Raw genomic sequence first — 105,176 nt, forward strand, 5'->3', positions numbered from 1 at the left:
ACAGCATTTCGTGCAGCAAATGCAGTCTGAGTTTGAGATGAGTCTTGTAGGTGAACTAACCTACTTTCTTGGGCTCCAAGTAAAGCAGATGGAAGACACTATTTTTATCTCCCAAAGCAAGTATGCAAGAAATATAGTGAAGAAGTTTGGTATGGAAAGTGCTGCTCATAAAAGAACACCTGCAGAAACCCATTTAAAGCTTACCAAAGATGAAAAGGGAGTTGATGTAGATCAAAGTCTTTATAGAAGCATGATAGGAAGCTTATTGTATCTCACAGCCAGCAGGCCTGATATTATTTTTGCTGTAGGAGTGTGTGCTAGGTACCAAGCTGAGCCAAAGATGAGTCATCTTGCTCAAGTGAAAAGAATTTTGAAGTATGTGAATGGTACATGTGACTATGGGATCATGTATACTCATGGTGAGAATTCTATGCTAGTAGGGTATTGTGATGCTGATTGGGCAGGTTGTGCAGATGATAGAAAAAGCACCTCAAGAGCTTGTTTTTTTTTGGGCAACAATCTTATATCTTGGTTCAGCAAGAAACAGAATTGTGTATCTTTATCTACAGCTGAAGCAGAGTACATAGCTGCTGGTAGTAGCTGCTCCCAGCTATTATGGATGAAACAAATGTTGTTGGAGTACAATGTGGTACAAGATGCTATGGCATTGTACTGTGACAATCTTAGTGCCATCAATATTTCAAAGAATCATATCCAACATAGCAGGACGAAGCATATTGATATTAGGCACCATTTTATTAGAGATCTAGTTGAAGAACGTATTGTGACTCTTGAGCATATTGCCACTGAAGAACAACTGGCTGATATTTTTACTAAGGCTCTAGATGCGGTCCAATTTGAAAAATTGCGAGGCAAACTTGGGATTTGCCTATCTGAAGAGTTATAGCAATTATTGCAAGTGTGGCGTGCAGTTTTCTCTTCAACTTATTTAGTAATGCACGCTGTTATGAGTAATGTTGAAACATCTGAAGATTTGGTAAGAATTGTGTGTTTGTTGATGATAAGGATGTTTCTTGTGGTGAGAAAGTATCTGTCAGAGGAAGTTATGTGGTGTTCTCCCCTACCGTGTTTCACAAATTCTAAGGAAGGTGATGATATTGACTCTGTGTTGGAACATGTCAAGAAGAGTGTTCCTGAGAAGGATGCTGCACATGATGCTACAACATCTGCAGCACAGGAAAATTTGGAGAACATAATTGTACCTCAATCTCCAGATAATGTTATTATTCCTGATAAAGAGAAGGGTTCTGCTAGTAACACTGTTGTGATCTCTCAGTCTGATGAGAGTTTGAATACCTTGTTTGTGCATAATGAATCTGTTGAGAAAGATAATATTGCACATTCCAATGTATTTGATGTGGACAATCTCAACGCTAGGGATAGTCCTAAAAAGACACCTGCTCCAATTGCTAAAAGATTAAGGAGAAATGTAGGAAATTTGTTGAAAGTATGGCCTAAACAAAACAACATTTTTGCTGTCAAGGTCTGCAAAGAATGCTCTCTTGAACAAAATTGTAGCAGCCAACTGGGCTCCAACTACACATTCCAATAATGTGGCTACAGGTTTGGCTAGGTTTATATATATTGTAGGGACCAGATCACCTTTTGAGTTTGGTTCTTATATTCTTGATGAAACTTTTTTGGATATTAAGTCATGTGCTATGAAGATGCCTATAGCCTTCCCTACACTGTTGTGTGATATTGTTCTAGCTCAACATCATGACATCTGTACTAAGGCTGATGTGGCTAGCAAGAGAGGTTGTGATTTGTCTTTTGATTTTAGACTGTTTGAGGGTACACATGCTGCAGACTGTGCTGCATCATCTGTCAACCAGTCAAACTGATGTTTTGCCTAGGAAGCAAATGACTGTTGACCTCAAGGTGTTTTTTTTTAATGTCAATCCTGGTGTTCTTAATGATATTGCAGGTGGTGATACTGAGGTAGAGGAGGAGGACTCTGACGCAAGTCCTTCTATGTGACCTGCTTATGCTTTATTTGCATGTCCTTTTGGATTTTAATTTGTTGGGCTACGCCCTGATGCTCTCTAGATTGTAACATGCATAATCCATGTCTTTGGGTCCGATACTCCAGGTTTTCTATGCCCTGATGGTTTGTATATGCACTTTATGAGTTCCTATGCTCTGACTCTCTCTGCACTCTATGTTCTCTATGACCTGATAACTCGGTGGAAATATGTATTTTGCTCCTACTATGTGATACTGACTTTATTTGTCAGAATTTATGGCTAAAAAGGGGGAGTAATATGTTGTGCTTGATGTGATGCATAATGCTATATCATCTAGTATAGCATGTCAGTTCTATGTGATATGCAAGTTTTGAGGGGGAGTGAAGTTTATGCATATATTGAGGGGGAGTAGGTAGAATTTACTTTTCTACTACTTATGATATGCATGTTTACATAGGAATTTATTTTTCCTATTCTCTGTGGCGTTGTTTAATTATTAAGGAGTTTATTTCTCCGATCTTGAATCCACTATGTGAGAGTTTATTTCTCTCTATCTGTACTTTGAGGCTAAGATGTGTTATATTCCGCTGTTGCATGCCTCTGATGCTTACGTGCTAGCTATCTATTCATCTGATGAATTTCTTTACTCTCTTTCCTAGTTGTGTGCGTATGTTGACTCGAAGGAAAGTTTAAATAGCTTAGCATCGTTCTACTTTCTTTCCTAGTTGTGTGCTTATGTTGACTCGAAGGAAAGTTTAGACTGTATCTCTCTATGCACTGGTCTAAGGTTGTTTTAGCCAAAATTTGCCAAAGGGGGAGATTGTTGGTGTTTTGATTGGCTACATTTTGCAAAAGCCAACCAGCCAGATGCTGGACTGAGATGCTGCAGCATTATAGTACAGCATACTGATACTCTGTTTTCGTGCAGAATTTTTATTTCAAATCTGAGTCAAGATTTGCTCCAATTATATATTCAAGCACGTGCGCCTGGGCAAAACGAGCCTTGCTCAGCAAGTTTTATTGAAGTCGGCTGAAGGAATGTTATTTAAAACAAAAATATAATTATATTATATTTTTGGCGTTTTTTTTTTGTTTGGTACAACATGAAACAAACAAATTATATTTTTGAAATTAATTTAGGGTTGGGCCGCAATTCCTACAGCTGTACATGTCTGAAGACCTAACTTGGACATCAAGACAATTGAAGACTATAAATATGTGAAGCCTCAAGCCTTTACAACTCATGTATTCTAAACCTTGTATTACAAAAGTGTGCGTTTTTAAGGTTTAGTGTGTGTGTCTTTTGTCAGTCTTTCTTGTGTCAATTTGATGCAAGTTTAGGACTGTGTTTTGGTTGTTAATTGTAAGCTACTCCTAAGCTTTGAAGCACGGAGTTAGTGTGTGTGATTCACTCATAAGCTTTTAAGCAAGAGTGTGGTCTAGTTTCTAGGAGAGTGTCTCCATCTTGATTATTATTATTGACAGCAACATGGTACGTGTTGTTAGAGGGAATTTGGGACGGGGTCTCATTATCTAAGAGGTTCTTAGGTAGGATTGCACGGGTAGTGTCTAGGTGATAAGTCAAGTACCGGGTGTTGGTCGAGGGCTTTGAACTAGAGCTATTATAGTGGATTCATTCCTGGATTGGTATCCCCCAGAGTAGGTGACGTTGCACTGAACTGGGTTAACAACTACTTGTCTTATTTATCATTCTGCAATTTATTTATTTATTTACTGTGTTCTGCGACTGTCTTGCTGCAACGTGTGCTATAGCATCTTGTGCAGCATTGTGTTCACTGTGTGCCAGATTTCAGTGACCACATTTCATTTAGGCTTGTGGCATTTTCTACTTCTTTTCGTAGAGGTGACCACCTTTCATTTAGCCTGGTGGCGTTTTCTACCCTTTTCATTTCGTAGCGTTGACCACCTTTCATTTAGGCTGGTGGCGTTTTCTACTTCTTTTCGTAGAGGTGACCGCCTTTCATTTAGTCTAGTGGCTTTTTCTACCCTTTTTCTTTTTTCGATGACCACAAGCGACTTAGCGTTGTTTGGGCGGCGTCTCTTTTAGCACTTGGTGCTTTTTGGACAGAGCTCATAACTTAATTGAGTTTCCTTTAAAAGTAAGTATTGATCATGATCATAATATGCGTTAACTTTTATATGAATTAAAGCATACACTTTCAATCACCACCATAATATGCAGTTAATTTTTATATGAATTAAAGCTGACATATTCGATCATAACCATAATATGCAGTTAATCTTTATATCAATTAACACTAACATATTGAAAATAATGGACCTCAATAAAAACTCATGCCCTTGCAGGAGAAAAGAGCGTCCCACTATCCTTTATTATTTGATGTTGAGATTCAGTACATAGGATGATTTTTTCCATTTTGACAACCACGAGCGTCTTGGCGCTGTTTTTGTGGCAACACCCTAGTACTTAGTGCTTTCAATACATGGCCTTAGACCTTAGGTCGCCATTTAACTATGTGGCCTTAACTTGGTTGTATATTTGATCACTCTGATTTATCATATCCACTTCTAGTCCCGCATTATGATCAACATCAATGAATCAAAATAGAAACGATAGATGAACAAACTAAATTTCCTAATCAAGATTTTAAAAGAATAAATTTCAAAGGTGACATTATAACAGGTACTTCGAGTATCTGCACTAAAAACAGGTCGGCCCATAATAAGTCTCATATTCATATACTCATTAGTTATCGAAACGTGGCATGTATGACTCTAATTTTAATTAAGGACGAGTGAAACAAATAAAAATGTGATATACAGCGAAGCATATTCGTGTTAATTATAACTAAAACATGATTCATGAACTATAAATTAATCAATCATGTTAAAACCGATAACATATATAAGCACAAATAACATATTATCAAAATAGAAAGAGTGAGAACTATATGATTAAATGGTAAGTTGCAGGAAAAGAACGTTAACACCTGGATCGGGAGTCTCCTAGCAACAAAAATGATTCTACGGCGAGATGGCGATGTTGGACGGTAAGTCAATGGTGACAGTTTGGCGAGATAACAAATTTTTGTGGTTTCCCATTACCATCAGCATGATGTTTTACCTTGTAAACCCAGCGACATCCAATTGGTTTAACATGAGGAGGTAATTCAACAAGTATCCAAGTGTCAGTCTTCTCAAGAGCTAACAACTCAGCTTGCATTGCATAGCTTGTCTCCAGCATTCAAATTTATTTACCTTATAAAGGGACACATCAGGAATGGAATTATAAAGGAGTTGTTGATAAGGGGACTTATGGTTGAGAAGGACACTACCTACATTAAGTATGTGTTGGTGTTTGTGTCCAACCCGGCCATTTTGCTGAGGGTTTTCAACACATGATCTATGATGAAAGCAAAAATTCAGGTCCATTATCTGAACGAATAATCTTGGGAGTGATGTTAAATTGAGTTTCAATCATCATGGTAATAAAGTTCTGAACATGAATGGAAACAACAGACTTAGTTTTAAGTAGAATAATCCACACAAGACACAACATTATGAATAGTAGGAAAAATAGAATTCAAAAGTTGAGAACCTGATTCAAAAGTTGTGCTTTAATGTATCATTTGTTTTGGAAAAGTTCAACTTAAATATTCAACTGTGATTTCTTTGATTAGATACCGGTAAGATGATCAACATACACCTCCTCCAATTTTATTATATTTTATTTTGAATTTTTTGATTTCATTTTGTTGAGTTAATATTAATTTTTTTTTTTAATGTTTTGAATTTGATGAGTTAATTCAATCTAATTTTTTGTTTGAATTAATTGGTTTTATGGTGTACTAAGTGGTTAAAAATATAACAAAATTATAATGCGGTTTGGAAAAACCAATATAAACATTCAATAATTTTTTTTAAAAAAAAAACATGAACAAAGAGACTTAAATAAAAAACAATAACCCTCTAAATGTTTCAACTTTTTTTTTACAATGCAAAATTTTCTGACAAATATGTACCTTTTTCGGGATCGGTTGTTGAATTTTTGGATTACCTTTGTATTTTGTTTTGAATTCTCGTACAATTTTCTGTGTCATGTAATAAGAACATAGATTTATAGAATTATGCTAATTCTATAAATCTAAGTTCTTATTACAAGACACAGAAAATTGTACGAGAATTCAAAGAAAAATACAAAACTAATCCAAAAATTCAACAAGCGATCTCGAAAGAGGTACATATTTGTAAGAAAATTTTGCATTGTAAAAAAAAATTGAAGCATAAAGATGAATTTAGAGGGTTGTTGTTCTTTATTTAAGTTATTTGTTTATGTTTTTTTTTTTTATAAAATGTTTATTATTGTTTTTCCAAACCAAGCATTATAATTTTGTTATATTTTTAACCACTTAGTACACCATAAAATTGAGGGAATGAGAGTGGAGGAAAAATCCTTGAGAGACTGCTTTAGAAATGAGTCAATTCTTACCTGATCAACACTATGGTTTGAATATGTATCGGTACACTGCTGATGTGTACAATTTTAATAGGTTCACAAATAGTATTTAATATAGAAAAATTAATAAACACGGTTTGTAAACTTATCACAATTATCAATATCAGTAAGTGTACCGGTACACATTAAATTAGATGTGTACCGAAGAATTCACATTCTTAAGTTGGTGTTTTATTACATTTCAAAGAAGTAATACCATTGTTATTACTACATTTCAAAGAAGTAAAAGTAATGGTTGAAGAGTTGGTGTGAGTGGCAATGGAAGGATCATGATGAGATTGAGGTATATATCAGAGATTCAGAGGTAAAGTAGTTGATTTCTAAGTTGTAGAGGCCATCCACATGATCACCCAAACCAATCGTCTTCTTGAACTTCATGTCCTGAATAACAAAACATAAAAATGCACAATGCAATATAATGATTGACACAATTTAGCAACAGATATCAAATTGAGTTTAAAGTCAGAAGAATACAAAACATTTGATAGATGCAAATGTGGTGAAAATGAAACAGTGCCTGCATATGTGACAATAACAGTGTGGCCATTGGGTAGATTAACATGCACAGGCTTAATAGAGTGAAATGAAGTGAACCAGTGAATGGATGAACATATATATATGGTCACTAGCACCAGAGTCTAATAACCAATGTGTAGAATTAGAATTAATAGAACAAGACACAACATTATGAATAGTAGGAAAAATAGAATTCAAAAGTTGAGAACCTGATTCAAGTGAGGATGTGGTATGGACATGGTTAGCACTAGGTCCTGTTGAAGCCACATCAGTTACACCATTGGAATTACTTCCATCACCAACTGCAGCATTGATGGAATTAGCATCAGAATTGTGCCTAACATTAGGGTGTCCATGCTTCTTATAGCTTGACACCTTTGCACCAGTAGCAAGAACTACGACGATTAGAGTAAATGCTAGTGTTTTTGAATTTTGAATTTGAAAGTTGCAACACTTCATGAATTGTTGCATAATGAAAACATGCAACTGTTGGATATGTTGCTGTTGGCCAAACATTATAACTTATGGTAAAAGGAATTGTTTCACCAAGGGTCGCTACCTTGTGAAACAACACCGATGTAGCCTATAAATAATTCACTTTGAATTCAGAAATTCATCAACAAAATCACAAATCCTCTAGAACACAATTCCAACACTCTTCGCTATATTCGAGTTTTCATCCGTCTTGTGCAAACTCGAGAAGGCTGAATTATCCTGGGTATTCCTGCATCAAAACTCTAAGACAAATCGAGAGTTCTTGAAATACTATAAGGAAAGTGTTCCGTACACAATTCCAGCCTGGATCCATTCAACTTTGAAGATTTACTTAACAGTCTTCTTGATCATTTTTTTTAACACATGTTTCGCATTTTTCGAATATGCATCAAATTCTCTAGAAAAGTACTCACCGCCTCTATCACTTCTAAGTACTTTCATTCTTTCGGCCAAGCCATTTCATATTTTCTTTCAACACTTTTGAAAGGTTTCTTGATCATTTTTGCAATTTCCTTCAACAAGATAAAAGGAAATAAGTTGAGAATCGATTTCATTTGGTCCCAAATCCTTAGCTTTTCGGGCCCTTTTGCTTATCCTAGGCTCGGGTTGTGTTTCAACAATCCGCGTAGAATCTTTCTCACGAGATTCTTCGTTCGTGGGATTTTCGGGTTCCTTATCCTTCGTGATAAGATTTTCGAAGAATTCCACATCTCGGGATTCAACAATTACATTAGACTCCAAATTTATAAATGTTGGAGATTTTCCAAAATATATTTGAAAGGTTGCAATAGTTAATTTGAAATTCAAATTTCCAATTTTGAAAACCTTTCAAGGGTTGTGTCCCTTAATCATTTGACATAAGTTTCTCTATAAATAGAGACATTTAGGAGGCATAAAATATATCAGAAAATCATGTTTCCATGAGTAAGAAATTATGTCTATAATATCTAAATCATTTCTTCATTTCTCTAGTCCACGAGAGTATTTGAAGAAACTTTATTCTGTAAAATATCATTGATCGATATGCTTGATGTGTATGTGCAATGCATGTCAAGGTTTCCAAAGTATCCTAAAGGGGATTCGCCGGTTAACCCTTTTGCATCCAGTTTATGGTGGGGGCGAATCGAACCTAAAGTTTAGTGTGATACACACGCTTTGGAATTTGTGCAATATGTTCATCATGTCGTTCATCATCTTCTTCTAGTTCGAGTATTTGCAGCAGTCCCCCAACAAATGTTCTAACAATAAGTCTATATGCTTTACTGTTGGGTGCATATCCTATGAAAGCATATCTATCCCTCGAAAACCTAGGTGTCAAAAAAATCTATTTATCCATTATCGATCCATTTAATTTTGTTAATGGATGGATTGGATTTTATCTCTAATGGATGGATTGAATTGGATTTTTTTTAATGAGTTTTAAGATGTTTTCCTCGAGGACCTGGGTGTCAAAAAAAAAAAGAATAGTGTATACAAAAACTGAAACAAACTTAGTATAAAAAAACTGAAAAAAATTCTAAAAAAGAAAAAGGAATTTTTTTTATTTAAAAAAGTCAAGTATTTAAATTAATATAAATATTTAAAATATAGTATAATGTAATAATTTAATAAAAATATATATATTAAAATAAAATGGTGGTGGTCAACATTTGAACAACCGGTCAACACCGGAGAGCCACCATCAACCGCCGCACTGGTCGCCAGACCGCCGCCGGCAACCACTGCGAGTCGCCGGAAAATCTGGGTTCGGACGACTTGGGCTGCCGGCCGCCGGAGGTCCAGTCTCTGACCCGGCAGTTGACCGGTCACCCACCACCACCTATTTTATTCATTATTAAATTATTTATTAAAAATCTTATTATTTAAATTCTGTTTGGGGAAAGTAGAAAAAAAAATCTCTTTTGGCTCACTATGTTTGGGCTTAGGTAAGAAATGAATTTGGGTTCATTACAGATCAATCCATAAATAAAAGAAAAATTATGTTTTTAAAATTTAGTTTTTAAAAATTACATTTTCTCTATCAAAGAATAAAAATTACTTTTTCCAATCATTTTTAAAAATATTTCAATTTTCTGTCAAAAAATATATATTTCAATTAAAAATTACAAATTTTTTTTTGGGTATAATCAATCATTAGTTTTTTATGAAATTAAAAAATAATATTTTGTTTTTATGAAATTATATAATAATACTTAAATTAATTTTGTTAATGGATGGATTGGATTGGATTGGATTTTTTTAATAAGTTTTAGAAATTTTTTTTTCTACCCCAACAATTATCCCCCTACCCCTACAATCTATAAAAAATACCAATTTTAACCTTCTCTAAAATTAAACCCATCTACCACATGTTTCCGGTAAGCTACAAGTTTTCCGGAACAGGAAAATAAAACCCATCTACCCCTTCATCGTCCTGTCTCCGTCGCTGGCAACAACAACAACAATTGTTCAAGTCAAAATTGAATCTCTTCCTATTCCAATTTTGCATTCCTCAATTCCTCAACAAATCCCTTTTTCCTGATTGTTGAAGAGATACGATCCCTTTTCCTCAACAAAATTAAATCTCTTCCTGTTTGTTGCAGAGATACGATCTCGATTAATCCCTTTTCTTTCACCGCTTTCACATAACTTTTTCCAAAAAACGTTGAACGCCTGAAGACACTACGGCGGAATGGTTCGAGGATTTACTCACGACGAAGGAAATCGAAACGTTGCAAAAGTTTATAAATGTAACACTTTGATGACAACTCCAATTTTTAATTTTGGTTTCCTTTTGAGTTTGATTGTTATTGATTCTCTTGCAAAATTTATTCAATTTTGAGTTTGAGTGAACACCTTAAACTTAAACACTATACAAGTGAATGCTGGTGTGAAAAATTAGTGTGAGAATTGAGTATTTCGGTAACATTCAAATAGATTATTGTCAAGAGTTTAGTTCCTATTGATTTGTTGTGCAGAAGAAATTTTAACTATGAATGAATGTTATATCTGAATATAGAAAGACTTTCTTCAATTTTTCTGGTTTAATTTACTATTCGGAACACTTATGATGTTACCGGAAAAGTTGTAAAGAGGGTGGATTAGTTTTATTATTATTTTTTGTTTTGACAAGAATGAGTTTTATTCTAGAAAGGATTAAAATTGGTATTTTAAGTAGTTTGTAGGGGTAGGGGATAATTGTTGGGGTAGAAAAAAAAAATTCCTGAGTTTTAATGGAATGTTAATGGATTAATGGATCACTTTGATCCATCTATTAGCAATCCAATCCATCCATTTTGACACCCCTATATAGCACCAATCCACAGTGTGACCATCCTCATCACAGAAAGTACAGTGCCTATGATCAATTTTTCCCTTGAAATTTCCTTGTATCAGCAGCATTTAGAATTCAAAGAATTATTACTTTCTTCTTGAATAACCAAAGAATACACTTTGTTAATACTTGGAAGAGGATCCATAAGCAAGATTTGAGTCTTAACTACAGAGAATTGATCATTCAAACCAGTTAGAAATTGAATTATTTGATCCACTAAGCGATAGTTCCTTGCAGCACGCATAGCATCACATCGACATTGATGCACAAGTACAATTAGGCATAGGGCAATGGGAATTCAATTCATCCCATAGCATGCGCATTTCAGTGAAGTAATCAAGAACAGATTTGGTACCTTGTTTGGGATTGTTGATTGAAGCTCGAAGATATGAAATACGAATGCGATCAACCTTGGCAAAACGTTCATGAAGATCCTCCCATGCATTAATGGCAGTTTCATGAAAAACAAGTGTCTGAGCGATGGAATCATTAACAGAATTGATGATCCAAGAGGGGATCAAGTGATTACAGTGTTCCCAAGCATGACGGTTAAGATCTTGAAGATCTGGAACTGGTAAAGATCCATCAATGAAAGGGAGCTTGTTCTTGGCGCCAAGAGCTCTGCGCATAAAACGATTCCAAGCGAGGTAGTTAGATCCATTGAGTTGAGGAGTAACAGTGAGAGAATTTGGACCTTCACTAGGATGAACATAAAAGATTGAATCAGCATTGTTGAGTTGCGGTGGAGCAACTATCGGAGCTTGACGCGGAGGCATAGTTGTGAAGAAGGATTGCAACGAAGTTGCAGAGAATCAATGGTGAAAGTTGCAGAAAACGCAATGAAGAAGATGAAGGATAAGAGAGGTAGCAACGGAAACGGTTAGGAATTTGTTAGGATCGTAACAAACTTTCCCTCCTTGGAGAGAAAGGCTCAAGATACCATATTATGAACTAACAAAGGAATGAAAAGCTCATTATTTCATTAGGATAAAATGAGTGTTACAACTGCTATTTATAGAGAAAATAGCTAATGTCTAGTTATTACAAAGTAATCAAATTGTGACTTGTAAAATGAATTAACTACTCTAATTCTTCACTAGTTAAGATCAACTTCTGATATTCTCCACATAAAAGATTAAGTGTTTCAAACCAGATGCAGATCAACAAACTAGCCGCTAGAGTTCCGAGTCAGCGGTGAGCCAGAAATGCAGATGTTCCCCCGACATAGCGGGCATACCCTGTGTATAATTGAAGAGGTTAGATACATACAAAGGCTCTCAAGAGCAAGTGGAGCTACATTAATGTAAATTGTAAGTAACAAACTTATTACACGTTAAGAGATTAAAAAAAGTTAAATGCTACATTCTTTTTAAGGTGTTGAATCCCAAAACATCATTAGAGGAGGCCTACAATGTGCACTCCGTGCAACGGTCGACGATGCATCGTCTAATTATATATATTCATAATTGTTGTGCGCATATCTTGAATTTAAATAGTCTAACGTCAAATTTGATATTATAAGTATTCAGCAACATTGAATTTAAGGGTTTGTCTGCCAGATATTGAAACAAGATGAAACTCAACATACTTAATCTTATATGTTATGTTGATATGTCAGAAAACATTTGAAGAGCTTCACATGATTGAAAAGGGGGAAGGTGTTGCATGATTGAAAATATGTATGCTAAATTCTTTGCTTTTGAAGTGGTTTTATGCAGATGCACATGCATCTCTAGTTCCTCTTATGTGCCGGTAATATAAATATGTTTGAGGTGCTTTGTATTTTGGAGGAGAAATGGTGCAAATGTGTAACTCTAGTGATAGTTGAAATCTTTAGTTTTTTCCACAATAGTGAAAAACAATGGCATTTGATAGTTAAGGTGCATGACCATAGGATGGTACAACATTAAACATTTTTTGCAATGAAATGGTATTTTACTAGCACTGCATTCAATTATTATAATGTTTTTAGTAGAAATAATGCAGAACTTGCTAATTTATGCAATAAACTTTTTCTGTTAAACTAATTAAATACTTATTTCTGCCAAACCAATTAAATACTGCTAAACTAATTAACAATATTGTTAACAAGGAAATCTGGATATCTATTTTCTCATACCTGTGAATCTCCTTCAACCACTTGTCTATACATGTTCTATGAAATTCATGATGACAAGGCAGAACTCGCACGCTGTCTCCATCCTCATACTCCACAAGGCATATATAGCATCTGAGAAATTACGTAGTTAGCGATGCTAACATTAAAATCTGCTATTATAATCAAATATTAGCGAAATACCTACACTAGGCATGTTAAAGAGTAGAAAAACAAAAGGTCCAAAAACATACATGTACACTATGCACTATGCACATGCAGACTATGCAAGTGATAACATGAAACACCAATTACATACGAAAATGGTACACAATACTTATATTTCCACTATAAAACTTTTCAACTTATAAAAAGGAATAGTGTGATCAAAGCTAGTGGCCTCCTATGACATGACTTTGCATCTTTTTTTCTTTCCAAAACTTCTATTAAAGTGTTAGAATAGTAACATTTATATTAGAATTTTAATATTTGAGTAAATAGTCCAATCCTACTGTATTTGTGCTAATCAGATTAGAATTATTAGTTAATTATCAGTTTAAATGCAGTTTTAGTTCTTCTATTGTGAACAATTTGCACTTTTTGTCACCTAACCTTTATGTGCAATAATGAAATCCTCCAATTTTTCAAATCCGCCAAACGGCGGTAAACTCAAATACTTACTGTGTAGTATCTTCTTTATGCAACTTCTCATATAACTTGACAGGCAATGATTCCACAACATTGATAGGTGCGGGAACGGATCCAATAGAAGATACAGATGGATGGGAAGATAAAACCACAGATTGCTGGTGAATTTCATCCAGAACCTAATTAAAATATGTACAAAAGATTCAATTTGTAAAAATAATATTTTTAATGTTCATCAAAATTATTAAGCATTATTAAAGTTACCTCAAATAAGGCTTCCGCAAGTACAACAATTCTTGATATGCTAGCTCTAGCACCGGTATCATCATTTGAACTAGTGTCACGATTTCTTAATCGGCACATACAACGAGCACTTCTATGTTGACCAGACAAGATACATGATCTCTCATGTGCCGATTGATTTTCATAGCGGCTACCCAACCGCCGAAGAGAACGGACCTGTGACCGTATTTGTCTTCTCCGTTCAAGGAAATTGGACCTATGCTCTAGTAGATCCTGATACCTACCTTCTCGCAATCGCGAGGTCTCAACGTCATTGTTTTGATTGCTAAACATGGAGTTAGACATACTAGATGGAGGATATCTAGATGTAGAAGAACTAACATCGCTATGATCCAATGGTGACACTCTTGAATCTGCCTCCACTGCTTGCCTTTGAGTATTCTGACTATCATCTCTCAGTTCTCTCTCTTGTTGTAAAGGGAATAAGGTAAGGTCAGATAATGTTGATCGACGAAGAACTCTGTCACGAAGCCTCCCAACACTTAAAGTTCGACTAAATCGAACATTTTGCTCAACTGGTTCCCGAGCACCGTTTCGTCGATCTACATGTCTAGTCTCAATTTGTTCTGTCTCCGCTCGAATTCTCGAAGAAAATAAGTTTACATCCAACTCATCTCTTGCACCAATGCTACCACTGAGATTGCTCTGAATGTTGCAAGGCAAACCCGATCCTGACACATTTGACCTTAAATTATTAGGAATATCTTCATTACACCGAGGTGTTTCATTTCTGTTAAACAAACTGCTACAAGGTCCTGGACGTAGATTATGCTCAGCACCATTGTCAAATTCTGAGAGACTTGTAGAAGAAACAGGACAAGGCCTTGATGACCTCGAACCAACAAATCTGCTAAGTCTGAAGGTTTTATTACCGGGACTGATGCCAAACCGAGAAAGGAATCGACTAGTAGAATTCAACGAATGAGTTGAAGAAGCATGAACAGAACTGGTACGACTTCTGGACAAAGTGTTGTCGGGGATTCTTGTTTCACTACACTCATCAAGGTTGATGTTAGGCATACAAGTAGTGTCACTATCACCAGCTTTAACCTTTCCAAAAGACTCAGATAGATTGTCATCAGCATATGTAACATCACTGCCATTTACTTTATTCTGATCACAAACCTACAGAATGAGTTACAATTAGGACCACATAACAATGTCCTAATCAATCAAAATTGTCATTAATACAAGATAGTTAGTTACATTGAAGTGACACTAATGGTTATTTTACAACTATCTGTAAATGGATTTGAACCTCGTCTCTTGAGATTACAAGGTCAAACTTTTACTACTGAGCTGACACTTCATGGACCAATATTTGAAAAGAAATTAAGAAAATATGAAGCATGATTATCCAAGCATATAATTAAGTATTATTGTAGAGAAACACAAAGCAACATTATTTACACTAAAAACATATTCTTCAAAATATAATTAATCAAACAGTGAACAGAACCAGAAAGTAACATCTAAATCCTTAGCAGCATAAAAATCTAATCACATTAAATGCTAAATGGAGAAAGAACAATATAAGAAACAACTAGAAAAATAAGCACAAGTGAAAAAATTACATAACATTATGAAAATTAAGAAACAACTTAAACCTTGTCTTCATTATCACTATCTTGAGATCCAGAACAAGTTCCAAGACAATATGATTGAAACCCTCTAAATCCCTTAGAACAACTCTTCTTGAAATTCCTTGAAGAAGAAGAAGAAGTAGTAGTAGTAGAAGTGGCTTTGCTAGTATTGGATCCCATGACCCACAAGAAGGAAAATTATTGAAACACTCTAAAAAACAAAACACAGAAATCAAAATGGTTTCTTTTTTAGATTATCTTAGATGGGTCAGATCTATAATGAAGCAAAACTAAGGTACCCCTGCAATGGTAAGTAGCAATGTGGTGCATTGTTTTGAGAATTGAGATGAAATGAAGTGTTATGGTTGAAATGGGTCAAAGAAAATGAGAAGATGAAACAAAAAGGTTGCATTTTTAGTTGGTGATGATTGAAGTAGATGAGTGAATGAAGAAGACAAAGCAAGTTCAGTAGGTGCAGGGAAGAGAGAGAAGGTTTGGTCTTTTTTTTCTGTCAGAAGAAAATGTGTGAAGGTATAGAACAGTGGTGGCATCTTTCTTTCTCTGCCATTGACTCTGAGATTCACATTGGTTTTGGCATTTTTCTTCTTCTTTTTTACTTTACTTACTTGATTACTTTTGGCTTTTCATTTTTTTACCTTCCACTGTACTATTTCTGGTACATAACCTCCCACTGTCATTTCACAATAACAAATACTGATAGAGCATTTTTGAATGCAGTGAAAAATACAGTATCAAATTTATAGTGATATGATAGGAGAAAATAGATAAACAACATACTACCACTCTTTGAATATAAGCCAAAAAAAAAAGCAATTTTTTAAGAGTAAATTGTCAAATATTCTCCTAAAATTTTAAAATTCGTTAAATACTCCCATGAAATTTGGAAATAGATAAATATCCCCTGAAATTTTAAAAAGTCAATCAAATTGCCCCCTAGAGTGAACTCTGACTGGTAGTGCCGATTATTCAATTAACCTAAAAATTATTCAATTAATTTTAAAAAGTTAATCTATTATAAATTAGATAAACCGATTATTCAATTAACCTAAAAAATAAATTGTATTTTACGCAAAAAAATTCTTTATACGCAAAAATTAAGAATTAATTTTTTTTTCTTCATACGTAAAAATTAAGAATTGAACTTCCGGTCACCGATTAAGGGCTCAAATCTCTTAGGAGAATCGTCTATTATTGATAATTTTTGGTTTTTATTTTTATTTTTTTGTGTATGGTTGTTTGTGCAATTTACATTAAATCTAAATTAAATTTTGATGAGTCAGCTGGCCCAATCATGAGATGATTTGAATATCCAGCCAGTTTTGGTCTCAAGACTAGGTCCATTTTGGGGCAAGTATTGGAGGATGAGTTTGAAACTTTTAATGGTGTCATTATGGAGAGAGCTTTTTTTTAGCAAATGGTCATTTTAGTTTTTCAAATGGTAAGAGTAGGTATATCTAGTGGGAACTTGTAAATTAACATAAAAATATATTTCTTTGAATAAGTTGTTTTGCATAAGTTCAAAAATAAGTAATTTTAAATGGGCCCTTAGTCTCTTTTTTGCAAACTTTTTACCATAATTTTTGTCTTAATACTCATGTTCCTAAGACAAGTTGACTCTAATAATCCAGAGTTAAGTTAAGATGAAAGTAAATTCTAAATCAATAATTGATTCTGTCATAATTTGAATTCGAACTCTCTCAAACAATTTGACTTCAACAGAAAAACACTTTTTTCTTATAATCAAAAACTAACACATTTGTCTACCAAAAAAAAGAAGAAATTAACACATTAGAAGAGTATGACACATCAATTAGTCATAGCATAATAACATAACATAGTAATTACAATTTCATAAAGAGAGTACATATATAGAAGTTAATTAATTGTTACATTATTAAACAATGATTGAGTGCACCTAGCACACAACCTCAATGCAATGGCACATTCTCTCTTATTTTGCTTGCATTATTATTTTTACATTCAATACCATAGGAATGATAAATATATTTCATTAGATGAAGATTCTAGTGTATTCCTGGATAAGCTGCAACATCCAAAACACGGTTCTGACAAGTAGGGTTACAAGGGTAAGTACAATCTATCTCACGGGAAGGACTTCTTTCATAAAACCAGTCTCCTACTGCCTTTGCAACTGTCTGCAAATTATTATTCACCAAACAAATTATTAGCTTTTCAATTTTATATAATAGGCTAAGACAATAAAAATAAAATGCCGCGTTGAAATGGTCGTAAAGGGATGTTGATTCCTTGTGAAGTTGTGATTAGGGAAACTTGTAGTCGCAAAGTCATGTGATCTCAAGTGTTAGATGAAGATTAGACGACTTGTAATACAAGTCGTTTGATCTTTACTTAATGGTTGAGAACCACGCTTGCAATCAGGGAAAACATGTTGTCACGAATCAAGCAAATTCAACCGTTGATGAAGATAACACAACTTGTATTCTGACTTCACTAAATTGGCTTACTACAACTCAAAATACAAGTCGCCCGATCTTCATCTAATGGTTGAAATCCGTGAACACATGTTGTCACAAAGTCAAGCGATCTCGACTGTTAGACGAAGACTAGACAACTAGTATTCCAACTTCACCAAATCGGCTTCATAATACAACTTGAAATACAAGTCGTCTGATCTTCTAACGGTCGAGATCCACGGCCGCGTGACTGTATAGAATCTAAATCCTTTAGAAGGAAATGAAAGAAAAAAGTCTCATACTTTATTGTCAACCATTGGAGAATCCCTTGTAAACCATGTATCCTGTGGTTCTGTTTGGCAGTGAACATAGCAAGAGTCTATGAACATTCCATTAGATTTAGAGTTGCTTACAGGACCTAATGCCTTCAAGAATTGTGACCTATAGTCTGAAAATAAATTAATGCATGAAACAAAAGTTAGAAAAACTAATAAAAATCTTCCAATAATAAATTACAAACATTGGTATATATTAGATAAGAAAATGTTAACCTTGCATTATATTTAGTTGTTCAGGTGAGCAGTTGTTTAGATTAGTCTTACAGCTACTCCATTGGCCATTCGGATCAGCGTCACCAGGTGCCAAAATATTCTTAATCTGAATATTAAGAAATATCACAGTGCCGTATTAATGACACAGACTCGACACAATACTAATACTGACACAAACATCAGACACAATACTGACACTGACATTAGTGGTGCCTCAAATGATCATTATTTTACCATCCGATAAATCTAATTGAATGTTACTACATCTTTCAAATTAACACACAGATTGACCAAGAATATAAGCATGGTTTAAGAATTTTCTGTGTGACAGATATTCAGAAGTAAGTAACAACAATTTGAAAAGTAAGGTACAATTTTACCTGCCATGAGTCATATGCTGCATTTACAATGAAGAGTGGTGTTCTGATACTTGATGCCATATATTGAGGAAAAAAGCACTACATGTTAATTCTTAAGTATTAGAAATTCGCCGTAGAAGTTGCAAAGCTACATGATAAAATTACTAGTCAAACTTACGAGTCCTGGACTGAGTTTTGAAGTGCAGGATTGAGGCAAATTCTTCTCTGAGCCCTAAAATAATATAGAAAAACAAATGAGTCTCTTTGCATGTTTGGTATGACACCGATTTTGATGAAATCGCGGTAACCCTGTGTTTTTGTTGAAGTTCTAAGGTACGGTAGCAGACCATGATTCTACCTAACTCATTGTCAATCCAAACATGCACTCAGAAAGGGTCATTGAAATGAAAATTCGGAAAAACTTTAGCGGCAATCTTATTGTGTAAAATTAAAACATAGCATATGCAAGTGATTTTCAAAAGGTAAAAATAATCAGAGAAAGAATTAGTACATGTATTTCAACAACTTGACTGTAATAATCTTCAATATAATAATCTCCTGAGATATCCTTTCTGTTATACAACAAAAACATATTAAATCATTAAATGTTCTGTAAAATTTTAAATAAGTAAAAAGGGTATCTAGATGTGAATCACGAACAGACACGGACATCAAACATGACATGGACACCGGACACAACATGGACACTGATAATAATTTGAAAAAAAATGACATAATTCAATGTCAGTGTCGTGTCGGTGTTGAACATTGACGCGTGTCTAACACCGGGACACGCCTAACATGAGGAGTGTCCGTGATTCATAGGTATCTAGAGAGAAAATTAAAGGATCATACACATTAACAAAATAACCAGCATCTGAGACACATTTCACTTTAGTTCCATTAGGTAATAGTTCTCTAAATCCATCACAGTGTAATATAGCAGTTAATCCTCCAGCAGAACATCCAGAAAGAATAGCCTATAGTTCAAATTTCAGAAATTGAATTAAAAACAAAAACTATTAACATATTAAGCAATAAAAAATGAGGTAAATTAAACATCAATATATATTGTACATTTTCAGCATGATCCATTCCTTTTGCTAGTAACTCTTCCATTACAGCATTAAAAATTCTTTGTCCTCTGTAGTGCAAATTTGTCTCCTGATTTATATAACATATTATAAGAATCTCGTCACAACGAAAACTCGAGAAAAAAAAATTAATAATTATTTTTTTGGATTTTTTAAAACTTACTGGATCAACTTCTTCAACATCACCAGTAAATGATGATCCATCACAGTACCTAACCTTTACTCTATTCCAATTGTAGAAATCTGAAATTTAATCAAGATATGTTGAAAATCACACAAAAAAAAATTACCAAACAAGGAAAAAACAATAAATATTGACTAGTAGTCCCTTTGGGGACATTTGATAAAATTGGAACGATACAGAAGATTAGGATGGGCCTTGTGCAAGGATAACATGCACAAATAGAGAAATTGTTCTAAAATAAATATTGATTAGTAGTAGTATAGTAGAGATTAAACAATACCTGGATTATATTGTTGGTTATCACTTAAATATCCAGAAAAGTAAGTTTGCTGTTCCATTTGGTTCGACGAACCTAATCGACTGTCCTTACGATATAGGCAGTATGTGACATTGTGACACCATCCACCTCCCTAAATTAAATTCCACCAGATCATCAGGTCGGTTATATGGATCAAACGACGCCATAAAAATAGAACTCATACAAGAAATTACTACAAGAAACATAAGAAAAAAAGTAACCAAAAAGAAAATTATGTCATAAGTGATTAAAAAATTATGATTAATGATAGTTTTTTGAAATGAACCTCAATGTGAACAATCCAGTTGTTAACTCCTTCTTCATGTCCTTTATCAAAATGATAAGCTGGAGGGCTTCCATCCAAACACACTGCATAAGATGTTAAACACTTCAACAATTTCTCTACTATTATGTTAATAAACATATTACAAAATTAAATCCTTACCAGCTCCTTTTGATACCGCGCTTTCGAGCAGAGTTATTGGAACAAACTGTCCTTGTGTCTTAAGTAACAGGAGTGTACATAGTAGAAGAGTGTTTAACCATTGAATGATAATTGAACTCTCCATTTAATCAAAACAAAATGGAACCTATGCATAAAAAGAAAGGAAAATAAGTTGACTTAGGTAAATATTATTATCAATATGGCATATAATGATATAATTAAATCACATAAAATTGTATTTTTAACTAATATGGAAAAGAAGAACAATTAGAAATCTTGTATTGACAGATAAACTTAGAAAAATTTAAAAAAAAAAGACAAAATGAAGAAATAAAAGAAAAAGACAAAAAGTGTGAAAATCCAATCAACATGTTATTTAGAAGAGCTTTCTTTTTTGGTTGATAAATGAAGAAGAAATGCTTCCAATATAGAATATAATCTTATATAGTTCTAAATTGTGTTTGCAACTACAATTGTGGCTGCAATATAAAGGTTTTAGAAATCTTTGCAACGACATGAAATCATATATAATTACAGTCGCATTTGTCTGCACTTCGTCACAATCTTAAAAGTTAGTAATATAATTGCAACTGCAATTTAAAACTATGATCTTAAACTCACAAATGAAACCTCCAATTTTAATTCCAAAACTAGCATGCATGTATTTCCATAGGAATGAATATCAAAAAACCAAACATATATCAACCAATAACTTAGCCTAAGAAAAAAATAACATAAACAAGTTATGAGAAAAAAAAATAACCAAAAAGTAAATTGCATTGTAAAGTACAAAGTAGAAGAGAATGAAGATTATTAACAAGCTAGACCTCAAATGGAAGATGGGTTGGAGTAATTAGAATGAAAGTTTGTTCAAGGTGGTGTGTCTTATATAATAGTGAAAAGTAATAATTAATGTGACATATTGATATTATTTATTTAGTTTTGCTAAATTGCACTTTTAACCTGCTAATTTTTACAAACTTGCAATTTTGACCCCCCAACTTTTATAATAGCACTTTTGGCTCACTTAACTTTAGCCTCTTTTGCAAAAGGTTGCACGCCACTGATTTTGACCAAGTTAACGCGCGCACATGTGGACAGTGACTCACATGTCGCATATAATGTAGTCAATGTCCACGTATGTGTTGACTTAGTCAAAATCAGTAGGGGACAAAAATGCTATTATAAAAATTTATAGGCCAAAATTATAAGTTTGTGAAAGTTAAAGGGACAAAAATACAATTTAATCTATTTTTTTCGTACAATGTGACTGTGACTTATTGATATAAGCAATGGTTGAGAAGAAAATACAAAACAAAACAATTTGAGTAATTTGAGAATAAAATTGGATAGGACCGTATGAATGGAAAATTTGCCGTTTGAGTTAGTTTATTTGGAATTATATGCCATTTTTTATTCTATTAAGAAAGTGACACAAAAACGGTATTTTTCTGTTTTTCCACTTATTTTATAAGCTAAGACAAGAGCATTTCCAACAGTGTAGTAATTTTCAAGCTTTTATTATGACATTTGTGTTTTGTTTAACCATCGTTGCTCTTTCAATTATATTTAATCATTTGGTTAAAGAGAGGATTATCATGTCTACGACGGTTGATTCTGATTTGTCACGAATTAAGCACGGATTATTTTGGATTAAATTGTGAACTTAGTTATTTTTTTAGTGGAGAGAACTTAGTTCCTAAAATAGTCTATGTCGATTAAACTAGTTTTTGAATATAGTAAATGGACAAATATAGTAAATGGACAAATATCTGAATTTAATAATTATAACATGGTAGACTCTAGACCAGTGATGGAACAATTATCTGAACTTGAACGAATTCTTAACAACTTTAAGCAACATAAAATGCATATGGATGAAACAATCATTGTTTCTTCCATAATAGATAAACTTCCTCCATCATGGAAAGATTTTAAAAAGTCCCTGAAACATAAGAAAGAAAAAATAGGGTATTGGAAGAAATGGTAAATGCCATGTTATCCTATTCTGGTTTATCTAAAGGATATTGGGGGGAAGCCATGCTAACTGCATGTTATATATTAAACCGAGTTCCTAATAAAAGGAATAAGATGACCCCATATGAACTTTGGAAGAAAAGAAAACCCAATCTTAACTATTTAAGAGTTTGGGGCTGTAGAGCAATTATAAAGGTTCCTGAACCAAAAAGAAAGAAATTGGGAGAAAGAGGAATTGAATGTGTATTTCTTGGCTATGCTGAAAATAGCAAAGCATATAGATTCATGGTTATTGAATCAAATGACTCATATCCTATTAATATGGTGATTGAGTCAAGAGATGCAATTTTTCAAGAAAATAGATTTACCTCAATTCAAAATTCCAAAGACATTGTTCATTCTAATGTACAAAGTCTAGAAAACAATGTATCTAATGAAGATACCTTGACATGTTCAGAACCTAGAAGAAGTAAAAGGATTCGTAAAGTGAAAAATTACGGATCAGACTTCTTTATGTTCCTTGTTGAAGGAACTAATGATTCCATAAATAGTTATGGACCAATTTGCTATAATTTAGAAAGTGATCCAGAAACATTTGAAGAGGCTATAAAGTCTCAAGATTCTGCTTTTTGGAAAGAAGCTATCCAAGAGGAAATGGACTCAATTATGGGTAATAAAACTTGGAAACTAGTTGATCTCCCACCAGGGTCCAAACCAATAGGTTGTAAATGGATCTTTAAAAGAAAAATGAAAGTTGATGGTACCATTGATAAATTCAAGGCTAGACTTGTTGCTAAAGGATTTACACAAAAGGAAGGTATTGATTATTTTGATACCTATGCACCTGTTGCAAGAATTGCATCAATTAGAGTGTTGTTGGCACTAGCATCCATCTATAAGTTTATAATCCATCAAATGGATGTTAAAACTGCTTTCCTAAATGGTGAGTTGGATGAAGAGGTGTATATGAAACAACCTGAAGGGTTTGTTATCAAAGGACAAGAACATAAAGTGTGTAAATTGACTAAGTCGTTATATGGGTTAAAACAAGCACCCAAACAATGGCACCAAAAGTTTGATCAAGTTGTGCTTGCCAATGGATATAAAATTAATGAATCTGACAAATGCATTTATAGTAAATTTCACAATGGACAAGGTGTCATGACTTGCTTATATGTGGATGATATGTTAATCTTTGGTACTGATTTAAATGAGGTAGAAAAAACTAAATCTTTCTTATCCAAAAGTTTTGATATGAAAGATTTAGGTGAGGCTGATGTGATTTTAGGAATTAAAATCATAAGAGATGGTGAGAATGTTGGTTTATCCCAATCTCATTATATCGAAAAAGTGCTTAAGAAATTTGATCATTTTGATTGCAAATCAGTTTCTACACCATTTGATCAAAATACAAATTTACAACCACATAAAGGATGTCCTGTAGCACAACTTGAATATTCAAAAGTAATTGGATGCTTAATGTATGCCATGACCTGTACTAGACCTGATATAGCATATGCTGTTGGTAGGTTAAGTCGGTATACATGTAATCCAAGTAAAGACCATTGGCATGCTGTTAATAGAGTATTGAAATACTTGAAAGGGACAATTAATTATAGTTTGACCTATAATAATTATCCTTCAGTTTTGGAAGGATATACAGATGCCAGTTGGGTAACTTACGTAGAAGATCATGCTTCCACTAGTGGATGGATCTTCAATCTAGGTGGAGGTGCAGTGTCTTGGGGTTCAAAGAAACAAACTTGCATTGCTGACTCCACCATAGCTGCAGAATTTATTGCTCTGGCAGCAGGTAGTAAAGAGGCTGAGTGGCTAAGAAATTTATTGTATGAGATACCAATTTGGCCAAAGCCAATGGCGCCAGTATCCATACATTGTGATAGTCAGTCCACACTATCTAAAGCATATAGCCAAGTATATAATGGAAAATCCAGACATATTGGTTTAAGACATAGCTATGTGAAGGATTTAATTTCAAATGGAGTAATTTCCATAGTGTTCGTAAGAACTGAAAAGAATCTTGCAGATCCTTTGACGAAAGGTCTGACAAAGGACATGGTTTTGAAAACATCATTGGGGATGGGTCTCAAGCCCATATCTAATTGATCACCAATAGTGGAAACTCAACTCACACTTGAGTAAAATCAAGTCTTGAGTTCAATGAAGAAAGTACACTATAAGAGTGATTGTAAGTACTTAAACATTAATACATCCCAAAGAGTATAAGTACTTGGACCATAAGAATAAAGTGGTAGGATGAGATTTTCCTCTTAATAGACATATAGCATATATTTGCTTGAATGCATAATTATGGGTGCATTTATGATATAGTCTACCTATATGAGAATGAAGTGAGGCCGCTTCATAGAGTTAAAGGGCTTGACTCTTAAATTCTCATGAAAAGGATATGTGACACAAGGCCTTATTGAATGTGTCAAAGTTATTAATTCTTTTGATAATACCGAGATTTCATGTGTAAGTTATGCACACTTGTTCTAATGAATAGTTGGTTCAAAGCTTGTCTACCAATGTCTATTCGGAATAAGTGGAACACATTATCTTACTAAGTAATGGTTCAAATCGTGAGATACCATTATCTGAAACCATGATATTTCCAGAAATATGGATTTAGTCATATTTTGTAAATGGTGGGGGATTGTAAGAGTTATTTCCAAAATATATAAACTTGTTGTAATACTGTTTATAACTATTAATAATCAAAATTATATCAGTGTTATTGAATGTGTTCTAGTGGTTGAGCAATGAATGGGGCGACCTGCATGTGCATGGTTTGATTCCCACATATTGCTGTTTTTGCTTTTTATTTGTTGAATTGATTTGAATTATTAAAATTCGAATTTTTAGCAAAACTGTAACTGCAGCAAGAGATATACATGCCAACACACTAGGAGAGCAGTTATGGATTTATTTCAAACTGAATACATCAATAACTGTTATGAAGGGAAGTTTGTTTTCCTCAAGTAATAGTCATTTTCTCTATAAATAGAGAAACATGGATACGTAAAACATATAACTTGTCAATTCCTCTCCCATTTACAATACTCTAAATCATCTTTCTTTTCATTAATGCATGAATGGATTGAAGGAATAATATTTCTGTAAACTATTATCAGAGATATGCTTGTTGTGTTAGTGCAAATCACTACAAGGTGATCAAAGTATCCTGCAGGGTATTCGCCGTACATCCCAATTGCATCCAATACACATTATTGGTGGGGGCGAATAGAACCTAAAGGTTAGTGTGAAAACACGCTTTGAATCTTTACGTGCATCCATCGGCGACATCTTCTTTGTTCAAGTGTTGCAGCATCTTCCCTAACAAAATGTTGGAGATTTTTGTTGGGGAAGATGCTGCAACACTTGAACAAAGAAGATGTCGCCGATGGATGCACGTAAAGATTCAAAGCGTGTTTTCACACTAACCTTTAGGTTCTATTCGCCCCCACCAATAATGTGTATTGGATGCAATTGGGATGTACGGCGAATACCCTGCAGGATACTTTGATCACCTTGTAGTGGTTTGCACTAACACAACAAGCATATCTTTGATAACATTTTACAAAAATATGATTCCAACAATTCACTCATGCATTAATGAAGTGAAGGATGATTTAGAAGAAAATGTAAGTGGGAGAGAATTTGGTTTGATTATGTCAGCTTTCTTATGTTTACTGTTTCCAACTTTCTCTATTTATAGAGAGATAACCATGATTTGATCAAGAGAATAACTTCTCCCAAATAACCGTTATTAGCGGTTACAATTCAAAATATATCAGTAACTGTTGGTCTAGTCTATTGGCATGTGTGTGTAACCTTTAACAAACTGATCCTTGTTCAATTCCTGCCTCAACCGTTTTTGCTAAAAATTTGAATCATGATAATTCAAATTAATTAACAATAAAAACGCAAAACAGCAAGACCCAGGAACCGAACCTTGTACCTACAGGTCATTGGATTACACACGCAACCACTAAGTCATATTTAATAGTTCTGATATATTTCTCAACCTTAATCATTATATCCAGTAATACAATGTTTTATTTCCAAGTTTATATATTTTGGAAATATCTCTAACAATCCCCCACCATTTACAAAATATAACTAAATCCATATTTCTGGAAATATCATGGTTTCAGATAATGGTATCTCACGATTTGAACCATTACTTAGTAAGATAATGTGTTCCACTTATCCCGAATAGACATTGGTAGACAAGCTTTGAACCAACTATTCATTTGAACAAGTGTGCATAACTTACACATGACATCTCGGTGTTATCAAAAGAATTATTAAATTTGACACATTTAATAGGGCCTTGTGTCACGTATCCTTTTCATGAGAATTTAAGAGTCAAACCCTTGAACTCTATGAAGCGGCCTCACTTCATTCTCATATAGGTAGACTATATCATAAATGCACCCATAATTATGCATTCAAGCAAATATATGCTATATGTCTATTAAGAGGAAAACCTCATCCTACCACTTTCAATCTTATGGTCCAAGTACTTTTACCCCTTGGGATGTAGTATCTATTATCAAGTACTTCAATCACTCTAATAGTGTACTTTCACCATTGAACTCAAGACTTGATATTATTCAAGTGTGAGTTGAGTTTCCACCATTGGTGATCAATTAGATCCGGGTTTGTATCACATCCCTTATGATGTTTTCAATGATTTTAACATCATATCCGAAGACACCATATCCTTGTCAATCATTTCGTCAAATAATTGCAAGTCTTTCCACTTAAATACTTTTGAATATTCAATCACTTTCATAGCTATGCTTTTTATATATTCTTGATAGTTTAACCAACTATCACAAATTCATGACTTTGAGTCATTCAATTACTTTGTATTTTATACAAACTCATTTTAAATCATTTCACCTTTGTTATTAAACTAAACCATTTAATAACAAGCATTACGATTTAAAGTTTTCACTTTCGTTTCAACATTCACCGAATATCATTTATTCAAAATATAAAACATGTATAATAATGATCATCAAATTTCCAATGATCAACAATAACCATAATCTTAAAATAACAAATTATGAGTCACATACATGTTTAATCATACACACTTAAGAATTAAATTTCAATTCTATAAAATAATGCATGTCTTGCTTATCATACACACACATAAAATTTATTATGACATTAGCAATTGCAATAACTTAATTTTTATAGTCTCAGCACACGAAACATGTCTGTTATCATGAAAAGGCATTGTATTAAACAACCTGGTGGTTTTGGATATCATGCTATATATCACTTTTTCAAAATTATCAAACTATGGACATTGCAATTAATAGACACATATCAATATACTACTATAATGACATTTTAAACCAAGTAATTAGTTAAAAATCATGTACTGCAATTGAAAAAGAAATTTGGAAAACGGTGATTCAAGTTACTTTAAAAACTTTTTACAGATTAATCAAACAGTCTTATTAGAAGCAAAACAACAATTTATGCTTATAAGAATTCATGAAAATTAGATATCAATCTCTATAATAATCATACAAGAACAATAATATAAATCACAATCTCATATTATAAAACATCACACATTATAAGTTATACAAACCAAACTACAAACCAAATTACAAATTCATAACCAGTTATAAGCAAACATACTTAAATTACAGCATTCCCATCATCGGGTACATAACATATATTCTTAAGGGTGAGAAATTTCTAGAAGTAACTTCTATGCAACAAGATGATCCTCTTGTGCACTAGAGTTCTTCTCTTTGTTCAACTTTTTCAAGAACTTATATTCACTCTTGAAATGTCCCGGCTTACCACAATGGAAGCAACTTCCTCTCTTTCTTTTCTTTTGTCCATGTCCATTGTTGTTGTCATGAACATTTTCTCCATCTATATCCATATTATCCTTGGATTTACTAGACTTTCCATCCACCAAAACATATACCTTCTCATGAGCATTTTGATTCTTAGTATCATCCTGTTTACGATACTCTTCTTCAAGACGAAGGTGATTTCCTATAACTGCTCAAGAGAAATATCTTCTTTCTTATGTTTCAGGGACTTTTTAAAATCTTTCCATGATGGAGGAAGTTTATCTATTATGGAAGAAACAATGATTGTTTCATCCATATGCATTTTATGTTGCTTAAAGTTGTTAAGAATTCGTTCAAGTTCAGATAATTGTTCCATCACTGGTCTAGAGTCTACCATGTTATAATTATTAAATTGAGAGACAAGAAACTTCTTACTGGTAGCGTCTTCCAACATATATCTTGTTTCCAGTTTCTCCCATAGTTCCTTTGCAGAACTGCTACTTTGGTAGATGTCAAAAAGTGAGTCTGACAGTCCATTGAGAATGTGGCCCATGCAGATGTAGTCATCGTTTTCCCACTTCTGTCTGTCTCTGGTTTCAGCAATTCTTTCATTTTCCCTCTCTATTGGTTTTGTGGTATTCAAAACATACACTACTTTCAAAGTTGTGAGAAGGAATTTCATCTTTTTCTGCCATCGGTTAAAATGGCCTCCATCAAACCTCTCCAATTTCACAAAATCAGAAGTCATTTCTTTGAGTGATGCAGCCATTGATTAAGAAATAGAAATAGAACCTAAAGATTGTTGGAGATTTTTGTTGGGGAAGATGCTGCAACACTTGAACAAAGAAGATGTCGCCGATGGATGCACGTAAAGATTCAAAGCGTGTTTTCACACTAACCTTTAGGTTCTATTCGCCCTCACCAATAATGTGTATTGGATGCAATTGGGATGTACGGCGAATACCCTGCAGGATACTTTGATCACCTTGTAGTGGTTTGCACTAACACAACAAGCATATCTTTGATAACATTTTACAAAAATATGATTCCAACAATTCACTCATGCATTAATGAAGTGAAGGATGATTTAGAAGAAAATGTAAGTGGGAGAGAATTTGGTTTGATTATGTCAGTTTTCTTATGTTTACTGTTTCCAACTTTCTCTATTTATAGAGAGATAACCATGATTTGATCAAGAGAATAACTTCTCCCAAATAACCGTTATTAGCGGTTACAATTCAAAATATATTAGTAACTGTTGGTCTAGTCTATTGGCATGTGTGTGTAACCTTTAACAAACTGATCCTTGTTCAACTCCTGCCTCAACCGTTTTTGCTAAAAATTTGAATCATGATAATTCAAATTAATTAACAATAAAAACGCAAAACAGCAAGACCCAAGAACCGAACCCTGTACCTACAGGTCATTGGATTACACACGCAACCACTAAGTCATATTTAATAGTTCTGATATATTTCTCAACCTTAATCATTATATCCAGTAATACAATGTTTTATTTCCAAGTTTATATATTTTGGAAATATCTCTAACAAATATGGTGGTCGGCCGTTATAATGCGTCGAACATTGAGACTGTTTACTAGTAGGCATTTTTATGGGTTGTTCCTCAATTGGTCCTCTGCTCGATGGTCCAAGAAATCTTCCTTGATATTGGGCTCTAAGCCCAGTCCAGAACAATAAGGAAATTGAGCCTCTTAAGCAAGAGGATAGAGTTCAATATCCGACTCTTGTAAATGGAGAAATTTTGTTGGAAGAGGAGGATCAACATTGTGTGTCCACAAATTTTTCAAGATTAGTCATCGTTAAATAGCGGTGAAAATTTCATATATGTGCAAGTCAAAATGATATCTATCCCTTAATTTCTGGCGTTTGAGCTATGACATAACGGATTTGAATCCTCTATTATTCTCTCTCTTGTTCTTTCTGCTGTCCATTTACTATAAACCTAGTATCTTGAAAGTTTGAGTTAAGATGTAGCGTTAAACTCGCTTAGATATATTTGTTGAGGAAATACATTTGTTTGGTGTGTAAAATGATGAAGGGTTGTATGACATGAGTGTGCTGAAAATATGTCTTGGAATTTCATCATATATATGTTTAGAATTTAGATATGAACCATGGTGATTTATGTAATGATGTAGTTGAATGTGATATGAGATGGGTGCATTTGGGATTCCACTTTCTTGCAATTTGTGTGAAGCTTGCAGAGCAGTGACTATAATGGCCACTATCTATAGCTTATGATATGATGTTGGACGCATATAGATTTGTTTTGACAGGGTATTCAGAGCATATGAATGATCATGGAGTGCAGTATATTGGTATGCTCACTATTCATAGTGATAATTTTCAAAACCACTAAGTGGATAAGGATAACTTTGAAAACTACCAAGTGAATAAATAATATGAATGCACACATTTTTTAAATAAATAAATAAATGGTGCAGGAGTCCGGGTTCGAACCCGGGACAACTCCACTTATTCACCTTTAAGGTGGATTTTCTAACCACTAAACTACTTGTCCAAAAAATAAATAAATAAGCTTATATAGGTCAAAATCATATAGTTATGGAGATTAAAATCATATAAACCATTTTAAGTTTCATTTGATATATACATTTGGGGTTAGCAACATGAAGCAAATTTTTTCTTAATCACACAATTGGTACTTCTTTTTCTTTACCAACCTAAGGCAAACATTAAAATGGCACTTTAGATGACCTTTTAGCTTTTTAATAGTTCTTACTACATCGTCCCTAGCTAACTTAACATAAAAAGAAAGATTATTTCTTTTCTTTAGTTTTTACCACCTGTATATGCTTCACTGAACCGTCTAATCTGATTCGGGGGTCGGTTCTGACATCAAATGGTTTCAGCCTCCTCCTAATCGCAGTTACGGGGATCGAACTGTGATCCTCCCTATAAAGTTCAATGTCAATCACCACTGGATCAACTAACGATCAGCAAAGAAGGAGGAAGATTATAAGGAAGTTAAACCCTAGGACGTTGCCTTCTTGCATACTTCATTAATTTTTTTAAGGATACTTAAATTATTAGAAATACTTGATATTGATAAATATGAATTCACCACACGGTTATGAAAAAGATGGGATTTTTTTTAGTTTCTATATGTAAATTTTAGTTGAGAAGTAGTGTTATATTTGGTTACCATGTCATTTGTTTGTAGTGGTCCTTTGTGAAAAAATGTAACTTGCCAAATAACTCATCTTTTAGTTATTTAGGGAGGAACTAATGTCGGTATGGCAAACCGAATTGAAAACGAGTGATAACATTCTGGAGTAACCATCATAATATTTTTAAATTTTTTTGGAGAAGAGAACAAAATTTAATCAAAATGATATTTTTTACAAGAAAATCAAAATAATAGTAATGATTATTTTGCGACCGTTTTTGAGAGAATTTAAACTTATCACACAAAACTCGGGCACAGAATAAGATATATGATCTAATAAGAAATTGGATAAAAGACATGATAAGATAATCGTGATTGGCTCTTTCGTTGATTGTAGGTATCACAACATGACACTGATCAGTAAAAAAATTAGGGATATAAGCGTAGATCAGGGATTAGGGAAAAATCGAGGCATGCATGTCACATGTTGCTATTCAGCTAAAAATAACGATTAAAATAACAAAGAGTCGATAGGATAGAATTAATGATAGGTTAAGTTTATCCTTTCTTATTGGTAAAACAAATTATTTGAACATGGTAGGTTAATTTTATATTATTTTTCCCTATCCTGCGTACCAAACAGACCCTTAATATATTAAAACTAAATTAATAAATTAATAGATATTTTCAAGATGTCATTTTTCTTTAATATATCTTACAAATAATGCATGTCCCATCTTAAATATTTGTTATATTTCTGTTCCAAAGTGATCCTCATGCAAACGTCAAAAAAAATGATCCTCGTGCATATTTAGCGTTTTTTGTTTGATGTTACTATTAATTCCAAATTTCTTAGATGAGTGAGATATTAAAAAACAAAAAACACTCTCACCTGCTTAAACAATCTTCCATTTCCCAACTATCTATTGTTTTTCTTCATGAAAAAAAAAAAAAAAAAAAAAACTCAAATACGGAGTAAGAAATTACTTTTTTGTTAAGTCAGATTATATTCCACACACACAACTACAAAGACTAATACCTTGAGTTACTATCGGGCACAATGACGACCTTTTCCAACAGAACTATTACAATAATTTAAATTGAAGGTCAATAATTTATTAGCTTTTCAGTAAAGTACACAGTATACACATCAAGTTGTAACAGTATAGAATACAATATTTTTAATATAGTAGTTGGAAACATCCTTTATTTTGAGAACTTACAATGTATAAATCATATTCTCATGATTTCATAACTAGTTATATAACCAATAAATTTGGTTTAGTAGAAATTGTATGTGTAGTTGAATGACCTTATATTTCAGGTAGGTTGTAGATTTTACTCAAAAATACGGTTATGACAAGTAGGGTTGCAAGGGTAAGGACAATCTATCTCATGAAAAGTCCTTCTCTCATAATACCAATCTCCTACTGCCTTTGCTATTGTCTGCACATTGTTAACAACATAAGTTATCATTTCAATTGGATATTAAGGGAAACAAGATATTAGACAAAAATAAACCTAATGCAACACAAAATATTGCTATAAGAAACTTGAATTAGCGACGAAAAATTAGACAAAAAAAAATGAAATTTGTATTAAAATTTGTCACTAAGTGTCAAAATTGAAGATCAATGACGGTCTGTATTGATTTATTTGAACTTATTTATTGAATTAACACTCGTGAGATTGTTTAGAAGAGCTTATAGACACAACTTATGGTCTCTGTGAGCTTAGCTGAGTTGGTGAAATATCACATTTTATATGCAGGAGTCGGAGTTCGAACTCCAAACACTTCAATTATTCACCTTAAGAGTGGAATTCTAGCAACCAGGCTACTTGACCAAAAAAGAAACAACTTATGACATGCTTTTAAGCTGTTTTTAGCTTATTTTCATAAGCTCTCTAGTATAGCTTTAGAAAACATATAACTTATACAAAAACAATTTGATTTGATTTTGTTCTGTTTTATTATAGAATTATAGAAAGTGTGTACACAAGCATTTATAAGATAAACACTTAATTAAGTTGTTTATCTAGATAGGATTTTGAATTTTATTTTTTCCGTCTCTAATTTTCATCGGCAATTGAACTTTTTCTAGCAGTGAAAATGTACAGGTTCTCGATAAAGGAGGAAAAGAAATGCAGTGACTTACTGTCTTGGCCAGCACTGGAGAGTCATTTCTCATCCATGTTTCCTGTATTCCAGTTTGGCAGTGGGCATAGCAACCATCTATAAACGCTCCTTTAGATGGAGAGTTACTAATCCCACTAATTGCCTTTAAGAAATCTGTCCTAAAACCTGAAAAACAATTCATGCATGCATTAAGGTCAAGTCACATTTTGTAGCACTGATAGGTCAGATCAAAAGTGTCCAAGTAGGCGACAACTGTACGACACTGGCACTTATGGTTACATTCATATAGCATGATATGCATTAGGTAGTGACAGAAGCGGAACAAATTTTATAAACTTTTCTAAGGTTATAAAGAAGCTTGGAAAAAAAATTGAGTTTAGGTATCATCAAATTTAAGTGTGTGAGAAGTCATGATAAAAAAAAATTCACCTTGCATTGTATTTAATTGAGTAGATGAACATTTGGTTATATCAAGTTTGCAGTTCCTCCAAGTGCCATGGGGATCGGCAACACCGGGTGCCAAAATGTTCTTAATCTGAAATAAGTTGAGGATCAGTGAAAAGATTACAAAGATATCAGCACTTGTTAAGATCAATAAGTAGTGAAAACATCAAATGTCAATTGCATGTGGGAGATCAATAATCTTACAATAACAGAAATTTACTTTGCATCTCGTCTTTTTTAACAAAAACTCTCGCATTTAACTTCTCCGTGAATATCTATAAGCTTATAGGAACTTTTTTTCATAACTGAAGAACCATAAACTTAATAAGAAAAGCTCTCATAAACTAAAAGCTAGTCTAAAATAGGGCTTAGCCACAAACCATTTACAGTGTTTTTGTGTGCTGAATTTGGAAAATAAAACTTCCCTAGCGAAGCAGCAAATACATATAAATACTTTGTAGAATAAGTTTGGTGAATTCTAGTTTAGGCTGCGTTTGAATTGGCTTATGAACAACTTACCTGAGCTTATCTATTGACAGAAGTACTTGACAGGATGTTTGGCAGAGCTTATGGAAACAACTTATAACATGTCCATAAGTTGTTTTCAGCTAATTTTGATAAGCTCTCAAGGATAACTTATGAAACATGTTATATATAACTTATATGAAACCAGTTTGACCATGTTTTATCTTTATCTATAGAAATTAACAACTTATACATAGAGCATAAGATTTATCCTATAAGCTCTTGATTATGCATTTTATCCAAACAGGACCTAATATCTTAGGTCTATTTCTTCAAGTTCTGTATAAATCCTCATGTAGAACATAGAGTGACAGAATCAACACTAGTACTAATACATACCAAAAGAACACCATTCCAAAAATAAATTGATGTTTCTTGAGAAAGAAAATTCTAACCTGCCATGAATCATAGGCTGCATTTACAAAGAAGATTGGAGTCCTGATTTGTGCGGCCACGTTTTCCGGGAAAAAACACTACAAAATTATGTTAAAAGTATTAGCAACACCAAAAAAGTTAGAAAGTAGAAGATTTACAGTTCACAAACTTACCAGCCCTGCTGGGAGTCTTGAAGTGCAAGATGAAGGCAAATTCTTTGCTGAGCCCTAAATTAACAAGAAAATACAAAGTCAGTCTCTAACAGAAACTTTTTGAACAACTTGAGTTGCGATAAAATACAAATTCTTCAATGTGAGCCCTAAATTAATGAGAGATAGAAGAATGAGTACATGAGTTTGAACAACTTGACTGTAGAATTGTTCAATGTGTTGTGATCCAGAGACGGACTTTCTGTTAAAAAACAATAAGGCATTGAATCATTAAATTACTTTAGAGAAGAGATCGAAAAGAAATAATGAAAACTGCTTCCCACTTATAGACACATTTTCAATACACCCCCGCACGCAAGAACTAAACATCTAGAGTATGACCTGAGTGGTTTGATAGCGAATGGCACAACAGATCTTAAATAGGTTCTGATATCAACTTGGATTGAGGCTAACTCAACCTTACAAAACATTTTCAGGTCATATTTCATCCAACATAGTACTCTTAATACTAACTAGAAAGCAAAGTAAAACAACTTACACATTGATAAAATAACCAGCATCTGAGACACATTTAACTTTAGCTGCTGCAGGTAGTAAAGTTTTAAAGCGATCGCATTGTAAAATAGAAGTCAATCCTCCAGCTGAACATCCAGAGAGAATTGCCTGTAGTTACATTTTCAGCAGGCGAATTAGAAACCAAAAACTCATTCATGAAGAATAAGAAAAAAGTGTCGAATCACGTCAATCTATCGTACGTTTTTAGCATTTTTCATTCCTTTTGCAAGTAAATCCTCAATGACAGCAACAAAAATCCTTCCTCCTCTGTAGTGCAAATTGGTTTTCTGATTCATAATTCATATTATAAAATATCAGCAGAAAGAACATTATTTAATATACTTCAAATTTTCAAATTCTTTTGAATTTTTAAACTTACTGGATCGACAGCTTCAACATCACCGGTAAATGATGAACCGTCACAATACCTAACCTTGATTCTGTTCCAATTGTAGAAATCTGGAATTTTCAAATTACAACTATTGTTAAAGATTGAGTTCATTAGCACAAACAGTATCTAACTTATACTAGAAGATAAATTAAATTGTTAATTCAAACAGCATCTGTATAGTACACTGACAAGTACAAAAAATACCTGGATTAAACTTTTTGCCGCTGCTAAAAAATCCCGAAAAGGAAAGTGTCGTGTCCATTTTCTTCGATGATCCTAAACGAGTGTTAACTCGGTCAAGGCAAGTAGTGGCATTGTTGCACCATCCTCCTCCCTAAAAAACATCGTACTCATGATCAATACAAGACCAAAATTCCATAATTTGTACAAATAAAAAAATAAGCTACATACCTACATGACCAAAGTTATTATATCATAAATATTTACTCAATATGATCTTAATAGTAGATTCCATGTTTCACTGATTTTATGCCTTGTAGCAGTAAAAAAGTATTGCTCTGTCTATTGAAACACATCATTAATTTTGTAAGCTTTAGCTAGAGGACGAGTGTTTGCATATCTCTTAGAAGAGATTTCAATATTGCATTTTAATTCGACATGTCACATAATATAATCAATTTTTTCATTAATAATTATAGGATAATTACACATGAATGAAAGGCCAACAGGCAACAAGCTGCGCCGCTAACCTTTTTTGAATGGCAAAACCAATTCTCTTAAAAACAATATTCATGGACCTAGGACTAGGAGACACAACATTGCTATGCATGACGTTTTGAACTATTTGCGGACTCACGGCCTATGTCACATTGCACGTTTATTTCACATCAATGACAACTCATTAGAGACTAATTTGTCTATGAAATTAAGGTCATCTGAGATACAAATTTGACAGTAATTGCAATTGTGCATAGACTAATCATTGACAAATTAATCCCTGAGAAGCCTAAATTTCATTTCAAAGGCAAATTACTCCACTGTGGTACCAACTTTGATTTTTGAGTACCAACTTACCAATTCAGTAACAATAAATTGAATAAAATAGACATGTACTAGTACTCATTAATGATGGTAGTTTGCATAAATTGACATACCTCAAAATGAACAATCCAGTTGTCAATACCACCTTCAAATCCCTTATCAAAGTGGTAAGCTGGTGGACTCCCATCCAAACAAACTGCACAAAATGTCTAACATCAATTTCACAATTATTATAAAGTATAAACAAGACTATAAGAAATTGGGCTTAATAAGCTCCTCCTAGCACGGATCGTTCGGAAGAACCCGAGTTTAATTTCTAGTGGGAAAACAATTATTGACCAGACTTTTTTAACCTCGTGGCCGAACTCTGGATTACCAGGACCCCCTTCCTCAGAAACCAGAGGGTTAATACCAAAAAATAGTAAGCAAAATAAAGTTATATTTTCCATTATCAAGCACAGAAGTACTTCCTTACCAGCTCCTTTTGCAACTGCACTTTGAACATAAGTGATTGGCACAGCAACACCTTCAGCTGATTTTAGTAATAGCAGTGTACATATCACAAGACTTAACAATTGGTCCATTTTTGTATACTTAATTCTGCAAGAAATATCAAACACAAAAATGTTAATTCAGCCCTTTTGGGACCACAAAAAAAAAAACATCATCATTACAAACAGAAGATCATTTTATTTTATTTTTTGCTGTTTCAAAAATCAATAAATCAACAAGTTCAATTTTATTTATGCATAAAAAATTTCTAAAATTAATAAATAAAAAAGAGTAGATCCTTGTATTATGTATGAACTAGCAAAATAGCATCTATAATAGAGAGGAAGAAAAATTCTTGATAGATATGCATATTAAAAACAACAAAAATAAGCCTAATAATATTGGTCACATTTTAACACTTCATAGATCAACAAAAAAGTTGAGTACAGAGCACAAAGTATTTAATAAAAACTGCATTTTAGAACCTCAAAAATCAGAAACATCAAACTTCATGAAAAGTTGCAAAAACAAAGATATATATAATGTAGAAAAGGATATGAACATGAAGCTCACTAGTTGAACCACCTTGAAATTGAATGGAAGAAGAAGAAGAAGAGAATGAGTGAGTGAAAGTGAGGTATGGCTTATATAAAAACATTCAACTGCCGACACTAGCTACTGCTGGCTGAGCAAAACCGAGTGAAGTACTTCCAACTTAAGAAAACACAATGTTCTATTATTAATAATAAAAAAAGGGTCTTGTTAAAAAGTTGTGTATTCAACAACAACTTAAAAATTTAAATTTTGGTTTTTTAAAACAATTTTTTAAATTTAACAAGTGTCGTCTTAGTGAGACTTTACTAAAAAAAAAAAATTTAATATGATAAACTTTAGGTGGTATGGAAGGAAAAAATATTTGTTGCGAGAGGTTAACAAATTTCAGTTGCACTTAAAATAAATTCTCAATCAAGTTTAATTTATTCGTATTATTATTTTTATAAGAAAAAAATTATGATTGAATAAAAATCAATTAAATCATTATTCATAACTTATTTTAATAGAATTAAAAATATATTATATTACCCAAAATCAAATAAAAACTAATAAACTTTTTTATGAAAAATATAAATAATTACTTATTAATTACTGTTTTTATATTTATATTATTAAAAGTCATGGAGAATCAGAAAAATGATGCTGCTGAGGATGTTGGTTTGATGGAAGGGGTTCAAATACAACTGGCACGCATATGACGGTGACTATTTAAATGTTCCCAAAACCAAATGACTCCGTTTCTAGCCAAATGTCTAGCCAAAACCCGGTTATCTCACTCTTTCATTTTAGTCAAAGCCTCTAATACATATTTTGTGAGTATTTAATTGTGTGTATTAATAAAAGGTTTAATTAGTAAAATAGTCCCTTAAAGATATTTTTGATTTCAGATTGATCACTTAAAAAAAAAAAGTCTGAATAAGTCCATTAAAGAAAAAAATGTTCAAATAGGTCCCTTAAAGACATCTTTGTTAAATAGTTTGTCCCTAAAAAAGGTCCGAATAGGACCAAACTGATTAACGGATATGTCTTTAAGGGACCTATTCGGACCTTTTTTACTTTAAGAACCTATTCAGACATTTTTTTTCTTTAAGAGACCAATGTGAAACGAAAAATATCTTTAAGGGACCATTTTACTAATTAAACCTTAATAAAATAAAAATGAGGATATAGTTTCTTCTTTTTCCCATGCATGTGCCTATGTGGGGTTGTCCTTGTCTTGACGCGCTTTGAGAATTAGCCACTTTCGGGCAAAGGAACAACTAGAACCGAGTAGACATTCATGACTTATAAGTTGTAACCAATTCTTAAATGAAATTGAAAAGGAGACAGAGGAATCGGTGAATGTGTGTGCATGCATGTGTGTAAGGTTTGGTCAATATTCAATTTGGATGGACGACAATATATTACTCCCTCCAGTCCTTTTTATAAGAAACACTTCGAAAAAATTACACATACCAAGGAAACACATTTAACATAGTTATTTTCATTTAATACTCTTATAAATTTAAATTTATTCCATGTATACCCTTATTTAATTACTTTTTATTCAACTAACTTACTTATTTTTATATTCTCACTCATAATAAATAAGGGCATAAGTGAAATTGAATATTTAAACCATTTGAAAATTGGTCAAAGTTTCTTATAAAAAGGACTAAATTTTTTTCCCAAAGTGTTCCTTATAAAAAGGACCGGAGGGAGTACTATTGAATACTCTCTCACCGTCAGATTCAATATATTAGCTGCTCTTTCTTATACTACTAGTATCATCAAATCAAAGAGCTCGATTCAAAACGGGTGGTGAATAACTTCCTCTCTAATAAGAAAGGTTTGATATAGTTTAATTAGTGATAATTGACTTGTTGAGTTAATCTTGATGAGTTTCAATGATATATCAAATGATGTTCAATTTTTTGAAAAATTTATATGAATGATCTATATGTTATAAAGTTTCAATTCAACGATGAATTTTATAAAATTTATTTTCGTTATCGGGATATTAATTGACAAGTGGTGTACAGTGCACCACTTGTCTCACTCTTTCATGTTAGAAGTGGCCTATTTAACATAGTAGTTGGAACATCCTTTATTTTGAAAGCTTACAAAGTATGAATCACAATCTCATGATTTCATAACTAGTTAACCAATAAGTGTAATTTTATATAAATTATTATATGTGTATTTGAATGACTTTATATTTCATTTCAGGTAGGTTGTTGATTTTAATCAAAAAACAGGGTTATGAGTTATGACAAGTAGGGTTGCAAGGGTAAGGACAGTCTATCTGATGAAAAGTCCTTCTCTCAAAATACCAATCTCCTACTGCCTTTCCTATTGTCTGCAAAGGGAAACAATACAATAATAATAATAATAATAATAATAATAATAATAATAATAATAATAATAATAATAATAATAATAATAATAATAATAATAATAATAATAATAACAATAATAAATAAACCTAATGCAACACAAAACACTGTTTTATAAAAAGTTGAATTAGAGACGAAAAATTAGTCAAAGGAACATGAAACTGGTCTTAAATTTTGTTGCTAATTAAGTGTCAAAATTGAATATCAATAATTTTTTTGCATTGATTTATTTTGATACCAAATCTTATTCATTCATTTTGAGTTAATTCAATGGTTAACATTTTTTATTTTTTTGGTAGAATTCAATGGTTAACATTTATTCACTTACAAAACTCAAGTGGTCTCATTCTTTAACTTCCGCAAGTGATTTTGTTTGTTTCGTATCCTTTCTTACCATATATTAATTAGGGGCAATTTTTTAAAAAATTTATACAAGGCTTATATTAATACAAGAGCTTTTTTTTTTTTGTAATTTATGTGGGTTTTTATATGGATCCTACTTTTATATATATATATTAGGTAGTCAAAATTTAGACTGAACCAGTCAATCTAACCAATTGAACGAGGTATATGTGCGACCCAAATTGGGTTCAAAAATGGTATACCGCAGAATTTGAAAATCAAACTGGAAAAAAATCGGTGGTTCAGTTTACGTCCCTTAAATTTATATTTTTCCTTTTTTTTTGTTTTGTCTTAATAAAATTTTAGCTAATAAAAAATTATTTCAAAATAAAGAATAATAATAATATATAAATAACACATTATTTATTAAATTTGTAAAAAATAATTCGACGGATTTCTGGCACGGGTGTCGATATATACTAGTATTTTGAATTGTGAATAAAACAAGTAACAAATTAACACAATAATCATCACATTTTTATTACTTAAAATACCAATCATTGAACTAATAATTCAAATATTCATCAATATTTGCCAAATATAGTATAAAAAATAAAATATCCAAATCAATTGAATTATTGAATATCAAGTCACTAGGTTTGGTCTAGTGGTGAAAGGTTTGGGTAGTACTCTATAGGTAGGGTTGGGAATAGACCAGGCCAGGCATTGACAGGCCTGAGTCTGGCCTACAATTTTTCTTCAGGCCTAAGCATGGCCTACGGCCTATCAAATGCAATTTTTTGGCCTGGCCTGAGCCTTTTTAAAGCCTGGCCTTGTAGCCTGTTTAAAAGTCTGTGTTACATAAATGTCTCTATATAGTTTTTTTTTTTTTTTTGAATCACTCTATATAGTTTTTTTAAATAGGTTAAACAGGCCTTAAAGCCTATTTCACATTTAAATTTTTATAATTTCTACAACATTAAGAAAAAGCTAATAAAATGATTAACACAAGAATTAAAAGCTAATAAAAATAACAAATACGATTACGACAAAGTTAAGTATCCCATAATAAAATTATTATATAAATAATAATATTACATAAATAATAATTATTAAATATAAACAGACCGGCCTATCAGGCTTTGTAGGCTTTTTTAAAAGTCTGATCCTGACCTATTTATGTAAATAGGCTTTTTTCAAAGCCTGAACCTAGCATTTTTAATAAACAGGCCGGGCCTGTGGCCGCCTGGCCTATTCTCAACCCTATCTATAGGTCTTGGGTTCGATCCCTTAAAAAAATGAATTATTGAATATCAACCCTCCAAAAATAACATCAAGCTATAGATTTGCATCTACTGGACAACAAGTCTTAATTGAACAAATTAGGAACATGATTAGGCCACTGAATCTGCTCCATGCTATTACTTTGTGTTGGCAAGAAGTTCAATTTTGATTCAGCATCAACTGTGGACAAGACATTGAAATTTGATTCAACTTCAAATTGTTGATTTTGGAGCTTATGACAAGCAATTTGAGTTTGGATTTTGGCCAGTTCAGCTTCTGTATCATGGATTTGTTGATACAATTTTGAGACAATCCCAACACATCCATAAACTGGATCTTGAATCCTACTTTGTGCTTCTAAATACAAAGTATTTACAGCTTGTTCTCGTAAATATTCAGGTAATTGCTGCAACATAAAATTCCACAATGAGATAGATAATATTAAAACATGCACATTTTTATATAAATAAATTATAATAACATATAACAAATAATAATAATAATGTATATATATTCAAGATTACACATAAATAAAAATAAACGGACAATAAACTACATCGTTTCAAATATAATTCAACCTTAGTTCATAAAAAACAAACATAATTTTTTTTCGAACATATTAGAATTGACATCAGACACCGTATTCCAAGAACATTCAATATAATTTTCAATTTTACATTAATTCGTTCTCTTTTCTCGGAATCTAAACTCATTTGAAAGTGAATATATTTATACGGTATCGAAATTTTGTGTCCACTTGACATGCTAAAAAAATGTTCATTAGAAAAAATCTTATTTTTTACATCTTTGATATTATTTCCATGCTATAATTATATTATATAGTAATATAAATACTAGATACTAAATAGTAATATATCATCGAAAGTACCTGAAGCATTTTTCCAACATTGCTACCACCATAGATTTTGTGAACATAAGCAAATCTTTGAGGATCATTGGGAGGGAAATAAGGAGAGAATATGCAATCTGAAGGACACCTTCTTCTTTGACTCTTGCAAGCTGCACACCTACCATAAATCATGATTTCCGAATCCTTTGTATAAAGGGAAAAAAAATCCAAATACAAAATCTCACACTAAAGAAATATTTTATTTTCTAAATGTATAGAAGAAGAAAATCTTGCACAAAATTTTATGAGTTATTTGCTAAGGGATTGTAGTATATTTGTATTGTAGATACTAAGTTTATTTAGGAAATGTTTTAATCGTTTGTCTAAAAAAAGGAAATGTTTTAACGGCTATTTCCAATTCCAATGTCTAAGAAGGAAAATTTTGTGTATTAATAGTGTGAAATTCAAATTCCAATGTCTAAGAAGGAAAATTTTGTGTATTAAGAGTGTGAAATTCATAAAGGGAGTTGATCAAGGCATCATGAATTTGGTATTAGAATAGAAATTAGAAATAGATAGGCAAGTACATAAATACATGTGTAGTCCACACACACGTTACAATTATAAGAAATGCCAATTTTTTTTTAAGCCACTCGGTTTGGTCTAGTGATGAGGGAGTTGAGTAGTATGCATGAGGTCTTAAGTTCGATCCTCATTGCCTACATTGTAAATACCAATTTTAAATAAAATAAAGAATTTAATTCAAATCCTAGTAAAAAAATAAATAAATTTAATTCAAACTAGTAGAACACCCGTGCGTTCACACGGGAGTCGCGGCGTTGCCTCTCCTCACTTGCTAACATGAAATAGTAATTTATTGGGAAGTAGATTAAAAGATAAAAAAAATAGAAAGGATATAATATTTGGTAGAAAAATTAAAAAAAAGAACAATGGTAAAACCATCACCAAAAAACATTAGGTCGACATATTAATATATGAATATAAATATAGATAATGTAGAATTTATGAAAAAATAGGCTACCTGATTAATATATTAGTAAAAACATAGGTCTTGTAAAAATCACCAAAAAATTTAGGTCCATGTATTAAATACATGAGTATTATATATTCCCGTAAAAATTATTAAAAAATAGGCAATCTTATTAATATGTTAGTGAAAATATAGGTCTCACAACAACCATCAAAATAATTAGGTCACCGTATTAAATATGAGTATAAGTTCCGTAGTAAAAAAAATGATTTTCATATTAATATATGAGTATAAATATAAGTCCCGCATATGTTATAAAAGAACATGCAAACTTATTAATATGAGTAAAATAGATAGGCCCCGCAGAAATCGCACAAAAAATTATATCATTGTATTAATATGAGTATAAATATATGTCATGTAGAAATTATGAAAGAATGGACAACTTTATTAATATATTAATAAAAAATATAATTCTCGTAAAAATTAACAAAATAATTAGGTCTATACCCAAACATTTATTAACATAATGTATATTTAATTACTTTATATATTATATCTATTTATAGTTACACTAAGTGTATAAATTTTATTTATATATGATGTTTCACAATAAGGTCTTCATTTTTTATTTATTTATTATTTATTTATGATTAAACGTTAATTATTTTTTTACAACTAATTTTATTAAAAATAACAATATGTTGATATTTTTAATGTTGATGGGTCCCCGTAGAAACTACGACGATCCGCGAGAATGATAATGGAGAAAGAATACTCTCTGATATAAGGAATGGAGACAGAAATGGAGATCATTTTAGATAGTGAAAAAGAGAATTTCAAAATAATCACAGCTCAATCTCCGCCCTGTTTGCATCACTACATTTTAGTGTGAATTGTGTCATTTTAAGTGTGCATGAGAATAGATGATGATGCAGAAAATGTTGCACATATGTTGTAGCATTCCGATGTAAAAATACAGAATGTACTGATTTCCTGTCTTGAAGCTGCAACAATACACTGCTGGAAGAAAGAAACCATTTTCTTGTATGAGTTATTGGTTGTTTCTTTCTCCTTATTTTTATACTTATTTTTATAATTTAGTCTTAAGAATAATGCTAGCAACACACTCTTTAACAAACACACTCCAACACACTCTCTTTTATTGGTTGAAATTCACATGGGTCCCATAAAAAAATGTGGACCCATATAACTTTTATGGGACCCATATAAATTTTAATCAATAGAAGAGAGTGTGTTAGAGTGTGTTTATTAAAGAGTGTGTTGCTGGCACTCCTCCTTAAGAATAATGCTAGCAACACACTCTTTAACAATAGAAGAGAGTGTGTTAGAGTGTGTTTATTAAAGAGTGTGTTGCTAGCACTCCTCTTAGTCTTAATTGTGGGAGAAAATGGTGTTTCCCCCACTACGAGTTCAAGATAGATTCCAATTGTCTTTTCCTCCATTTCAAGTTATAAAACTTGAAATAAGCAAAACACCCCGCAAGTTCTAGAACTCGAGTAAGGGATTTTTGGGTTTTCAATGTGTGTGTGTGTGGGGGGGGTGGGGGGGGAGGAATGGATTTGAATGGTGTTTTCTTCCCTTCAAGTTCTAAAACTCAAAATAAATAAAACTTTCCTTGAATTCTAAAACAGAAAGGAGGTATTTTTAAGTTTTCAGGAGTGTGCGAGAGGCGCAAGAGGCTTAGGAGAAAGAAATTCTCAAAGGTAATAAGACAAGGAGCAAAGACTAGTAGAACCTGGCCTAGTTGAGTACGCTTTGCCCATAAAGAGTCAAGTGGGCACATGCCTCCTGCTGTTTTTCAAACTATGGTGAACAATGAAAGTGGCCAAGGAAAGCACGGCTATAGTATCGTTCATTTTCAAATATGCAGAACCAAAGAAATACTAGCAAGGGCAAATTGCCTACCACGATAGGCCGGTTCGCTTGAAGATAATCTTTTCTATGATCAGACTCGATCATATCCTGCATGAGCAGGCTCCGTAATATTCAGTAAAATAAGTAATGTGATATAATCCAGATTATGTCGTATGTATAAAGGATTGAGTGTTTTAAAAAGCTACAGAGGATGTGAGTGCTATTTTATGCGACTAAAGAATATGTGCATTTATATGCAAACTTTAAAATAGTAAAGAAATTATAAAAGGCTCCTGGTAGTATTAGAAATGTGTCTGATCCAAATAAGTACCAGAGTACAAATTAAAATCTCCGTTCTTCATTGGTAATGACCCAGAAGAAAGAAGCAGATAAATTTATCTATATAACTTCTTTAAAACCCAGTCGTATCGGAATAAGGAAAGACACTATACTTCAAGGGATTCACATCTACAATCAAGATGTAGGTTTGGTTTCCCTTTCATCTTTCCACTAGTTCTTTCTGTCTTTTTTTTTATATAAATAAAAATAAATTCCTCCAATGGCTTTCAAAAAGGTGCAGCCGGGAGAACGACGATAGGAAACCAAAGGTCATTGGCCAGCATGTAAATTAAATTTATAAATTTTGTATCTTACAACTATATATATCCAGAGCTTATGCGGAGAACCAATTCCAAATTGCAACAGCTAATCCCCAAAAATCAAATTCTCCTTAAATGCAGGGCTTCCTGAAAGTCTACCAAGTTCACTTACTACCAGCACGTACCTGACAAAATTAATATTACATTATAATAATTGCAATGCATCAAAACGGCATAAAATAGCACAAAAAACCCAATGAAGAAAAATAAAATGTACACGTTCAAGTCAGAAGGTGTCCATTTACCTTGTATATACTTTGAATAGTCTTTGAATTATTGCTGTTGCTTTTTTCTACATCAAGTTCCCCTCTTGCCTGAAGTGCCATACAATCCTTTCGTGGAGACTGGAGACATATTCCTGTTTGTTGAACTCGTTATATTCTTTATGTAACTTTGGTGGTTTGTTAGGAACGGAGGTTGGGAAAAACAACTAAGCTATTAAAATTACGGTTACAAAATGCTAGTAATGAACAAGAGCACATTTACCATTATACATATTCAACTTTTTACTTCTGCTTTAAGCTAAAATATCATATCTGAAAAGTAGTTTTCTTCAATGCTTGGATATGATCTAATAAATGATGTTTACTATAGAACTAGATATAGAAAACCGTGTTTTGCACAGGAAAATGAAGAACATTCAAACAAATGACCATTTGGGGGGCAAAAAACAACAATGCCATTTGAGCGGCGAAACTATATCCGAAAGACTTAATAGTTATGTGTGGTAAATGGTAATGTTTTCGAGAAATTTAGAGTATGTTTGGTTAAGCTTCTAAAAGAAGTGATTTTAAAATTGTGTACAAAAGTTATTTATTTCTTAGAGATTTTACGTAAAGAATACCAGTCAGTCTCTTCAAATCATAATGCTATGCTATCTCCAGTATCCAAGAGATCTGCAGTCCAAGCAATGCCCTTAGTTATGCTATCTCCAATATCCAAGACATCTTCCGTCCAAGCAATACCCAGAGACCATATGACAAAGGTTCCTGAAAGTCAAAGCAAAATATAATAAATATATTCACTCACACAACAAAAAACACCGAAGTACATAACTCACAGATTGGATATGTGTGTGTGTGTGTGTGGAAAATAATCTAAATATGAGCCCTCGCCACAACAAATGGAAAAGAAGATGGACAAGATATCCATTTGATACTTGACAATATATATGACTCTTATTATAAATATGCCTGCAAGTGTAGGTTGGGATGGCTTGAGTTGATCACCAAATAAGCAACATCAATAAATCAATAATTCATAAAAACAAGTAATCAAGTCCAACAAATTTGATAGAGCATACACATCTAGCGCATTTCTAATTTCTGGAATTTTAGCTCCACAGTTAGAAAAGGGCCATAAAAACACATGGTCAACCAGCAACTAAATCAATACCTTGACAACATTGCACCCATTGGATTTCATCCCCATTATTAAACCTTGTTGGATCCATTTCTTCTATAATGAGATTCAGGAATTTCTTCCGGATTATATTTTAAAATTTTAAATCAAGTTCAAATTGGGTTCTGATTTTTAAATCAGGTTTTTAAATTGGGTGTGCTGAAGATTAGTACATAGTTGTGTTGTTTAATCCCCTTCCATAATGTTAGAATTCAATTTGTTGTTCACTGCAACTTTCTATTGTAAAATAGATGAAAAAGGGGACAATTTTTTTTGTCTTGGAACATGAATCCGATGGTAATTGTTTTCCAGGTTTGTTGTTGAATCTTTGAAGTTGAAGAGAAAGAGACGGTGGAAGTAGGTTGAAGCTCAAAAGTAGATGAAAAGTTAAAATCTTAAAAAAAAAATAGTTGCTTTCAATGTGCAACAGGTAACCAGTAAAGGATTTAAAAAAACCAAATAAGGTGGCTGATTAGTATTGGAGTGTGTTGAAAGAGTGTGTTAGAGGGTGTGACCCTAACATTACTCTAGTATAAAACTAAATGAAGAGGAGTTTTAATTGACTTTGTTCTTTTCTTTTCAAAAATTGAAGAGGAGTTTGACGTAACAGATGGAGCAGCTGCCGTGCGAATCAGCCGCTTGCAGATACATGGTAAAGCTACCTAAAATAAATTTCCAATGGTTCCAACCCTTCCCTGAGACCCTGCTATGGTGAGTGATCTAATGGCACTAGGTTGATCTTTTATATTTCTCATAGTAAAAGAAATCTAAGAATCTTATTAAAGAGAGGACAAAGCACAGCTATACAAGGATGAGATCAAGAATGTTGTAAGGCTGCCCAACCATTGACAAAAAACCAGAGAGACCATTACAACAATCTAACCTATCCTACAAGAAATTGATGGGGACAGACGCACACTTAGAATGTGTGAACCCCCTTTACATCCAATCAAGACAATTTGTCCCAAAGTAGAAAATATTCACTGCACACGAAAATCCAAAAAAAAAAAAAAAATCCTAATTAGACAACTTACTGTGCAAGATCTGTTGTCCAATTGTTTCTGAATTAGAACTACATACACACAAGGAGAAAGAACAGTGTAAAAGAAAAAGAAAAAAAAAAAAACACAGCAGACAACAGGAGTTCAAAATCCAAATTGTTCTATCAGAACTGGCAGCGAACTAAAGCATAATCATGTAAAGTAATCGGAATAATACTGGTAGAAAAATAATCAAATGCATGAATAATTGGCACAAAAACAGAATTAATTGTTTTAATTATTTAGCATCAGTAGCATGAATAACATAGAGCGCCTAAAGAGACATTTATAACCCTAGGACGGTTGAGAGTCAAGACAAACCTAGCTAAACAGATTTCCTAAAACCAACTATTTTAAAATATTATATAATATATAATCCCCATATTACCGGGGGAGAAACATTTTACCCCTAAATAAAGTTATTAGTCTATTCGTTCTCCGTTGCTTATAAACACCAAATGACATATCTAAGTATGGCACAAATGCATAAAACGACCATCATCCCATAATACCATTATCAACTGTTTTTCAAAATCCAAATCAAAACTAAAAAAATATAATATAGTAATAATAACAAATGCAATGTAACAAAAAAATTCCTAAACAGTTTGATTTTGAAAAACTAACCTCTAAAATCCAAGGCCCATTGTTGAACTAGGAAGCCAAGTCAAGAGTATGTTGCTTTAGCTGTTGCCAGTAACCACATGGAACCTTCATCTTTCAAATAATGAGCTTGAAATCAAGCTTAACAATGGCAGTCTCAACGACGAGAGTTCAGTTATTGATTAAGTATCAAGTGTTTTGAGTAGTGTGCTCATTAATCTTGATTACTAATTGCTGCATCTGTGTGTGGATGCAACTTCTCAACCAATGTGGCATATGTTATTTCTTCTATGGGTACTCCTGTATTAGGCACCTGATTGCATTGAAGAGTTTCATCGAGCTCCTTTTCCATGCAATATCCTTTTTGCAATACATTGTAAGTAACAGTATCCGGTGATATTCCATTTGATATCATTTCATTTAAAAGCTTAGTCGCTTCTTTCGTATTTCCCAATTTACAATAACCATCAATCATAATAGTGTATGTAATTTTATTAGGCTGTATACATTTTGATGTCATTTCCTGTAAGATACTATAAACTTCATCCATCTGACCTAATTTACAGTAACCACCAATTAGAGCAGTGTAACAAAACACATTTGGCATCAATCCTTCATTTCTCATTTCTTCAAAAATTTCCTTCGCCTCCTCAATACGGCCAATACGGCACATTCCATGTATTATAGAAGAATATGTGGGAATCGTAGGAAGAATGTCCCTACTTTTCATAGCATCACGGAGTTTGAAGGCTTCCATAAAATTCCCAGCTTTACTATGGGCTGCAATAAGTATGTTATAAACAACAGAACTAAGTTCTACTTCCTTATGAACTAAATTGTTGAACAAGCTCACAGCATTATCAATCCTATCAGCCTTACAATATCCTTCCAACATTAATGCATATGTATAGATATTTGGAACCACGCCACGTTCTAAGGCTTCATGCAAAACCTTATCAACATCATCTAGTTTACCCTTATCAGCTAACCCTTTCATTAGGAAATTGTAGGTATAAGTATCAGGTTTGAATCCTTGCTTCACCATCTCTTCCTTAAGCTTGAAAGCTTCCTCGATTTTACCTGATTTACAACAGCCAAAAATTAGTGTGTTGTATGAAATCCCATCGAGTATCAAACCTCTCTCCACCATTTGTTTGCCTACCGCAAAGACCTCTTCCATGTTCCCCCTTTCACAAAGTCCATCGAGAAGCCCATTCGATGTCGCAGTATTCGCTGGAAGCCCTTTATCTGCTAGTCTAAACCAAAGCTGAATCGCCTCTGAGTGTTTTCCACATTTACAAAGTCCACAGACCAACAAAGTTAGCAAGCTATCATTAACCCTAATGTTCCTCAATAACAACTCCTTGACAATTTCCAAGGCCGAATCAAACCTGGAACTATTGCATAACAAGTTAATCACATAAGAACAAGCATCCTCGTTAACGGACAAACCGTTCGATAACAAGTACTCTAACACTTGCTCAGCTTGCTCCATTTGATTGCTCCTACAAAAACCCTGTAAAAGAGTATTAAAAGTAACAGCATTAGGTTTCAATCCCTTCAACTTCAGGTCATCCCTAATCCTCAATGCATCATTCATATTCCCTTTCCTGCAATATCCATCAATAAGTGCATTAAAAACAAACTCATTAGGGGAAAACCCCTTGCTATACATTTCAACCAAAACCGAATTCACCTCATCAAATTTCCCAGCCTTCATCAAACCATTAACAAGAATACCGTAAGTAACTAAACTAGGGTTAACTTTGTTCTCAACCATCTTATCTTTAAACCTAAAAGCTTCTTCTAACCTTCCACACTTACATAACCCATCAATCAAGTTATTGTAAGTAACCACATTAGGCAAAACACCTTGCTCCTCCATTTTGAAAAACAAACCAACCGCATCATCAACCTTTCCACCCTTACTAAACGCGTTAATCGCAGTTGCATACGTGTAAACATCAAGAGAAATACCACCACGACAAACGGCGTCAAAAACTCTATAACTCTTGTGAAGTTCATTGGATTTCACCAAAGAACTCATCAAAAAATTACATGTTTTAAGCGACGGAAAAACACCATTACTAGTAAACAATGTGAAAATATCAAAAGCCCAATGAAAACCTAAATGCTGAAACTGTGAACACAAAATATAAAGCAACAAATCCAATTCACCGTAACTTTGATCCGTTAACCGATTCAGTTCAAGAAACGACGAAGCAATCTCACTAAGCCTACCGTCAATGTTTTTCAACGGCGTCAAAACATTGCCGTTGATTAAACGTTTCAACATAAACCTAGCACGCGGCAAATGATTCGAAGCAAGAAGCAAACGAATCAAAAGACAGTTAGAACGAACGGTGAAACGAAACTTGTATTGAGTTGAAGCAAAACGGAAGAAATCGAGCGTCGTTTTGAGGTTAACGGTGGAATGATGAATGAAGAATAAGCGTTCGAATTCGTGAGATGTTAAATGAGGTAAAATCGTTTTGCATTTGGAAGAATCTAGAACTTTGTGAGAAAGGATAGAAGGTAGAGAAGTTAGTTGCGGTTTGTTTGAATCTGGCAGTGGCGGCGGCGGTGGCGGTGGCGGTGGAGAGTGGCGGGGTTGGTAACGGGGGATAGTGGAAGTTATCCAGGTTAAAGGACGTGTGAAGATTAAGGGAGGTTTTGTGGTTATGTGTTTTGCGAAATCCATTGCGAAGTGCATTGCATTGATTTTTGTGATGAAGTGAAAACGGTTATTTGTTGTTGTTTGGGTTTAGTGTTGAAGAAGCCATTGATTTGCGGTTATTTGTTGTTGTTTGGATTTATTGTTGAAGAAACCATTGATTCGGTAGGTGTGAGAAAGAGAGAGTGTGTGAGGATGTGAACTTGCCACGGTTGCTGCGGTGCCGTGAAAAACTGGAAAGGACACAGGCGACACCGTAGAGGTGAGGGTGGGGTAATATTGAATTGTGGGCTGGATTTGAATTCGATCCATCCACTCACAATATTGGGATTATTTGGGCCGGGCTTCACTTGTTTTTGCTAATACCATATGAAAATATAAATTGTTTTTCGTGCCACCCATATTTTCTCGTGTGATATGCAGATTTATCAAAATACTCTGCTCGTTTTTTTAGAATGAACCAAATTTGGAATTTATAGGTGCGTTTGATTCACTAAAAAGTAAGGGACTGGACAGGACCACTTCAATTGTACTGTATTTGATACCAAAAATGTTCATGGGACAGGACAAACTAGAGGTCAAGGGACTGGACAAAAACCTAAATTTTTGTCCCCCATTGAATCACGAGATAAATTTTTGTCATCTGCACAAGTTGTATAAATTACCAAAATAACATTTTGTCTACCAAACATCGTACAAAGACAAAATTTATTCAACACGCATTTTAGTTTGTCGGATATGGTGTTAATTTAATTAGCAATTCAATTGGTTTTTATTGGTTAGTATATTAGTTTTCTGATTTAGTTTTATGGACCAATGTTATAGACCACAAGAGAGAGACGACACACCTCCATCCAAAATTTTAAAGTATTAGGTGTATAGGTCACATTTCTCTTATATATTCAACATTTTATTTGTTCATAACTGATATGAGTGTGTGACTTTCTCACTTACAATTGAAAATCTAACAAATCACAAATTGAAAATCTAACAAATCACAAACCCAATAGTCTACTGCACTACTAGTGCTTATTTTAGGATTAGTTGGACAATCCCCAATGAAAAATTCTCTTTAGATCCCTTACTATGGGGCCTGTTTGTTTCAGCTTTAAAAAAAATGAATTTTTTCTTTGTATTTTTGAAAATTGATTTTCAAAATATTACAATTTTTTATATTCGTTTTTTCTAAATTGAAACATTAATTTTGACATCATATAACATAAACACGCATTATTAAAGATCAAAACATAGTCAAAATCACAATTTTTTCAAAAAATTGTATTTCAAAAATGATTTTTATGAAAATATATTTGAAATAGCTTCAAAATTAAATGATTTTTCGAAAATTTGATATCAAAAAAAGTTTCAATAAAATGATCAAATACCTAAAATCACATTTTAAGAATAACTCTTCAAACCAAATTTTCATTTGAAGTTTTTATAAAAAGTTTATTTGTAAATTTTTTTTACACAAAATTATGTAACACTACAAAAATCTATTTTAAAAAAATTTATAACAAATAGGCTCATGCTCTAACCCGTCAACATACTTTAAAAATTTGAGAGGCAAGGGTCTAAAGAGAACTTTTCGTCCCAATAAAAGATCTTGTTCAATAAGAATATGTACCTATTGGGTGGCCCATTGGGGAGAAATAAAATACTAGCACTTATGATGTGCTTTACTAAGCCTACTCGCTTCACAAGTCTCACATTTTTTAGGGCTCGTTTCCTAGCTTTTTTTAGAACTTATCTAAACAGCTTATGCAATATAAATTAGCTTTTATGTTATTTTATAAGTTCACACTAGTGAAAATTGTAATTTTATAAGCTATTTTATCATAAACTACCTTAACAAACTTATAATAATATATAAAAATTGCATAAGCTGTTTCCATAAGCTCTATAAAAGTTGGGTCAAACGAACCCTTAATATTATAAAATTGAAATATAATGATATAAAAAAATAATTTTTTGAAGGAATGATATAAATTTATTGATAAGTGGTATAAAATTATTGGTAAATCTTATTTAGTAATTTTTTGTTTTGAAGTGCTAGATTGAAGTGATTAGATACCTATAAGATCCACTTAAACATGGTTCAATACACTTAAACACTCTTTTAGAATTGAGTATTGGGTCTAACTCATTTTATAAAACCGGCTTGTAAAGCGATGATTGCCTCTAGTTTATAAACACTTAGTCAGGTAATCTCTCAACCGATGTGGGACTTCTTAACACACACCCTCGCGTGCCAGCACTATTGGACTTGGTGCGCGGATATAAATGGTGGGCGGCCCGATAGCGGAAACCTGATAACGGGTGGACCAACAGATCGTGGAGAGGCTCTGATATCATCTTAGAATTGAGTATTGGGTCTAACTCATCCTTACAAAACCGGCTTGTAATGTGAGGATTGCCTCTAGTTTATAAACACTTAGTCAGGTCATCTCTCAACCGATGTGGGACTTCTGAACACACTCAAAATTAAATTCTTTCATTGTGTTGTGTATGCTCTTATTTCGGATTTCCTATGCCATTGTTTGAAATGAATGGTTGATGGGAAAGGATCCTCTCCCATTAATTTTCTCTCCCATGAAATCCTAACTATTCAATTTTTTTTTTCTACAAGTTGGTCAACAATAAAAAACAATTGAAGGACATAAATTAACATCGGAGAAAATCGAATGAGAATCTCACCGGAGACAACCTCTTATTGATGGTTGATTCTTGGGTTTGTACAAATAGATTAATTAGTTTATACGTATGGACAAATATATTTACTTTTCATTAAGTAAACTAATATGATAGTTTAAAGTTGGATTACATTATTATTTTGGACAAATTCTCATTAACATGCCTACAACTACAAACAACATATGAAATTGCTATATACATAACCCAACCGCAGGAAACTTCACATGTACGAATGTGCGCACTGGTGTTATTGTTAATCATAAGAATATCCTATTAAAAAATCACTGAAAATTGCAATTTCATGCTGTTTTTGCCGTTTTATCCCCTATTTTTTTATTTTCAGGTTAATGAACATGTCTAATATGTTGCATAGTGTGCAGTATTCAGCATTTCAGCTCAATGATTTGATTTGTGTGGAGTATCTGAAATAACATATTTGTCTTTTTGTTTTTTTATTCTCAGTTAAGCACATGGTTTGGTTTGTCATTTGTTTTTGTGCTAGCTAGCTAACTAGCTAAGATGAAATTTGATGTCTTAATCCAAAATAAATCTCTAAATATGGCACTGGTATTTGACAGTGAGTAAACCACTAAATGTAAACAATTAGCAATGAGATGTTTATTGGTCTGTAAACCACCAGACTTTTTTTTTAAGGGAAATAGAAAGAAAATAAACAATAAAATTATTTATTAAATAAACTCTCACTATACATCAGCCGGTAGGAGAAAACTCATCTCTACTGGCGGATTGGTTAAGGGGAATAAACCTAAATTTTATTTATATCAGTTTCTTTTAAGTCTTTTTACGGAATAAATTAATAGTAAATGATTAAATAATGTGACCAAATTAACATGAAATTGTTAACATATAAAGATTTATTAATTTATCAATCGTTGGTTGGTCCAGTGATAATTAGTGCTGATTGGGAGGGGGTTGAAACTACTTGATGTCAGAACTGATCTCCGAACCAGATTACACTATTCGGTGGGCTGAATACTGGTGGTGAAAAAAAACGTATTAATCTATTACTAATATATTAAAATCGATTACCACCAAAGTTCCTAATTAATCCTTATTACTTTTAACACGTTGCAAGTTTTAAATCCTTCATTGTAATTTTGCTAAAAAAGTATTTAAAAAAATATAGAAAGATGATATATATACTTAAAAATATGAACAAAACAGAACAATATATACATAAAAATATGGAAAAAAAACAATAAAAAATATAGAAAGTTAATTAAAAAAAATTATAGAAAAAATATAGAAAAAAGAAACCGCATAAAAATAAAAATATAAAAAAAAAAATACAACACTCTATAAAAAAGCATAAACAATATTTTTCATAAAAAAAAAATTATAAACAATTTTTTTTTTATAAACGAATTAGGAAACTTCATCAAGCTATTGTTTGGCTGGCTGTACCCACAATCTTTATCGATCCGCCACACTACCATAACATAAGACAAGAAGCATAAGTTAGTCAAAAAAAAAAAAGACAAGAAGCATAACCAACATGCCTAAACTCTTACTTTAACATGCTTAAACTCTTACTTAACATAATTAACATGTAATATTTTAAGATAACTATTTGATTTCGAATCAACTAATAATTAATACATGGTGTTGTACCCAGAATCCCAGATCGCCAGATTACTCAACCAGGTGGCATGTAATTAGTTTTTAACTTAATCACTCTCTCAAGGGCTTTAGATCAACTCAAATCAAGATGTTATATTATTGGATTTAGATCATCTTCAATTTTTTCTTACGTTGGTTATATTGTATTTCAGTCATTTATTTACTTTTTTTTCTCTCTTTTTAAGTATTTTTCTTATTCTTTAAAAAGAAAAATTGTCAGGTGGCCTAGTGGCTATAAATTACATCCTTAAAGTGGATAAGTGGAATAATCAAGATTCGAACCTCAACCCCGCTACATATATAATGCAACGTATCTGTCAATTAAGCTAAAATTTTGTTCTTTAAGATTTTCCAACCATTAGATTAAAAAAATGAAAGATAATATGAGAAAAAAAATTAGAAAATATTCAAATCCGTTATCACTCGTTGTTTCTAGTTAGCTAGGCTTAATCTAACAATGTTAGATTTCAAATTTTTTTCTTTCACAATAAGTCATTTATCTTATAATTTTTCATTAAATAACATGTTCTTTATTATTATTTTTTGTCAAGTGGATGGAGGAGAGGTGGGAGAATATTTTTAATTATATATGTATTTTGTTCAATTTTTAGGAAGGGAGAAAAGAGGATATGAGGGGAGCAATATCCCTCCTAAATCCATCTTTTGCTTTCCCCTAAATTGACAGGTTTGGAGGGGAGGGAAACTCTTTTAATATTTATTACGTTCACCAAATTATTCTCGGTATAATTTTATTATGTAATTTCTTTTTGTTTTCTTTTACTCTTGCTCCTACGTAATTTATTACATTCTAAAGAGGCGTTTTTTCAAATTATATTTTATTTTATATTTTTGGAAATAAAATGATAGAAAATGCATTATTGTATTTGTCACAAATTTATTAAATTTTATTCCCTAATATAAATTATAAAATATTTTTGGAAAAAGAAAAATATTCCCAAACAAAAGTGGGAAAAAATTATTCTCAAATATGCGAATAAATTCATGTATAATTATCAACTAACCTCCCTATTATAAAGGTTTTCATGTGTTCCGGACTAGCCAAAGTCACATGAGATCTTAAATCCATGCATTAACTCCTCAACATTTCACTGAGGGGTGTTATCTTCAATAGATCCTCATTAGTAGCGTATAAACCACCCCTCTGCAGGTCCAACATATCCCTACAATACATCAACAATAGCTGATAAATGATCCATTTGCAAGATATTTGTGACTCATTCCACTCACATTAATTGAGGACGCAAAAGACTATATGCACGTCATTTTCTTATATATGCACATGCATATTATCCATCAAGGTACACACTTTCTACCCAATTTTACACTATATCACCTGGAGCAAGTACCGATTTGAGCATTTGAGTACTAGCATCTTTGCCAGTACATTTCCCCTGCTCACCTGCAGTTATCACTACGGCATCAGAGCTCCAAATCCACCAAGGAAACATTCCTTTATGCACGTTCACGTTCAGAGCACCGATAATATTTAAATGTTAACCAAACATATTTTTTTTATAAAATACCTACAAAAAAATTTCATCTTGTATGCTCGAAAAAAATATTCCTAAAAGTAAATGTAATAAACTTGAAATAAACACAAGTCGTACCAATGGATTTTTTTCCTTGTAGTTCATGTGTTAAATTATTATTATTATTATTATTATTATTATTTTGTTTTATATTCTCGTCATTTTTCTTGCCTACTTTTTTTCAATTTTAATTTTAGTTACAAAAAGTTCATGCCCCTCTTTGTCTTTAAAAATAGGATGCCCTAACCGACCAAACAACGGCTATTTCATATTTATTGTCCATTGTATTCTTTTGTTTTTTTTATAAATATTGTCCATTGTATTCTATTATCATTTATTGTTTATTGTCCACGCCCCACTTTTATATGAAGTAATTTTTTTAAGGCTTAAATGCAGTTTTACCCTCCCGTTTTGAAAAATGCGGAATTTTACCCCCCTTATTTTAAAATGCGGAATTTTACCCTCTATTTTATAATTTGTTGGATTTTGCCCCCCACCAAAATTCTGCACAAAATTTACTTTTGAGCCTCAAGTTCAAAGCTTCGCACAGAACTCAATTTGGATCAATAATTCACCAAACAGGTACCGAAACGACCAAAATCGAGTTAGTTTTCCACATAATCAAATTCTACTAAATTTGGAGTTACAGAGAGAGATTAATTACCGTTTTAGTGAAGGTATGTTCAAATTAATTATCATATGAAACTACTACTGGTATTTTCATCATGCCTCTCACCATGTAGCTCATTTTTTAATACTATTTACATGTATGTAAAGCTAACGAAATTACCCTTGTTGGCATTTCAATTTCGTCGAATTTGGAGTTACGATGCGTTCGATAGACGATGTTGAATTTGAAGGTCACAAGTATATTTATGCAGAATTAGTAATTGAACAGACTTTCACTAAAACGGTAATTAATCTCTCTATATAACTCCAAATTTAGTGGGGTTTGATTCTGTAGAAAGCTAACTCGATTACGGTCGTTTAGGTATCAGTTTTGTGAATTATTGATCCAAATTGAGTTCTGTGCGAAGCTTTGAACTTGAGGCTCAGAAGCAGATTTTGTGCAAAATTTTGGTGGGGGGCAAAATCCAACAAATTATAAAATAGAGGGGGTAAAATTCCGTATTTTAAAATAGGGGGTAAAATTCGGCATTTTTCAAAACAGGGGGTAAAACTGCATTTGAGCCTTTTTTTAAAGATTTTGCTAACGAGTGATTTTGATCCATTCTTTCAATATTTCATTTAAAAAAATAATTTATTCAAAAAGTGAAACACTTCAATTTTTAATGTATTAACTTTAAATATTTTTATAAAAATTTCACAAAAACTTACTATTAAAATGTTTAAAGAGTACTTTAATAACGATAGTTAACATTTTGCTTTTTTTTGAAAATGTTCAAAGGCTTAAGACAACGGTCTTGATGATTGTATTTTTTAGACCGAATTATAACAAAGTCTAATCATTTAACTTTAAATTGAATTCAAAAGTGACCCATCATGAATTATCTATTAAGATGATTCATATTAGCTGATGTTTTCTTTTTGGCAACCTAGATGAATCATTATTAAATACTTTTTTGACCGACTGATTGTAATTTGTACTAGTATACATTAGCATTTGCCTAATAAAATTTATTCCGTCCGTCCATTTTATAAGATCTTATTTGGCTAAATGCACTGTTCATTTATCATACTTTGACAATATTTTCATAATAATATATAGATGTAATTAGCATATAAGATATTGTTTGATTGGTTTTGATGAGTATTGATGACAGCCAATTATATGATGTTTTTAGCAGTAGATTAGAGTAATTTTTATAGTAAATAAAGACCAAAAGCAAGGAAATATCAGCAAAAGTGAAGGCACAAGGACCAGAAGGAAGAAAAATGGAAAAAGCAGCAAAAAAAGACAAAAATGGAATAAAGAAGCGCATCATCGTACCCACGATGAATTTGGGCATGGCGCGATGAGAAGAATGATAAAATTGAAGAAAATCTGCTGAAAATATTTATCATCGTGGCATGATGGCTTGTCATCGTGGCACGATGATGACTTGAAAAATAAGCAGAAAATTCCGAGTAAATCTTCCATCGTACCACGATAAGATCCATCGTGGCCACGATGAGGCAAAATTACACGTCATCGTGGCCACGATGGGTGCGCAAAAAAAGCTCAAACTCAGCTGTAAAACTATAAATAGAGTCTTTCTTCTTCACAATTATTCATTCCAAAATATCTCACAATATTCAGAGCATTGAATATTCACAAGAGAGTTAGGAGAACTCTAAGGAGGAGGCAAGGAGGCCAAGGAACTCCAAGGCCAATAAGGTTTTTTTCTTTCTGTCTTTGTAATTTATTTTTCCTAGGTTAGGTGGAGTCGAGAAACTCCTCTACGAATGCTTGGTTGTAATATTTATAATATTTATGAATTTTAGTTATTTCTATTCAAACTCTTTTGTTGTCTGATTTTAGTTATTTTAATATTGATCACATTAGAATAAAATCTAAGGATCTAGTGGATAACGCATAGGAAACGAAGCTAGTAATCCCGACCAAAGGATGACATATTAAGGCCTATAGGAGACCATTGAATTCAGTATCTGCCGTCTTAGTATAGGATTGGAAAGAACGTTAATTTCTACCTTGTAGAGTATGCCTGTAGGTAGGTGACTAGTTTAGGCACACGTGACAGCTTATAATTTAGGGTCCCCAGGGCGATGAGACCAAAGTTTAAACGAGAAAGTGGAGTTCTGGATCAGAGTGTCTAAATAAAGTAAGGGTAACCTTTAACTAGGCTCTGTAAAAGTTTGTAATAGAAATAGGAACAAATATTGCTTAAAACCTATTTTCAAGAGTCTAAATCCTTAAAGAGGGAAATAATTAAGCCACCAAGCAGGAGTAAGGGATGAATTCGACCACACTTAACCACCCCGTGTGGTCACACACACAACATCTACTTTTCCGCAATTTACTTTTCTGTCATTTACTTTCCGCATTTACTAAAGTACCCACAAAGATACCTTCTTAAATACACAAAACGAAGGCAACTATCATATTCCTAAGCGAAACTAGTAACCTTGACACAATACCTGTGGAGAACGATAACTTATCACTTTATTACTTGGTAACGATTCTGTGCACTTGCAGAGCCGACCGTCAAGTATTTTCAAAACATCAAGTTTTTATAATTTTTACTAACAAACAATTAAAGATATTAGTGAACAAAATTGTGTATTGGCATGTGTGCAGTGGTCAACTTGGTCTTATATTTTGGGACAGAGGGAGTAAAAAATTTAACTTTTTAGATTCATTAAATAACTAATATATATAATCTGTATTATATATAAATCAAAAACATCAATTATTTAATTATCCGTTCCTTTTTATTTGTCGTTTAAAAAATTGTTTCAAATTACTTGTCGTTTTGATAATTTAAAGTTATATTTTGCCTATTATACCCTCATGTAAATTCCAAATATTTAGGAGTAGTTGTTGAAACCATAAAAGATTTAATATATATATTTGAAAAACTAAAGTTTTTTTAATTTGTTTTTGGTACATAACATATTAATTTGTTTTTGGTACATAATATATTAAATTTATTGGGAAGAGAAAGTGTGTGCCAAAAAAAAAATTGAATAAAAATAAGTGTATAATAGGAAGATAAGGTGCAAATATACAGTTTCTTAATTTTTTTCTAAAAGGACAAATAAAAAGGAACGGATGAAGTAATTTAAAAAGTAAGTTTTTTCTTGTAAAAATATTAGAGGGATTACTAAAAAAAATACAATTTCTATCTTCATACTAATATATATATATATATATATATATATATATATATATATATATATATATATGGGGTTTTCTAACTTAGACCCTAGTTAGGTCTAAGTTAGCAAAGTGCACCTTTTGAGTTGGACAAAAATACCCATTTTTTTTTTTTGAAACAATAGAGCAACTGGGGCATGTATGTAATTTGCATCATAAAAATACCCTTTTTTTTTTTTTTTGAAACAATAGAACAACTATTACATTTTTTAAATTTCTTCCAAATTTCGACCTCATTTTACGTGCGAATCGAACGCCGATTTCAAAAACTAATACCGGAAACCTTTGTAAAATTGAAAAACGATCAAAATCCATATAAGGAACGTCGAGTTTCGTTGAGTATTGAGGGAGATCGAACCGGGTCAAAAACCGGGTCGCACGACCCGTTTCTGCATAAAACGGGTGGGAGGGACGATGAACAGTGCGCGTCGCCCACGTCCACTCTCACCGGCGGCGCGTGGGGGCGCGTGCAGCCTCAGGGAGGCTCTATTTTTTTTTTTATTTTTTCATAATAAAATAGTAGATAATATTCTGGAAATTTTGGTATATTGTATGAAATTTTTGGAGACCTGAAACTATTTTTAGTTAATTAAATGAGTAAAAAGGTAATTAAAAATATTATAATTCCATAAAAAATTTCCAAAATTTTATGTAAAGTACTATGAATTATTTAGAACCCTCTTGTGTACCTCACTCTCCCTAGTTCAAGTCATGAAATTATTTTCACAAATTCCGCTGATTATTTAAAACCATTTAACAAATAATAATAATAATTTCATAGATTTGTACTCTGAAACCAATTGTTTTTTTATTTGTTTCTAATAAAATATTAGATAATATTCTGGAACTTTTGGTATATTTTATGAAATTTTTTGAGACCTGAAACTATTTTTCGTTAATTAAATGAGATAAAACGGTAATTAAAAACTATTGTTTGCTTCTGAAACCATTTAGCTGGAAGAATGGTTTCAGAGAGTTATACTGTGAAACCATTCTAGCAGTAAAATGGTTTCAGAAGCAAACAATTAAAAATCAACTCCCCTGAAACCATTCTATCAGTGAAATGGTTTCAAAGTACAACGCTCTGAAACCATTGTACCAGCTAAATGGTTTCAGAATGGTTTCAGAAGCAAACAATTAAGAAATTACTCACTGAAACCATTCTACCAGTAAAATGGTTTCAGAGAGTTATACTGTGAAACCATTCTACCAGCTAAATGGTTTCACAGTATTATATAAAGATAATTAAAGGTAGTGAAAAATTGAGTTTTTTTTTTGTGTCCAAATCAAACGAACCAAGTATCTATTTGTAGACAAAAAAAAATTATGAATTTTGGTATAAAAATAAAAAAATAAAAAATTAATTTACAACGAAATAATTGAGTTTAAAGTATTAAATGAAAAAAAAAACACGCCAACCACCCAGCAGTTGACACGTGTCCTGCTTTTTTAAAATGAAATTTTCTCTCTCCAGGCGCAGATCTAGTGTGGTGCACGCGCTGGCTTATCATGGAGATGGATGATCTGGACTGTCTGATTGATCCGACAGCCATGATGAGATCATCTCTTGGCCGTCTGATGGAAATCAACGGTCTGTAACGGTGGTCCTGCAGTAGGCGCGCGACACTGGATCATCGCCAATATGTTTTTTTTTTTTTTTTTTAAAAAAAGAAAGGGTATTTTTGTCCAACTCAAAAGGTGCACCTTGCTAATTTAGACCCAACTGGGTCTAAATTAGCAGCCCCCTATATATATATATATATATATATATATATATATATATATATATATATATATATATATATATAGGGGGCTGCTAATTTAGACCCAGTTGGGTCTAAATTAGCAAGGTGCACCTTTTGAGTTGGACAAAAATACCCTTTCTTTTTTTAAAAAAAAAAAAAAAAAACATATTGGCGATGATCCAGTGTCGCGCGCCTACTGCAGGACCACCGTTACAGACCGCTGATTTCCATCAGACGGCCAAAAGATGATCTCATCATGGCTGTCGGATCAATCAGACAGTCCAGATCATCCATCTCCATGATAAGCCAGCGCGTGCACCACACTAGATCTGATCCTGGAGAGAGAAAATTTCATTTTAAAAAAGCAGGACACGTGTCAACTGCTGGGTGGTTGGCGTGTTTTTTTTTTCATTTAATACTTTAAACTCAATTATTTCGTTGTAAATTAATTTTTTATTTTTTTATTTTTATACCAAAATTCATAATTTTTTTTTGTCTACAAATAGATACTTGGTTCGTTTGATTTGGACACAAAAAAAAAACTCAATTTTTCACTACCTTTAATTATCTTTATATAATACTGTGAAACCATTTAGCTGGTAGAATGGTTTCACAGTATAACTCTCTGAAACCATTTTACTGGTAGAATGGTTTCAGTGAGTAATTTCTTAATTGTTTGCTTCTGAAACCATTTTGAAACCATTTAGCTGGTACAATGGTTTCAGAGCGTTGTACTTTGAAACCATTTCACTGATATAATGGTTTCAGGGGAGTTGATTTTTAATTGTTTGCTTCTGAAACCATTTTACTGCTAGAATGGTTTCACAGTATAACTCTCTGAAACCATTCTTCCAGCTAAATGGTTTCAGAAGCAAACAATAGTTTTTAATTACCGTTTTATCTCATTTAATTAACGAAAAATAGTTTCAGGTCTCAAAAAATTTCATAAAATATACCAAAAGTTCCAGAATATTATCTAATATTTTATTAGAAACAAATAAAAAAACAATTGGTTTCAGAGTACAAATCTATGAAATTATTATTATTATTTGTTAAATGGTTTTAAATAATCAGCGGAATTTGTGAAAATAATTTCATGACTTGAACTAGGGAGAGTGAGGTATACAAGAGGGTTCTAAATAATTCATAGTACTTTACATAAAATTTTGGAAATTTTTTATGGAATTATAATATTTTTAATTACCTTTTTACTCATTTAATTAACTAAAAATAGTTTCGGGTCTCCAAAAATTTCATACAATATACCAAAATTTCCAGAATGTTATCTACTATTTTATTATGAAAAAATAAAAAAAAAATAGAGCCTCCCTGAGGCCGCACGCGCCCCCACGCGCCGCCGGTGAGAGTGGGCGTGGGCGACGCGCACTGTTCATCGTCCCTCCCACCCGTTTTATGCAGAAACGGGTCGTGCGACCCGGTATTTTGACCCGGTTCGATCTCCCTCAATACTCAACGAAACTCGACGTTCCTTATATGGATTTTGATCGTTTTTCAATTTTACAAAGGTTTCCGGTATTAGTTTTTGAAATCGGCGTTCGATTCGCACGTAAAATGAGGTCGAAATTTGGAAGAAATTTAAAAAATGTTATGGTTGTTGTTGTTGCATGGGAGGCGCGAGAAGTCATGGGGGCGCGCGTTCTGATGATGCAAATTACATATATGCCCCAGTTGCTCTATTGTTTCAAAAAAAAAAAAATGGGTATTTTTGTCCAACTCAAAAGGTGTACCTTGCTAACTTAGACCTAACTAGGGTCTAAGTTAGAAAACCCCTATATATATATATATATATATATAAGTGGTCCATGGTAGACCAATCATTAATAATGTTATAACGAATATGAATTTTATAAAATCCATCGTTGGATTGAAAATTTATATCATATAGATCATCCAATTTTTTTTTAGAAAAACAAAAAATCATTTGAAATGTTATAGATATCCATTAAGATTAACGGTTTATGAGTTTTTCTTAAATACTGTTAATATTGATAGATCTCAATAACATATCAAATGATTTCTAATTTTGCTAAAAAAATTTATAGATGATCTATACAATATAAATTTCAATTCAATGGTAAATTTTGTAAAATTCATATTCATTATAAGTATTGATCACTTGTCCATGATGAACTACTTATGAATGTGGTCACTGTAGCATAGCATCAGTCGGGCTTGGGTTCTCTCCCGTGAGGATTTAACCGTTACATAACTAATTTCACAAAAAATAATTGATGGTCCAGATTTAACTGAACACGCATTTCATGGGAGAGAATCTGCTCCCGCATCAGCCTAATATAGGTGAGGGTTGTCTCCAGTGAACTTTTCACTGGATCTCCTCAAGTGTGATCAATCCACCTTTAATTCTATTTTTTAATAATTAAAATTGTAATTGGTGAAAAAAAGAAAGGGTTGAGATTTCACTAGAAAAAAGTCATGGGAGAGAATTCATTCCCGCCTAATATAGTATCATTGATGGCAAGTTCTAACATGCACAAGTGCACCATATGGTGCACGGTGCACAAGTTAGCGATTTCATTATAACGAATACGAATTTTACAAAATTCACCGCTAGATTAAATGTTTATGTCATATATATCATCCATAAAAAAATTAAAAATCATTTGATATGTTATTGAGACTCATAAAGATTAACGGTATTTAATAAAAATTTATAAACCGTTAATTTTGACCGTTTCAATAACTATGAAAATTTATAAAGATTAATGATTTTCAATTTTTCCAAAAAAAAATATGAATGATCTATATGATATAAACTTTCAATCTAACGACAAATTTTATAAAATTCATATTTATTATAATAAAATTACTAACTTGTACACACCGTGCACCATATGATGCACTCGTGCATATTAACCAAAGCCATCATTGATAATCTTATTCTTATGCCATGATGACGTGACAGTTCTACCCACCACCACCAAACATCATTGTCCTAATTCTCTTTCTTAAAAATGTATTTATTCAAAAATGAGCATATAGTAAAAAATAAAAATAACACAGTAGTATAAATGCTCCATCTAAGTCCATTCAACAATTCAACAACAAAAAAATATTACTCAATCTCACGCTCACATTTTAAATTCATGTATTTGATATACAATGTAGATCAAATTTACGATTCTATTAAATGTACATTTTAAACTCAGGTATGATGTATCTGATATAGAAAATAGATTTTTTGTTGTAATTGCGTCACAACAACCGTCAAATTAAAATTACTGGCCATGATTATTTCACTGCATATGTAATATAAATCGTCTTATATAAAATCAATGATTCAGATCAAATACAACGTGAAACTGCGTGCTTTTTTTACATCAATAAATCCAAATCCATCTGATATATATAGTTCTAATATAGATAAATAAGTGATTCAATGAATTTAAAAAATCACAGGAAATGTTTGTCAAAAAAGAAATCATAGGAAATTTTTAATTATATTTATTATTTATTTATTTATTTATAAAGACAAAATCTAAAACGACGCCACGATGCTTCCGGTGATTGTAGTTTAGTCTCTGAGAGGGAAGATGACACAGCCATGACGGTAATACGCAATTCATTTCATGGAAAAACCGAAACGACACAAATGCATCACACTTCGTCATTTTTCTCACAGAATAAAAATAAATCAAAATTGTATTTATTCACAACAAAAAAAAAAAAAATTATAAATACATAACACAAACTCTTCAAAATGAGGCCACGCAACAACAACAACAACAATAACAGATTCGTTTTCAATTTCAACAACAACCAATATTCAAGCCCCACCGAATCACGTCGACGAAGAATCGCGTTTCCGAAGCGATTATTACTCGATTTAATGGCGGGACAATCAAGGAAATGGATGATCCTTGTTGTTACGATATGGATTCAAGCATTTACAGGAACGAATTTTGATTTCTCACAATATTCATCTTCGTTGAAATCTGCGCTTGAGATTTCGCAGGTTCAGCTTAATTACTTAGCTACTGCGAATGATATGGGAAAGGTTTTTGGTTGGTCTTCTGGTTTAGCTCTTATGCATCTTCCTGTTTCGGTTGTTATGTTTATTGCTGCTTTTATGGGGTTTCTTGGTTATGGTCTTCAATGGCTTCTTATCAATCATTTCATCTCTTTGCCTTATTTTCTGGTAATTTCATTTCACTCTATCTTCTTTTTTTTTTTTTTTTCTTTCTTCATATTCGGCTCATTAAATCGTCTAATATGGTTCGGAGGAGTTAGTTATGGCTTCATGTTCTCCCGATCGCAATTGCGGGATCAAACTTTTCTTTCTTCTTTTTCTACTTTGGTTATTTTTTATTTTTTTTAATTATGAAAATTAGACTTAGCTTAATTAATTATTTAATTCTTTTTATCATAAGTATGCATTATTAACGACTAATTATTGAATCATTACGAGTCATCTTACCAAAAAAAAGAATCATTACTAGTCATTACTCATTACACGCAGTTTGCGATTATGTGATTTTGACGGTTACGTGAGGTGTGAAAAACGCGCAACTTCAAATGTGTTTTATTTTGGATATGTGGGTCTTTTTTTTTATAGAAGTTGGAATGTGTCTCTATCAAAAGATTTTGGGAGCTTTTTTCTGAAAACATAGTTAAGTGCTTATAGGATACGCATCTTTGTTGCTGTAAGAAAAAAAAATACTCCTACGCATAAGCTATTTTTATGAGTTTAATGCATGTAAATTAGTTTTACATTTACACGATTGCAAAAAAAAAAAAAAAAGTATTTCTCCATGTGACACAATTAGAGTGAGGTGTAGTGATCTTATAAAACATAAAAAGTGGGGTTGTAGTGAGGTAATTTGGTGGAATATTTTTTTGTGGGATGACCGAGGTTGATCCCCGACCCCCTGCATATATAATGTAATTTCCCTGCCAACTGAGTTAAGCTAATAGAACTGAAATATACCATTTTTATTATAATGTAAAATTATTGTTATGCGTATTATATTTTCTCTTTTTTTTTTTTTTATATTTGAATTTAATAAATAACTGTTCTTTTTTATTTTGAATTAAATATCATACATACATATATTACCACAAAATAATTAAGACGTTGTTTTATATTGTTTTAAGAAAATTTGGTTTTTTAGCGGGGGGAGGGGGACAGAGTTGAATTTAGCAAAACGGGTCAGATTCTTACAACATGACTCATCAAGTTGGACTGTGGTCTTAGTGTTAGAGACTCTTCTAACTTTGATGAGCCATGTTTTAAGAATGTAACCTATTTTGTTAAACTCAACTTTGCCCTCGGGTATGAGAGCGCCTCAAATACCTTCAACAAAATTTGATATAATATTTGAAACTGTTGTTTTCAGGTTTACCTGTGTTTGGATTGTTGTCTGTTGATAGTATTTTATAGAGTAAGGAAAGTTGTGGTTGTATTTTTCTCTCGTACTAACTTTTTGTCACTTGTGTTTGCGGTCTGGTATTTAAGTTTAAGGTGGTTTTCACAAATTCATTGTATATTCTTGTGGTCCCTGAAGCACACCGAAGCATTTCTTTCTTTTGAAGCAGCCATGTTTTGACAAATAAATTATATTTTACACACATAACTTATTACTATTATTATTACAATAGCATCAGCACTCAACTTTTTATCAACCTGCACCAGAAAAAACCTTAATTGATAATTGGTTGTTCTTGGATCTATCTTCCTTAATCATTAGTGGTAAATTAAATATATGGTATTTTTTGAAATTATTTATGGAATGATGAATACCTGTCTTCAAAGTTTATTTTTTATTGATTGTAGAAAGCAATATTGAAAATAAAATATGTAGAAAGCAATATTGAAAATAAAATACTGATCAGCCAACTGCAAACCCATTAGGAAAAGAAGATCTTGTCTCTTCTAAGTTTCATTGCAGACCTGTAATAGCAATCAATAATTGCATGAGATGCCATGTTTTACATCAATCATAAGAATTTCAGTTGGTTTTTCCTTAAAAATAAGATTGTTATTATTTGTCTCCTTTAAGCTGGAAGTTTCAACAAATCATATGTTTGGCTTCGCATTCAAATCATGTCACATTCAATTTCTTGCATTCCAATGCGCTTTTGTCACAGTTAGTGAAACTACAGTTTGGCGCTTTTGAATTGCCGCATGGCGTCACCACAATTTCACAATCTTGCCACCAAACATACACATAATGATAGTTACCTAATTTAGTCTTTCCCTACAAACTATGAATAACTGGACATGCTATGTTCTAGATTTGAGACGCTTTGTTGATTTCCCAGTAAAGAAATGTTGTATATATTCATATTTAATAAAAGTTCTTTACCTGAGAGGAATACATTAAAACAAATGAGATTCAGTGATTTTGTTATTATATCTGGTAAGAGGTAACTGAACCAATACTGGTTAACTCTTACACATTCATGAATTGTAATATGCTGATAATTATCAAACCAAGACTGACTTACTATGAATTCTTATCGGCAGGTGTTTCTTCTGTGTCTTTTAAGTGGCTGTAGCATCTGCTGGTTCAACACAGTATGTTTTGTGCTCTGCATTAGGAATTTTCCGATTAACCGAACACTTGCATTATCACTTACTGTGAGTTTCAATGGTGTTAGTGCAGCCCTTTACACCCTTGCTGCCAATTCAATAGACCCTTCGTCTGATTCACTGTATCTTCTTTTGAATGCTCTTGTTCCCCTTCTTGTTTGCATTGCAGCAGTTATTCCGATTCTTCGCCAACCGCCTTTAGATCCTCTCCCTCCTGATGCAGTTAACCGGGACTCATTAATATTTCTAATCTTGAACTTCTTAGCCATTTTCACCGGCCTTTATCTACTCTTGTTTGGCGCATCTGCTTCTTCTGTGGCTTCCTCTCGGCTCCACTTTGGCGCAACCGTTCTTCTCCTCACCCTCCCGTTGTTTATTCCTGGCATTATATATGCTCGCTCGTGGGCTCAGCGTACCATCCATTCCAGCTTTCGGATAGAAGGATCCAGCTTCATTCTTGTTCATGATGATGATCTTGAGCTGCATAAAGAACTACTTAGCCATCACAGTAGTCTTGTTGGTAATGGAGATGACAACGGAGATGCTTACAACCTGCAAAGTGACAATGGATCCATGTTTTCAAGTCGAAAGGAAAGCGATAATGATGTGTGTTGTGAAAGGATGATTGGCCATGATCAGTTGACAATGCTAGGAGAAGAGCACTCAGTTGCAGTGATTGTCCGAAGATCAGATTTTTGGCTATACTACATTACATACTTCTGTGGAGGTACAATTGGTCTTGTCTATAGCAATAATCTGGGACAAATTGCTCAATCTTTAGGCCTGAGTTCAAGTACGTCTACCCTTGTTACTCTATATGCATCCTTTTCGTTTTTCGGCCGCTTGCTTTCAGCTGTACCAGACTATATTCGTAGGTGTGCATTCTCATCATTCTATAGTAAATTGGGTTTAATTTTGATACACTGCCAGTATAAAAAGTTTATACTGTGAAAATAAAAAAAAAACCAATCATATGCATGATTTTGGAAGTACTATTTATTATTTAAGTCGAACGTTTTTAATGACCTAACTATTAGTATTGCAATTGATTGATAGTGTAGTGTATATGAATTAAATCCTAATACATTATATAGAATAAACTAGTTTCTTTCCGCCTTTATCTTGAATTAGAAGTGAATATTAAATAAAGTTGTAGCATTTATGATGAAACTATCTTTGGCATTGCAGTAAGTTCTACTTTGCAAGAACTGGTTGGATCTCCGTCGCACTTATACCAACACCAATTGCGTTTTTCTTGCTCGCGTCATCAGGCACTTCTCTGGCTCTGTATACAGGCACCGCACTAATAGGGTTGAGTTCTGGATTCATATTTGCAGCCGCCGTTTCAGTTACATCTGAACTGTTTGGACCCAACAGTGTAGGTGTCAATCACAACATTCTCATAACAAATATCCCAATTGGTTCGCTTCTCTATGGTTTTCTTGCCGCACTAGTTTATGATGCCAATGCACAGTCAACACCGGGAAACTTTACAACGTCTGACTCGGTAGTTTGCATGGGAAGGCAATGCTACTTCTGGACATTTGTCTGGTGGGGATGCATATCTGTCCTGGGACTAGGTTCTAGTGTGCTGTTATTCCTAAGAACCAAACATGCATATGAACATTTTGAGAAACACCGTATTACGACGCAAGTTATCGTGTCTTAACTTTTGTTGTTAATGAGACGTGATGATCATAGCGTAGCTGAATTTGTTTCGATTTTAGCATAAGCTCTGCTTGTACAGGCGTGGAGAAACGGAGCAAAAAGCTAGAGTGATATTTGAGGAACATATGTACCATAGTGTTTTTTGAACAAATATGTACCATAGTGTTATATCATAGAAGAGAGTTAGATATTCAGAAGTGACAAGGATAAGAATTTTGATACATCGAGGAAATGAAAAATGAAAATAAAGAAAAGTGGTTTGAGACATTGAGGAAATATGCAGCAATAAACCAGAAATGACACGTGATCCTTCCGGAAGTTCTGCAGCCATGATTTGGTTCCAATTAAGCAAATTGCTTCTGTGCTTTGAACAGAGTTTTATGCTTTGGCCTTGTTTGAGGCAACCTGGATCCAAAGATGCTGCTATCTTATGATTTTGTGTAGTCAAACATGAAATTGTAAAGATCTCCAAAGAATATGGGGCTCAAGTGCCCAATTTTTCCTTATATTTTCTTTTTCTTGGTTTCTTCATTGTAAAAGAAAAATCAAACATCAATGGCTCAATTCTGTAATTTAGGAGAATCCCCCCTACCTCCTACAAATGGTGAAAATGCAATATACAAGCTTCATTTGATTCTATGACTTTGAAAGATGCCTTTATTGACCATGTCCATATTTATAAGCTCCTTTAGCACTTTGCACATATATGAAGAAAAATTAGTAATATAACTAATGTGCATATTTTGTGCATGACTATTATTAAATTGTCATTTGTGTATAGATTCATCTAGTATTTGATTATTCATTGTCCTGAGATTAAGTACCGGTATTAATTAGGAACATATAAAATAAAATAGATATATCTAGTAATTTTCAAATGGAGATATAATTAGGAATTGAGGTATTATTCATCAATTGCCAAGGTTGGTGCATGTATAGATTCACAATAGGATCCTTAGCAGAGATGCACCAGTAAAATTTCCCTCTGACTTCATCATCTTTATTATGTATTAAAAAAAATGAAAGAAAGAAATAAAAGTGTTTCTAGCCTAAACCTCAAGGGTAGATACAAAATGTAGGATCTTTTATACATAGAAATAACCTCTCATATGCTAATGCCATCTTTTTTGCTGTAAACATTGATGCAGCATATTCCCTACAAGCCTTTCCTCTCTTTGCTAGCCTCATTGGTCCTTCCTTCACTACTGCTTCAAGTGCCTCAAGCAAAGACTCCACATTAGGAGAGAACATGAAACCATACTCATCATCAACCAAAAGAGTACCTTTAATGCTTGGAAACCTTGATGCTAAAAGAGGCTTCCCACTCATCATAGCCTCCATCAGAGTAAGATCAAGCCCTTGTGGCCTAAGTGTTGGATTGACAAAAATGTCAATAGCATTATAAAATGCTCTCAACATGGTAGGACTCATTGACCCTAAAACAAGAACCTGGTTTCCTAAATCTTTGTACCTGTTCCCCCATGGTCCAGAACCAGCAATAATCAAATACACATTAGGATGTTTTGTTATTAGCCTAGAGCATGCTTCATAAAGCAAAGGATGACCTTTGTCTTTAACTAATCTCCCAGCTACACCAAGTACTAAACTTGCATTCCTTGGAATCCCAATTTGTGTTCTAAATTCCCTTCCTAATTCAACATCTTCACCAAACTCATCCTCATCAACCCCATTAACAATCACATGAACTCTTCTTGTAGGAATTTGGTAGAAATCCCTTAACATTTCGCCACAACTATCACTAATAGCAACATGATGAGCATAACTTTGAAAGAATCTTATCTCATTAAGAACCTTAGGAACAATACCCTGTAAACTATTATTGAAAAGAGGTGAAATAGGTTCATCAGATCTTCTAGCTAAATCCTGAAAAATACTTGATTGCAAGCTCTCAAGTGCTATTCCATGCCAAGACACTGCAAGATTTGGAAGATTCCTAGCTACATAATGAGGAAGTGCAACACTTTCTGAATGAATAACATCAAAAGGTTCAATCTTGTTCTCTTCCTGAAATTGTTCCAATGCTTTATTATATCTCCACTTTCCAAATTCACCTTCATGAAAATGAATAAAAGGGTTACCTTTAATTGAAGTTTTTTCATCTTGGGGTGATGTAAAAATATGAACTTTATGTCCTCTTTGAGCTAAAGCAGTATGAAGGGTATAAGCATGGCGTTCCATGCCACCTGGGGTTGTACCAATAGGCCATTTTCTTGTGAAAACAGCAATTTTTAGAGGTAAAAGTGGTTTTTTGTGTGGAAAAAATGAAAGCTTGTTCCATGAAAATTCAGCTAAAGTAAGATCACCAGACCAAGTTTTTGATTGGTGGGAGGCAAAGGTGGTGCAAATAGAAGTTGTGGTAGGGGTGTGAAGAAGGAAAAAAGCTGGTATGGTAAAGAGTACAATGAACAAAAGGGTTGTGAAGAAATAGAAATTTGATGGGGAAATGGGTTTCTTGGTTTTATTGTTGTTTAAGGCCATTTCCTCTGAGAATTCTGAAGATGTGTGCATATAGTTATTTCTGTTTTATTTTATTTTTTTGTGTGTGATTTGATTGATTTCTGTGTTGAAATTGAAGTTGAATAATGTTAAGGAGAAATGTGGAAGATTATGTGAAGTATTGGGGAGGTAGGCATGGAAACACTGAAGAAAAGAAAGTGCGTTTGGGTTGGAATCTTATCAAAGTGCGTTTCCCACGCCTATTTCTAAGGTAAAAGTGGACTTTATGCTTCTTACTTGAATAATGAGTTGAGATTATTTAAACTTCTTTAGGTGTCTCCCTATGCCTGCACTGCATATATACAGTAGACTTGTAATTAGAAAAAAAAAATTTAAATCCTGAATTCCTGGTTAAGTTTTCTTCAGCTTTTGTTAGAAAAAAGAAAAAAAGAACAAACTTGACTATTACAACATCTTGTACTTTTTGAAAGTCCAGTCCTTATTATTAAAAAAAAAAAAAAACTTTCTAAATTTATTGAATATGATTTGTGCATCAACTTGCAGATCTGGAAGCATGGATATTCAGGTCACAATTTTATCATATTATTTATAGTAGGTAATTGGCCATTGTATGCTATTAAATTACATGTTGTGAACCCTGGACACTCCACTTATCCATCTTTAAAGGTGGAATTTCAAGCCACTAGGCTACCTGACCAAAAAAAAAAAAAAAATTACATGTTGTGCGTTTGTTCGCAGATTCATCATTTTATGTTTTTAGCGATGTTGAATATGTAATTGTATTTTATGTATGAATGAATATCGTTTTGTTTTTGTAAAAAAAAAAAAGGACTGGAGGGAGTTGTTCTTAAATTAAATTTGTTAAGTTTGTCTTTAACATCTTCTATCAATATATAAACAATAGAACCAAAAATAATTGACAAAATATTAGATTATTATTAATAAAAACATAAGTGGTTATTGTTTCCGTAAACATAATTAAGTTGGTAGGAACATTGTTATATATAGAAATTCGGGTTTACATTTTATTTATGTAACTTAAAGGTAGAATTAGCCACTAATTGATAAAAAAAAAAAAAACTCGTGATTATATAGGAAAATAGTGACAATTGAGGTGTGAAATGGATTTGTATTTCATCCCCGTCTTCAAACACATTTATGATTTATGAGCAATATAGAACTTTAATACAACCTCATTCAATAGACACTTTAACGTCTAGTGTGAATCTTGAGTCTAATTCTCATGATAAATAAATTTATATCTTATTTCAAAAGTCAACTCAAAGAAAGAGAGTGTTGAAACAAATTTATGATCGAACGGTTCGAAAATCTTAGTAACTTGAGACTCCAATACAACTTATGTACAAAATTACATATATTCTTTCACGGGAACATAAACCCGGGACCTTAGACTCTTTTATTCCTTTTACCCTAAACTCAAATCGTCAAGCTACTCAACCTATTAAAGCTACTATATTTTCAGAATTCATTCTTTGAAATGAGTTTGATTTTAATGCAATGAAAATTAATTATTAAAAGAATTTGACATACAAAATGCAACATTTTGTTTTTCACAAATTAACTACCCCTGTCCGAGCGGGTTTTATTTACCATTGACATTCGTTTTAATTGTTTGTTTTGGACTTGATGCAAGCGCAACTTGTTTTTGAGTCAAGAAATTGTGCTTGTTCCAATTATTCATTGACCCTGCTCAATTCGCATATTATAAATGAATCTGATCAACTAATTATGCGTGTATTATATCGTATATTGGCCCAAAAAAGCACGTCTACACTATTTATTTATTTATTTAAAAGAAATGTGCATATAGCCTAACAAAACTTTTATCTTGCATATACACACAATCTAGTGCCGGCTGAACATATTTTTAGACTTAAAAATGAACTTGGAAATGAGATTTTTTTTTTTTTTTTTAAAACTTGGTATCCGGCCTTAGGACCGACTAATCCAAGGGGACCAATCCCACCGCCCACTTGCGGGGGCCCATTTAAAGCCAGAGTTTTTTTTTTACTTTGTATGGACTTAGCCCACCGAAATTGGCACAAGTGGGAATCGAACCTGAGACCTTGAGAGAAGCATACTCCAAGGGCCCAAGCCAACACCACTCGACCAACCCCAAGTGGGTTAAATGACATCTTTTTTTAATCACAAAAGTAGAAGTTTTATTTTAAGAAGAGATCAACCATATTCTTAAGGCTTAAATGCAGTTTTGGCCCCTCAAGTTTCACAATTGCTTGATTTTGGCCCCCCACATTTCAATTGCTTGATTTTAACCCTCTAAGTTTCACAATTGCTTGATTTTAGCCCTCCAAGTTTCAATTGCTCGATTTTGGCCCCCCAAGTTTACCCCCTTTTGCATTTGCTAGTCCCCTGTTGACTTTTTTGACTATAAATTGCTATTGTGACATTTTAAAAAAATTAAAAATATGTTTTAATTAAAAAATAATAATATTTGCTTTTATAAAAATGTATTAAAAATTGTTTTTTTAATAAAAAGTTTAATAATAATTTTTTATTTAAAAAAAAGTTTACAAAGTTTTTAAAAAATAATTCATAAAATGTTTTTTTTACTTTTTTATATAACAAAATTATTTTACAAACTACATATAATAAAAAAAATATTTTATAATTTAGTTTTTAAAAAACAATTCGTAATTTATTTATTTATTTTTAAATACTTATTTAATTTTAAAATGCCACATAATCAATTTTTAATTAAAATATTCAACGGGGGCTAGCAAATGCAAAATGGGGTAAACTTGGGGGGCCAAAATCGAGCAATTGAAACTTAGAGGGCTAAAATCAAGCAATTGTGAAACTTAGGGGGTTAAAATCAAGCAATTAAAATGTGGGGGACCAAAATCAAGCAATTGTGAAACTTGGGGGGCCAAAACTGCATTTAAGCCTATTCTTAAAAGAAAAAATGCACATGTTGCGTTAGGTCAATGAATAATACAAAAGTTTAGTCCTAGTTGTTCAGACTCCATCAAAAAAGAGTTTTATTTTTGAATAAGAGGATAACTTATCTCTAAAGATCATTTTTCTTTCTTTTATGTTTGTTTGGACTTGCATTAATGTGCACGCATGATTTGATAGCTTTAAAATCTGGTCACCCAAGAGCACTTAGATGATGGTCTCTTCTATCTTAAACAAGGTCATGGGTTCGATCCCTGACTTAGGCATGCAACAGTGTTAAAAATTTTAGGGAGTTTGTCACCTATTTGAGTCCCACAAGATTCGAGGGATTAATCTCTGCAGTTGCGCGCAGATGATATCCGGTTTTTTTTTTTAAAAAAAAAAAAAACTGGTCTATTTTCCACCTTTTCGTTCACTTGGAATGTATATTGAAGTTAACCAAACCATGTGACGCAACGTTTACTTAATAATAACTGCCAATGCAGGTGAAAATTTGTCACACTTTCAACCTTGAGCTTTGCATAATACAACTTTGAGTAAACAATCTACTGCCTAATGAAATATCTCACTTGATTTATGAATCACGTGGAAAGGCTTCAAAATAAAGAACAATCCCTCAGCTTAACATATAGAAGGCTCACTTTGATCACATTCACATTCTATTCATGCTATCCTCAAGAACGATTGTAAAATATTATTAGTGTTGTTTAGATTATTACGTTTTTATATCGAGAATAATTCATTCTTACGAAATTGACTTTTAAAGTCAGAAGTATCTCTTGTCAAATCTTATTTTTAACCTATATAAGACTTGAGTTTTTTCAACACACCCCCTCCACCCTCGATCACGTCCAATACTATTGAACTTATTGTGGGTGCCCAATCGATAACTCTAATAACATATTAAAATTTTATATTAAAATTAATTCATCCTTATAATTGGCTTATAAAATGATCAAGGGTCATAAATTAAAACACTTAATGTTATTAGCTCGATATAAGTTGGTTGTCTTTATCAAAACAGGTCGACTAGTTACAAATTTACGGTATATTGTTTGTACGCTAGAATCACCACTATAATTTTTATAAGTTATACTAACGTGACTTTTACAAAATTACAGCGAATCATCGTGATTCTATGTGATATAAAACTTAATTCAAATGCAGCTCATTTGATTTGTTTCAATCTTATTGTTACACTCCAAGTATCATATCTCAATTTGAGTGCGGTAAAAATTAACTCCCTTTGTGTTGAACAATTGAAGCTAAAAGATTCAGAAATATTATCATTGAATCAGATTCGCTTCTCATGAAACTTCTCATTTTCACCCTTTGGCACCGCTTATCCAACAAATTCGTCATCTCTACAAGGGGGATTGGATTTTTTTTTTACAGCATACTCTTAGAGAGGGAAGATTGGAACCTCCCGCAATGATACATTAAAGATTTAGAATAGTTGTCCTCCTCAACTCAATCTCAGGCTTGATATTGTGGGTGTTGTGCTTCTCAAAGAACTTTGTTTTTTTTTTTTGTTTTTTTTTTTATTTTCCATCGTTGAAGTGAGAATAGTGAAAAGTAGCGAGTGGTTCTGTTTTGTTGTGTTCTCCGATAATGGCTCTGTTGCTGCAAACACATTACACACTCTCTATACCTTCACCACGTTACTCTTATCTCTTCTCAATTCCAAACCCTAACTCTAACCCATCTCTTCTAATCCTCGCCAAACATCCCAAATCCCAATTGCATTTCTTCAACCACCGGAGTCTAACACACCGTTCGCCGCCGTCATCAGTCTCCGCCTCCCGCCGAGAACCTTCTCAAACGACGCCGCTCAAGTTGCCCAATGCTCTCGTCAGTGTCGCCGTCTCTGCCGCGCTGTTTCTCTGCTGTGGCATTCGCGCTTGTTCGGCTTCTTTGCCTCCTTTAACCACCGTGGTTCAGCAGGAACAACAAACTATTCAAGGTTTCTAACACTTTTTTATTGGATAATTCATTCGGTTGTCTCTAATAATTATCTCTTAATTAGGAATTTGCTGAAGAAATGAAAATTGAGCTAAAGAAGATGTACAAGTTTTAGGTGTTATTTTGTTCTTTTTTACATAAATTATTTCCTTTACTATTATATTTTTTCACATTTTTTAATTATGTTCTTTATATTTTGCTTAGGATTAAAGGATGTCAATGTGCGAGCATAACTCAGTTGGTAGGGAGATCGCCATATGTCGGACACATGCAAGTGTCCGACCTATGTGATTACATTTAATCACTTGCGTGTTGTATATTATTATCAGTGTCGTGTCTAGTGTTCATGTATGTGTCAATTCTTAATATATTGAATTTCGTGTTAATTCGTATTGGTTTTGCCTATAATATTACAAATTTATTTATCTGGTAATGAAAGTCGAATTGGATTTGCTTCTGTCTGAAAATGGTGCGGACGCAGTAATCACCAGTTTGTGATTTGAGGTTTTATTTTCATTTATGTTTGCAGATGATAATGATGCAAGGAAACTTGATGACAATGAAAATATAGATAAGGAATTAGAAGCATCTTTTAATGCTTGGAAGTCTAAAACATATGCATTGACAGTACCTTTGAAAGTTGTTGCTTTGCGTGGCTCTATTCCTCCTTCATGGATCAAGGTCTGTGACACACATTCATTAACTTGTTTTATGTGGTCAATTAACTTTTTCTATTAGTGATTCCAATTTGTGCTGTCTCTGAAATTCTAGTTATTGCCTGCTGTTATAACCTCTCTTCAGTCATCAATTAACAGTTTATTTCCTGATAGTGTACTAGTTCATATCGGAAGTTTCTCTGATTTGCCTTGTCCTTTAAAGCAATTTATAGTTGATAGATTTTTGGTATTTTATTCTATAGTTTTTCATGTGGTTTTTTGTTCAATTTTAGGACTTCATAAATTCTCAAGGGAAAAGAATGAAGTTTGAAGTGAAGTATCATGAAAGTCTTGAGAGTATCTTCTCTGATCTATCCATTCCCTTTACCAAAGAAAACCATGGCCCAACGTCTACTTTGGCAGCTGATATTGTTGGCATTGGTGATTCTTGGCTCAAATTTGCCATTCAAAAAGCGATAATTGAACCAATACAGGATGTAGAAGATAAGGAATGGTTTAAAAGTTTAGCTGAGAAATGGAAGGTAACATTATAGTTTTATTTTGTACTTCTCCTTATAAATTGTGTCTCAGGATTGGTTTTATTCTTCTTTTATAATGAAGTCATTTAGTTTCTACACTTTGTTCAGCTCGATTTTGATGCATCTTCTTTCATGAGTATGCGTGTATGATTATTTTCAATGAAAACAAATTGGAGCAATCAAAGATATCATAGCTGTTTGTGTGCACTTGGTAAAGTTATAGTTTTACAGAAGCATAGTTTTACTGAATTAACATGTTAGCAAAATTAAATGGAATTTATTGCTGAAGATATGATAACATAACATCACAGTGAGAAACTTGTATTAAAAAAAAAAAAAAACAATGAGAACTGGTATATATATCTAATTGGTTCATGTTGGCTGTTGCACATGCTCAAGATTAATTATAGCATATTCAATGGTTACTTCCTTTGGAAATTTCTGTTGTTGATAGCATAATATTACATTGCCTGACAAAGTTCCAGGTATATTTACGCAGGAACTCTGAGGGAGAAATGGACCCCGAAGGTGATATATGGGCTGCCCCATATCGATGGGGCTGCATGGTAATAGCATACAAGACAAATAATTTTCAAAAACATAAGTTGGCTCCAATAGAGGTCTGGTGTTTTCTAATGAACCCTGTAATTCTCTGGTAAAGCATTTGTTAGACTAGATTATTTAACCTGGAATGGAATTACAGGACTGGGCAGATCTGTGGCGGCCTGATCTTGCAGGGAGGATTTCCATGGTGAATTCTCCTAGAGATGTTGTTGGTGCAGTCTTAAAATATATGGGGGCTTCCTATAATGCAAATGACATCAATTTGGAAGTAAATGGTGGGAGAGATGCTGTTAAGCATAATTTAGCATTGCTTGCAAAACAGGTACTGTTACAGGATTTAGTTGATTTTGATTGGAATGAAGGAGCAAAGGCATACAAATTTAGTTGACAGAAAAGAGTATTTTCCATTCGTTTTTTTTTTTTTTTTTTTTTTTTTCAAATTATAAATATAAGTTGTTATACATTTTATGTATTGGTAGGTTCGACTCTTTGATAGTGAAAACTATCTAAAGGCTTTTGGAGTTGGAGATGTGTGGGTAGCTGTTGGATGGAGTAGCGATATTATTCCTGTTGCTAAACGCATGTCTAATGTTGCAGTTATTGTTCCAAAGTCCGGAGCAAGTTTATGGGCAGATCTTTGGGTATGTCTAATGTTGCAGTTGTTGTCATCTTTTGTTTAATGGTTTTGAGGGATTATGCCTGGAATGCTTTAATATAAAGTCCCCTCATAACAACAGGAAAGTGTTAATAAACTATTCAGATGAATTTCAGATATACCTATTTATTGATAACAGTCCTCAATTTATCTCGTTTTAGACACTAGACATTAACAAATTTTTCACATTTTTTTCGTTATTGTTTGGGTTTTCCCTAGGGAATTCCTGCTGCATCTAGGATTCAAACGAGTAAGCTTGGTGGACGCGTTAGGGGACCATCCCCATTAATCCATCAGTGGATAGAGTTCTGTCTGCAATCTGCAAGAGCACTTCCGTTTAAGCAGGAGGTGATCCCAGGTGCCTCTCCCCCTCTTCTTCAAGGTCATTCCACCAATGTGCCCTCTGAGTTGACCAAGGGTAAGCCAAGGCTAGACACCAATCTCATTGACGGAGCACCACCACCTGGAATTTTAGAAAGGTGCGAGTTTCTAGAGCCATTATCTAATTCAGCAGTGTCAGATTACCACTGGTTGCTTGCCTCAATCCAGGAACCTAGCAATGGATTGATACACAAAATTCGTCAGTATATCTCGTCTTTGGTTACTGGTGGGTTTAATTCAAAGCTGACTTGAATACAATGTTATTGGGCTGTGGAGTGCATACCAAGGATCTGGGATTCTATGGTTTGAGTGACAAGAAACTTCTAAGGTTGACTGATGTTGTTTTAATGTTTGTGATTGATTTTCAAGATTATCGGGTTGTGAAAGACAAGAATAAGTCAACAATGCTGGAGCTATACGAGTTAACTACTGGTTCTTACCTCCATATGTTTGAGAGAAACTCCAAAGTTTTCTGCAAAATTCAACCGAAAATGTGATTTATGTATTAGTAGGTCAAGCAATCTGTTTATTATATATTCATGTCTCCATGAGGGGATTTATTGTTTGTACAAATCAACATGAAGCAAATATTAGACAAGTTCTTAAAGCTGAGTAAAGGGAGTGATTCTAAATCATCATGGCTTTTTTTTATACCATCTTTGATCTTGCCATTCTCATTCACTGCCTCGGGGAGTTGTTTTCCATGCTCGGGGTCCTTTCGGATCCTCAAAGTCCCTGCAGGAATTCCACCAGTATAAAAAATAATAAAATTTCTATTATTTTTAATCAAATAAGATTAAAAAATATCACAATTTAACTATAAAACACAAATGAAATATTAAGATGTTATTGTGAGTCTATCAACAATAAATATCGTATATAAAAAAATTACGTAGATATTATGTGAAAAAAAAAGGGTTATGTATTATGTGATAAAAAACTAAGCATTTGGATGAGATAAAAAAAAAAAATCTCTTTCAATTTAATTAGAGGTCTTGAGTTCGAATCCAATACACCAGTGTTAAACAGTTGTATGAATAACTAAGTATATGTTTTTCGATCTCAAATATAAGAGAAAATTGAGTCAACAAAAATTTATATATTTAGTGCAAAATTTGTATACCAAATACACAACTTTTTAATAAATAGCCTCATGACTACTGCAATACTAATATCTATAATCTAGCTTTCACCGTCACAGTATAAGTATGAACAGAATAATTGATATCAACGATAAATGTTGCAAACCATTCCTTGGCCAGCTGTGTCCTCTTCATGTTTTTGTCCTCTCCGTATAAAACCATTGCAACATTTCTCTCTCACACTAAGTTATGGCTGAGATTGACAATGGTGATAATCAACCTTTGTTCAGTAGCAAATTTGGTGTGATACTAATTGCCATGGGTTCAGCTAGTTTTGTGGTAACAATGTATCATCTCATAGTCATTTGCTGCCAAAACTCAGCCGAACAAGCGCGGCAAAACGAGCAACCGGCAACACAAACACCGAGCGTCGAAGAGGGTTGTCTGTCGCATCAAATTCCATCTCACAAGTATGAGAAGAAGAAAAAGAATGATGAAAATGATGAAGATGATTGTGTGACTTGTGCTGTGTGCTTGGGAGATTTTGAGGAGGGTGAGGAGTTAAGAACTATGCCTTCTTGCATGCATTTTTTCCATGTACCATGCATAGATATGTGGCTCATTTCACATTTTAATTGTCCTGTTTGTCGCGCTGATGCCACGCCCTCCCCGGTGGTGCCTCACAGTTTACCGGAGGTTGCATCCAACGAGATGAATGTTGATCAAGGCATTAATATGGTGCAAATAGTTGTCGTCCAAAATGAGTTGCAAAGTGGGTTACCAATAGTCCCATCCTAAAATGTAAACTGTAGTACATAATCAATTATTTTTTATATTAATTTTTCAATTTTTCGGTCATGAAATAAGTAAAATTTGACTAATGATTATTTTAATCAGAAGAAGATTAATATAAAGCATGTTCTTTGCAATAATACTCATTACAGTTGTGAGCTTTGATCATATATTTTTAAGAAAATTAAGAATTGTGTATAGAATTGGATCTAGCAAACAAAGTTTCTAACTAATTGCAACTGTAGTCACAGTGTCACACATATTTAATATCTAGCAACTTCCTAAAATATAATTGCTTTTCATAAGAGTTGACATGTGAATTCAACTGTAATATTAAATCTTACATGAAATTTCTGTGATTGATATTAAATTTCGATTTTTTTTTTCTCTTTATATACATCCCTGACACAACCTGTAGCTTCTATTAGAGTACATATATTCTCACCATAGGAAGAGTTTCACCATTAATTTGTTACTCTTATCCCCGCAACTCAATGGTTAAGATATAGAGAAACAAATTCTTTTAACCAAAGTCATAAAATTCTTATTAAAACCTTTGATATAACTAGATTACTGATGGGCAGTGGAGTCTCTACCTCTACCAATAGCATATCTTTCATTAAAAAGACCTTGATTAAGAGCCATGCTATTTATTAGGATGGTTAGATACAAGAAATACAAGAATTATATTTGAGGGGTAAAAAAATTAAAGCACGTGATAGTGAGATGTTGGAGATAACTTCAATGGTGAAGATTTGTTCTTGCATTTCGTCGTTAAATAAGGATTCATAAAAAGAAGCATTTGTTTAAGAAAATTGCTAAAAAAGTGCTCCGACTCTTGAGACACGGTTTCAAAATTCAAATACAATAAAATTATTTTAAAATTTGTTTCCTTAAGTAGTGCACAGGGGCAATGTACCGTCATCATAACCTACTTTCGCAAATTAAACAAGCTAAAATGTGGAGGAAGTAACTTCTCTACACTACCTAGCATACTACGGTCCAGCACAGGGGATGAATGTAACTCAGGAAACCTAGACTATCCGTCCTCGGGAATTCATCCCCTGTGCTGGACCGTAGTGTGCTAGGTAGTGGAGAAAAGTTACATTCATCCCCTGTTTCCTCAAATCAAGGACCAGTTACATTCATTCACTTTTTAAAAAACTCAGAAAAATTCTAAAACCTAGACTGATACATCACCAACTAGATATATCCATATCCACAGTAGTAACACACACTAATTAATTAACATGACCCTTTGTTTAGTAAGTTACGGGATATAACCCCCCAACACTAACGGTGTTTACTTAGTTACCACAACATCACAAAAAAATATCAAAGAACACGATGTGCATCTGATTTCTCAAATCAAAAGGGTCTATTTTTTTTTTTCTTTCAAAATGAGTTTAATTTCCCCTCGTGTAATTGGGAATTTGGGATTTGAAGTTTTATTTTTAAGTAAATGTAAACACATTAAGAAATCAGACACAAGATTATGTAAAATGAGAAATCAATACCAGCACGAATGCGATATAGCTAATAAGAAGAGCAAGTTGAATATGTGAAAAGCATGGCAATATGACATCAGAAATAATCCCAAAACTGCAACACACAATGTGCTAATTCAACCAATAGATTACTTCACCCAATAATGCTCAAGAGGGTGGTGTTACTAAACATGCTCTATATAAATCTACGGGTAAAGAATCCCAAACAAAAATGTTTTGTAACACCAAATTTTTGGGTTACAAACAAACTTCTTGAGGTCACTATTTTTTGTCTTCCTTTTCTGCTTCAGCAGCTCTCTTTAGTCGGGCACCAAAATGGCGTTGATTAGTGCGTTCAAGACGAAGCTTATAATATGCTTTGAATGCCTTCATTTCATCAGTAATCTTAACAAGTTCGACAGATGGCTGTTCCCTCACAATGGGCAAGAATGGACCCTGAACTTGTGTGGCATTTGCGCGTTCCTCGGGACTAGAATCACCAGCCTGCAAAAAGAAATTGGTATGAACAAATCTTCATTTCATAGATTAAGGACACAATGAAACACAAAAACTGCTCAGTCATCACATTAATAACCGAAAATTTCAGCATTACCTTGACCTTACGGTCCCGCCTTGGGAACACAACTAATTTGGCCTTATATGTTTTCAACCTCTGCACATTAGCTTGCAGACTTTCCAAAGAACGGTTTTTGCGGCGATGATCAACAGCAATGCCAATAGTTGGAGCAAGCTTTTTTGGAATATTAGCAGCCTTGTATAAACAAGAAAAGAAGAAATATTGTAAGGAACAGAAAGGTAAATGAGTATTTTGTTTTAAATGATTTTCTTCTGAAATCACCGGTTAAAATCTATACGAAACTGACACTTAAGATTGAAAGTGTGATTAGTGTTCGATATGTGTTGGTGTCAAACACCGACATGACATTGATACATGCACTTAGTTACATTCAATAACTTATATTTTCTTAAATTATTACTATGTCTACATGCCAATGTCGTGTCTGGTGTGTGTCGGTGCTACATAAGCTAAAATATTGTTTTTGGGCCTTCTACATCAATTGCATATACTTAGATGAAGGTAGATGTAAGCAACATAATTTTCCAAGAAATCTAAATATGTTATGCAAAATATATTATCATTAATGTATAAACTGGTGGGGTGATAAATTTATCAATGATAAAAAGAAAAATGTTATCTCTCAAATATTAAGGTCTATCAAGCCAAATAGCCAATCAATACTTGATAAAATCAATTACCAACCCACCAATCACCATAACATAAGTGATAAGTCATCAACTCTCGTCTAAGATGTTTCTGGGAAATGGGGTCAAGATAGTCATTTTACCTTCAACTCTTCGAGAGAAAACCCTTTCCCAGCTCTGAGTTTCATGTTGTATTTCACTGTCTGACCATGAACAACAGGTCTAAGAGGTCCAGCAGTAGGCTTAGGGAAAATCTTAACGGCCTTCTTCTGGCGAGCTGAACAATGCATCATCCACATGGCAACAAAAAATTCATGCAACAATCAACATTAACCTCTAATAACAAGTATTCACCCAAACTAATCAACTAAGCTCTGTTTGGATAAAAAAATTAATCAAGCACTTATAAGTGCTTATGTATAACTATAAGCTACTGTTATAACATGATAAAATGAAATTGTTCTCATACATGTCATCCCAAAAAGTTTTACAAGTACTTATGACAGTATATAAGTTAAAATAATAGGTAAAAATTACCTAACCGTCTTCTTGTCTTGCGAGCAGGCTGATTGAACCACGTCTTGACATAGTTTTGCCAATCCTTCCTAAAGTGCGCATTAGGGATCACATTATTATGCTTAACCATGGCTTACCTATAAACAACAATAATAACATAACAATGAAAAAAAAAATTAAAAATGAATCAGCAGCATATAAAGCTTATACCAACAAGAGAAATTAATCACAAACATCAAACACTATACTATATCAATCTAGATTGTTCAGTCCACATTTCATATTCTATGACACAAAAATGGATTCATTAGTTGTTTTATTGATAAAAGTTAAATTAAAATCAATTATTTGATATAACATTATCAACAAAAGCATAAATGAATAAAAAATTAAGGTTATAGACTGAATCTCTGGAACATGCAAAAAGAAAATTGGTGTTCCTGAATAATGATACTATAAAACTAAAGGAAATATGTGGAAAATGAGAGTGTCGATAGTACCTGAGGATGAAGATGATGATTCTTCTCCTTCACAACGCCGAAGAAGAAAAGTGAGAGGGTTTTTACTAGGTTTTAAAAGCACTTTATATACGGCCCAACCCAGTAAGCCCGTTTAAATAGATTTCACTTTTTTGTTTGAAAATTATTTTTGTCACCCTACTTCGTCACTTTAAATACTCATTAGAGTAAATGTACTTTTTAGATTCTCAATCAATCTAAAAAGTAAATTTTAGGCGTGTCGCGGTATCGGACACGTGTCGGAAAACTCAAATAGGTGTTAAAAAATAATTATTTTTTTCTTTACTCCGACACTCCATAGGTTGATGTTCATCACCTGTAAGACATGCATGCAACACATGTCGACCAAGTGTCCTAAAAAAATTATTTTTGTTTATTTTTATTCTTCTTAGAAACATATGAGACATATCTACAAGGATAAAAAAATATGTCGAAACAACAATATTGATCAATGAGGGATTAATGAGATTACATCTGATTGCAATATTTTAAGCTTATTTGATAGTAGATGTACAAATAAAGGTTAAATATTATCGTATCTTGTTTTAAAATTTTTTCTTAAAAAAATAACTTGCTCAACTTTCATGCATATGTATATATTTTGATTCTCAATTTAATTTTTTTTATAAATATGTAGCGGGTTGCGTCGAAAATAAATAAATAAATAAATATGTAGCAATATCAGTGTCCTGTGTTTTTACATTAGCATTGTCGGCGTGTTAGTGTCGTGTCGGCATGTCTGTGACAGAGTATGTGCTTCATAGATAATAACAAACAATCAATTCAACAAAATCTACACTTTTTTTCTCGCGCTCTCTGTGCCGGCCCTAGTGAGAATATTTTTTTTCTTTTTCTCTAAGCTCTATTAGGATAATATTTTTCTTTTTCTCTAAGCTCTATATTTTTCTTAGGTCATTTTTGGCCTACCCCTCTACACATTTTTTTCTTTCTTTCTTTCTCTTCTTTTCTTATAAACAAGTGACTTTTCACATATATCAAGTTTTGCGCTGTGCAACGTTAACCAACTGAGCTATCCATCCCACCCGATATTCCGGTCACTTTAATTTTATTATATTTTTGTAATAGGCAATTGGCCGTTGTATGCTATTAACTTAGATGCTGTAAGTTAGTTCACAGATTCCTCAGTTTACGTTTTTAGCAATGTTGAATATGTGATTATATTTGCCCACATAAAATATGTGATTGTATTTGATGTATTGCGTCGATTTGAATGAATGAATATCATTTTGTTTTTGTCAAAAAAATAAACTTAATTTATAAATAAAAAAACTTAAAAAATCAATTCAAAATAAATGTCAAACTTAAAAAATCGCAAAGGCATTTTTTGCCTAAAATTTACATGTTTTTTATAAGAAAATTTCTCTATGTCAAATTGAGAAAATTTCTCGCAATAGATTCTATGAGAGAATAACTTCTCATTTTTTATAAATTAAAAAGAGCAATTTTTGCAAACAAAATATATTAAAAAGAAGAATTTTGACATTTAATATTTAATATATTTATGTTAGAGATTTTAACTTAATAAAAAGATGGCTTCTAAGGTAGGTATCTATTAAGTTCCTCACCGGTATACCACTCAAATTCACCGTTAAATTTAATATGCGAACATGATCTAAGAATTTATAACCACACCAGATCCATTTTTTCTCTCCCTTTAGCAAATCTCACTTATGTTCTTTCTTTCTCAACTGCCTGGACATAGTTGGTACCCTTAAAGTGATCTTTTTCTACAATGTAAAGTTGGAATTTAATGCCCTACATGATCAGCTTTCTACAAATAAAACAACTTGGAACAATGACTTTAAAAGGTGATTTGTTTGGCATTTTTTATTTTTGATAAAACTATAAATATGTGCTTTGAGTGTGAAGTATAATCCGTAATCTTGTTCATATATATATATATATATATATATATATATATATATATATATATATATATATATATATATATATATATATATATATTTCCAAAGCATATAATCCAATATTTAACAGAGAGAGAAAGCAGTGCAGGCGATAAAGAGAGAAGATGAGACTTGAGAGGGGGGGGAGAGAGAGAAGAGAAAAGAGAGAGAGATTGGATATAGTGCGGTTATAAATTATTAGATCATGCAGACATATTAAGGAGGGTGTATTGGATTGATATTTTATGAGACAATTTTGGCAAAAAAAAGTCTTGATGATTTTATGAGATTTTGTTAGGGGGGTGTATTGGATTGGGATTTCATGAGACAATTTTGGCAAAAAAAGTCTTGATGATTTTATGAGATTTTGTTGGACTATATTGATTTTGTGAGATTTTAAAGACTTTTTTACAGAGACTTTTTTACAATCAAAATTTTTAACACATGATTTGAATGGATTTTGAGAGATTTTTTTCAAAAAACTTTTTACAATCAAGATTTCATAATACTTTATATATTAAGAAACTTTTGTATATTAGGCAAATTTTAAAAGAATCAATAAATTTTAATAAAAGAAATTATATTTTTTTGGGAATCCAAATTTTTAAACAAAAAAAAAACCTTACATTTTTTTCACGTATATGTTTCTAATCACAAATAAAAACCATTATCACCATTGATGGGAAAAGAAGCAGATGAAGGTAACGAAAAAAAATTGCCGTAAAAAGTTGTATTGAATCAAAAGTTTGTAAAAAAGATGTAGAATTTGTTAAAATATTTTTTTGCAAAAAAACATATTTGATAGAAGAAGAAGAAGAAGAAGAAGAAGAACTGATATAATGATGATGAAAGTAAAAAATCTTGGAGAGTTTGAAAAAGTCTCAAGTCTTTTGGTGAGATTCTTGAACAAGTGAACAAAGAAAAGAAGAAGGAGTGCAGTGATGATGAACTATGAAAAAATAAAGAAAAAAAAAATTTGATACAGTGATGATGAAAATAAAAAGTCTTGGAGATTTCAAAAAAGTCTCAAGGCTTTTGGTGAGATTGTTGAAAAAGTCTATCAAGTGTATTTTCAACTAAAAAGTCTCTCAAAATCCATTCCATAGAAGAATCCATCAAAATCGGTAGACTTTTGAATACCAGTAGACATTTTAAAAGTAGTACCAAATCTCAATTGAATACCAACGGATTTTATTGCCCTGAAAAAAAAATCATGTTTGTCTTAATTGAATACCACAAGATTTATTTAACTTTTGTAAAAGTCTTGATTGAATACCTCAAGATTTTTTTGTCATAAAAAAGTCTTTTAAAATCCCATGAAATCTCAATCCAATACACCCTCCTTAGACTATATTGATTTTGTGAGATTTTAAAGACTTTTTTTCCAAGACTTTTTTACAATCAAGATTTTTAACACATGATTTGAATGGATTTTGAGAGATTTTTTTCAAAAGACTTTTTACATACTTTATATATTAGGAAACTTTTGTATATTTGAAATTTTTTAAAAGAATAAATAAAGTTTAATAAAAGAAATTATATTTTTCTGGGAATGAAAATATTTAAACAAAAAAAATAAAAAACCTTTTTTTTTTTTACGTTATATGTTTCTAATCACTAATAAAAAGGTCACCGCCACCATTGATAGGAAACAGAAGCAGATGAATGTGACGAAAAAAATTTGTTTGCTGTAAAAAGTTGTAATGAATCAAAAGTTTGTAAAAAAGATGTAGAATTTGTTAAAATATTTTTTGCAAAAAAGCATATTTGATAGGTAATGAAAAAGAAGAAGAATGGTACAACGACGATGATAGTAAAAAGTCTTGGAGAGTTTGAAAAAGTCTCAAGACTTTTAGTGAGATTGTTGAAAAAGTGAACAAAAAGAAAAGAAGAAGAAAACCAGTGATGATGAACCGAGAAAGTAATAAAGAAGGAGAAATTTGATACAGTGATGATGAAAGTAAAAAGTCTTGGAGAGTTCAAAAAAGTCTGAAAGGTTTTTGGTGAGATTGTTAAAAAAGTCTATCAAGTGTATTTTCAACTAAAAAGTCTCTCAAAATCCATTCCAAAGAAAAATCCATCAAAATCGGTAGACTTTTGAATACCAATAGACATTTTAAAAGTAGTAACAAATCTCAATCGAATACCAACGGATTTTGTTGCCCTGAAAAAAAAAATCATGTTTGTCTTAATTGAATACCACAAGATTTATTGAACTTTTGTAAAAGTCTTGATTGAATACCTCAAGATTTTTTTGTCATAAAAAAATCTTTTAAAATCCCATGAAATATCAATCCAATACACCCCAAAATTAGGGGGTGTATTGGATTAAGATTTCACAAGACAATTTTAGCAAAAAAAAATCTTGAAGATTTTAAAAGACTTTGTGAGATTTTATTGATTTTATGAGATTTTAGAAGACTTTTTTGAATGACTTTTTCAATCAAGATTCTTAACACAAGAATTTGTGAGACTTTATGGCACAGACTTTTGAGATTTTGAAGTACTTTATAAACTTTTAAGATTTAAATGAGTCAATAAATTCGATATAAATTCCTTCTAAAATAATAATGAATCAATCAATGAAAATTAATCCTTCCTTAAAAAAATCAACAATCATTAATATAATAAAAAAATCAATGAATAAAATTCTACAAAAAAAAATCAATGAATAAACAAAAAAACAATTTTTTAAAAAAATGACGAACAAGGTTCTGTTGCTGTTGTTGAAACATGTTGTTGTATATATTTTCAATGTCTCTATCCTATAATGAATCGTGACACTCTATGGTAGCAGGACAACTATGAAGAGGAAACGTGATAGAGAGGTAGGGAGAAAATATAAGCGATTATAAGAAACATGAAATAGAAACATGAGGAAACATGAAATAGAAACATGAGGAAAGGTGAAAGAAATAAAAAAAAATGAAAATCCATCAAAATCTCATGATATGAGGAAAGACTTTTTGTAGCTCAAAATTCACTAAAAAGTCCATCAAAATCCATTAAAATCCTATTTTTTAAACAATCCATCGAAATTAGAATACTTTTGAATACCAAAAGACTTTTTGTAAGTTGTAAAGAGTCTTGATTGAATACCACTAGACTTTTTTAAAGTCTTTTAAAATCCTAATTGAATACCACAGAATTTTCTCATCATAAAAAAGTCTTTTAAAATCCATTGAAATCCTAATTGAATACTCCCCCCTAAACTCAATTGGGATTTGGATGGATTTTAAAAGACTTTTTATGATTAAAAAATCTTGTGGTATTCAATCAAGATTTTTATGAAATCTAAATAAGTCTTATGGTATTCAATTGAGACAATCAAGATTTTTTTCAAGGAAACAAAATCCGTAGGTATTCAATTGAGATTTCTCTAAACTTATGAAATGGCTCTTGGTATTCAAAAATCCACAAATTTTGATGGATTCTTTTGTGGAGTGGATTTTGAGAGAGTTTTTAATTAAAAATACACATAAAACACTCATCTAACAATCTCAATCAAACCCTCAAGACTTTTTTCTTTTGCCTGTAGGACTACCATCATGTTCTTTCTTATAATTTCAATCGATTTTTTATGTATATTGGCCACGCAGAGAACTGCTCTCATTTAACTTGAATCAATATTATATTGTTTATGCTATATAGCCACACAAATCAAACAAAATTAGGATATGCAGCAACACAATTCATATATATATATATGATATGCTGATTTTTTTTATTTGAATCACATATATAGGATGAATATAGGGTTGAAGACTATATGCAACAAGCTTATAGCAACACGATTCTGCAATTTACAAAATGATTCATTGTAATTTTTTCTGTATATATGGCTGATTCATAAGGTTTTTATAAAATCGATTCATATTGTTGTTGTTTTTTCTTCAAATTTTTTTGTTAATTGTTATTGTGTTATTATTATTTTGATTCAAAAAAAATTATTTTGATTATTATTGTTGTTGTTTTTATTCCAAAAAAATTATAATTTCTTTTATTAAAATTTATTGATTCTTTTAAAATTTTTCTAATATACAAAAGTTTCCTAATATATAAAGTATTGTGAAATCTTGATTGTTAAAAGTTTTTTGAAAAAAATCTCTCAAAATCCATTCAAATCATGTGTTAAAAATCTTGATTGTAAAAAAGTCTTTCTAAAAAAGTCTTCAAAATCTCACAAAATCAATATAGTCCAACAAAATCTCATAAAATCATCAAGACTTTTTTTTGCCAAAATTGGCTCATAAAATTTCAATCCATACACCCCTAAGTTGAATAAGAACAAAGTAGTTAATCGAATTAGACATATAAATTCCTAAAAAAGTAACTAGAACCACTAATAATTCAATTATCAACATCATAAACTCAATAAATAAATTCCTAAAATGTAATGTCATGAATACTTGATATTTTTCTATCTTTATTCTTCTTTTCTTTCTGGTGATTAAAGTACTTCTCAGCATACATGACTTGCTACCTGTGTGTGTTCTTGTCCCAAGATAATATCTTGAAACGCTTCTGAAACCAATCTTCTTTCTCATATTTCTCAAGCTCAGCAAGAAACAACCTAAGATCAGAAACCATGAAACAAAAACTTTCCAATCAGTATGTTCAATCACATTTTGAGATACTCCCTCCGTAATATTTTATAACATTTTATAAGCAAAAATGCATTCATTGTATATTTAATGTATCTGGTCCATAATATGTTGAGGGAGTGCATGTGTTCCTCTTTTCTTTTTGTTTTTTAGGGCAAATATATTATATATAAAATTGAAACGAAAATAATACAAGAGAAATTTCAAAAAAATAAAATAAAGAGTACTAGGAGATACCTTTGTTCTTCTTTAGTCCATGGTGTTTCTTTCTCCGAATCAGACGATCCACTGCCACCACTTTCAGCCAGGTCATCAGGATAAATCGGAATCTCAACCCGACCGGCTTCAATTTCCGAAATTTCATGATCCAAATCTTGATAGTAATCCTTCACTTCTGCAGCCGACTTACCGGGAACTTTTTCAGCAATCTTCTCCCACCGGTTAGGTGAATTCTCCGGTACCATCAAAAGAGCTCTTTCGAAAATCTTTCCGTCTTCACGACTCCATTGAGTTGGAGACCGCGTTGTGACGGTGGTAGCCATATCAATTGTATTCTGATACATTGTTGTTGTCGCTTTGTGGGAATTTCTTTTTGGTTTATGCTTTTGGACTTTTGGTGAAAGATTTGAAGAATAACGCGCCTAATATTTATATTTATAGGAGAGAGAAAAAAAATTAAAAACAAACGAGATATTTGGTGTATCTTTTTTTTTTTTTATAATAGATATTTACAATTAATCATTATTCTATTTTATTTCTTTTGAGAATCATTCATTCTATTGAGTGTTTTTGGTAGATTTTTTTTTTTTTTGGTAGATTTCTATTGAGTGTTGATAAAGGGCTGTTTGTTTTATCTTTAAGAAAGTAGATTATTTTTTTGTATTTTTGAAAATGGATTTTTTAAAACTGTTTTTCAAAATATTACAATTTTTTTTATATTCATGTTTTCTAAATTCAAACACTAATTTTGACATCATATAACATAAACACACATTATTGAAGATCAAAACATAGTCAAAATCGTAATTTTTGTATCAAAATCATAATTTTACTAGTCCCACACCCGTGCGATGCACAGGTGTTATGTGGTATTTTATATTATAATGTTGAAAAATTATTCGTATAAATTGTAACAATAAGTATTATAAAATGAAAAAAAAAAAAAAAAATAATAATAATAATAATATAAAAGTGATGTACTTATCACTTCCTCCAACCAATATATATACCTATATGTATAGAGAATGAGTACGGACCATCAAAATTGAATGAATTTTTTTTTTTGTGGGGTGCGCCAGCCAATGCAATAGTGCAACGCATAGGCGACACACTAAAATTGAATGAAATATGATAATGATAATGGTTATTATATATTTCAATCCCATAACCTAACTTTTTGCATAACCTTCACTCTTCTCTAAAATTATAATGTAATTAAGTCAATAATGTATACACTCTTCGTATTTTTTTGTGTGACTAAATTATAAACTCTTTGTTGTTTCTATGAAAACGGTTGACATTTAAATGTGATAAATGTTGAAAGAGAATCCAACTATGTTCATCTTCATTGTCACTAAGAAATGTTATAATAATGTAGAAAAGTGTAACATCTTGTGACATCAATTTTTGGATAATTGGAGAGGTATAATTCAATAATAATGTAGAAAATTGTAACATCTTGTGACATCAATTTTTGGATAATTGGAGAAACATAATTCTTTATTATTTATTATGAGATTGATATAATATAAAAAAAAATAGAGATGAGAATGATATAATATAAGGAAGTGATGTGGAAACAAAAAAAAATAGAGATGAAAATGATATAATATAAGGAAGTGATGTGACATTATTGTGTGATTTAATTGGATGTAAGTGTGTGATGTGGATTAGGGTTAAGATGGATAGTAGGAGAACTATCTAGGAATTATATATATAGATTTCTTTTGAGAATCATTCATTCTATTGAGTGTTTTTGGTAGTTTTTTTTTTTTTGGTAGATTTCTATTGAGTGTTGATAAAGGGCTGTTTGTTTTATCTTTAAGAAAGTAGATTATTTTTTTGTATTTTTGAAAATGGATTTTTTAAAACTGTTTTTCAAAATATTACAATTTTTTTTTATATTCATGTTTTCTAAATTCAAACACTAATTTTGACATCATATAACATAAACACACATTATTGAAGATCAAAACATAGTCAAAATCATAATTTTTGTATCAAATCTTTTTGTTCAAGAAAATTTTTTGTATCAAATATTTTTGTTGAAGAAAAAAATTAGTTGAAAAAAAATTAAAAACAAACGAGATATTTGGTGTATCTTTTTTTTATTTTTATAATAGATATTTACAATTAATCATTATTCTATTTTATTTCTTTTGAGAATCATTCATTCTATTGAGTGTTTTTGGTAGATTTTTTATTTTTGGTAGATTTCTATTGAGTGTTGATAAAGGGCTGTTTGTTTTATCTTTAAGAAAGTAGATTATTTTTTTGTATTTTTGAAAATGGATTTTTTAAAACTGTTTTTCAAAATATTACAATTTTTTTATATTCATGTTTTCTAAATTCAAACACTAATTTTGACATCATATAACATAAACACACATTATTGAAGATCAAAACATAGTCAAAATCATAATTTTTGTATCAAATCTTTTTGTTGAAGAAAATTTTTTGTATCAAATATTTTTGTTGAAGAAAAATTTTTGTTTCAATATTTTTGTATCAAATCTTTTTGTTGAAGAAAAATTTTTGTTCCAATATTTTTGAAATTTTTGTATCAAATCTTTTTGTTGAAGAAAAAAAAAATTGGAGTAAATCTTTTCTCAAAGAAATATTTTTGGGAGTGAAGAGTTTGTTGAAGAATTATTTTCAAGCAAATCTTATGAGCTGTCCATTGAAGATTTAAGCAAATTATTCTGAAGACCTAACTTGGGCATCAAGAATATTCAAGGCTATAAATACGAAGGCCTAAACCTTGTTTTATTCATGTAATCTAAACCGTGTTTGCCAAAGCGTGAGTTTTAGGGTTTAGAGTGTTTATTCTTAATTGTGAGTCTTTCTTGTGTCACGTTGATGCAAGCTTAGGACTAGGGTTTGAGTTGTAAGTTGTGTACTAACTCCAAAGCTTTTAAGCAAGGAGGTTAGGTAGTTTGTGATCGTTACCTTAAGCTTCTAAGTACGGGTATAGATCGTTTGTGTCTTGAAGGTGACTTCGCCATCGTTACAGTTTGTATACTATCACAAGTATGTGTGTTTACACTGAACTGAGTTAACAAACCTACTGTGTCTTTTATATTTCTACACTTTATTATTATACTATTTGTATTATTATACTATTTGTCTACTGTGTTACATATATAGACAACAGTTGTAGCATCTGTCACAACATTTGTCCACTGTGTGCCAGTAATTTCAATTGGCATCAAAGCAAACACCCTGTTCTGTTTGGGTGAGCTCCAGGAAAGATATTTTCTGGCAATATGGACAAGGAAGGAGGATATATGAGCATACCACCTCTACTGGATGGCTCCAACTATGACTATTAGAAGTCACACATGGTAGCTTTCCTGAAATCAATTGATAGTAGGACTTGGAAAGCTGTGCTTAAAGGCTAGGAACATCCTAGAATAAAAGATGCTAATGGAGCTGAAATAGAAGAATTTAAATCAGAGGAAGACCGGACCACTGCAGAAGATACAACAGTTCTTGGAAACTCTAAATCATTGAATGCTTTATTCAATGGAGTTGATCAACACATGTTCCAACTGATGAAGAAGTGTACTGTTGCTAAAGATGCTTGGGAAATCTTGAAAACCACTCATTAAGGAACTGCCAAAGTAAAGATCTCAAAACTTCAGATGCTGACTAGAAAATTTGAAAATCTCTCAATGAAAGAAGATGAGAGTATTCATGACTTTTACATGATAGTGAAAGAATATGCCAACAACTTTGATATGCTAGGAGAAAAGTTGGATGATGAAAAATTGGTAAGGAAAATTCTTAGATCCCTACTAAGAAATTTGATATGAATGTGACTGCTATTGAAGAAGCTCAAGACATCACCAAGATGAAGGTTGATGAATTAATAGGCTCATTACAAACCTATGAATCAGCACAAAATGAAAAATTGGAAAAGAAGAATAAAAGCATTGCTTTTATGTCGAACATTGATGAAGAGGAAGTAGATTTTGATGTGGACTCCAGTGATAGCATCTCTGAAGCTATTGTGTTACTAGGCAGACAATTCAACAAAGTGATGAAGAGAATGCATAGAAAGCTCAGGGCAAATGGCAAAAACTTGATACCAAATTCTAATAGAAGTACTGGAACTCAAATAAAGACAAAACCTGATGAGAAAACCAGTCAAAGCAAAGGTATTCAGTGTCATGAATGTGAAGGTTATAGACACATCAGAGCAGAGTGTCCTAACTATCTGAAGAAACAGAAGAAGAGCCTAACTGTCTCCTGGTCTGATGATGAAGTATCTGACAATGAAGGAGATGTTGAATCAGCAAAGCAGATTACTGCTTTAACGGGTATATGTGCATCTGAGTCAGATTCTTGTGATAAAGAGCTATCTATACGGGATTGAGAGAGAGGAAGAGAAGGAAAAAAATTAATTTGCATCTTAATGATTGTTTTGTCGGTTTCGGTTACGAAGAGAAAGAATTATAGATACCTGCACTCGCCGTATGCAACCATTCATGTTCAATTTTCAGCAATTGTTGACCCGAAACCCGACTCGCACCCGACCGGATGCTTCAATGTGTTGTCGGTTATATCAGTTTCGAGCCGGGTCGCGGGTCTGTGATCAACCCTACTAAACATTATGAAAAATTAAGTGTTCCTTAGTAAAATTTGATAAAAAATTGTTCTCAAATCGAACTCGATAACATCTCTTTTCTTGGAAATTGTCAATTAGGTGAGACATAACATTTAAATTGAAAAAACTAATTTCTTAATTGAGACTTGATATTTCTATAAGGAATTAGGTTTCTTAAATCGTATTTCAGCGATTAGTTGTTGAGATTGATATGTTAGAAATTGTTTTCTGAATTCTAGCTAAGAACTAGATTTTTTTTATTAGCTCTTAGTGGGAGCTAACTGTAACACTCTAACCCATTATTTAAATAATTCTACCTTTATTAAATCTTTTTCAAAATAGCAACGGAAATTTATGATTTAATTTATAGAATGTTGGTTCTAGGTATTACACTCCTCTTTACAAAATAATCCTAACATGATTACTTAGTAAAAACTCATTTTATACAATATAAATTCCCTTATGAAAATACATTTTTCCAAATTAAATACAAATAGTCATTAAAGACCCTACATACTAAATACAACCATTTTCCCGTGTCACAATCAGAACGGAGCTTCACCAAAGAATCGAACAACGATACACACATATCCTGTAAAATCTGGACCCCCAACGGTCCAGCACATAACACATAAAAGAGAGTTAGAAGTCATACTCAAATAATATCCAAGTGTAAGTAAATAAACTTAAACACTTCATCATATTCTAACTCATTAACATGCTTCATTTTCAATTACTTATGAATACCACATAATTGAAATAAAACTTCATTTATAATCATCAAACAATTAATGTCTAACACATATAGACAATTCATCAACAAGTACAAATAAGGTCACTTATCCATCATCATATAGACAAATACATCAAACAATTCCAATTATGTGTCACATACCAATTATCATATAATGTATACATAACCTAATGCAAATCTAATGCTTCAATTTCATGCTATGTCATCCTACACATTTCTAATGCATGTGGTACCATCTTCTTTATTAGAGTATCTCACCTCTAATATCCTTCTTTATCGGATAAATATAATCCGATATCCTTCTTTATTGGAATATCCAATATCACATATATTCATGAATGCATGCATGTATTTCATGAATTCACTCACAATCAATAGCATTAAGCTCTTCATTTATAATGTGGAACACTATCCAACATTTATTCTTTATTAAGATAACACTATACCTTAATATATGTCTTTATCGAATAACATAATTCGACATACTTCTTTATTAGAATAACATGATTCTAATATTCTTCTTTATTAAGTTAATTAACATCTTAATATACTTCTTTTGACATTTAAACAAAACATCATCAACACAATCAAAAACAATCATATTCCACAAATATAATCAACAATTCATCACAATACAATTAATCATGGTTATAAACACCTAATTGTATGTTAGAACACCCTACTCACATGTTACGAGTGCCCTAATGAACTTAAAACAATTAACAAAAAGTTGATGTTCAGTGTTGTTCGCTGAGCGAACGGTGGCGAACCTGTTCGCTGAGCGAAGGCCTAGCGAGCAGTGGCGAACCACACCAGTGGAACACTTACTCCTGGCAAGCAGTGGCGAAGGCCTCCTGTCAGGAATGCTCAAACCTTGCGCTTTTCACCCAAATTCACCCAAAAATCCCATTTTTCATGTTATAAACCCCAAATAAGTTTATATTCAAGTGCAACAAACATATCTAAACACAAAAGGACGGTTTATTTCACCGATCTACAACATATACATCGAAAAAGTAAGGATTTACCACTTTTGAGTAAAAAGCTCAAGAACACACAAATCTTGCTCAAACATAAACAAATACCCAATTTTACCCCACAAATTCGTTCTTACTACATGTTAAAAGTATATTAAACATGTTTTAATCATTAGAATTCACTTTTGTTTAGAAAAGATCCCTCAACCAAAATGAAAATGGAGTGGAGAAAGTTTGGGTACGAAGAAATCGACATTCTCCCCTTTCTCGAGTCACTCACGAATATGAAATCTACTCTCTTACCTTAATCCGACGAAAGCTCGACGATTGCTCCTCGAATCTCTCCTTCCAGCCTTTGCCCTAGCTCTCCTCTTGCTCTCCCTTCTCTCTTCCTCCTCTTCAAAGTCACAATTGTGACACTTTCTCTCTCTAAGGGGCCATAAATAGCGCCCCCACATGTGTGTTAAGGCCCATTGGCCTAAAGCCCACTAACACGGTCCAACACGTTCTAACTCTCAAAGACTCGGTCGTTAACTAATGCTCTCGATAATAACTTAAAGTTACTATCTTATTTAAAAGTTACTTCACCAAATAAATAAACACTTACGTAGTGAATAATAAATTTAGGTCGTTACACTAACAATTTAAAAATGTTGAAGCGTCGTGCTTAGAAAACATTTTTTAAATACCAGGAATGTTAACAAATGTTTTTGGGATACTCTTTAAGGATATCTATTACTAATATATTAAAATTGATTACCACCAAATTTATTAATTTATCTTTAGTACATTTAACGACGTTGCAAATTTTATATCATTTATTGCAACCACGTTGCAAGTTTTTAATGTCACTCCAAATTGAAGAAAATATATGATAATTGATAGGTCTATCTTAACTCAAAATTCTATGTCTCATGATTTGAGTCCAAGTAAGATCAAATGCAACAAAATTCCAACAAAGCTTGAGAGTACCTTCATCAAAAGCTGACAAACATTGTGCTAAGATATTTTCATGGACAAAGAGTGCGACAATTCAGAGATCGGCCGTGAAATTAAAAAACTCAGGTAAAAAATTATTCCCATAAAAAATCTTTGATTAATTACTTAATTAACATGCTTAATATGAGAAGAAAGAATTAACGAGAGATATAAATATTATAAATTCAAGATATACAGCGTGGGCAAACTCAATCAGTGAAACTAAAGTGGCATGCAGTACTTTACTCTCATAGTTTCATTGAGCTAACAATGGTTAAATACTAAGGGTGTATTGGATTGAGATTTTATGAGACAATTTTGGCAAAAAAATGTCTTGATGATTTTATGAGATTTTGTTAGACTATATTGATTTTGTGAGATTTTAAAGACTTTTTTTACAAGACTTTTTTACAATCAAGATTTTTAACACATGATTTGAATGGATTTTGAGAGATTTTTTCCAAAAGACTTTTTACAATCAAGATTTCATAATACTTTATATATTAGGAAACTTTTGTATATTTTAAAATTTTTAAAAGAATCAATAAAGTTTAATAAAAGAAATTATATTTTTCTGGGAATGAAAATATTTAAACAAAAAAATAAAAAACCCTTTTTTTCTTTACGTATATGTTTCTAATCACCAATAAAAAGGTCACCGCCACCATTGATGGGAAATAGAAGCAGATGAATGTGACGAAAAAAATTTGTTTGCTGTAAAAAGTTGTAATGAATCAAAAGTTTGTAAAAAAGATGTAGAATTTGTTAAAATATTTTTTGCAAAAATGCATATTTGATAGGTAATGAAGAAGAAGAAGAATGGTACAACGACGATGAAAGTAAAAAGTCTTGGAGAGTTTGAAAAAGTCTCAAGACTTTTAGTGAGATTGTTGAAAAAGTGAACAAAAAAAGAAGAAGAAGAAAACCAGTGATGATGAACCGAGAAAGTAATAAAGAAGAAGAAGAAATTTGATACAGTGATGATGAAAGTAAAAAGTCTTGGAGAGTTCAAAAAAGTCTGAAAGGCTTTTGGTGAGATTGTTGAAAAAGTCTATCAAGTGTATTTTCAACTAAAAAGTCTCTCAAAATCCATTCCAAAGAAGAATCCATCAAAATCGGTAGACTTTTGAATACCAATAGACATTTTAAAAGTAGTAAAAAATCTCAATCGAATACCAACGAATTTTGTTGCCCTGAAAAAAAAATCATGTTTGTCTTAATTGAATACCACAAGATTTATTGAACTTTTGTAAAAGTCTTGATTGAATACCTCAAGATTTTTTTGTCATAAAATAATCTTTTAAAATCCCATCAAATCTCAATCCAATACACCCCAATAAATCTAACGATGCATTTAAGTAGTACACCGGTGAGAGACTTAATAGAATCTTCACCTTAGAATCCACCTAATAAAAATCATATTTTTTTTAAATGATATCTCAAAATAAAAAATTTGAAGAGGATATCTCTCAAAAATGATTTTTACGAAAAATGATTATTAATCAAAAATTGTCAAAAAATGATAAATAGTGAAATCAATGTTAAAAAACCACTGGTTTTTGCTGGTTCATGCCGGTTCTTATAGGTTTAATTACATATTCGATCCAACAATCAGAACAGACCAATGATCTTTGGTTTTCAGTTCAACCGGTTCGACCAACCGATCCAATTCGATTTTTAAAACATTGAATGAAAAATGACATTTTTTGGGTGCGTTTTATCTTTTATAAAAAAATGGGGATTTATCTGAACAACTTTTGTGTAATTCATTTGATTTAGAAATTGGTCATGAGACCAAACAAAAATAAGAATTTTTGTCCCTCACTGAACCACAAGACAACTTTTTATCCATAGTACAACTATACAAAAAATACCAAAACATCTATTTTTGTTTTCTAATATGACAAATATTATCTTTTTTTTTTGTTACAAAAAGAGGGCAGAGCCCACAAATATTATCTCTCTATCTCTCCCCGATACATTTTTATCATGTCTTACACAATTATATTATGTCCGTATTTTTCTGTCTATTGGTGCGCATGGTAGGATAGTGACAAAATATGATATAAAACAAGATAAGGATAGAATAGGATATCAACATGATAACAATTATCCTCAGTTATCATATCCTGTGTTTGGTGCACACAGGATAATAAACACGATAACTATTATATCATATTTTTAATACATACTTGCACATAATAATATGATAAAATATATAACATATTTAAATGACAAAATTACCCTTGTAAAACAATTGTTATTTTTAAAAAATTATTTATTAATACTTTCAATTTTATAAATAAAACATATAAATAAGTAATCAAATAAGTTTATATAATTTTAAATAAAAATCATGAGAAAATAATCAAGTTTAATTTTTTATATGAATCATGATCAAATAATTAACTCCATGATATATACATGTTAGATAAACTAAATAAATATGTGATATATCTCATACGTAAATAATAAAACTACCATTGCAAAAAGATTATATTTAATTTGTTATAAAATTTAAATTAATATCCCTATTTTATAATTTTTTAGTAATTATTTTACTTTAAAATATTGTAATTTTAGTAGAATTTTGATTTTTTAGATTATATAAATTACAATTATCCTTGTGAGAAAATCGCATATATACTTAAAAATTAATTATTTTATTATTAATTTACTATCAAATTATTTTATTATTTATATTTTATTAATTTTCATTTTTATTTTAAAATATATTTTATAGAATAAATCGATAATTTTTTTTTATGCTATCCTGCTGGTAACCCAGCTCAAATTCAGGATAAGAATTTTAACTAGGGAGGCAGGATAGGATAAACTTCAGGATTAATTTATCATATCCTGCTGTCTCACCAAACACTGGGTTAAGACAGGATATGATACAGTTATCCTATCCTGTCTCTTATCCTGCGCACCAAACGGGCTCTTACAGTATTACTTACTATTTTGCGAATCAAACACACATAAAGAGTTATTTAAAGCAATTTTTACTTTTTTTACAAAAAAAAAAAAAAGCAATTTTTTATTTAAAACTATTTTT

The 105,176-nt window shown here is 32.2% G+C and overlaps 12 protein-coding genes and 1 non-coding gene across 16 annotated transcripts; 4 read left to right on the forward strand and 9 right to left on the reverse strand.

Annotated features, from left to right (window-relative positions):
* Positions 1–6,728: 6,728 nt before the first annotated feature.
* Positions 6,729–8,240, reverse strand: LOC123881474. The gene is made up of 2 exons (XM_045930168.1): positions 7,212–8,240; positions 6,729–6,867 (listed from the first exon to the last, which is right to left on the reverse strand). Exons 1-2 carry the CDS (start codon positions 7,516–7,518, stop codon positions 6,833–6,835), a joined length of 342 nt encoding a protein of 113 aa, XP_045786124.1. The 5' UTR covers positions 7,519–8,240; the 3' UTR covers positions 6,729–6,832.
* Positions 8,241–11,754: 3,514 nt separating this feature from the next.
* On the reverse strand, positions 11,755–16,044 carry LOC123881475 (uncharacterized RING finger protein C4G3.12c-like). The gene is made up of 5 exons (XM_045930169.1): positions 15,464–16,044; positions 13,818–14,981; positions 13,587–13,732; positions 12,930–13,040; positions 11,755–12,048 (listed from the first exon to the last, which is right to left on the reverse strand). The coding sequence occupies exons 1-5, from the start codon at positions 15,617–15,619 to the stop codon at positions 11,979–11,981; spliced, it is 1,647 nt and encodes a 548-aa protein (XP_045786125.1). The 5' UTR covers positions 15,620–16,044; the 3' UTR covers positions 11,755–11,978.
* Positions 16,045–17,257: 1,213 nt separating this feature from the next.
* LOC123881477 (pectin acetylesterase 8-like) lies at positions 17,258–21,698 on the reverse strand. Its single transcript, XM_045930170.1, has 13 exons — positions 21,654–21,698; positions 20,827–20,971; positions 20,668–20,750; positions 20,364–20,493; positions 20,063–20,142; positions 19,883–19,969; positions 19,661–19,785; positions 19,317–19,377; positions 18,984–19,037; positions 18,827–18,904; positions 18,447–18,552; positions 18,198–18,343; positions 17,258–17,616 (listed from the first exon to the last, which is right to left on the reverse strand). The coding sequence occupies exons 2-13, from the start codon at positions 20,948–20,950 to the stop codon at positions 17,485–17,487; spliced, it is 1,206 nt and encodes a 401-aa protein (XP_045786126.1). The 5' UTR covers positions 20,951–20,971; positions 21,654–21,698; the 3' UTR covers positions 17,258–17,484.
* LOC123882645 lies at positions 20,224–20,324 on the forward strand. The gene has a single exon (XR_006799956.1). It is a non-coding gene; the product is annotated as a U6 spliceosomal RNA (small nuclear RNA).
* An 11,207-nt stretch (positions 21,699–32,905) lies between the features above and the next one.
* On the reverse strand, positions 32,906–38,637 carry LOC123881478 (pectin acetylesterase 8-like). 2 transcript variants are annotated; one of them, XM_045930171.1, is made up of 13 exons: positions 38,488–38,637; positions 37,886–38,010; positions 37,524–37,606; positions 36,613–36,742; positions 36,397–36,476; positions 36,218–36,304; positions 36,001–36,125; positions 35,643–35,703; positions 35,466–35,519; positions 35,313–35,390; positions 34,378–34,483; positions 33,968–34,113; positions 32,906–33,257 (listed from the first exon to the last, which is right to left on the reverse strand). In XM_045930171.1, the coding sequence occupies exons 2-13, from the start codon at positions 37,992–37,994 to the stop codon at positions 33,150–33,152; spliced, it is 1,167 nt and encodes a 388-aa protein (XP_045786127.1). In that variant the 5' UTR covers positions 37,995–38,010; positions 38,488–38,637; the 3' UTR covers positions 32,906–33,149. The 2 variants fall into 2 exon arrangements, with proteins under 2 accessions (XP_045786127.1, XP_045786128.1); XM_045930172.1 differs by having other exon boundaries at positions 38,476–38,622.
* Positions 38,638–42,501: 3,864 nt separating this feature from the next.
* LOC123881479 (LOB domain-containing protein 23-like) lies at positions 42,502–43,500 on the reverse strand. The gene is made up of 2 exons (XM_045930173.1): positions 43,348–43,500; positions 42,502–42,864 (listed from the first exon to the last, which is right to left on the reverse strand). The coding sequence occupies exons 1-2, from the start codon at positions 43,498–43,500 to the stop codon at positions 42,544–42,546; spliced, it is 474 nt and encodes a 157-aa protein (XP_045786129.1). The 3' UTR covers positions 42,502–42,543.
* A 2,957-nt stretch (positions 43,501–46,457) lies between these two features.
* On the reverse strand, positions 46,458–52,838 carry LOC123881480 (pentatricopeptide repeat-containing protein At4g19440, chloroplastic). Its single transcript, XM_045930175.1, has 4 exons — positions 49,905–52,838; positions 47,681–47,825; positions 47,082–47,194; positions 46,458–46,961 (listed from the first exon to the last, which is right to left on the reverse strand). The coding sequence occupies exon 1, from the start codon at positions 52,591–52,593 to the stop codon at positions 50,095–50,097; it is 2,499 nt and encodes an 832-aa protein (XP_045786131.1). The 5' UTR covers positions 52,594–52,838; the 3' UTR covers positions 46,458–46,961; positions 47,082–47,194; positions 47,681–47,825; positions 49,905–50,094.
* A 14,714-nt stretch (positions 52,839–67,552) lies between these two features.
* Positions 67,553–72,903, forward strand: LOC123881481 (protein NUCLEAR FUSION DEFECTIVE 4-like). Its single transcript, XM_045930176.1, has 3 exons — positions 67,553–68,199; positions 70,528–71,468; positions 71,782–72,903. Exons 1-3 carry the CDS (start codon positions 67,762–67,764, stop codon positions 72,260–72,262), a joined length of 1,860 nt encoding a protein of 619 aa, XP_045786132.1. The 5' UTR covers positions 67,553–67,761; the 3' UTR covers positions 72,263–72,903.
* Positions 72,904–73,147: 244 nt separating this feature from the next.
* Positions 73,148–75,043, reverse strand: LOC123881482. The gene has a single exon (XM_045930177.1). The coding sequence runs from the start codon at positions 74,788–74,790 to the stop codon at positions 73,318–73,320; it is 1,473 nt and encodes a 490-aa protein (XP_045786133.1). The 5' UTR covers positions 74,791–75,043; the 3' UTR covers positions 73,148–73,317.
* A 4,181-nt stretch (positions 75,044–79,224) lies between these two features.
* LOC123881483 (spermidine-binding periplasmic protein SpuE) lies at positions 79,225–83,068 on the forward strand. Of its 3 annotated transcripts, none has more exons than XM_045930180.1 (8): positions 79,299–79,753; positions 79,843–79,879; positions 80,168–80,319; positions 80,588–80,836; positions 81,319–81,453; positions 81,537–81,719; positions 81,877–82,038; positions 82,272–83,068. In XM_045930180.1, the coding sequence occupies exons 2-8, from the start codon at positions 79,852–79,854 to the stop codon at positions 82,683–82,685; spliced, it is 1,323 nt and encodes a 440-aa protein (XP_045786136.1). In that variant the 5' UTR covers positions 79,299–79,753; positions 79,843–79,851; the 3' UTR covers positions 82,686–83,068. The 3 variants fall into 3 exon arrangements, with proteins under 3 accessions (XP_045786134.1, XP_045786136.1, XP_045786135.1); XM_045930179.1 differs by having other exon boundaries at positions 79,498–79,639; XM_045930178.1 differs by lacking the exon at positions 79,843–79,879 and having other exon boundaries at positions 79,225–79,639.
* Positions 83,069–83,645: 577 nt separating this feature from the next.
* Positions 83,646–84,372, forward strand: LOC123881484 (RING-H2 finger protein ATL73-like). The gene has a single exon (XM_045930181.1). The coding sequence runs from the start codon at positions 83,765–83,767 to the stop codon at positions 84,311–84,313; it is 549 nt and encodes a 182-aa protein (XP_045786137.1). The 5' UTR covers positions 83,646–83,764; the 3' UTR covers positions 84,314–84,372.
* Positions 84,373–85,860: 1,488 nt separating this feature from the next.
* On the reverse strand, positions 85,861–88,152 carry LOC123881486 (60S ribosomal protein L13-1-like). The gene is made up of 5 exons (XM_045930182.1): positions 88,035–88,152; positions 87,556–87,671; positions 87,162–87,295; positions 86,408–86,566; positions 85,861–86,298 (listed from the first exon to the last, which is right to left on the reverse strand). Exons 2-5 carry the CDS (start codon positions 87,662–87,664, stop codon positions 86,077–86,079), a joined length of 624 nt encoding a protein of 207 aa, XP_045786138.1. The 5' UTR covers positions 87,665–87,671; positions 88,035–88,152; the 3' UTR covers positions 85,861–86,076.
* A 6,304-nt stretch (positions 88,153–94,456) lies between these two features.
* On the reverse strand, positions 94,457–95,144 carry LOC123922877 (transcription factor DIVARICATA-like). Its single transcript, XM_045975549.1, has 2 exons — positions 94,819–95,144; positions 94,457–94,550 (listed from the first exon to the last, which is right to left on the reverse strand). Exons 1-2 carry the CDS (start codon positions 95,142–95,144, stop codon positions 94,457–94,459), a joined length of 420 nt encoding a protein of 139 aa, XP_045831505.1.
* Positions 95,145–105,176: the final 10,032 nt, after the last annotated feature.

The sequence above is a fragment of the Trifolium pratense genome, linkage group LG4 (assembly GCF_020283565.1).
Source record: "Trifolium pratense cultivar HEN17-A07 linkage group LG4, ARS_RC_1.1, whole genome shotgun sequence".
Lineage (NCBI taxonomy): Eukaryota > Viridiplantae > Streptophyta > Magnoliopsida > Fabales > Fabaceae > Trifolium > Trifolium pratense.

Bases quoted from the DNA above. Each gene is read 5' to 3' on its own strand.
- LOC123881474 (XM_045930168.1), bottom strand. From the start codon at position 7,518: ATGTTTGGCCAACAGCAACATATCCAACAGTTGCATGTTTTCATTATG. The intron at 6,868-7,211 runs GTTCTCAACTTT...TTTGTTATTCAG, and splicing joins CACATCCTCACTTGAATCAG to GACATGAAGTTCAAGAAGAC.
- LOC123881475 (XM_045930169.1), bottom strand. From the start codon at position 15,619: ATGGGATCCAATACTAGCAAAGCCACTTCTACTACTACTACTTCTTCT. The intron at 13,041-13,586 runs GTAAGTATTTGA...GTAATTTCTCAG, and splicing joins CATAAAGAAGATACTACACA to ATGCTATATATGCCTTGTGG. The intron at 12,049-12,929 runs GTATGAGAAAAT...AATTATACACAG, and splicing joins TGGTTGAAGGAGATTCACAG to GGTATGCCCGCTATGTCGGG.
- LOC123881477 (XM_045930170.1), bottom strand. From the start codon at position 20,950: ATGGAGAGTTCAATTATCATTCAATGGTTAAACACTCTTCTACTATGT. The intron at 19,378-19,660 runs GTATGATCCTTT...GTTGTATAACAG, and splicing joins GCTGGTTATTTTGTTAATGT to AAAGGATATCTCAGGAGATT. The intron at 17,617-18,197 runs GTATGAGACTTT...AATAATTTGCAG, and splicing joins CTCCAATGGTTGACAATAAA to ACAGTTGCAAAGGCAGTAGG.
- LOC123881478 (XM_045930171.1), bottom strand. From the start codon at position 37,994: ATGGACCAATTGTTAAGTCTTGTGATATGTACACTGCTATTACTAAAA. The intron at 36,305-36,396 runs GTAAGTTTAAAA...ATTATGAATCAG, and splicing joins ATGTTGAAGCTGTCGATCCA to AAAACCAATTTGCACTACAG. The intron at 35,704-36,000 runs GTAAGTTGTTTT...GTTTTTTAACAG, and splicing joins GCTGGTTATTTTATCAATGT to AAAGTCCGTCTCTGGATCAC.
- LOC123881479 (XM_045930173.1), bottom strand. From the start codon at position 43,500: ATGATTTATGGTAGGTGTGCAGCTTGCAAGAGTCAAAGAAGAAGGTGT. The intron at 42,865-43,347 runs GTACTTTCGATG...TTTATGTTGCAG, and splicing joins ATGTTGGAAAAATGCTTCAG to CAATTACCTGAATATTTACG.
- LOC123881480 (XM_045930175.1), bottom strand. From the start codon at position 52,593: ATGCACTTCGCAATGGATTTCGCAAAACACATAACCACAAAACCTCCC.
- LOC123881481 (XM_045930176.1), top strand. From the start codon at position 67,762: ATGAGGCCACGCAACAACAACAACAACAATAACAGATTCGTTTTCAAT. The intron at 68,200-70,527 runs GTAATTTCATTT...TCTTATCGGCAG, and splicing joins TCTCTTTGCCTTATTTTCTG to GTGTTTCTTCTGTGTCTTTT. The intron at 71,469-71,781 runs GTGTGCATTCTC...TTGGCATTGCAG, and splicing joins GTACCAGACTATATTCGTAG to TAAGTTCTACTTTGCAAGAA.
- LOC123881482 (XM_045930177.1), bottom strand. From the start codon at position 74,790: ATGCACACATCTTCAGAATTCTCAGAGGAAATGGCCTTAAACAACAAT.
- LOC123881483 (XM_045930178.1), top strand. From the start codon at position 79,288: ATGGCTCTGTTGCTGCAAACACATTACACACTCTCTATACCTTCACCA. The intron at 79,640-80,167 runs GTTTCTAACACT...TTATGTTTGCAG, and splicing joins GGAACAACAAACTATTCAAG to ATGATAATGATGCAAGGAAA. The intron at 81,720-81,876 runs GTACTGTTACAG...ATGTATTGGTAG, and splicing joins TAGCATTGCTTGCAAAACAG to GTTCGACTCTTTGATAGTGA.
- LOC123881484 (XM_045930181.1), top strand. From the start codon at position 83,765: ATGGCTGAGATTGACAATGGTGATAATCAACCTTTGTTCAGTAGCAAA.
- LOC123881486 (XM_045930182.1), bottom strand. From the start codon at position 87,664: ATGGTTAAGCATAATAATGTGATCCCTAATGCGCACTTTAGGAAGGAT. The intron at 87,296-87,555 runs GTAATTTTTACC...TGCATTGTTCAG, and splicing joins CAAGACAAGAAGACGGTTAG to CTCGCCAGAAGAAGGCCGTT. The intron at 86,299-86,407 runs GTAATGCTGAAA...TTCTTTTTGCAG, and splicing joins GGCGGGACCGTAAGGTCAAG to GCTGGTGATTCTAGTCCCGA.
- LOC123922877 (XM_045975549.1), bottom strand. From the start codon at position 95,144: ATGTATCAGAATACAATTGATATGGCTACCACCGTCACAACGCGGTCT. The intron at 94,551-94,818 runs GTATCTCCTAGT...TTCTGATCTTAG, and splicing joins TGGACTAAAGAAGAACAAAG to GTTGTTTCTTGCTGAGCTTG.